The sequence below is a fragment of the Elgaria multicarinata genome, chromosome 6 (assembly GCF_023053635.1).
Source record: "Elgaria multicarinata webbii isolate HBS135686 ecotype San Diego chromosome 6, rElgMul1.1.pri, whole genome shotgun sequence".
Classification (NCBI taxonomy): domain Eukaryota; kingdom Metazoa; phylum Chordata; class Lepidosauria; order Squamata; family Anguidae; genus Elgaria; species Elgaria multicarinata.
Window position 1 is genome coordinate 70691653 of NC_086176.1, and position 121896 is coordinate 70813548.

The 121896-nt window shown below is 40.8% G+C and overlaps 2 protein-coding genes and 1 pseudogene across 2 annotated transcripts; 1 reads left to right on the forward strand and 2 right to left on the reverse strand.

The window, feature by feature from the left end:
* Positions 1 to 11923: 11923 nt before the first annotated feature.
* On the reverse strand, positions 11924 to 26040 carry MACIR (macrophage immunometabolism regulator). The gene is made up of 2 exons (XM_063129566.1): positions 25962 to 26040; positions 11924 to 14144 (listed from the first exon to the last, which is right to left on the reverse strand). The coding sequence occupies exon 2, from the start codon at positions 14121 to 14123 to the stop codon at positions 13497 to 13499; it is 627 nt and encodes a 208-aa protein (XP_062985636.1). The 5' UTR covers positions 14124 to 14144; positions 25962 to 26040; the 3' UTR covers positions 11924 to 13496.
* Positions 26041 to 30571: 4531 nt separating this feature from the next.
* PPIP5K2 (diphosphoinositol pentakisphosphate kinase 2) lies at positions 30572 to 117214 on the reverse strand. Its single transcript, XM_063129555.1, has 32 exons — positions 117117 to 117214; positions 113257 to 113398; positions 105156 to 105561; positions 104004 to 104199; positions 102775 to 102865; positions 100913 to 100998; positions 92784 to 92938; positions 88746 to 88847; positions 87371 to 87532; positions 86534 to 86655; positions 82015 to 82116; positions 74803 to 74889; positions 73021 to 73096; positions 72824 to 72933; positions 72480 to 72565; positions 70763 to 70888; positions 70543 to 70664; positions 67471 to 67653; positions 59787 to 59928; positions 59073 to 59296; positions 57251 to 57378; positions 55560 to 55674; positions 54455 to 54562; positions 54256 to 54372; positions 53061 to 53234; positions 46883 to 47056; positions 45533 to 45602; positions 43165 to 43284; positions 42166 to 42228; positions 37028 to 37177; positions 36098 to 36226; positions 30572 to 33504 (listed from the first exon to the last, which is right to left on the reverse strand). The coding sequence occupies exons 3-32, from the start codon at positions 105294 to 105296 to the stop codon at positions 33473 to 33475; spliced, it is 3693 nt and encodes a 1230-aa protein (XP_062985625.1). The 5' UTR covers positions 105297 to 105561; positions 113257 to 113398; positions 117117 to 117214; the 3' UTR covers positions 30572 to 33472.
* A 3037-nt stretch (positions 117215 to 120251) lies between these two features.
* Positions 120252 to 121288, forward strand: LOC134400292 (aurora kinase A-like; annotated as a pseudogene).
* The last annotated feature ends 608 nt before the right edge of the window (positions 121289 to 121896 follow it).

Sequence of the window (121896 nt, forward strand, 5' to 3'; positions counted from 1 at the left end):
AGAAAGCTTGCTCTCGAATTCAAATTAACTTTCAACACAGCCTGAAATATTACATTCCTCTGTGGTTTTGAGTAGACAGAAAGAGAAGTTGATCTAATCCACAGCTGCTTGCTATGAATAAGTTCATCACACTTACATGGAATGTAAATTAGGTTTGTTAAGATACTAAGTAGGAGTGAGCCTCCCACAGCTCCAAAATCACAATTATTATTTTTACTGTACTTTCATACCACTTGTTTGTTGCAAAATATGGAATTGTGTCAGACGGTTATGCTAATTTCATCCCACCCCCATAAAACCTGTTATGGGGGGGGGGACACTTTGCTCATTACCTTTTAAGGTGCATTCCCATGTGGAAACTCTAACGAGAGGGAGGGAGGGCTCCAACATGCCCTACAGCAGGGTCCCCAAACTTTGGGAACTGTGGGCACATTTGGGAATTGGAGAAACTGCTGTGGGCACCACCACAAAATGGCTCCCATGGAGGATGTGGCCAGTCGTATGATGCCATGGGGGCCTGGCTGGTCAAAAGTGAGCAAAATAGAGTGGGTGGGGGGGACAGTGAGGTTAGAGGCTTGGAGGGAGGGGGAAATAGAAAGGCATTGGGATAGAGGGGAAAGAAGGAGCAAGGCTAGAGGCTCAGAGGAGAAACAGTGTACTAAAGAAGAGGGGAATAGTGAGGCTAGAGGTTGGGAGGGGGAAGGATACAGCAATGCAAAGAGGTGGGGAGAAGAGGAAGAGCAAGGCTAGAGGCTGGAAAGAAGATTGCCCTAACATTCCCCAAGGTTCTCCCCCCCAAATTATTTTGTGAAGGAGGCAGAGAGGGAAGAACTTTGTGGGCACCATTTGAGATCCTGTGGGCAATGCTGTGTTGGAGACCCTTGTGTTGGAGACCCCTGCCCTATAGAATCTTCTCTGGAATACCCAATTCTATACACCAGACATGGGAGGAAAAGTGTACATCTAAAAACAGGAGAAGCAGGGGTGAAGAGCAAGAAGACACATTCATGCACATAGTAGGAGCCCAGAGAAGGGGAGTGGGAGGAAAGAAATGGGGAGAAAGGCCAAAGCAGATGCAGCAAGGAGAGGGCAGGTGGCGGGGAGCCCTCTACAAGCGAAGCATTCAGACACTTTGAGGGAATCTACATGTCGTTGTGAGGGCGCTTACATGCTCTCCCAGTGCGCCCCCACAACGACTGTGTAGACTGAGAAAGAAGAGACAGAGGAAGAGGCGGAGGAGGCGGCGGCTGGGGAACCAGCCGCGTCCTTGCCGCCGCCGCCACCTCCCCGCCGGCCTCCTGCTGCCGGGCTAAGAGCCACCCAGGACGGAGAGCTCGGCGGAAGCGGAAGCCGAGCTCTCTGACCCGAGTGGCTTTTACCCCGGTCTACACAGTCATTGTGGGGGTGCACTGGGGGTGCATGTAAGCGCCCTCACAACGACGTGTAGATTCCCTCCTGAATTGCAGATGGGGGTAGAATGAGAGGAAGGGGAAATCAACAGAGTGATGGAAGGCCTGTGCAAGTGACCACATCCAATATGTAGCAAAAGCAATCTGTCCCTCTTCCAGCAGCCTTCAGAGCAGGAAAGGAGGGAGAGAGAACAGAGCTCCATCTTCTTTGGTTCTGGCTCTGCCCACTTTACAAGGTCCATACTTTACAATGTAATGAAAGCAACATTGCTGCCTTTCAGTTCCATTGGTACAGGCTCAAAATGGCTTCATACAGGTTTATCTTTTAACACTGTTTACCGACTTACCTTTCAAGGTATGGTTAGGGGCAAAGTTGATATTCTAATCTGGTTGAGAACTTGCTAGTGTAGAATCAAGTGGTGGCAATTCTGGATGAAATAGTACAGGATTCAAGGGTGTGATTCTATTCCAGGCATTTAATGGCTTATGATGGGACATCTATGTCTGTTGTTTTGAATAGGTCTACTAAGGAAAACATGGTTTATTTAAATTGTTTTTGGCTGTTTATGTTGTTTGAATTTTTGTGTGTTGACATTTTTTAGACTGTTTTTATCATGTTGTATTTTTTATATAATGCTGGTGTGCGTGTGTGTGTATTTCTGTAAACCACCCAGAGAGCTTCAGCTATGTGTGGTATAGAAATAATAATAATAATAATAATAATAATAATAATAATAATAATAATAGGATGTAAAATTTTGGCAGGAATGGACTGTATCGACAAGCACAATATAGCTGCAAAAATAATTCACCAACAACTGGCCATCAAATTCAATCTTATCAAACAACCTTCACCCTACTATACATACTCACCCGAAACAATCTTGGAAAATGCAGATCATAAAATATACTGGGACAGAACAATTCATACTGACAAAACAATACATTGCAATCGACCAGACATAATGGTCATAGACAAAAAAGAAAAAACACACATACCTCATTGACACAGCAATACCGAATGACAAAAATGTTGTTGGAAAGGAAGAGGAAAATATACACCACTGGCCATGGAAGTCAAAGAACTATGCCAACAGGAAAAGGTCACAATTGTTCCATTAGTCACATCAGTCACCAGCATCACATCAAAAAACTATACAGAAAAGCTTCAGAAACTGGGCCTACTAAAACATATCCACACCAACATCCAGACTTAAAACATACTCAATTGTCAAGAAATTTCTAAATCTGTAAGACAACATGACTTGGCAAAGCCCATTATGTTCGTCTAGAAAAAATCGCCATGAGCGTGAAAGAAATAATAATAATTATTATTAATAATAATTAATAATAATAATAATAATAATAATAAATAATAATAGCATTTAAAAAAAACCTTTGCATGCTAATTTGGTCTCTTTTCACACGAACAGGAAATGTAAAGGACAGTCACTAAGAGGAGATCAAAACCAGCCAGGCTTACAGAGCCACTGTCCTTTTGTGACCCCTACAGCAAGCTGGCAAACACGCCTAGGAGCTCTTAGATGATGCAGACTGACACACACACACTTTCTACTGTCAGCAGTGGAATGTCACAATAGAGAACAAAAATAATTCTTCCTGACACTTGGCAGACAAAGTGCTTTAGAGTCCTTCCCCTTCACCACCACTTACCAGCACTGAGTGAGGATTCACTAATGAAAACAGGGATTAAAAAGAGCTACATTAAAGTCTGCCAATCAAGTAGGAAGTAGGGAACAGTGCTGGAGTTACATCATGAGAAGAGAGGGGGGAAATATGCAGGTCATATTGCAGGGCATTGCTTTTACACCTGTCAGATATCAAATGCGTTCGATTTTAAATGTTAAAAGTCATTTTCTTTCCATCTGCAGGCTACTAAAATTGCTGTGCTGGACTTTTAAACAGCTGCTGTTTTTAGGTCTGTAATTGTATTGTATTGTTTTAACAACTCTGTTAGGTTGGATCCAGATTTAAGCCTGGTCAGTTGCACACGTAGAAGTGGAGTTCCCTGCCCCCTCTTTCACAAGGCAGCCTCTCCAACCTCCTGAAAATGCTACAGAGTGTCAGGACCCCCAAAATTCAGGTAGAGGGACCTACCATAAGCAGAGACCTTCCTTTCATGGCAGGACCCTTACCCTCATGGGAGGCTGATTCTGGATCTAACCCATAGTTTGTGAGCCACCTTGGGAGACCTTTGACCTGAAAGGCAGCATATACACTCCTTAAATAAATAAATTGTATCACCCTGCCCCATTGTACAATTGCATCTTGTTGGCCTTAAAAAAGTAGTCTGCAACATTCAAAGTAAGGACTAGTCCAGATTTTTTTGAGAAATAGTTTAATCTTTTTAACCCTATTAGTGGCAGTCTTTTAATCTAACCCATAATTTGCCATGCCAGAGCACTCCAGAATGAGGATTCTGCAGCTACAAGTCTGGTCAGGAATATTCTCAGACCTTTCCTTGAATGTTCAGATTTTTAAAAAATTTTAATTTACAGACATAAAAGAGAAAATATGCAGGCAGCATGCTATCCAATTGCTGAAAAATAGATCTATCACCTTCTAGTGTTCTGGTAAATCACTAAAAAGTCACTGGGAAAACTGAAAACTATTTGGCCCCTTTTTAGTGTTATAAAATTTAAATTTATTGTTAATATATTTGAAGGCCCCCTATCATTCTGAAGTTCCCTCCTTTCCTCCTCAACACAGTAAGAACGTAAGAAATGCAATACAGGATCAGACCAAGGATCTATCAAATCTAGCATTCTGTTTGCACACTGGCCAACCAGCTACCTATTTACTCTTCACCAAGGCCCAGTACATCACTGCACCATTCTCACCCACTCTGGCTCTAAAGCTTAATCCATTTACAGACAGCACATCACATCTACTTGAGCAATTTTCTCTTAAAATAGAATGCTAAAAGCATCCATTCTAATGCATTTGTTGAAAGTGTGTAGATGTGAGAAAGAGAAAGAACATAATGCACAGCCCTAAAGCAAGCTGTGGTTTTCTCCATGTTTTCATCAGGCATTCAAACTTCTAATGGGTAGGCCAGAGTTCTTGCAGGTGTCCTTGCTCAAATTTCTATGAACTTCAGAGAAAGAATGTTTACCACCTTTAGCTGTAATAGATAATGGCTAAATATTATGGACCAGAAAACATCAGCCATATGGAGTGTAAGCGTTCTGGGAAGGAAATAACATGGAGAAGTAATGCAGAGCAAATGAGTTTGAGCTTTTAACAATAACCTACCATCCTCTTCATTGTAAATGCCACAGCACTTTATGGGTCAGGCACATTTTTTAACCCTAATATTCTATAGGCAGGAAACCATGAACAATCAGACCCTGAAGCATCAACGAGAAGGAACATGCCTTCACACCAACACATTCTTTGCTCAAATAAGTAAGTGGTCCTTTCTTCCTCCAGTTCAAAATCCTTGTATGGCCTTGGATGTTTCGAGACTCATTTTATGGTGTGGCTTTTATAGTGCAACCGCCCTGCCTCATTCATGGAAGAACATTTGTTATCCTTCCGTGTTTTCCCACCATTTCTTCCATCTTTTTTCTTTTTACAAAAAATCCATTAAGGAGGAAAAAACAGAATAGCTGTATTATTCTGTGCAATGTACACTAGGAGCCCTCTGTCTGAAAACACCCATAACCCCTGCCTATATAACTCCTGACCCCCCCAAAAAACAAAAAAAAAGCACATTTAAGAGAAGAACAGGGGTGTTGATGAGGGGCAAATACAAACTTAGATGAGGAAACTGTTGCATTCAGGACAGCGAATTAACTGTGCACTATCCCCTTGAGAACAATCCAGACTCCAGACTCTGTTCCTTCTTTGGCCTTGCACAAGGGAAGAGGACCAGGGAATCTCCTAGTCATTAGGAGAAACCTTGCTGCAGGCCCATGTTTAGAGTTCTGCAATAGAACTGTATATCACCTTATTTATTTATTGTATTTCTGTACTGCCTTTCTGAAGTCAACCAAGGCAATTTACACAAATTTCAGAAAATAAACCACAATCAAATAAAACAGTAAAACATTAAAAACAATCTTAAAAGCCCTAACAAATGTAACAATTATTTTAAACGTCCAGTGAAAAAGATGTGCCATAGCCTCCCTCCTGCATGCGGAGAGGCATGTGGACGAGCTGCAACTCTAAAGTTGCAGAACTTGGGAGCGACATGAACGAAATTCTTTTTCCTGTTTCTCTGACCTTGTTAAATTAACCTATTACTGCGCAATCCTATCCATGTCTACTCAGAAGCAAGCGCCATTGCATTCAATGGGACTTACTCTTAGGTAAGTCAATATAACATTGCAGCCTCAGTTACTAATACTTGGATAGAGCCGGAATCCAGCAGTTAAAGGTTCAACAGAAAACATGGACACAAAATACAGTCCATATCAAACAACCAAAGCTCTGTGCTGCTAACTTTTGGGATAAATGCTCAAACTGTGTTAATGACTTGCTTTTATGGTGAATTAAGAAATATTCAGCACGTTAGTAAGTGCATATGTTCTGGGGTTGATTTGCTGGCAATTCTTAATAATATGGAAATTTGCCTCTTCATACCCTAACATTTGATTGAGGGTCTTTTTCCTGCCTTCCACGTTCTACTACACTTCGCATTGTTCACCCAGAATCCATATCCTCAAATCCGTGCTGAAATAAAACCTTAAAACATAGCTTCAGGTTTCATTGTTTCATTGTTTGCATATATATATATTTAGAAATAAGCAAAATGCCTAAATTCTGAACTTGACAGGACTTGCAACAGACTTCGAGAGCATATCTTGTCAAGTATGCTTTAGGGTGGATTCCTGCATTGAGCAGGGGGTTGGACTCGATGGCCTTATAGGCCCCTTCCAATTCTACTGTTCTATGATTCTATGACTACCTTAGCTACATTTCCTTGTGAAAAGGCTGATTTGTTTCAGTGCAAAGAACTTTCCAGCAAATGTGCTTAGGATTGCAGGCTTTGCATACATAGCAGAGGAGCTGAGATATTACAGGCCGGTGTACTTTAAATCTAGCAGAGAATAGCAAAATTTCTTAGCTGCTTTAAATGATTTAAAGAACCTCAAAGGGAATATAAACAAGCACTACCATTTTTACATGTGATTGCTGAGAACAAAAGCAGGATTGGAGGGAATAGAAACCACTCAAAAGAAGGGGGGGGTAGATCAGTACTCCCTACCCCTACAATCTGTGTTATCTGCAGATGGGTGTTAAAAAATGAAATGTTAAATCCTCCAGCAATTTCTAAAAGAATTTAAACGTTTGTTCACATTTAATAGCTGGCACAGCAGCCCGCCTGTCTACTAGGGGCATTCAGCACCACCTACAGTTGAGCTTACTGAACCCATTTTCGCTTCACCTAAAAGCAGCAAAGGAGGAGCTGCTCTCGCTGTCTGCCTAAATTGTGTAAATGTGTTTGCCAACTACCTTTTGGGCTCTGGTTAGAAGCTCCATCCGACGAGCGTTTTACTGCACTCACGGATTCCTCAGAAGTACATGACGTCGTCTGCCTCTCACGCCCCTTCCGGTCTTCCTTGCACCGCAAGAAAAACCAGAGAAACTCCGAAATATTTTTTAAACCAAAGTTGCTGCTCTCTCCTGCTGTGTGTGGGAGAAGCAGCGTGTTCACAACGATGGACTGAATGGCTTTGTGCACCGTGTTTATTTCCTGATGAAAACAGGAAGTAGCTGAGTGTCCTCGGAGAAGCGATGGTAGCCAGCGTTTCTTCCAAGGTGTGATGGAGCTTTATGTCTACTGCTGGCATACAGTCCCTGCGAGATTTCCGAGGTGGCTGAACAAGTTGCCCCATTCCTGGCATATAGGATTACAGCCGATGTCCACAAACCTATGCACATTTACTTGGATAGGGTGACCATATGAAAAGGAGGACAGGGCTCCTGCATCTTTAACAGTTGCATAGAAAAGGGAATTTCAGCAGGTGTCATCTGTATATATGGAGAACCTGGTGAAATTCCCTCTTCATCACAACAGTTAAAGCTGCAGGAGCTATACTAGAGTGACCAGAATCAAAAGAGGGCAGGGCACCTGCAGCTTTAACTGTTGTGATGAAGAGGAAATTTCACCAGGTTCCCCATATATACAGATGACACCTGCAGAAATTCCCTTTTCAAAACAACTGTTAAAGATACAGGAGTCCTGCCCTCCTTTTCATATGGTTGCCCCAGAAGGGCTGGTGTCTAAGGTAGGGGCCCACACCCCAGCAGGGGCCCACAGAGAAAAAAACCCTCTAGACTTGCTTGTTCACTGCCTCATGCACATTCTGGTCCAAAAAACAGTGATGGTGAGAAGAGGAGCATTAAGATGCAACTGCCTGTTTACTCTCTTTCTATCAAGCAAGCAAGTGGTAGAAATGATGAGAAAGAGGATGAGGAGCAATATGAACTGGTTGATAATGGAGGTGGAGAAGGTAAGGCTCGCTGAGGGAGGGCCCCATTGTGGGTGTCTTGCCCAAGGGCCCTCCAAAACCTGGAGCTGACATTGCTTGGGAGTAAAGCCCCATTGAACACAGTTGGACGTATCCCTGAGTAAACATGCACAGGGCTGAGCTGCACATGGCATAGAAAAGGAAAAACACACACACACACACACACATAAACTTGAAGAAGAATGTCATGGATATGATCTACAACACTAGCATTTTTCTTTGCTGCTAAATCAACAGTACCCAAATATATGTACATTTTATTTCGCTCGGTGAAGTAAGCCTTTAATTGTATTAGAATTAAATGACAACAGCAAAAAAAAAAAAAAAAAGAACCAAAACAGTGTGGCAGCTGTAGAGGAATTCCTAGTGTGAGCTTGAATAGCGATTCCTAATTTAATTTGACTGCTGTAAAGAAGGACAATCGCTCAGTAATAATAGATTGCTTTGAATCAGGATTCTGTCAAATCTCTGATGCTGTTTCCCCCCTTATGAATGGTTCTGTGAAGAGATTTAGAGTTAATGGGTGGTTTTTATTTATTTATTGAGTGATGGACAGATTTCAAATTGATTAAAAAAGTATTATTTTGAAGTTAAAATTACTTCTGAAGTCTAGCATTGATTGGATTTCCACTTTTGACATTTTAATACAAGAATATGACAGAACCCCCGTTCACTTGATAGCCCTTCTGTGTGGAGAGCGAACACACGGAGGGGAGCATGCCCCCTGCCCGTGCCCCTATGTCAGTGCCCCCTTTCATGTGTTTATCAAGAAAAGAAGGGGGAGATCGTGATATTCAAAGAGTCCTCTTTCGGGAGCCCCTTCAGACCTTCACTAAATGCACAAAATTCAAAAGAGGTGGAGCTGCCCTGGGCATTAACATTGGAGGTTGAAGCAGGAAGCATTTTCCTCCTCCCCCTTCATGCGGAGTGATTACCTGGGCAAATGCCCGCCACTTCACATGACATCTTTTTCTAAACTCCATATAGGGAGAAACTATAGTACCAGTTTATTGTTAGCAAGTACGGTGATGTGCAGCACTTGCTTGCTTCAGGCTGTGCAAGGCTGTGTGCACAGCCTTCTGCCCCGCTCCCCACTTTGGCTTTGAACCAGGTTTACTGAGTTGTTTGCTGTGACATGCAAACCCACAACTCTGGGTTGGTAAGGGACAAACAACCCACAGTTTGAACTCATGGTTTGTTGTTGAGTTCGAACTCTAGGTTGTTTATCCCTCAACAACCTAGAGTCCCGGGTTCACATACCACATCAAGCAAACCAGGAACACCCATTGCTGAAAGCTGATTCAAAGTGTAAGTGCGAGTGGGTGGGAGCCAGCAATTTCTAAGTGTTCATTTAATTGTGGTGGTTTTAAAATTTAATAATGCCACTCTATCCTCCTTGAACTCTTCCCTAGAAATTACACTGCTGCAATAACACCTATTTCAGTTTCTGAGAAAGCATTTGCATCATAAGCCATCGTCTCACTTCACAGTATAACTCCCAAACTGCCTGCAGGTGAAGGTCATGTAGTTTGCTGGGCATGAGTTTTCCTGTGGAAATTGCTACGTGTTCTAGATGGGTAAGTGTCAAGATCCTTCTAACAACTGGGCAACTGAAGCTCTCGTTTGAATCCACACCAAGACATCTTTGAATCCTAGATATTTTCATAATCTGAATGGGCTTTGAACCTTGAGAGCCATTTTGTTTCTGATGTGTAGAAGGCATATTCCCACATGTGATGAGGAAAGAGCATGATAGCAATGGCTTTTCTTCATTAGTTAAATGAGTACCTCCCAGAAACTGCCCCCTTCTTTTAGCATTTTTCCACAACTCAAATGTTCATGAATGTCCTGAGACACTATTCTGTTTGCTTTTCATTTTGTGTGGACTCTTGCTTTCTCCTTCTTTCACCCAGTGGAACTTTTCTAGAAAGTTTGGCAGTGGCAAAAAAGGGTTAAAAGACCTGGCAACCAAAGAGCACTCGAAGGCTGCAAGATGAAGCCGCTGAGCCAGGTGCAGGTGTACCGAATTGACCATTGCTGCTTCTGGCAGCTCTCTATTTTCTTTCTGCCTTAGGAGTTAATGGCCTTTAAGGCAGAATGTGGACAAAGCCACATATGCAGTCAAAGGTAGTGATGGCTTGACAACCTCTTGTAGCACTGCATTGAGTCCAAAAGAGAAATAGAGGTGAGGAATTAGTCCCTGTACTCAACTTCCTGCAACTCCGGACTCCAAAGTACTTACTTACCTCTTGAGATTCCTTTTCTGTCTTCTGGCTCAAGCGCTAAAGCTGTAATACAGCAGCTAACAGTGTTTGGGGCAGGCACACAATCGAACAGAGTAATTTGTCACACAACTGTAATAAAGGTTGATTTGCACTATCAATACAAACATGCACTACATACATGGTAGAGCACATGTTTTGCATACAGAGGGTCCCAGGTTCAATCTGGGCATTTCCAAGCAGATCTGGAAAAGACGGTTGCCCAAGTTCCTGGAGAGCCACTGCCAGACAATATAGGCCAGTAGTCTACAACTGGTCCAGACTCAAGACCTATCTCGGACTCCCAACCTACAACATGGGGCCCACTTTCACAATTTTCTCCATCCCCAATAGGGTGGCAACAGATTTGCCACAACCCATCTCGACTGATCTCACAACCCATTTTTGGGTTGCGACTCACCAGTTAAAGATCACTGATATAGGCAATCCTGAGCTAAATGGACCAAAGGTGATTTCCTATGCTCCTAAGCCTTCTGCTAAGAATATTGCATCAAGATGTCGTAATTTTTCAGTCTCAATTTCAGTATCAATTAACTCACGAAAAGATTCTTCCTTGTTTGTTGATTTCAAAAGCCAACTAATAATACGGTGGGGCTATAGAGCAGAAGGAAAGAATGCACTGGACTCTGCCATCAGCCAGGGGAATAATTTCAGGAATAATATCAACCAAAGTGGGAAACCAAGCAGGCTGATCCAATTGCCAGTGAAGGAGCAGCTGCAAGGACTTTGCTTTCCCCTCCCTGTCAGAAAGTCTACTCAACTCCAGCTGCCTGTAGACCTAGAAGTGCAGAAGCAAGTAGGAGAAATGCTTTGGCTCCATCCCTTAGCCAAATAGCCACCAATTGCTATTCAAGCAAGAGCACCAGCAAGGAAGATTCAGACTGGCTCGAAGTGTATTGAAATGGCTGCTTATAGCTCACCACCTTGTTCTAGCCACGAGCCATGAATCTCCCTCTTCCATTTTGCTCCATTCCCCTTCCTTTGTATGACTTGTCTTCTTAATTTGTACGCCTGACAGCAGGACCTGTTTCTCCTTTTTTATTGATGTGAGATGCTGTGGGAGACAATAATTGTCTGAAAAGCAGGATAAAAATACAGTAATTAAAATGAATAAATAACAGAAGAGCAAACTCATAGCACTGAATGATATGGTCAGAAGACAAGAGCCCATTGTGCCATAATTCAAGTTTAAGGGTTTTAAGAGCAGTTTTCAAAATGGATGGGAACTGCATGCATTACTTACAAGAACAAAACTGAGATTTTTTGGAGCAGTAGTAGTTATCCACAAAGATGGAGTTAATTCATTTCTCCTAGTAACAAGGATCAGGTTCACACATGGATGCTAGCTATTCATCTTCTCCACACAACACCTTTCCAAGTACGAAATTGCATGGAGAAACCTCACTGTGAACTGGGCTGTATGAAAATATAGCTTTTTCTGTTATTATAGGAGCAGAGGGGAATAAAAGACTTGCCACAATTGTGGAAACATCACCAATTATCCAAATGCATACTCAGAATTCCAAGCCAGGTTCTGGATGATATCAGACCCAAGGATCCCAAATGCCTTCTGTAATATCAGTATTTATACATTAAATATACAAGATCTATACATTAAATGTATAAATTAAATTAATACATTTATACAAAATCTAGATTAATTTGGGGGAAAGTATGGAAAATTGTACATCATCACCCATCTTTCAAAACAGCAACACACACCAAGGCCATATAAATGTATGCACGTCACCCTTTTATTTCATAAGTCAACAATGTCATTTCATAGGGTAAAATCAATAAATAATGTTTAATCAACAAATGTAAAAACCCTCTCTTTGGCATTGGACAGTACTCTTCTGGTCAAACTAAAGGCTATATAGAACAGTTTCTTAAGAAATAATTCCTCACTACAACATAGTGACTTGTAAAAATTACAAGCGTTCCCTCAAAGTTAAAACAAAACAGATCCACAGATTTTGCACTGCCTGTTGGATGTAACTGTGGGGAAAGGGTGTTAAAGAGGAGATGAATTCTAGACTTCCAAAGCATGTGCTCTCTGCACCCTTTCTTAAGAGACAAAAAACTTAAGCCATTCTATTTAGGAAACTCAGAACTTTAAAAAGTCTTTGTTTCACAAACAATTTAAGCTCCCTTTATGCTTTCCCCAAAATTTAAGCATTCACTTCTAAATAACTTAACAGACCAAAACATAACATGGTTGCACATTGCTTAAGTAATATGCAGCACATCTTAAAGAGAACTCCAGCAGATTATTTTTAAATGCTATGGTAAAACTAAGTTAAATTAGATTTTGATTGGAGATTGGTTTTGTAATAAACATTTCAAGCCAGTGCATTTGACATAATTCATAGTCTAGTAAAATCCTAGAAGACTTAAAAAAAAGAAAAGTCAGAGTCCAAATCAAGATATTAAAAGTAATGTTCAGTGCTATGAATAAACTGGAATGTTCCGATGAAGTGCTAAAATGTGGTCTAGTAAGACCTCCTGTAATAATTATGTAATATGGTAGTACTAAAATCGAAAATGTCATTTGTATACTGCCGATGCAAATGCAGCTATTCACGATGTATATACACACAACATAAAGATCTCCATGTATGTATTAATCTTTCTTCTTCTTTTTTAAAAAAAGATGAAGTACAAAATAAAAGTCCGTTGGCCTTCCAATATTTTTCTCCTTCAAAACACATTTGTTTTTGTTTTTAATTTACAATGAAATTAATCTGAAATATGAAAAGTAATTCAATTACATTAATAAAAAAAAAGCCAGCTCCAGTAACGTAAGTACTCAGGCTTAATTTCATCAGTGATTTCTTTCCCCATTTCCAGTGCAAAACCAGTTATAATAAATGTAAACTGGATTATTTTAAAGAACACATGGTCTTAGTCAAACTTTTTTTCCTATAATGCAAAAGTCATTGCATATACACACGTTTAATATTAAGAGTGTATTTCAGTGCTTATCCATGAGTAGTTTCTTACAGCAAGCCCAGTCAGAAACAAGTCACAGTTCATAAATTTCTGAGTGTAACATTGCTATAAATTCTAGGTATCCAAGTGCAAAACCTTCTGTTTTGTTATAGTGTTCTAATGACATTTGCAGTCAGAATTTTCCAGTAGTTCTTTCCACAATACTTCCCCCCCCACCCCACCATCTTCATAATCTTACTGATATACATTATGGTCTGGCAACACTTTGCTGATACAATCAAGTACCACGGTGTGTGACTGTCCACATCGTACAGCGGATTTTGATGCAATGAAGAACCAAGGACAATTTCTCTTCATGTGTTGTTCCTAGCAAACATACGGTCCCCTCTTAGGGTGAGGTGTTGGAGCTGGTACTGAAGCACTTCTGTATCAGCTGGTTCTTTGATGTTCATTCTGTCTAAATTGAGGTAGTCTAGGGATTTAGAGTGAGCCCTTTTACCTTTGAAAAGGCAAAGAGGCAAAGGGCCATGAAACGCCTTGTAGGGTTCATAAGCTAGTGGCTTGGTGCACTTATCCCCTGAGCTGGGCATCCGTCGCCTTCTACGGCCATTGATCGCTGGGATTTCATAAGGCTGATAATATCTGCTTCTAGCTTTACACACCCGAGAAGAGCGAGAAAGTCCTGAATCAAGCTGCTTGGAGCGCAAGGTAGGCACTACCGCTTCTACTTTCTTCTCCTCCCCTACAGTGCACTTCTGGGCTAATTTCAGAAGTTCCTCCCCAGTTGTGAAGCCGACCAAGTAGTTAGAATCCATGTGGAGGATCTGATAGCCTGAGACAGTCTGGTGCATCGGTGAACATGGAGTGCTGGAGCAGCGAGGTTTCTCTGAGTCTGCCTTGCCAGTGGCACTCACCTCAGCAATAGGCAAGGGGAGAGTAGCTAAAACAGACCTAGACTCTCCATTAATGTCAACTTCCATTTTAAATATGAATCCACTAGCCTAGAAATATATAAAAAATATATTAGTATGATACAATACACAGAGATGTAAAACAATTTATTTTGGGTTGCCACTTTCAACTGACCTCAAGTACCTATGCCTTTAGACTTTTCATGTCAGAAGCTTTCATGGCCAAGGTAAGCCAGGAAGTTGTAATGAATACAAATTTGAACTTAGCTCAGAGTCCCATCTTTGCCACAAACCTGCATATAAATTGCTTCTCTCCCAGGCTCAATTCTCAATCCCTATACATAAAATGGATACAATATGGGCCACCCTCTATAGTAGCTAATTGTGAAGGCACACACAACCACCATTGTAAAGTACCGTTGATAGGTCAATCTTAAATAGTAGTAGAGTGACCCCCATCCCTTGGTATTGAAGTCACATAACAACAGATCAGAGGGAGACATTACGTTTAATCCAACCTTGAATGATGGGAAGATATGGGATCAGGGACTAGTTGGAAAATAGAACTCTTTAAATTTTTGACATACTCCCATTTGTAAGAAGCCAAGCTGGTGGATGTGAAGATCAAAAGGTCGCTTATTTTTCCTTGAAGACAGACTGGCTAAATATCCCTTTAAAAGAGAGAGGACAGACTCAGCCAGATTTTCAGAAGAACGCTTAAACTTCCTATAATACTTCACAGGTCCAGAGCCCTGTTGTTCAATAGTCATGAGTGCATCTTAATGGGCTCCTGCTCTTCATCACTTGCCACACATCTGCTGCTCCCTTTGCCCAAGGTGCATTGTGATTTGAAAAGGGGCTTACGCTAAGGTTGGAAAAACAATTTCCCAGCTTTTGTGTGTCCGGCTCAACCGTAACTCATGAACCACCATAGGTTTTCCCACTAATATCACAGGTTTCGCAGGAAAGTTTTTAAGACACGTCCTTGGTGCCCCCTCCTTTTTCAAGCTTTCCTCCCACAAGTATTGCAGCACAGATGAAAGAGCACAAAGAGGTGTGGAGAATGCAGCCTTTTATCAGCTCTGGAGCTATCAGAGTAGATGCCCTGCGTTTAGAGCATTTCTACCTTTTATATGTCATCTGAAATGTACAGTGGCTGCAAAAACTGGCAGGCTAAAAGTCTGGGGGCAGGGATGTTGGACACAAGTGGTGCTCAAACAAAGTCTGTGGTGGGCAGGAGCAGATCATAGCAGCTAGGTGTGAAGAGTTCACAGCTTTCCAGCCCGTTCCAGTGTCTAGCTACCAGTGCACCAGAAGGGGCAGGAGGACTCCTTTGCTGTGGCTCACCCTGGAATACCATGCACCAACCACAATTAAGAAGGGTGGAGAAGCTATGAAGTCTGGGAGCAGGGAATCTGGACACAAGTGGTGGTCAAAGAAGAACGTCTGTCACTGGCAGCAAAGGATCTTTCATAGGCCTTGTCTGTGACCAGTGTGTTTTCCAGTATCATCAAATTATTGTAATGATTAAAACCTGCCTGGCTGCTCTTCCAATCACCTCTTAATGCAAAGAACCATGCAACAGCAGCCTATTATTTCTTAGCCAGAAACAGAATGCATGCACCTCTTAAATGTGTCGGTAGTCGCTTGCATACAGATAAATGGGTATCGTTACACATTAGCCAGCACCCATCTGCTTCCTTGAACTAGGTGACATAGTGACCAGATGTGGCTGTTTGCCCAAGACAAAATACTATTGCCAGTGTGGTAAACAATGTGCCTCCAATGTACAGCTTGTTGCTGTTAAAGTTGCTTATGGGGGCACATTCTTTCTGGCCTTGAGCCTTGAAGCGACATAGTAACACATCAGCTAGCAGCATTGTAGAGAGGACATCCTCGGGGCTATTACACGCTGGCCCCAAGGACATGGTAGAACTATCTGAGGCCTGCTGTAATGAATTTTCTAGGCACTTCCAGAATAAAATGTTTGGCATCCGCCAGGACTTAAACTCAAGTGTCATAGCAGGTGAATCTAGTGAGGTATCCAGAGCCTTGTCCAGATTTCTTGGATAAGTTTCAGTTGGTACAGCTCGAGGATGCTGACAAGGTGCTTGGACAGGTTCGTGCAACCACCTCTGTACTGGATACTTGACACTCTTGGCTAATAAAAGCTATCAGGGATGGAACAGCCGGATGGGCCAGGGAAGTGATTAATGCCTCTCTGCGAGAGGCAGTGGTCCTGGGCCATCTGAAAGAAGCGGTAGTGAGACCACTCCTGAAGAAATCTTCCCTGGACCCAGAAAATCTTAATAACTGTAGGCCAGTGGCAAATGTTCCATTCCTGGGCAAGGTCCTTAAGCAAGTGGTTGCAGGCCAGCTCCAGACACTCTTGGATGAGACTGATTATCTGAATCCGTTTCAGCTGGGTTTCAGGCCTGGTTCTGGCATGGAAGCAGCCTTGTTTGCTCTGTAAGATGACCTATGTCGGGAGAAAGACAGGGGGAGTGTGACTCCGTGGATTCTCCTTGATCTCTCAGCAGTGTTCAATACCATCAACCATGGTATCCTTCTAGGACAACTGACTGAGTTTGGAGTGGGAGGTACTGCATTGCAGTGGTTCCACTCCTACTTGGTGGGTTGGCTCCAGACAGTGGAGCTTGGGGGACACTGCTCAGTCCCATGGATTCTCCAGTATGGGATCTTGCAGGAGTCAGTCTGTCCCCCATGCTGTTCAAGATCTACATGCAACAATTGGGTGTGGTCATCTGGAGTTTTGGAGTGCATTGTGATTAGTATGCTGATGACATACAGCTCTATTTCTCCTTCTCATCGTCATCAGGTGAGGCTGCGACAATGGACTGGATGAAGGCCAATCCAGACAAGACTGTGATGCTGTTAGAGGGTGGCTATGCTGACCAGATGGAGGGTGTTCAACCTGTTCTGGATGGGGTTGCACTCCCCCTGAAGGAGCAGGTTCGTAGCTTGGGGGTTCTCCTGGAACCATCTCTGTCACTTAAGGCTCAGGTGGCCTCAGTGGCACGGAGTGCCTTCTACTAACTTTGGTTGGTGGCCCAGCTACGCCCCTATCTGGAAAGGGATAACCTGGCTTCAGTTATTTATGCTCTGGTAACCTCCAAGTTAGTTTACTGCGATGCACTCTATGTGGGGCTGCCTTTGAAGACAGTTTGGAAGCTGCAGCTTGTGCAAAATGCAGCAGCCAGATTGATAACAGGAACCAGAAAGTTTGAACATATAAGACCAATTCTGGCCCACTTGTATTGGCTGCCTGTATGTTTCTGAGCCCGATTCAAGGCGCTGGTTTTAACTTATAAAGCCTTACACAGCTTGAGACCACAATACCTGACGGAACACCTCTCCCGACACAAACCTACCTGTACACTACGCTCAACGTCAAAGGTCCTCCTCCGAATGCCTACTCTGAGAGAAGCTCAGAATATGGCAACAAGGGAGAGGGCCTCTTTAGTGGTGGGCCTCCAATTATGGAATGGAGGTTTGCCTGATGCCAACATTGCAATTTTTTCGGTGCCAGGTCAAGACTTTTCATTTCTCCCAGGCATTTAACAGCATATTTTGAGCTTTCTTACTGATACCAGTTCAATATCAGTTTAAATGGATATTGTCTTTGTATATTATCTGTTTTATGTTTTTATGTTTTTTAAATTTTGTACATCATGTTTTACGTTTTTACAGGTTTTAAATTTTGTATATCTGTTTTCTTAAATGTTCAATATTTTAATCTTTGTAAACTGCTCAGAGAGCTTTGTCTATGGGGTGGTATATATATGTAAATAATAACAACAACAACAACAACAACCATAATCATCCCCAAGACAGTGTATGCATCTATCCCTAAAAGATGCCACCTGATACAAATGGCTGAATGCAACTGTAGGTCCTGCGGGAAAACTGGTGAACCCAGTAAACAAGCTGCAAAGAGCCATCTAACCTTTAACCTCACACAACCCCATCAAAACTCCATCTTTCGAAGGGCTACACTATTACTGAACACTGCACTGAGCAGGGGGCTGGACTCGATGGCCTTATAGGCCCCTTCCAACTCCACTACTCTATGATTCTATGACTGTTACCCAGCACTGTTTGAAGTTTAACCTCAGTGACTTCTTAAAAAAGAGACGCAGTCTGCTGAGGGTTCTCTTAAAGGGGGGAAATTATGTAAATGGGGATACAGCACCCCCCTCCAAACAAACACAATGGGTTTTATCAGTCGAACACTGTATTTAAAACAGATTCCCCATACATGGCCTAGTTCATGCTGGGGGTGAGTGCCTGGGAATGTGGGTGCATGCCTGAGGTGGGGCTCTGTGCTGGGGACAGTGGTTTAGGGAGGAGCTCATGTCTAGGTTTGTTGGGTGGGGACTCATGCTAGGAATGGGTGCCTCAGGTCAGGGGTCATGCTGGGGGTAGGTATCTAGAAGCGGGGGCTTGTGCCAAAGGTGTGTTTCTAGAGAGATCTTGGTTGGGAGTTCCAGAACAAGAGGGCAGTTGGAGAAGTGGGTTGGGGTGGGATGGGGTTCGTATCTACGTTTCTGGATTGGGAGCTCATGCCTGCACAATGGGGGCTCCGGGGGGGGGGGATAATGACTGGGATGAACGTGATCTCTGAGATGGCATGATATCTCAGGTGTGGCCTCAGGGGGGTGATATCTGGGGAAGAGGCTCAGAGGTATGGGCAGATACTCTAGTATAGAGGGATTTTGGTGAAAGGGGAAGAAATGCTTGGTTTCTGATCCCCCAGTCCCTGTCCCCAGGCATCACCCACCCCCGAGCACTCACCACACAGACCCAGGCATGAGCCCCCCAACTGCTCTTTGATCCACCACCCCACCCTGTAGCTCATACCCCTTTGACACTGTCAAAACTGAAGGGCAAACCTTGAAAGAGTTAATGTTATTCTTAATTGTGCTGATAGAAATTTTACAATAATAATTTTTCTTCATTACAATTGGTCTTCTTTGCAGAAAATACAGCACATACACATAACAGAGCTGGAATGCTGATGGAAGTGCTCCTCAAAACAAACCAACAAGAGCTATTGTGAGTAGAAAGCCCTTTTCCAGATTCTGCATGTTTCTCTATCCATCATCTTCTAACAAAAAGTGCTGGTTTTGACCTATAAAGCCCTACATACTGAAGTTTGGGTCTTACAGAAATGAAAAGAAAAGTCCTCTTCCCCCTTTGCCTCATTGCAAACTCAGTTGTCAGCTGAGAATTCTCCTTTGATTATAACCATCAATACCTGGAGAATAAGGGCATAACCATTCTCATGGCCTTTGGGCTTTTTAGGAAGCATTTTGTAGCTTCTTATCTGAGCAGATTAGGAGTAAACAAGATCTGGGGCAGAAGGAAGATTTTGGGTTGGAGAAAAATTACATGCAAGTAACCTTATTGACTTTAATAGAACTTGCTTCCAAAGTAAAGACTTCTTTACAAACTACACACTTGCTACAGGAAAAAAAGCACTTTCATGAGCATCAAATCCATGGTGTAGATTGCCATATGCATTGAATTACAAGAAAGGTGCATCCTATTTATTCAGCAGAAATGCTTTTGTTGTAGGAAACTGGTTAACTTCTGAAGCACCCCTAAGCATGTGTAGGATTGGATTTCTTTTTAAGTGAACCCCAAGGAAAGGATAGAATAGACATAGTTTTACTATTTTAAAATAGAAACACTCAGGATTGAAAAACTGAAGCTGTAATTCAATATGCACATTTACCTAGGAGTAAGACCCACTGAATATAATAGTACTTCTTAGTAAACATGCATAGGATTGTGTAGCATGTCATACATAAACTAAGGTGCAATCCTATACGCATTTACCTGGAAGTAAGTCTCATTGAAGTAATTCCCCCTGCATGTCTGAGTTGACATGCATATAGGATAGCACTGTAAACAATAGTAAACTGCTCAGAATATAATTTCATAGTTTGCAGTCAAGCTTTATTCATACCCACAACACAGAAATGAAAACAGTACTAGTTCACATTTTTGAAAGAGGGATTTTATGAAGGACTTTAAAAGCTGTGATCACTGAACTACTTTGTGTAAAGTAGTCCCAGTGAAGTTAATTTTATAGGTATTATTCTAGCAAGCATCAGGGAATCAGCAACACCATTAGGAGATAAGCCATCCTCAGCCTCATTAGCTTGTGTGGTGTTAACACAATGAACCAATTTGGCAGTCGAAGTTAAACAAGTGGACTCCAAAGACAAGAACCAAAAGTATTCTGCCTCTATTTAACCACCAGGATGCTATGCGCACCCCAAGACTGTAAAGTAACACTGGCCCCATTCAGAAGACACCTTAAACCATGGCTTTAACCATGGTGAATAAAGCAAAAAAGCCTTATTCGCCAAGGTTAAAGCCATGGTTTCAGGTGTCTTCTGAACAGGCCCGCTATGATTTGAAACAAAATGTACACATAGAAATTTGTGCCAAAGTAATCACATAAGAGAACTCAATGCAAAGCAGTAACTCTGGACCAAACAAGATGAGATGATATTCACACAATTAGCAATTATGTGAATGGAGTTTTAAGAGTAAGTAGTAGGAACCTTTCTCCACCCTAGCTGGGATCATGGTGAGAGAAGCAGGCCCTCCACACTTGAGATTTGTATTGGAAACATTTCTCCCAATGCAGTTAGTAGGCATTCAGGAGCTTATCTGGATTAGGACCACAGGGTATTTACTTTTCAAAAGCCATTAACACAATTTCTCATTGTATGAATGGTAACTTCTCTAATTTGGCCCTTAATTTCTGATTTTTCACGTAATTATTTTGGAGTATATTTGGCTGTTATTCCTTGCATGTCTAGTCCTTAGTATCTAGAGTTACTACCCTTACTATGGCCTTAGCTACACCTAAGATTTATCCCGGGATCGTCCCGGGGTCATCCCTGTTCATCTAAATGACACACAGGGGATCCCAGGAGCAGGCAGGGATGACCCCGGGATGATCCCAGGAAAAACCTTACGTCTAGCTAAGGCCTAAGAGTTCTAAGAAATGCCAAATGAACATTCTGAAGACCATGACACAGGCTTGCTAGACTTTAATTTTTTTGTATACTTAATAAGAGTGACTGAAGTTATCTTGTAATCTTACTTCATTTGTTGAACAGAAAAACAATCAAAGTTAGTGGCTGTTAGGTATAGAATCAGAAATTGGCCATTATCCTCAAATGGTCAATCTGAAATTGAAAGGTGGTAAAACAACTGGAAGATATTCTCCATTCCATTTACAGATAGCTGCCTTAGGACGCTTTTCAAAAGCAAGTAGTTATTAATGGTGAAAATGAGCCCATAGTCACTGTCATGCCAATGTTACATGTAATTTACATGTGGCAGGAAACATGGAGAACGCTTTCCCCATAGCCTGCCTGTTTATCATACAGCACATTCTGTGCAATATGGGTGGCCTGGTTGACACCATTTCTTCTGTAATCTGCCATCCTGTAACATCTTTTTATTTAGAGAGGCTTTTAATTTATCTGTTTAGAAATGTGTAATGCTGATCCTGTTATTTTTAGTCATTTTTATCTACTGTTATTTTCTCTTTTATTGATGTTTTCTTGAGCTATTGCATATTTTACTTTTAGACCTGGTATGAACTGCTTTGAGCACCATTTCTAACAGTGGAAAGGCTGGATAGAATCTTCTAATAAATGACAAAAATAAATGAGAGTTATGTTAGGGAAGCTTTTTATGTCACTTCTTCTGATAAAGAGTCCCTTCTCCTACAAACCAGCTTTTGTAATATATATTCTATTCTCTCCCCCGCTGTATGAATAATAACAAAGGCCAAAGATACACTTGCTTTCAATGGGATGGATGTGCTTGCCTTTTTTATACAAAGGTATTTGTTGTTTGGCATGATGGTCAGCAAATGTAGGTGCTTCTCTGGTACTACATCTAGACTATTTCAAAATTAAGTCTTCTTATTAGCTACTGTTCCATAAAAACAATAAGCATGCTGAAAATATTGCCTCACAGAAACATCTGACATCAAAGTTTTAAAAGTTGATTTAAAAAGTAAGACAATGATCCTTGTGTAATAGCAGTGTGTGTGTAGTAACATGTGAGGATTTCAGCACATGAGAATGGGTTGGATCCAGACTTAATCATGCTTAGAGTAGAACCACTGGAATTAATGGGACAAGTTAGTCATGACTAACTTACGTCCCACTGATTTTGATATGCATGCTTTAAAGTATAACCAAGTCTGGATCCAACCCAATGGGTGTAGTTATGCGTGAGCATGTATAGTTCTCATAAGGTATCAGTCCCTTGAACACAGTCTGAATGCCAATGATGTAAAGCAGTCATCTCTAACCTGATGCCCTCCAGATATTTTGGATTAGAACTAACATCACCCCAACCATTAACCATGCTGGCTGGAGGCTGATGGGAGCTGTAGTTCAAAACATCTGGAGGCCACCAGATTGGTGAGGAGTGATGGAAAGAATAGCAGGGTTGTTGTCATCACTGGCCCATAGTTCTATAAAGAAACACTTCCCCATGGAACAAGAAGCTGTAGCTGAAACACCTTGAAATTCCTTGTTCACACAGACCCGGGTTATGACAGAACAATATCCTTTGAATACTGAAACATGTCCATACTGCTCTAGGAAAAACACAGACCTCTTTAAAACTATATAAAATACAAATGATGGGAAAAGAAAAGCACCAGAAATATTTTCTACCTCCATTTACCATGCAAAATACACATAACTGCTATTATAGAGGCAATAATTAAGACTGGTTCATTGTGAAAATAAAATCACATCAACCAGTCTTGGTCCTTAGCCATTGCTCTCCCTAGCAACAGATGTTTCCTAATCATGTTTGTTGTGTGCAGCTACATTCAAATGCAATGACTGAAAGCATTTATGTAATACTGTATGTGAATACTTTCATATTTTGTTGGACTTACTATTAGAACTACTTTCCCCATGTCTGGTCAGGCAGTATGCTTAGATCACATTATCTGCCACACTGCATTAAGCATCTCACCTACAAACATTGGCATACATAACAAAATACTACAAATACCTTTAATAAATAGACATATACCATAACAACTTTGGCCTTTTCTGCTCATCTGTGATTGCTTTCCCAACTGGATCTTGGACTGCTTCTCTGACAAAGTAGAAGCTCACTCACTAAAATCACAAACAAACATTCATCCTCTTCAGTCATTTGGCACTTGTTGGTCCTGAATGTATGGAAGGGCTTCCAAGAATGTCTCAGCTATTTTGGGCTCCTAGATGCCGACACATGCAATCAGCATCAGTCTGAAGAGGGGCCAATGCATATATACCTGTACATGCAAGGGAAACCCCCATTGAGATGCAAATCCAAGGTTCTTACCCCCATGAAGGGAGCCCTGTGGATGTATCTCCATGCACAAATGGGGACTCTTTCAAATGGATGCTGATTGTGTCTAGTGGGTGGGTCTAGCTGGCACATTCTCAGAAGCCCCTTTATGTGTTCATGACAAAATGTCTGAAGAGGGCTAATGTATCTCATAAACCTAACATGATTTGTACATTGGCATCCTTCTTGCCATATAGATAAATATAGCAATAGATGCACACACACACACACCCCTACCATGCAAAGGAGATAGTGTTCATGGTGTATAAGGCACACTACACAACACTTCCCATAAACTTGTTAAACATAATGCCAGAAGCAGATCTCTGATTTTGCTCTCTTTAGTAAGTTACTAATGAAAATTCGGGGTGGGGTGGGGTCAGTTATTTTATACCCATGTGTAAAATTTTATTTAGTTGCTGAATGTGTGATGTAGTCTTTAGCTGTAACTATTTATTTGATTTTAGTGTTTTTACTGAGCTAAGTGCATTCATGTTAGTGTTGCTTTTTTTTTAGTGTTGCTTTTTTATTATTAACTGTTGACTTTCGTATTATGTATTTTTTTAAAAAAAGATCACTACATTGTACATTCATATGCTGGAAGCCACCTTGGGAGGGTTTTTACTTTAAAAGGAAGGCTTCGAATTATTTACAGTAATAAACAAACTTTACTGGTGAAGTTTTAGAACCAAGGGTTACTAGGCTGTAAAGTATGTGTCAATACAGAAAAAAAAAGGTGGCAGTGCAGTAAGTAGTATTAATGTAACATGTTGACTTTGCTGACAATAGCTAGCAGTTGTGCGATCTGAAAATATTGAGTACCTGGACAGCCGTAAGCTGCTTTATCTTTGCTGTTGAATGAAGGTACTCTATTTTCTCATTTTCTAAATCTAAATACCACCTCTACTTTCTTTGCAGCCACTCTTGAATACAACCTCTCTGCCACGGCTCTTCACATCACCCAGACCTCATCCAGAGGGGCCTCTGAAGAATAAAAGCAGGCCAGACTCCATGCAAGCAGGGTGAAAAGAGATCCCAGTCTGTTGTGCAGAGGAATCAGTGGCTGCCAAGAGCTCTCCATAGTGCTGCTTCCTTTTATGGACAATGAGCCAAGCCAGCAGCACCAAGGAGAGTCCTTGAAGTACACCCTCACCCTCACCCTCTCTTTCTTTCTTTCTTTCTCTCTCTCTCTCTCTCTCACACACACACACACCACACAAACTAGTCTTCAGCACTATTCCTTGGCACAGCTTTAGTGCTCTAGCTCACTCCGATGACAGAGATGCATTTGAGTAGACTTAGCAAGGCACAGGCTGCACAGCAACAGACAACTAGTAGGACCCCAAGATTCCCACCAGCTTCATTACTAACATTAAATTTGCAAACACACACACTCTCTCTCACACACAAAACAGACAGTAGTTGTTACTTGCTTAGCTTTAATGGTTCTTGCACTAATTTCCCCCAAGGCCTAGTGAAATAAAAATAATGTGATGCAGTCAAATTATTTAACTAACGACAAGGGCCCATCATTATAATGTACATGAATACTACGGCTTTGATTTTCTTACACTGCAGAATCACTACATGGTACCTTAAAGGTGTTCTACAAAAAGCGCAATACAACACAGGATTAAAGATCCACAAATCTCACTGAAAGATGCAAGTGTGCTTAACTATGTACTGGACTGAATCTATGTATCAGGACATAACACTCTGTGTAGTATATTTTTTTACAGGGTACAATATAGTAGTAGATATACATATCTTTTAATATATATGACCATGATAATATAGGCAGGCTTCATGTACAACAGACTACCCTTCATGAGAGAACCCACCATATTGCATTGGCACTGGGGCATACACACAAAACAGCTCAGAAGCTGGAGAGCGTAGTATCTTCCCCCTGTATATAATAGCTATGTGCATGGAACTGGAAGAGCGCGCGCGCGCGCACGCTTGTGTGTGTGTGTGTGTAATGCATATTCATATGTACTTTATAGGCACACATCAGCACAACTAGCTTTTCAATGTCTCTAAACGAGATCTCTATTGGTGCATTTTAGCTTCAGACTTGAGATATAAACTACACCGCACTGAAGCCCAGAAGAAAACTCGCGTTGATTGTAACAGATGGGGATCAGGGGCAAGGCACTCGCCGTATGTTTACAAGCACGCACTTTTCATTGCCCCCCGCCCCTGCCCCCCCCCCGCGCGCGCACACACACACACACACACGATACGCTGCACCTCGCTCGGCGCGCACGCGGGCATCCTCTCGTGCCACCTCCTCGCCTTACTAGCATTCCAGGTTCTCTCCTGCAGCTCCCGGAGCCCATTCTGCACCCGGCCCTGCGTAGGGCTCCCCAGCCCTTGGAGTTGTGAGGCGCGCCGCGGCGCATCCACCGGCACAGCCGCCACCGGCCTGCCCTGCGCCCAACCTCCAGTCCCAGCCACCACCACCCCCGGGGGCACCCCTGCTGTTCCTACCCGCGCGGTCCAGGATGCCGAGGCCTGCGGGCCGCGTTCCGGCCGCCGGCGACGCGGTGATGTCGAGAGAGAAGAGGCCGGCAGCTCCTCCCGGCTCTCTTATTCCACGGGCCTGGGGCGGGGTTTGTGGCTGGCGTCGCGAAGCAGCCGAGCCGCTCCTCCTGCCTCGCCAGCCCGCCTGTCACTGCTGCTGGCCCGCCCACCGCCGCCGCGGCTTAGTTCCTTCCTTCCTGGCCTGGCTGAAGGCAGAGAGGGAGGCTGCGAGGGAGGCTCCCGCCCCTAAAGCTTTGCAGGCTCGTCGGGGCCCTGTGTGACGTCGCTCCCGCTCGATAGGGGCAGACTCAGGATTTCTTCTTCCTTCCGTCTTCAGCCGCTGCCCCTAATTTTCCGTGCCTGTGCGCAACCTGATGGAACATGTGAAGTCATAAAGAAGAAAAAGAAGTCATGTGGCACTTTAAACACCGGAATGGGTTTTTACAGCGCCGTCCTCCTAGGCATGTTGGAAATCGCACGGTGTTGGAGGATTATTCTCTCCTCTAATGTGTTGCGTATAGGATTGTATGCAGCCTAATTTTTGGCATGAGTTTGTGTAGTAGTCCACAAACGCTTATGCCACAATAGAAGACTTTTTAGAAGGGTGCAATCCTATGCATGTTCAGACAGATAGAAAGTCCTACAACTCCCAGTATTCCCCAGTCAACATGGTTGGATTGGATAATGCTGGGAGTTGTAGGACTTTCCACCCCCACCCACCTGTCTACGCATGCATAGGATTGCACCCTAAGACTCCTTTGTTTTTTGCTGTGGAAGACTGGCTCCCCCTCTCGATGTTGTCATCACAAAACAGGGAAGGTCCTTCTGTTTCAAACATCACAAATTAAGGGAAATACTACATCTCTGTTTCAACTTTCCTTAGTGGCGCAAGCCAGAGCACATGGTCTACCAACCTCATTGTTGTCCTCATAACAACTCGGTGAGATACATTAAGCTGACAGGTATGAGCTTCATGGCTGGTTGTGGATTTGAATCTGGATCTCTCCAGCACTCTTAACTTCAAGTTTTTAGTCCTTCAATGCTGTTATTTCTCTACATTTGGCCCATTACTTTTATTTCTTTTTGCTTTTGCAAAGATTGAAAATTCTGTGAAACTGTTAGTTCACCTTATCCTTTTAAAGGATCATCTGTACAGCACCATGTACATTGATGGTACTATATAAATAAATAATAATAATAATAATAATAATAATAATAATAATAATAATAATAAAACCTATTAGTAGCAGATGATATCAGAGGCTCCCTCTCAACTCTTATGATTTTCTGAGACACATACACTCATGTGGAATTGGCAAGTATTATATAGTGGCTCTACCAAAATGAGGAAAGGGACATCTTGTAATGTTTTCCCTTCTTCTTTCAACTTATTTAAAAACACCAAAAACCAGGAAAGAAATGCTGTGAAAACCAGATGTGAGGGGAGAGAATCTAATAAAAGCACCCTAGTAATAGCTTGCCTTTCTCCAAATACATACCCTACCTTTATCCCTGCCATTGCCCTTTTAAAGAGACTACTTTTGCACTGCCATCACCTCTTTTAAGAAGTATGTGTTCAGGTAATTCATACATTAGAAAGAGAAGTCCTGGCCTGATTGGAAGAAAAATAGGTCATGCCAAACTAAGAATAAAGATTAGCATTTTAGGAAACTCTGTTGCCATTCATACCAGTCACCATGCTTATTGCAATTCTTGGCAACAAACAATGGCTGGGCTCATTTTACAGTATCCATTTTAATTCTGTTTTGAGCATGTGGATGCAGAATGAGAGCCTAATGCTGGGGTCACCAATGTGGTACCAGTGGGCTGCAGTCAGCCCACAGACACCTCTCTGGGCACTTACCAAACTCTGTGACTCCTGATTTTCATTTGATTTGATTTTAAAAACAAAACAAAATTGGGAGACTAGCATTCTGAAAAGCGAAGTGCCAGCCTACAGCACCATCTTTATTTCTAAGAATGCTTCTTAGCCCCCACATGGGGCGAGGAGGCATTCCAAGAAAACAAAAATGTTGGAGGCTACAGCCCAGCACTTTATTTTAAAACATGTGCAGCCACCCAGAAAAACAAAGATATGCTTGGTTAGGTTGGGAGCTAGAGGGGGTGGTGAGGAGACTGGGGGTGGTGAGGAAAGACTGTCTGTGTGTGTGAGAGAGAGATGGAGATGGCTTGTGTTGTGTTTTGCCTGTTTGTGTGTGATGAGGGAGGGGTGTTTGCTTGGATTTCGTGGTGTGTGGTGCGTTTTGTCTGGTGTGGGGTGTGATGTCAAAAAGTGTTTTGCCTGTGCGTGTGTGTCTGTGAGCATCACCACTTTGCCTTTTGTGAAATGGGTATTTTGCTGTCCATTGTGGGGGGAAATGTGTGATTTGGCATTTGAGACTCCATCCCCCATCTCTGCCTTGTACTTCGTATCTTGACTCAGTTACTAGTCTCCGAGACCTGGTTCACACATCACGCTAAGCCAGTGATTTGTCACCATGGGTGGTTTCAAGGTGCTTAGCATGACGTCTGAACCCAGCTTTTTCCTCACGGGTTGTTTTTTGCAAACAAGCCACCCTGAAAACCCATGGCTTGTAGTAGGGTTGTTTAGGGTGGCTTGTCGTGACATCCGAACATGGCAGAGTTGCTTCAGTATGTGTTGTTTAAAATGGCAAGAAAGCTGCCTGGCAAGAGTGGTGAAAAACCTTGCCAGCTGCTTCTCACAATCTCTTTAATGATATTCCCTCTCTATTCCAACTAGTCAATTTACTCCTCTATTTTGTTGCTTTTCTAGACAGCATCTAGACACTTCTGTGTCCTGCGTGGAGTTAACCATTCCCTCTGCCCCCATCTTCTTTAAGAGTCCCTATGTTTCCCTGAGGTGACTGTTCCTAGGAATGTGAGTTGTGGACATGGAGACCCACAATGTGATGGCACACAATAAATACTACTTATGTATAGATGGAACAGACCACTCCTCACCAGGGAAGTTGTTTTCAGTGGCATCTCTGTGATTAATATATAAACATGTGCTTTAACCCTCAGACTCTACTCCACCTTCAGTCTTGTGTGAAAGGGAACACAGCCCCAGTAAGCATCCTATGTCCAGTAGGGATTCAGTTATATGGCAAAAATTAAATACGTTGAACACTGCACTTGTTGAATTTCTGCCTATTAAACAATGTATGTAATCCATAGTATAACAACATAAAATACACATAACTGGCTGTACGTCTGACAAAATTATTTAACACTGATATTGTCTGTATTCGAGATTAGAAATAGGGAATTGCCACCTTTCCCCCATTTGGTTGAATTGCCAGTCTGAAACTCATTCCCACTTTAGATGAAGGTAACATAAATAGTGCTTTGAGGTTGTTGTGATATTCAGCTAAAGATTTTCAATAAATCTGATGACCATAATCCAGAATAGAAAGGCTTTCCCTATAGAATACTGATTTCAGAAGTGCTGGGAATGCCATTAAATCACCTTTGTCACTGGGTGTTGAAACACAATTGTCCATGAATAGTTCCAACCATTATTTTAGCAGGCAATTGTACATTTTCCTAGAATCTTTACCAATAATATCACCCAATACAAAAGAAAGGATACAGAACAGCAGAATATAAAATTTGGCATAGCCCCTTAATGGCTTTTGCAGTACTGCAGTAAAGTGACATATTCATATGGTATTAATGGCCAAAATAGCTGGAGCATAAAATGGAAATGAATTAAAACTGATTTCTCTTTCTCTGAGAAAATTTGAACTTAGTTTGTATTGTGTTATTGGCATTAAGAGGTACCTAATGGAGAAGAAAAAGGGACCATATGTGATTTTATTTCATTCAAGCTCTCTGAAACCTCCGTTAGACAGGCAAAATCACCTGTCTAGCTAAAATGTAGGGCGGCTGGAGTGCGGAGACGAAGATCGCCTCCATGCTATAGCCACCCTGCATTGGATATTCAGTAGCTTCCGAATTCAGAGGCTGCTAACTATCTTCATAGAACTGCGTGCTAAATGTTTAGGCATGTAATAGAAACATCTCAGAAATCTAAAAAAAAAGTATAGGAGATCAGAACCTACCAACATGTGAATTAAAATAATTATGAACATAAAGTGTGGCATGCATCATTCTACGTGGATATAGGAAAAAGTGTAAATTTTCATAAATGAAAAATGCTTCCAATAATACAAATCAGATTTTTTTTCTTTTAACACACAATACAAATATCAAATTGCCATTTTAATGCTAGAAAAAAGCACATCAGTGGTGATTGCATGAGGTACTTGCTATGGATACTTCTATCAAAGATGTCTAATCTGAAACACGTCTCATTTCTTATTTACATTTGAGCTAATATCTTATAATTTTAATGCCATCACAAATATTTATTTTGAAATATCAGCATTCTTTATGAAATGTGCTTGGATGCAATGATAACCCACATGTATTAAAAAGTTTGGATGGTTTAATGCATTCCTAGTATTTATTCATGGCTGTATTTGTATTAAGAGCCAATCCTGAAAGTCACAATTAATGCAACATAGCTGCAAGCTTTGGCATCATCTTGCAGAATGTATTTTTTTTTCACATACAACTTCATTCTCATGAAAAATATGTGTCTGGGCTAGTGTTTTCCTATATAGAACACCCTAATTTCTTATAAAGTTAAGAGAAATGTATTATTGTATTAATTTTTGCAATATAGCACAACAGGAAAATAAAGTGAGACTAAAGGTTAATTCTCAATTAGAGAGCAAGAAGAACAAATGTTATGTGTTGTTGACTCTCTTTTATTTAAGAGCACATTTTTTTTATGCCAAAGCTTTGGTTGACTGGAATGATATGCACACATAAATTGTAATATTTTCTGATAGAAAAACAGTTAACATAATATGTACATTCAGAGGCAAAAAATTTACATTGTAGAAAATGAAATGTTTGTAATGAGAAGTTGCGAACCCATCATACATTTGGTATCTTAAACAGAACATAAGAATTTCTCATGTGCACAGCAATGTCATGGCAAGTTTAATAAGCAATTACACCTTCATGGAGAATTGCTGGATGAAAATAACTTTATTGAAGCTAGGATTCCTGTGATTTAACAGGAAAATATTGCTGTTCATGAGTCACATTAATATTAGTTACTGTAATTATCATAAATACACTAATAGGCATCCAATAATTCATCAGGCCACAAGAGAAGTCATAGGACTACTGATACATAGGGGCAGTATCCAAGTCTAAAGTAGCACTAATGTAAATTACATCATGCTAGAGGTTGCTTATGCTAGTGCAACGTAATTTACATTATTGCTTTCGACTTGGATACTGCCCAAAATGTTGATTTTACAAACCTGAATATTTTTTTAAAGCACAAATTGAGCTTCTCGTTATTTTTATAGCACAATTAAAATCCTAAAATTGTCTTTAACCATTGTCTGCTAAGAGTAAAGATTAAAGGGACAATGATAGGAACGTTAGCAGTATTGGTTTATGCCCAAGTGTTCAGTAATTATATAGATTTGGTAATGCTGCAACTTTTAATTTGAAAACACAACAAGAAATATCATCTGCAGACATATAAAGTTGCTAGCATGGAATTTTAACAGACCAGCTGTTTCTGCTTTTATAAATCCTGTTATCCGCATGTAGATTACCCTTATTCTGCAGAAACCTGTGGAGAAAGCCATTTCCCCCTCTAATAAAACAAGAACCTTTAGGAAGAATGTAAACAGGGAATTACTTTAGGACAGGATATATATATTTAAAGCATATATTTAAAGCACAGATATTAACAAACTATATTTGAATATTAAAGGTCTGCTGTAAACATACAAAAAGCATGGAAATTCAGACATACTATCCATAACTGACCCCAGCACACCTACATCCAAACAGAAAAAATATGAAATAGCAAAACAGCAGTTCTCTTTGGAAATGTATTTAAATAAAAGATGCTCCCAGGCTAAGACTGAGTGTGCCAGATGTCAGTTTAGGGCAAGATATTAATAATTAACTCTTAACGCATGAATACATGAACTTTGGACAATAGATATTTAACTGCATTATAGCAAAAGTGCTATAATTACCCTTCCTACAGCTGCCTCAAAGCAGCGGGGAATAAGTGATGTTTGCAGGAGCCATATTTAAGGGTGGTGGGGGGAGTTGGTTCTGGTATAAAACCTAAATCCCGCAGCTGACTCCACCCGATGGAAGCGTGTCTGCATGAAGTAGGGTCAAGACTAAGGTCTTGTTCCCCATCATAGTTGCTGTTGAGGGAGAAGAAAAGTGACATAGACCATAAGTGAGACTGAGGCCTTAGCTAGACCTAAGGTTTATCTCAGGATTGTCCTGAGGTCATCCCTGTTCAGGTAAATGACACACAGGATATCGCAGGAGCAAGCAGGGACGATCCCGGGATAAACCTTAGGTCTAGCTAAGGCCTATTTTCCTTAATCTATTGGAGGGTATATGCTAGGACCTTGAGAATTGGGAATAAAATTGCTGTGAAACCATTGGTTCTGCTGCTGCAAGAATTTTTTTCCAAAAAAATCAAGTAGCTTGTTCTGAAACTTTTGTTTATAAGATGAAGTTGTTCTATTACATACGGAGTTAATTTGTTAAAATACAGTACACCTTTTTAATGTTATACTTATTAGATTTGTATTTAGGTGGCTCAAAGTAATCTGACCCATTCCCATTAGGGTAACGGTCTCTATAGTTTGTGTGTGTGTATCTTTCAAATTTGAGAGTATTTTTCAGCTATTGTTCATATATAGAATGCATTTATAACCGAGGAGAAAGGTTCACCCATGGAGCTCTGTTTTCAGGGATGGGTATTCAAGAAGGTAGCTATTAACCAGAGCCATGTTAATGTGTCTTTGTGATGGAAAAAAACATCTTTCTTGTCTTGGCCTTTTGAAAGGCCTGTTGCAGACCCAAAAAAAGTAGTGCTTTTACATTCCTGTTTGCCTCCTGTCACCTTCCTAGCTGCTCTTGTAATACAACTCAATTTGTTAGGCTGTTTTGGCTTTTGTTTGTGCGTATATTTAGGACAACAAAACAAAACAAAACAAAACAAAACAGAAAAGACCTTTGTGCAGTTTGTCTGTTAAAGATGGCAAGTTCCTTAAAACTTGTTTGCTTTTCTTAGTTTAGAAACAAAGAATTCACCTTTAACCCAGATCTATACAATATAAGCAATATACCAATAATTTTATATACAGGGAAACACATTCTTATAGATAGAAATGAATAGCCTTTGAAAGCTAACTTACTTATTTATGGTTTTTTTTACAAACACTTTACACTGTAAAAGACACTGTAAAAGACAGTGTAAAAGACAGCAATGTCAATCCCTTCCAGTTTTGCACAAACTGCTTCATTTATTCTGAGAGAGAGAGAGTTTAACCACACTAATGTTACACAAGTATTGTTTTAACCCCCTTTTTTGGCTTGTTATGATGCCGTCAAACATCAGGAGGTGAAGGACCACTGGAACCTGCATACAAGCAAAATAGAAGATCGTTTCTTATGGGGTATAAAATGGCAATAAACATGATCCTGCCACACTATAATTCCCTTTGTTTTCAGGGGGCAAGATTTAAACACAGGGTTTTCTCTCCCACTGGAATCAATACATCTAGCTGTCCTTAACTTGGCAGGATCATGTCCAGTATTAACATCTTTCTCAAACATGACTAAATCCAAAATTAAAAGGATGGGAGATACTTTCAGCTATTGGGCAGTATGAAAATAAATATTTTTCAACCATTTACATCTATATCCCTCCCTATCGTATTAGCTCAGGGTGGTTAATGCAAAGCATCCATCTCTTCTAATCATCCATCTCTTCTAGTCACCCCTAACTTCAGGATATGAGTTTAACATCACAGGTATATTTCAAAACCATTTGAATACCAACATTTCAGTCTAAGTACTCTTATCATTAATACCTATGAAAGCCAACTGTGTCATATATAAAATGTATAATGCTAGCAAACAGAACCCGTAAGAACTGTTTGTAAGGTTGAGCTTTAGGTATATTTATAGTTCTTAGGGAAGTAGATTCCCAGTATAACCTGAAAGCAAAATGGAACGGTGGATACTTAATGTGAAAGTCCATTCTGAGTTGATAGGATGGAGACATGTAATCACTGGGTTATTGCCTCTCATTGCCCGGGAAGGCAGGGATCGCAAGTCCTGATACTCCAAACTCCTCCTCAGCTTTCATAAATGGTCAATTTAAGACAGAATTGAATGGACAACTCACTCCTTTTGTGGAGAGCTCCCAAGCTGATTGAAAGGATAGAAGTATGCCAAAATGACAGCCATGGCATCTTCCTTTCAAAACTTCTGGCAGCTTCCCTTGGAGGACTAAGCAGCTGCAGATTTGGAAGTGGCAGAGCTTGTCTAAAGGAGAACAGGACCAGGCTGGTTTAAAAGACCCAAAGTCCTACTGTCTCAAAAATCCTATACTGGGCTGAAAGCAAGGATGACTTTGCTTTCTGGGCCTTTTCCCATTCTTTTTGTCGGTTGATGGCATAGCTCACTTTTTATCTTTAATTTCTACAAGTATGTATTTTAGGGCATCCATCACTAAAGAACAGTGATGGATATTCCCATGGCATGGGAACCATGCCAAAATTTGCCCTACAATAAGTGTCTGCATTCCAATGCTTGAGTGAAATAGACCATCTGACCACTGTGACTGCAGAGATGGCTCCAGAGGAGGTCGGTACATCTTGAGTAGAATTGGCTACAAATGAGAAACATTTGTATAATCTGATTAGGCCTCTCTTTAAGGTCTTGCCCTTGAAGAACTGGTTTTTGAAGATCCTCAGTCTAAAGGTGAGCCTCGTGTGGCGCAGAGCGGTAAAGCAGCAGTTTCTGCAGCTGAAACTCTCCCCACAGCCTGAGTTCAATCCCAGCGGAAGCTGGTTTCAGGCAGCCAGCTCGGGTCGACTCAGCCTTCCATCCTCCCGAGATCAGTAAAATGAGTACCCAGTTAGCTGGGGGAAAGGTAATAACGGCCGGGGAAGGCAACGGCAAACCACTCCGCTATAAGGCCTGCCAAGAAAACGTCAGCGAAAGCTGGCGTCCCTCCAAGAGTCAGTAATGACTCAGTGCTTGCACAAGAGGTTCCTTTCCCTTCAGTCTAAAGGAGGGGGGACCTGATGAAAATGGATGAAATGGAAGGAGCTCTAACCAACAGAGCTGCAGCCTCATGGACTTGAGGGCTTTCCCCCTACCTTGGGTTCCTGGGGAGTGCCACTATAAAGGGATCTTGAGGTCATCCATAGCCTGTGTTTTAGAGGCTTGGTATCCAATGTATTTATGAATATTTAGTGTTTTTTTCCAACCCAAGAGCCTAAGCTAAGATTTGCCAAAGGCTAAGTGACTTTCAGTGGTTCTTGCCTCTAAATTTATCTTAGCATATAATTTAATTTTTAAAATACAACAGCTTCATATTTTAAGATGTGGTTTCCTATTGACACCCAAGAAGTACATTGGATGCAATCTGAACAATGATGGTCACTTGTTAAGTAGTAAGTAGGTCCAGGCTCCTGCTTGTGTGCAACAGCAGGTGTGTGTAGTTTGCAGTTATATGCAAGAGTTTCTCATCTGTGGCCGATAACATTATAAGATCTGCAAGGCAACTTGTTTCTTCATCTCCTTTCAACCACTGGTGTGAGCCTCACATCTTCTGTGAGGGAGTTTACTCGATTAATCATTTCCCCTGATGGATAGCACTTAATTACTTCATGTCTATATGTCAAACTTTCTCTTCCCATGTGCACAGCCATAGAATATGAATATGAGCTGTTTATCAGCCATTTTTTAATGTGACAGTTGCCACAGGAGAAATATTTATGCAGCTTGAATAACTCAAGAGTAATTAATAACATATTTGACACAGATAAAACAAGGAAATAAAGTCAGGTATGTAAAGATTCAAGTAGACCAAAATATTCTTAAATGTTTCTAATCTTAAAGCCAATTTACTGTATATGGTATCTCACATACTAAGTCATTAATAATTATACAGACATGAAAAGTTTTGAGCTACTCTGGTCTTTTCAAACATTACTTACCTGAGGAACATTTCTCCACAGCTCGCCGACTCAAAAAATCTTCAAATGATGTTGGCTGGATTTTAGCAGGGGTGTACATATTTAAAGAATCTTTTCTTGTTGACCTGGCATCCAGGAATGATGGAGAACCTAAAAGGGTTAAACAAACAAAGCTGTTTTGTCTTAGTCTTGACCCAGGAGCTGCATATAATAAATGTTGAAGTAGTAGTCTATATAAAACATCAAGGAAGGTCATATTAATTTCTGACTACTGGAGTTTTGGAAGAGTGGGTACATTGTAATATATGAGTGTAAGGTGTCTCCACCCAATTTTCAGGGATCCCCTGAAGCCTCTCCTACCTCATTCAGGGATCCCACCCTATCCATTCAGTAGGTTTCCCCCACCGGCTCTGTAGCATTGCCCATTGTTCTAAATAAAACAGACTAATTTCACTATAAGGTGCTCTAGGTATGTGGGAGGACTTGTGTGCCTTTAGGTGAATGGAAGGGGGGGCGCACTTGTGTGCCTTTAGGGCCTTCACTCCCAATAGTATCTCTGCACCTCTGCAACTGCATTTGAAGCTTTCCTGGATTTTAAAAAGTTGGTTCTAGCAGATTGGAATTCTGTATACGGTGTGTGGATTGAGAGCCTACTGGACACATACTTCTTTGGATCTTACCCATTTCTAATTGGGCAAACAACCCATGTTACTATAACAATGTTCTACACAGCACACAAGATCAACAATTGATCATATTATGTGATCAATTTAAGTTAAATTACATTTTCTAATTCTTGGGGGAAATGAGGAAATACTTATTTGATTAAATTTGAGGCTGATTGATATTACACCAATCCTACACCAAGAAACACTAAGACTGGTATTTTAATTGACCGTCTATGCCCAGCAGTGATTTACAGTCTGAAAAATAGAAAACAAAGATAATTACAAAGAGAAACTGCGGATGTCTCTGGAAAATTTTCACATGAAGTAGAGGCAGCAATGGAGGCAAGAAATTCATCCACCTGCTTTAATGATAAGGAGTTATGGAGAGTTTCTAGAGGGCAGATTGAAGGCACCATGGAATACAATTCAAAGCCTGAAAAAGAAAAGAAAAAACACCACAGATTTCCAGCATAAAAGGAAGCTATTAGACTGGCAAAGAAGTAATCAATAAAATTAAGCATAAAGGCCAGAGTACAAAGAGACTTGTGTGTGCAATGTGTATATAAGCTCTTTAGAGCAAAGTGGAGCTCTCCTGATTTCTGCTACTAACAGGGTTCACACAACACACTAATCCATGATGGTTTATTTTCCAGAACATCCCATGATGGGATAGAGTACAGTTTGTGAGATGTCCCCCCCACCCCTCATGGTGGGTTATTTGCCTCAAATAAGCCGCTCTAGGAACCTACAATTTGCTGTAGCCTAGCTAGTTATCCATGCTCTGATAACCTCTCGTTTGGATTACTGCAATGTGTTATACGTGAGGCTGCGTTTGAAAACGGTCCAGAAACTTCAGCTGATACAAAACAGGGCAGCCAGTTTACTAACAGGGACTGGCCAGCGAGACCACATCACGCCAGACCTCTCACTACTTCATTGGCTGCCAGTCCAGGTCCGAGACCGATTCAAAGTGCTGGTACTAACATTCAAAGCCCTAAACAGCTTGGGGCCAGGTTATATGAAGGAACACCTCCTCCCATATGTACCAGCCCGGACCTAAGATCATCCACAGGGGTCCATCTCCGTGAGCCCCTGCCAAAGGAAGTGAGGCAGGTGGCTACTAGGAGAGCTTTCTTTGCTGTGGCACCCCGGCTGTGGAACACGCTCCCCAGAGAGGTTCGCCTGGCGCCTACACTGTATTCTTTCCGTCGCCAGCTGAAGACATTTTTATTTTCTCAGTATTTTAACACCTAATTTAACTTAAATTCAAACTTTGCTGTTTTAATTCTGTATTTTAATCTATATCAATTTCTGCTGTGTGGTTTTATCCTGGTTGTGCTTTTTATATTGTATTTTGTATTTGTGTTTTTCAGATCGTTAGTTGTTTATTATGCTTTCCATGGTTTTAATTTTTGTGAACTGCCCAGAGAGCTTTGGCTATTGGGCAGTATAAAAACGTAATAAATAAATAAATAAATAAAGGTGGGTTAGTGTGTTGTCTGTTGCGCCAGCATGGGTTACAGAGCAGCTTGCAAAGGGCGGACAAAAACACTGTCTCCACTCTTAAACAATCTCTATTCCCACTGCAAAGGAAGCCGGGATATCTGCCTGGCTGGGCGGGAGGACTACATGAGGGGGAGGGGCAATGAGGGTGAAATAAATGTGTAGCTTTTTGCCTGACCACCTATGCAGTATAGCTTGCCACCATCCATGGGTTAGCATGATGAGTGAACCTAGCCACTACTACAATATTTTGCCCTGCATCTGAGGCAGCTCCAAAAGTTTACTTGACTTTCTGGAGTTTGCATAGGTGGGTACATGACACACATACAAATCTACAATGAGAACAAGGGGGTCAGGCATTCCCACAAATGACTTTGATTCCCACCCAAGTAAATTTTGAAAATAAACACATGCAAACATACCATAACACTTTAGTTACCACTTCAGATACTAAAGCAATATGGAGCTGGACTAAAGGGTGTCAGAGTTTACAATATATTGTTCATGAGTCTGAATATACATAATACAAAACATGCGTATTTAATATGAGTCTAAAGCAGCAATTTTAGCACCACTTACACAAATGAAGTCCTACTGATTCATTGTACTCTCGTATGATAATTCTTCTAGTGTTCCCCACTCCCCAATTTATAAACCTCAATACAAGGCAGACTTGAGAAATCAGTTAAGTTAAACTTTCAATATATCCCAAGACTATTTCCATAGCCACCAAAGCTCGCTGTTTCAGCTTAAATGGAAATGTGAATGTGAAAGATTTTAAACTGCAATTTTAGAAAAGGAAAGGAAGGACAATCCTCTTTGATACATCTTCAAAATGCAAGATTATGGAATGTTTCCTTTATATTATTTATTCCCACTTACATTACTTTTACAATGACTACTGACAAATCACAAATAGATAAAAAGATCAGTGTTAGGCGACATAAGTTCAGGCATACTGATATTTCATAACCAACCATGCACACTTGAATTAACATTGATTTTTTTAAAAAGATATGCATATATAGGCTTGATAAACCACTTTTGTGCACTGATTTTGACAGCTCCTCATAACAAATATGTCCATATAAACTATATATGGCCCTGTTTTTAATGGAGAGCCGTCAAAAGCTTCAATCTTATAATTTTGAAAAACAAAGCTGTAATTTTACTTAGATTGCTAATTCTTCCAAGATGTTTATTTTCATGAGAGAGGACTGTTACTGAAGAAGTATTCATATTTTTTAATTCAAAGTACATTTAAAAATGCAGTATAAAGTGAACTTCATTATCTATTCTCAGTTATTCTACTACTTATGTTATTTGTTATCTCTTTTCTGTTCTTATATTTGCAAAGAAGGAACATTATAAAATTTAATATGCAAAATAAAATTTGCCAAGGAACATTTTGGTATCCTGTTTAATTATAACAGCTAAGCTTCTCTGTGTGATTCAAATTAATTGTATTTAATAAAGGGTAATAAATCTTCTAAAAATACAACACTACACATGCAGGCAAGCGCAAACCCTTTCTTTGCATTACAGTAAATTCCACAAAAACTTCAGCTTTCCCTGATTGGAGAAAAGTCCAAAAATATGTATGAGTGCATGAGTGTATGACGTCAAGAAGAAATTCAGAGGCAAACTACTTTGTTCTATTTTTTGTTCATGTCTATTTTAATGCTTAGACATTATTACTGCAGAGAAAGTGTTCAATAAATAGCCTTTTAAAAAGTTAAAATGGAACTTAACTTAATAAATATTTCTGCTTACTTCTTTTAGCTCTGCCTACCTAGGCAATGAGAACCAACTTTTCACTTGTGCGCATGCCCATCATTTAGCTCTTTCATTTTGGGGTTAGTAGAAATACTATGAAACATTTTGATTGGAGGCCATTTCTATTGGACTGAAAATGTAAACTAGAAACCTATTCATTTGTGTCATGTCTTTTTAAAAGAAGTTACATACATATTGAACAGTATCCCTTCCAGTGATTGAAGATCTGCTATTGTGAGCTGATTTCTATTGCAACATATCAGTTTACTTCAAAATGCAAGACAATGAAAGGGTTAGCGCAGCAACTTAGAAAGCCACCCTGCCGTCTTACATTTGAAAGCTATAAAGACATACCACTGGAGCCTAGAAATTCCTCAGAGGAAACGGACCAGCACCTAAAGAGGTCTGGATGTTCTGCACAGAGGCCCAGAAAATAAGGTAAAGCACTGTCAGTAGATACTGGTTTCACCATGTTCTTTGAACTCAAGATGAAAGGAGGTGGAAGACTGAAACGGGTTAGAGGTTGTATCATTAAAGTTACAGAAGGCAAAGAATAGGTGAGGCCCCAATTAAAAAGTGAAGAAGAGACAGTACACACTCCTCTATGTTTTCAAAGCAGATAGAACCAACCCCAAGTATATCAGGGAGTACATTTTGGTTTCAAAGTAATACATAAAGCATGCAGTAAATAGTGAAAGATGTGAGGAAACATATTAAATGGATCAGAGAAATCTGTATTAACATGGTTGAGATTAAAGAATACTAAACACATAAAATGTAGATAGAATGTGCTCAGCTACTGACAATGTAATAGGAATTCTCCTAATTATGTAAATATGTAATGTTTAGCTCTCAAACCCAACTTTCAATTGTTTTGCATTAATATGTCAAGCTTCTCTTTCTTTAGAAAACTTAATTTTAGAATAAATGTCCACATTTCTCTTTTTCAAGGCCACGACTGCTTTTAACTTTTTAACTATGAATTGCTGTAGTGATATTTATAGATTCTTAATAATAAAGCCATAGGTTTTCATTCATGCTCTGTTTTCTGTGCAGCAGATGTATCAGAGGGTTTAAAAACAGATCTGCAACTTCAGTGAGACACCACACTACCTTATCGCTGAATTCCATTAGTGAATAGTACTGGAAACATTTTGAATAAGGATGAAGAAATTGAGGGTGGCATTATCCTGGAGGAGCGTTCCTGTGACGAAAGCGGCAAGGCTTGTGCAAATTGTTTGGTATGTGAGGGGGAAAACAGTTCCCAATATCCAATTTCAATAACAACAAAAATATAGTTTGAACTCATCCAGAGATTTCAAAAACAAAATAAAACAATAGGTAACTCATTAAATAAAGCACCTAAGGTACGTCTGTAAAGGGAGGGGAATTTAAATAAAGTAGTTTATAGATATGTAAGCAACTTGGGTTTTTTCCCCAGTCAACGTGTATTTTAAATCTAGTATCCCCTACCACAGATATGACAGCAAACTCAAGATTTCATTATGAATGACAACTGGAGTTGAAAGAGGCTAGGCCTATCAACAATTGCTATCTATCCTAGATAAGTGGAATCTCCATATTCAAAGGCAGTATTTCTGAGTCCAAAGGCAAACAGAGGCCATTAGTTTAATGTCTTAGTTATGAGTTTCCCAGTGCCATCTGGTGGTTGCTGCTGAGAACAGAATACTACAGTAGATGGACCTTTGCCCTGATTTCGCAAGGCGGTTCCCATGCTGAGTTCCAAAGGTTCAGGACAAAGATATCCAACACAGCAGGAAGGAAAAGAATATTATGAAGAAAGAACTAGGAGGTGTTTAAGATCAGAAAGGGGTGTTTTTTTTAACATACACTAGACATGGTCATTGCTTGAGTCATTAGGGAGAATGTGTATAATTAGACACGGAATTCATTTTATTTCCCCCCCCAAAAGATTTGGATGTGTGAATTAAAAAAAGCAGATTAAAAAATTAAAAGGGAGAAGAGGGATTCAAACTATCAGTATATCTAATAATTAAACATATGGCCTTGTGATCAGTAGGAATTAGGAAGGATGATGGTGGACAATACTATACACCCCATGTTTTGGAAGGGATGAAGCAAGGGAATACTGGTTTTTTTTAAAATAAAAGCAAAACATACCATTGGTTGGGTGTCGAGCAAATGAGATAGAAAATCTTTTAACAGCAGAACCACGTGTGGTGTCTGAGAAAGAGAAAAACAGGTACCTGAAATTCAAAACAGCTACCAAAAGAGGGACATTATAAGAAAGAACAGAAGGGGGTGGGAAAATGAAGAGGAGGTTAGAATTAAGTGACATGCAGAAGGGATTGGGAAAAGTGCATAGGCCAAAACAGATTTTAAAAGAAATAAACTCTGCTTGTTGATACTAGATGTTTAATGGAGTGTAAAGCATGGGTGAGCTTGTGATTCTGGCATACAAAGCTATACACGGATAGAATTTAATATAATGTAAGTGACATTAGGAGAAAAGTTCTTTATCCTCAAGAATGTTAACAAGCATTGCAACAGCAGTGGAAATCTGGTGCTGACATTTCTACTTTATTCATTATCTGAAGCGCCTAGTTCTTTTACGCTCACCAAAAAAAAAAAAGGCCTCTTTTTAGTACTTTACAAATATTAACGTAACTCTCCTTTGATTTTCTGGTTCTCATTAAATATTTCCATCCATTTTAATGAAACAGTTACCAAAATGCACAGGTTTAAACAGTAAGTTATATTCTTTCAAATGCTAGAATTTTGTAGAGGTTGAACTTTGTAACTATGATGATGTGTGTTACAGTAGGGACAAACAAAAATATCTATGCCATTAAACTCAATCATTAAACTCAGTTGGCACATGTATTAGTTTTATATTGTTTTTATTACAATCTTATTTTTATTAATATGTTTCTGTAAAATGCCAAGATAAATTCACGGGTTCAATAAATAAAGTAAATAAATAATCATAAAATAAATAAATCAAGTTCTGAGAAATAGACAGCAAAATCCTGTACAATTAATACTAGTGAACAGCAATCTAGGCTTTTATTTAGTCAACAAGCCTAGGACTTTTCTTTCCATACCTGATGTGTGCATGAATGGGTGTGTGTAAGTGCATGTGCGAAAGTGTGCACATACCATCTATGCAGCCAGAAGAAGTCAGCTTTTTACGATGAGTACGAGCATAATCCTGTAGGTTAGGTGCACTTGAAGAACCCCCGAGCACAGAGGTGCTAAACAGGCTCGCACAGTGAGACCCTGATGGGAGTTAGAGAAAATACATACAGCAACCAGGTGTTCTTCCATTCACATTGGGGATGCATGCAGCATGCAAGCATATCAGCCTTACCACACAAAAGGCAGTTTCTGGCATTGCCTTAGACAGGTTCACAATATGCTTGTAATGTCTCAGTGGTACTTGTAGGATACAACTACCACTATTTATTGTGCTTTTATTGTTCACAATTCCCTTTACTAATTATGTGAAAAAGAAGGCTGGACTTTAAAGTTGCCAGATGGGGACAATATAAGATAAAAAGAGATCGGGAAGGGTGAAAGACAAAATTAAATATTTTAAATTTGTAACTGAATCTTGAAAAATTAATACTGAACTCTGGAAATGGCATTAAATCCCATTTTTGTATGCAAAACCCATTGATATTAATGGGATATGATCAAGATGACTTGCACAAGTTCTACTTGTGGCTTTTGCAGATGTATCCCATGATATATGCCTAGTATCTAAATCCATACTAGAACATACTAATTTCACATTACTAGAAAATAGACCTATAGCAAAATACTCAAATTTGTCACAATGGTTTGATTTTGACAGGTATAACTTTAGCCAATTCCAACGAAAAGACATTTTGTTCCAAGTACTTTATGGTGAAATTTGCCTTAAAGTTAATGCTGATTAAAACACAAACTGAAATGTTTACTTCTACTATACGATAATCAAAATCTTATTTGTAAAAAAATTTCTTAACTTAAAATATTACATGATTGGTACAGAATACTATATTTGCACATTCTAATTTACATTTAAAAACCTGAGAAGGAAGCTATTTCAGGTGCAACTTCTAATCCCCTATAGATATTAAGTTAACCACAACTCCACTTGCACACGAGAGAACTCTCCTATCTTTGCCCTTTGAAACCTGGGCTGTTTGCTTTCTGACCATAAACCACAGATTCAAAATTTCTGTCATTCCCACCGATGACTAAACAGTGAGGAAAACATTACTAGCACATCTGATGAAACACAGCCAATGAGTGCCTGATTTGTGGCAAACGCTTTGGAACTAAAGAAATATCTTTACTTATGCACACAAATTGATCAAGTTTTTTTTTTTTTTATCAAACATGATGTAACATATTACAGAGAGCAGGACTGTATAATTATTTAAGAATGTTAGGAAAATTAACTCCAGTAATCAAGAGCACCTGATGTATGCATTTTGCTAGGGAATCTTTTGATACATGAAATACCAAATAAAGATTGCATATACTAAAGGAGTACAGAATTTAGTAGACAAATATAGACATTTAACTTAACTATATTTAATGTTGTGTATTTTTTGTTTAATATTCTCTGAAAGCAACACCTGAAATAGGTACATTACATTAAAGAGCACAAATAACCGGTAGTCTACAGTACTGAATGTAATATATTCCATCAGGCTGCTGTAGAAAAAGAAATGGGACCACTGGGCCTCCCCACCAACTCTGCTAAAAGACTAGTTTCATCAGGCTCCTCTTCTCCTTCAACTGTTTCCATTTAATGAACTTTGTAAGATTAAGAACTGGCCCACTCTTCCCTCACCATCCCCTTTTCCTTTTGTTAAATGTCTTTTAGACTGTAAGCCTATGTGATTAGACTTACTGACAGTTCCTGATCTCACTGTAAGTCCTCCGAGAGACTTTTCAGCTGAAGAGCGGGGTAAAAATATTTTCAATAAATAAACAATACAATACATTATAATAAAAATATCACAGTACTAATTTGAAAATGATGACTAAATTAAAATACATGAGGCTTATTGTAATGAAGCAGATACAATATCTGAGTCTGTACACTGAAAGCTGTAGTTAATGGAATTTGGGATAGTGCAAAGAACTTTACTTTGTTGCTGTTTTTCCAATGAAGAAGATAGAAAACTGAAAGAAGTAAAGATGTTTTGATTCCCAGGAGTATATCTTCAACTACTTCTAGCCCACGAAGGAGCAAAACCCAAAAAGCCTGGAGATGAAACATCTTAAAATGGTCTTTATTAACTTGTCAAAGTAAGAATACAGCTTTCGTTCAAGTGGAAAAACCATGCCAATAATGAGAACATACATTCTATTTTCAATGCCCCAGTTACTAATTTTTATTAAAATTCCTGAGATGCATAATGCCAACAGCACTGCTGACTTTTAAAAGATCAACAAGGTTGTTGGCAGACCACAGAGAACTTGGAATATCTACTTAAAAGGAACAGAAATTTAGAAAGTATATACGTACCTATAGTACTTGTCTTTTGCTCTACAATAGTTCTTGGTGGTCGGAAGTGACTGTTGTTTTCTGATGGAACCTGGACATGGAAAACAAAAAAATAATGACAAAAATAGACTAATAGGTTTGTAGAGACCATTAAGCTTGAAACAGCAGCCTGTTTAAGACAGACAAGTATTAATAAGCCATACAATGTGTTAGTAGAAATACCAAAATAATATGGAAGATCATGCAATACTGCTGAAGGAAGTCCATTTCACTCATGAGATCCTTGCAATGAAGTGGTGCAAGCAGGCATTCATGACGAATACAGGACAGACACCAAGAAAGATATGAAAACACAGACAACTGTGTCATTTTAGTTTACCAAATGAACACTCCTAAACTGCGCCTGTATTGGAAGGGAGAAAAAAAAAGAGGAAACACAGAACGGCTGATGAGGTCACCTTACAGTCACTGATCCATGCACAGGCTCTATCAGGGTAAACTTCTGATATTTGCAGCTTTTAACTTAAAACTCTTTTTCTATATCCAAGCTTTTGATAGGTCCAAGAAAAAATGAAAATAGTACATTCTTTCGAAAAGAAGAAAGGATATCCGGTTACAGGACACCATCCATTGTTTACTATAAATAGGATTGATTTAATTTGTAAGTGTTGTGATTAGTGTGTGTGTGTGTGTGTGTGTGTGTGTATAGAATTTTACTAAATATTCTCAATAATTCAGATTTCAGAATATTATGCATTACAATGGATGAAGTACTGTCTTTTCAAAGGGAGAGGAAAAAGTATACCTCCAGTTAAGGAGTGGAGAAAATAATGATTAGTACTAATGATTCTTTTCCTGCACAGTTAATAGGCCAGCAAAAATACAATCTATGAGAAGCCCGATTGTGGCATAGTAATATTGGACCCCAATTCAATTATTTCAAATTGCATTTTGTTTCATTTATTAGCGAACCATTTTAAATGTACCTACCACCAAATTACTCAATGCTGGTTTTGTTTTGTTTTTTAGGGGGGGGGGAGTCTTAAAGGACAGCTAAGCCAAAGTTGATATCTGTTTCTTTAGGGAATTTACTATATTCATCTCTACAGTGCTGAAAAGAAATCAATTCGAAATTCAACCATCGAATACATTCAGTAAAAATTGTGTAGAAAAAAAACAAAAAACATGCACTTGCTTTTTTCCCCCCGAAGCATTCTTGGAAGTAACTAGTATTTTTAAAAATCACATTTTAATGACAGGTGAAATAATTTACTTTGAACAAAATCCAGAACAAGGGATTAGATGTCCTTAAAGATAGTTGGTTCCTGCTTGGAATGCATAGTAATGTTTAATGAAGTAAAGTTTAAAAACCTGTTGCCATGAGCCAAAAATACTGGATGTGAAAGCCAATGATTTAGGGGAGACAGGGGAAGAAGTGATTTGTTCCCCTGATCTGCGTCTTCGACGCCCAGTACCCACAGCACTGGTGTAATGCAGCCAGGTACCAATACACTCTGGGCTAGACACACTCAGGGGGCTCTCTTCCTGGAAGTGAGAAAGGGGGCAAAAAAACAGTAAAGCATGCAACGTTAGATTCATAGCCAAATTATAAGAAAATAAAATACAGTTTTGTTTGCACCCTTTTCTAAATAGCTCTACCAAAGTTTCCCATGATAAAATCATACAACACAACTGCTACTATTCAGCTACTGTTTTCACAAAAGCCACTTTAGCAGTACGAATTATAATGTACATACTCTTTGTCTTCCTCTCTTTCTTGCTGCATTTCTCTTCACTATTAATGCACACACTTACTTCAAAAACTAAAGAATTGTTTGGAAATTATATAACTGACCTCTGATAACAATAACAAGTATTTCTTAATTTTAAAGAAATGTCTCAACTTTTCTAATAAAGGGCGTACAAGTGAAATTTAATTTTTATTCTAAATCCACATGCTACATCTATCCTGTGCTCAAACACCACACCTCCTTCCTAAGTTCTAGAACCAGCTAGATGGAGCAAACCAAACACCAGTAACAGACTTGCACACCAATGATGCTGTCATGATTTACATGTGAGTCTCAATCAACCATTTGGAAAGAACTGCAATGTCTTAAAGTATGGACGGATAACTGGTGCCAGAATCAAAAAGATCACAAGGAAGAAGGGCAGGAGTAAATCAAAACAAAATTACAGATAGATTTGTGTTTAATAGGTATTTAGATGTACATTGATCTTTGAGATTAAGTTCTTCGTTCTTTGTTCAGTTTTAATTCAATGGATTTCCTTCTATTTCAAATCACTTTGTAGTCCACTTAATAATAATTAACTTCACTTTTAGATAGCATTTTATTAAAGAAGGAAACAATTTTAAATTGAGCTAAAAGCATCTGACAATATTGCTTTAAATGAATATGCAGTCTTAAGAAGAAATAAAAATATAGTTAAAATTGAGCTATGATTTCTAGACCTTCCCATATTCAAGTTTCAAACTAATAAAAAAATAAAATAAAACAGGATATGTATTAATATGGAGAAAGTAATATTCAAAAGTACAAGAGAAAAACTACAAAGGATTTTTAAAATATTGCTATACATGAATATTTTGCCTGCTGGAAAAACAAACATTATTAGGACAATTTTCAAACTATACCTGTTATCTTCTCATTAAAAAACTGTAAGCTTCTTAAGTTTAATAAAAAAATATTTTGTTCTACTATAAACACACACACACACACTTCTCTCTGACAAAGACTTCCATGATCAGTAACCCAATCTTATGCCCACAGTGGGAAACAGGGGGTGGGGGTGGGCGGTGGAGAGGGAAATGATCACAGAACCTAGTTTAAACAGGCCATAACATTATCAGCTATAACTTCCATGAATTGGCAATGGAAGGCAGGCACTAAGAACTCTGGCAGCCCATTTACCATCAGGCCATTTGCTTGGTGAAAAGTGGACTGACTTAAGATAACAGAACCACATGTGGCCTCCAGAAGGCAGCCCCTAGAGAGTGCAATTATCATGCTAGTGACCAACAGTGAGCTGGTCCATGAACCCTGACCCCCAAGACGCATTAAGTAGGCTTCCCCTGGTGATTTAAGAGGAAAATTAATCCCATAAAACCCTTGAATTTGGTTCCTGCCTTACAACAAAGTGACAAACTAATAGTGACAATACAGATCAATAGCGAACAAAAGAAGGCTAATTCCTCACATGTTTTGCTATGAGGAAGAAAAAAATCCTAATCCCAAAATACCAGATAAGTAAAATGTGTTCCTGGTCCCATATATTGGTGATAAATAAACCTCTATAGCAAGACTCGAAGTGTACTAAAGCAGAGATAAATATTTAACACAAGAGTGGGAGGGAATGAAGGAAGCACAAACATGAGCACTGCTGAGACCTTCTTTTATGGTTGGGGTGGACTACAGAGAGACTGTGTTCAGACAACATGATAACCAATGGTGAATTAAATAAGAAATGGTGGGTTAAATAGTCAATGGTTCAATACTATGTCATCTGTCAGGACTTTTTCACACCACGGCTGGTTATTTGGCCAAAATAACCAACGTAAATAACCAACGATGTGCAGAGTTGACTATTTGAACCACTATTGGTTATTGTGTAATGTGGCGGGCACTGTTGACTATTTCACAGTCCTAGAGTTGGAAAGCAAGAGCGTCAGGGCACCATTGTCATTTGCCAGCGTGTCCAAGCTGCTGCCCTTACTCACCCAAGCAACTCCTAGGTTGCAAAGTGGGACTTCAACTCTCAAATGCAAATACAAGATGCATTTCTGCCCCTAGGGGGCACTGCCACTGAAGCAGAGACTGAAACTGGTAGTGATAGCTATAGCTCAGAAAATGAGTCTGATTAAATATTCATTGAATCTTGGTCTCCCCACCCTTTTCCTCAGTTCTTTTTATAGGAATGGGTACTTTATGTCCGCTTGACACTGTGGAGGACTAGTGGAGACATAAATAATTTTCTTTGTTACTAATGTTGATGGTTTCCTCTTTTGTTGTTTTTAAATTATTTTTTCCTGCTCCTTATAAACTGGCAAAACCAAAGAGGTTCCTTACAGTTGAGGTGTTCCTAACAGTTCAGGAGCTTGTAACTCCATTTGTTACCAAAAAGGTATTTTTTTAAATAAAAAAATAAATTCAGTTTGTAATAATTGTTTGAATACACTGTACGTTTAATATACCAAATGTAATAATTTTATGCCAAACCAACTTGGACATAATTACATTTTATGTTACTAAAGTAATAAAGTGACTTTCAATCTGTAAAAAGTGCTAATATTGCATTATTTCAATTTTTCCCAAAATTACGTTTTTTTCCGAAACCCGCCCCCCCCCCCCCCCCCCGGGGAAAAAACAGGTTTTTCCCATGGCTTCAAAATTTTCAGAAATTTTACATCTCTAGTACCAGGCACAGGTGCAGGGTGGAAGTGGGCGCGGGCAACCCCTCCCACCCTTCCCCATGCCTGGCACCACAGAAGAAACATGGCGCTTCTTCAGTTCCCTGAAGGGATCTCTCTCTCCGCCTTGCTTTGGAGAGTTGTCATTTTTGACAGCTCTCGAGATCAGCACACAGAGACAGAGATGGCAAGGGGGAACCAGCACTGCTATTCAGTGGGAGGACAGAGAGGGACGGGGGTGGGATGAGCTAGTGAATGCAGTTGGCTAATAGTCAACTCACGGTAGATTATTATGTTGTGTGGGGAGTATCCCCTAGATAATCAACCATGGAGTTGACGATCAACCCACCATTGACTACTATGTTGTCTGAATGCACCCAGAGTCTTTCCTTAGGTCTGGCCATGCTACTCCCACCCACAAGTCCAGCTGGCACTAAGATAGATGAACAAGGGAGCAGCAAAAATGAGCTTCAACATGTCCAAGGCCCAGGACTTCAGCAGTCACCATCCATTTGTTTGCACCTCCAATCTACCTCTGCTGGGCTCAAATCGAAAGGCAAGGAACCTAACTTTCAAAACATTACAGAATTGTTTTCAGGGTATGTAATGCTTCAGTTTCTTCCATTTCAGCAGCAGCAGCAGCAGCAACAGGTAAATCTTAAGTACATTTAGGCCAAGATCCAAATGAACACACAACTAGTTCTGCACATCCAAAGAGGTTTTGTACTTTATATTGTGGCTCTGCATAGCACACAGCAAACCACTTTTGAAACTGAGGGGAGTTTTAAGCAATTTGAGATGCAACAGCAATGCCGGTCCTTGCTTCAAAGTAAAGACGTTTTTAAAAAGTCATTAGATACTATTATTACTGCTATTGTTGTTCTTGCTGGTTTTATTATTTTTAATTGCTATTTTGCTGTGTTTGTGTTTTTATTGTTCTTAATATTTTAATTGTTTTGATGTGTTTTATTGTTGTAAGCTGCCTTGTGAGGACTTCTACCCTGAAAGGCAGCCAAGAAATGTAATAAATAAATAAATATGTGTAAGCTCTTAAGACACACCTGAAGTTGCATCCTAGCCCTAGCATATATATTACAGCTCAAGACAGCCAAATAATAGCATGAACTCATTTCGTGATAACAAATTGTCCACGGTAATGGACTGGATGAAGGCTAATAAACTGAGACTCAATCCAGACAAGACAGAGGTACTGTTAGCAGGTGGTTCATCTGTCCGGAGAGGTGATGTTTGCCCTGTCCTGGACGAGGTTGCACTCTCCCTAAAGGATCGGGTCTGTAGTTTGGGGGTGCTCTTGGATCCAGAACTGTCACTTGAGGCACAGGTGAACTCAGTGACAAAGAGCACCTTTTATCAGCTTAGGCTGATATACCAACTGCGCCGTTATCTGGACGGAGATAGCCCAGCTACAGTTATCCATGCTCTGATAACTTCTCGTTTGGATTACTGCAATGCGTTATACGTGGGTCTGCCTTTGAAAATGGTCCGGAAACTTCAACTGGTACAAAACAGGGCAGCACGGTTACTAACAGGGACTAGCTGACGAGACCACATCACGCCAGTCCTTTTCCAGCTTCATTGACTACCAGTCCAGGTCCGGGCCCGATTCAAAGTGCTGGTATTAACATTTAAAGCCCTAAACGGCTTGGGCCCAGACTATCTGAAGGAACGCCTCCTCCCATATGTACCTGCCCAGACCCTAAGGTCATCTTCAGAGGTCCTTCTCTGCGAGCCCCTGCCAAAGGAAGTGAGGCGGGTGGCTACCAGGAGGAGGGCCTTCTCTGCTGTGGCACCCCGGCTGTGGAATGAGCTCCCTAAGGAGGTTCGCTTGGCACCTACATTATATGCTTTTAGAAGCCAGGTGAAGACCTTTTTATTCTCCCAGCATTTTAACAATCTATAAAAAAATTTAAATTGGTGTTTTAAATTTGTAATTTTGCATTGTTGCAGTTTTTATCTGGTTGAGCTTTTATATTGTATTTTATATTACTGTTGTTTTATACTTTGAATGTTTTTAATTTTTGTGAACTGCCCAGAGAGCTCTGGCTATTGGGCGGTCTAGAAATGTAATAAATAAATAAGTAAATAAATAAAATTGCCAAACTATTTGAATTCTTTGTATTTTAGCATAGTCTTATTCCATCCCCAAAACAAAAATGTAGGAAAAAGGCATACAGAGACCCAATCTGCACAAACAAACAACCCACAGTTAACAAACCATGGGTTGTTTATGAGTGTGTGGGAGCGAGCAAGCATGCTGGCTCTTGCCTGCTCCTGCTTTCCTAACAACGTAGGCTTGTTGTGACGTGTGAACCCGGCACTGTGGGTTGTTTCGGGTTAAATAACCTAGCATTTTAACATACTGTTTGTTGTTGGTTTTTTAACTCTAAACAACATAGAGTGCTGCCTTTACACATGTCATAGCAACAATACTAGAATGATGATCCTAGGTTGTTTCCCAAACCAGATGTAAAGTGGAAGTGATAAGCACACAGGAGGTGGCTCATTCCTCTGGTGTGTGGCCATGGCTAACTAGGGGTTATTTAAACCCTAGTTAGCTGATATGTGCAAACCAGGTCAGAATGTCACATGTTATTCTTTGTAATGTTTTACTATCACTGGAAAGTACTGATAAAAAAAGGCAGCAAGGGTGTCTGCTCATCTGTTGTGAAGTATAAAAGTTTTCCTCCTATGAATTTAAGATTTCATGAAAGAACATGCTGCTTTGACATTGCTAATATACTTTCTTACCTTTCAGTGTATACCACCAAAATCAATTAGGCAAAAGATAAACCACTAGCATTCCCACAAAGGGAAAATGCATAACATTGCTTTATTTTGTGTAGAGTACATCTTGTGAGACTGGGTATGCAAGCAATGTAGGTTAGTCAGCCTGAGGGGCGATTTTGGACCTTATTAATCCAAACTCCTCTGAAACTTGTTAACTTTTGGTTATTAATTTATAGAAGTGTTTGAAGCACTGTTAAAGCCCTACTACTATATATTTTGCCATGCAATAAAAAAGAATTGAATATGAAAATGAATATCCCCATATCAGAGCCTATTTCCACGACAGATAAGTACTGGTATATCAAAACTTACTTCCACTGAACCAATTTTCCTGGGTCTTGGAAGGGGTGACTTTCTGTGTATATGAATTGGATCTGACACCATTGGCTTGAACATAATTATAGATCGATCAGGTTCATCCCTTTTATAAGCGTGCAATTCCTCATCACTGTCATTTCTATGAGAGTTTTTCTTTGAGCCATCATTCTACAAGAAAAGTGACATTTCATGTGACACAAAAAATCAGGCAAATGGAAAGCATAGCTCTTATGAATATTAAGGATTATGGCTCTAATCTAGAGATGCTAGTGGCAACATCCCCCACACCACATCCCCCAGACCATATTCAGAGTATCTGAATAGCAGTTCTGTATTACATCAGAAGCAACTTTTGAAAATTTAGGTGCATGTTTTTGTAAAATGCAGCTTTCAATTGAGTTCCTGCTCCAAAAATGAAGGAAGTCATGAATATACAATAAGGCTCATTTGATCAGGGCCTATTACCACTATATCCAACTTTATTTTTAAGAAAGCGATTTATCACTTTGAAATGTACTTTCAAGAAAACATTCTAAATACCTAACACAGCATGTCATCTAAGGTATCATAATGCTATTCTAAAACATCCAAAGTGAGACTGAAATGTTAAAATAATTCTTGTCAAGTATCACTCCCTGCACTTGTAACACAGGTATTACATCACTTTTTCAGATACTAAGAACATAAGAAGAGCTATGTTGGAACAGACGAATCTAGCATGTTGTTCCGACTGTTGCCAACCAGATGCCTATGGAAAGCCAAACAGGAAGGTATGAGTGCAATATGTTCCTACCCACCTACTTCCTTTATCTAACATGCACAATTTTATTCAGCTCTATCATGTCCCCCCTTATTTGCTATTTTTTCTAAACAAATAAGGCCCCAAAACTATAATCTTTCCTCATATGAGATTTGTTCCAACCCTTAAATCATTCTGGTTTCACTTTCTTGCAGATATTATCCCATTCTGATAATGAATATTTTTATTTTATTTTTAAAGTGTAACAAGAATTGCTCAAAAAGGACTTGAAAAAAGGTAAATATATACTAATAGCCTGTCAGGTCTTAAGTTTGTAGAAAATACATGGAACAGGTACAATTTGTTATTAAGCAATCAATTGCTGTGAAATTATGTACAGAGTCTGGCTTGAATTTCATATATGTAAGAAACACTTCTAAGAGCACTTACCTCCCTTGAAGCAGGTCTGTATCCAAAACCTGATGGTAAATTTTTATCCTCTTCACAGCCTTTAGCACCTGGACTAAAGTGTAACTCCACATGAAAACGTTCCTCTGATGAAAGCTCCTAAAGAAAATGAACAATGTAGTTGAAACTATGTTTCTCAGTAGGTATTATTGATTTGCCTATTTACATATTATTTCCTTACCTTGTTTGGATCCTCATACAGCATGATAACAATCTGGGTCATGTAATTGAGTTCACTGACAACATTGAGATAATCCATAGCTCGTTTCCACTGTTCATCTTTTGAAGCCTTAAATCAAAAGCAGATCAAAACTTTGTAAGAATATGGGTTATGATCCTATTTTTATCTCTTTGTTCTTACTAAAGAGAACATTAATTATTGGGTAGATTTGAAATCTAATAAATAAATAAATGCACTTTTAACTCTAAGGCTCAGTTCAGACAACATGTTAGTCAACGGTGGACTATTTAAGCAACTGTTGCTTAAATTGTCCCCCACTGACTAACATGTCGTCTGTTGGGCAAAAGCCATGTCACAGTTAGTTATTTTCCAGAAATCATTTCAATTATTATTAATTGCACAGCAGTACTAAAATGTGTGGTATGGTACAGAACTTTATATGCAAAAATACAGGCCACTTCTTCCTAAGGGATCTGATAATCTAAAATTAACAATGGAGGAGGAGAGGGAGAGACAAAGGTAGGAAAGCATTAAAATTGGGAAATGCAGTTACATATTCTTAAAAATTGGCTATAGATGAGAAGGAATATTATACAGATTATAGGTCAGAGTTGAACTATAATTTCTACAGTAAGTCAGGAAAAAACCCTACCCTCTTTTTCAGCAGGACTATTTTGCATAGCATCCATCAGAAGAATGCACTACTATACCTGACATTATAACATAGAATCTAAAAGGTCAAGTGGCAGACATTGCGAAAATAAAAGAAAATGCAGTTGCCTGTTCCATGTATTTCAGAACAAAGCAAAGTCACTGAAAGGTAACATAACTATTACAACACATAGAAAAAAATCCAATTAGACAAAATTAATTATTTTAAGGTTCTCATTATTTAAATGTCTTTAGGTCAGCTACTGTGGCTCTTCAAACCTCTGAGAGTTATTATTAAATATTATCCCATTAGATTTCCAGTAATGCAAAGTTTATTTCCAAAGGAGTGGTATTTTGAATTTGCCACCTAAAAAGAATATTGTATCTTGTATGCTTCCAAAAGTGATAGGCATATATGGTTCAACTGAAACAAACAGAATAGGACAACACTTACATCACATAAGGAACCATAGCGAAGAGTTGACAGTAAAGAATGGACATGACTCTCACTGGTGAAGTATAGCCTAGTTCGGACATGACGTTCAGGAGACATAACTCCACTAGAATACCTAACAACAAAATAAGCCAAGAGTAAACAAGTGAAGATATACTTATTTTACAGTTATGGGAATATCTATATCTATATCTATATCTATATCTATCTATATAGATATAGATATGTATATGATTTCTCCAACTCTCATAAATTAAGCATAAAGTACTTAAGTCAGGGGTGCAGAACTTTAGTCCCAGGAAACAAATCTAGCCCTGCTGGGATCCCAGTCTGGCCCTCCAGGATTCCCCAGATAGCCCTGTGAAAATGACAAAGATCAGCCTGGAGTGGAGGATCTTTCATAGAGTAGTATGACATTGAGGGGACAAGAACCCCAACACTGGAGCAGTCTCCTGTGTCGCAGGCAGTGTGTGTGAGGTGAGGTTGGTGCCTCTATAATACCTTTTGGCTCCTCAACAACTTCCAACACATGTTTCCAGAGTGCAGCTTTCAGCTTGTCAGAAGAATTCTGCCTCGCCTACTTCAAAAAAGCTTGGCAATAACGACAAGCTTCAACAACGTGGCCTTCACCAAGGCAGAAAAGGCAAAGAATGCCCATTGGAAGGCAGCAATCACAAGATCGCGCATAATAAATAAAATAAAAAATGCGAAGAATGCGGATAGAAAAACTATGATAGAAAGAAGACAGAATAAAACCGCAGCTGAAAAAGCACTTTCTGATTACACTGAACTCAACAGAAACTCCCTCATGAGGTTATCACAATGGAGGTCAAAAGAGAACTGAAGGAATAAGCGGGAACGCGCTAGGGATATGCAATATTGGGACAGTGGGGGAACGGTTCCTGCCAAAACCCCTAAGCTATAGAAGTTCCCTGAATGGAGGTTCTGTGCAAGCCCTTATGTCTCATGCACAGATATCATGAAGAAGAAACTGTGGATTCAAAAAGTGGTTTTGTGTTTTGACTCAGCCCCTGCCTCTGCCTTGTTTTCAGCTTCTGGGGCAAATTACTTTTCTTTTAGCCTCACCAGTTTGTCTTCTGGGAAATGAGTGTTTTGCGACTAGCCACACCCATTTTGACAGCCATTTTTATGAAAGTGCTTTCTCAAAATTTAAAATGTGTCCACAAGTCCAAGAATATCCCATATTGCCCCTCCTTCCCATACAGCCTGTAACTACTAACATATGCCATTCTCTCTAACCCAAAGGGAAGCATATAGGCCAGAACCATCAATGTGCAGATAGGTGACCACTGGCTCTAAAGTCCTGAACTTTCCTCCAACTTCCAAAGAGAACTGGGGCTGAACGACTAAGGGAATGTGTGGCTGAATGGAGGATATGTTGCAAGCGAGCACAAGTGAGATATTAGAATGTATTTACTGCTTATGTCACAGATATTAAGACTATTTGCCTTAACATACAATTTTCATGTGCTTTGACAGATGAGTGAATTTGTAAATGCCTTAACACATCTCTTAAACTGAAGGGTTAAAAAAGAAAGAATTATATAGTTTGCTGAATGTGCAGATATTGTAATTAGTCTCATGAACATTTAGCTATTAGCTAAATTCATCCTTATAAATGGTTACAAGAAATTCCAAGTACCAAGTTTCACAAGCAAAAAGGAACTTACAAAGGATGGAGCTTGTTAACAGTATCATCATCTTGAGTTCTCTGAAGATCAGAGCGGATTTTCCTCAGTAGTGGATTGCAGTATCCTTTAGCAATCTCTAGTTTTTCAGCTTCAGTAATACCATATTCCTTGACAGGAAGCAAATAGTTAAATGAACTACAATGAATACTGTAAGTTAGGGCTGTGCACAGTGCCCCCCCCCCCCTGGATTTGACTCGGAAGTCATTTCAGAGCCTCCAAATCAGCCCCAATTCAATTTGGGGTGCCTCAGTCCCAGGCTGCTTCACCTTAGCTTCCAAAAGCCACGCACAAGACCAACAGAGAGTCCATTGGACTCCCTTCTCCCAGCCACTGCCCCTCCTCGCTTGCCCACTGACTTACGGGACTTACCTGAGGCCTCTGTGCGTGCTGGCGAGCCATCTGGCCTCCTCTCTGGACTGCCATAGATTTAGTGTTTTAAACTATGGCAGGCTGGAGAGGAGGACAAGCGACTCACTGGCGTGCATGGAGGCCTCCGGAAGTTCCGCAACACAGCCCTACTGGAAATCAACTCTTGATGCAGACATCATCATTCCTTTTTTATTATTTAAACATCTCTGTGTTAACATGAATGTAGCAAGAACTGCACCACACTCACACAAGAAGAAGGTATCAGCAGAAATGGGGTAACCAATTTTTAAAAGGGGGGGACACTAATTGGGAGAACCTCACCAAAATAGCCCAATGAGGAGTCAATGACCATGTAATGTTGACTGGGGTGGGGGGAGAATATAAACTGGGTGGGGAGGAATATAATGTTGGAGGAGAAAGGAAGACACACATACATATAGACATGGCCAGTAACTTAAATGGCTTTGAAAGGTGATAAGAGAAATTCATGAAGCATTTGGCTGTCAGTTGTGTACTATTCATGATACTATTTAACCTCCAAGTTCAAATGCACTATTGTCTCTGAATACCAACTACTTGGAAACAACAGCAAGAGAGGACTATTGGGCAGCCCCCAGGCATCTGGTTGGCTACTGTGGGAAACAGGATGCTAGACTAGATAGGTCTTCAGTATAATCCAGCAAGGCTCTTATGTTCTTATTGTCTGGATAGGTCACTTTCTGGTTCACACTAAACTATTTTTAAATGTCCTCAGGACAGAAGTGAGAGCTGCCTCTAGAAATCAATGGAAAAATCCAAGACTGAGCACAAGTATGACCACCCCAACGAAAGCCTAAAACGGAGGGAAACCCCCACCCCCAAAATGGAAAGAAAATCTGGAACAGCCCAATGAAGACTCAGTAGGATTGTAATAATGAATGTAAGGGGGTGGGGGAAGTGGCAGAAAGCCTGAACAGAAGTACTCACATGGCAATATTTCATTACAGGGGCCCTCTTGTTACTATTTATTATGGACTAAATCCAAAGTGAATCAACTGGACATGACTAATTTGTCTTACTGTTTTTATTTGGCTCTAAGTGCAAATAATGTAGTCTGTAATCCTATATCCACTTATCTGGGAATAGTCTTAGTAGACACATATACAATTGGATTATCTATAGGATACAATTCATTGTCTATAAGCGATACTTCATGTATGTAATTATTTAAGTGTTCCCTATTTAATTTAACAAGGAGCAAAAACAAGAGATACCTTCCTTCAATATATACTAAGATTTCATTAAAACTAGCTAATGGATCAGAAGTTGGTTTTGTAGTACTTAACCTATTAATTATTTATTAATTGTTACAATTATTAGTAAGCATAACAGTAGGACACTTCAAAATCACTGCAGCAAGAACACTATTTTATAGTAGCTGCAAGGTACCTACCTGTGGTATCACAATATCAGCCAATGCCTTTGACAGTCTGTATAGTTCCATTGTATTTTCTAGCTTTAAAGAGACATTATGCTGGACATCATATTTTATACAATCATAGATATCCGGGATTTTACTAATGTCGTATCTTCCATTCTTTGTTTTAAAGTCCTTTTCAAGCTTGGACCACCTTCGCAACATTAGCTCCAGGGTTTCACTGTGGTAAAGTTGAATATCTAGGTTGACAAACAATTATTAACTTTTTTATTAAAAATTAATAAACAAAAGGTAATTAAATCAAGTAATTTGAAGTAAAATCAAAGTAGAATTAAGGAAACATATGTTCTGAGTGCTTATACATATATTCTAGCTCAGGCCTGCAGAAGTTCCCATGGAGCCCCTCCCCTTCCCCAGGCCCCTATTCCCCTAAGTAGCCAAGATGCTCCAGTGGTCTTGGCCGTGTAGCTGCCAAACCACCCCAGCCTTCCTCTCAGCATTGGAGCTGCGGATCACCACACAGCTGCAGGGATAAGTCCCATCCACCTTTTTCAAAGATGGAAGGAAGGTTGGTTGTTTTACAAACTAACCAGGGGCTGGTGCCATAGTTGCCAAAGTGAGCATAAATGCTGAAGCCTGGGGTCAAGGCATAGGGATCTGCTATTCAATGGTGAAGTAAGTATGCATGGTAAGCATCAACATTTCAGTTGGCTAAAAATACCTATTTACCTGCAAACTTAGGATCTTCCATCCGTCGTCTGATCTGAGATGTCAAACTCTGGATTAAGGAATATACCTTGTCACATGTCTTAATGGGATTTTTTATCACTTGCATTGATTTTATCAGAGAAATGCTGCCAGATGGTGTGAGCTACAGTACCAAATAAAAGGGAATTTGTTAGGTATAACAGTTATATTAACATGTGTTTTGATAAGAAATGCAGGTTGCTTACCTGTAACTGTAGTTCTTCGAGTGGTCATCTATGCATTCACACATATGGGCTTTGCGCCTGCGCAGAGACCAGACCGGAACCTACTATAGCTGAGTGGAACGTTTTTGGCGGGAACCCCTCCCCCACGCTACCGCGCATGTCCATGGGGTTCCCGCCCTTACCTCAGTTTACAGGAGTCCGACATCGTGCCCCATAAACATGAGTGTAATAAAATAAAGTACATTCCTTAATATAACAGTGTTATTTTTAAGTCTCACACCACCAAGTGGGGATGGTGGGTGGGTTGTGTGAATGCATAGATGACCACTCGAAGAACTACAGTTACAGGTAAGCAACCTGCATTTCTTCTTCGTGGTCTCTATGCATCACACATATGGGCGAGTAGCAAGCTGACATACCTTTGGAGGTGGGTTGGTGCATCATCTGAAGATCTCTGAAAGCACTGTCCTCCCAAATGAGCAGTCCTGCCTCGCACGGGTGTCCAAACTGTAGTGCTTGACAAACGTGGATGGAGTGGACCACGTTGCGGCTCTACAGACGTCTGCCAAGGGAACACCTCTGGTGAAGGCCACCGATGTTGAAACAGCTCTGGTGGAATGAGCCGTCACAGGTTTCACTAACTCTAATTTAGAAATAGAGTAGGCCAATTCTATTGTCTCCACTATCCAGCGTGACAACCGCTGGCAAGAGACAGGGAGTCCCTTAGAAGGCTCACCATAACAAATAAACAATTGCTTTGTTTTCCTTAAAGTCTCTGTTCTGTCTTTGTAAAAAGCAAGAGCCCTTCTTACATCGAGAGTGTGCAAGGAAGACTCAAGAGGTGTAGTTGGATTAGGGAAGAAAGCAGGCAAAGTAATATGCTGGGACAGATGAAAAGTAGACACTACCTTAGGTAGGAAGGCTGGATCTGTGCGTAGCACAACCTTATCCTTATGATAAGTGTATGGGACATCTATCCTAAGAGCTCTAAGCTCACTTGCCCGTCTTGCCGATGTGATGGCTACTAGAAAGACAGTCTTTAAAGTAAGTAGCCTAAGGTCTGTCGACACCATAGGCTCGAAGGGTTTGCGTGTCAGTGCTTGCAGCACAACTGACAGGCTCCATGGCGGCACGATACTCCGCATAGTCGGTATCGTGTTCTTAATACCTTTCAAGAATTTCTTGGTTGTTGGATGGGTAAAAGGTGTAAAACCATCTACACCCTGGTGAAAAGATGTAATCGCAGCAAGGTGAACCCTGATGGATGCGAGCTTAAGTCCTTGCTGGAAGAGTGTCAATAAATAATTGAGGATGAAAGACAAATGGCAAGATTCTGGTATTTGACCATCTTTTGAAGCAAAGTTCTGAAATCTTTGCCACTTTGCCGCATAAGCCTTTCTTGTGGAAGGCTTTAGTGCTGCTAATATAATGTGGTCCACAGTCAAAACTCTGATCCCAGAGGAGGAGTGGCTGTTATCCTCCATGCAGTCAACTTGAGGGTCGACAGATCTGCGTGTCGAACCTTGCCCTGGTGTCGAGACAGGAGCTTCGGTGTCGACGGGAGCCTGATGTAATTCCCCTTCGATAACCGAAGAGCGTGAGAGAACCACGTCTGTCGAGGCCACCACGGCGTGATCAGGATGCAGTTGGAGTTGTCCCTCTGGATCTTGGCTAGCACCCTTGTCAATAGTGGGAAGGGAGGAAACATGTACAGGAGATTTCTTCTCCAAGTCCTTGTGAAGGCGTCTCCTAGAGAGTGCTTTCCTCTTCCTGCCCTGCTGCAATACTTGGCACAAATTGCGTTGTCTTCGGTAGCGAAGACATCGACAGAAGGGTGGCCCCAGTACCGAAAAAGGCTTTCCCGCACCTCGACGTCGAGCTCCCACTCGTGGTCGACATGGAAGGACCTGCTGAGAGAGTCCGCAACGACGTTCTCCTTGCCGGCTACATGGATCGCAGTCAGGTAAGTCCTTTTCTTTATGCACCAGTTCCATATCCTGAGTGCAGAGCGATTCAGAGGGTGTGATCTTGTTCCACCCTGTCTGTTGATGTATGCTACTACGGTAGTATTGTCCGTCGCGATCAAGACATTCTTGCCTTCGATCATCTGTGCAAACGCCTTTACTGCATTTTCTACTGCCAGTAGTTCGAGATGGTTGATGTGATGTTCCCTTTGTGATCGAGGCCAACGACCCTGAGAGGTAAGGGAGTTGCAATGGGCTCCCCATCCTTCTAAGGATGCATCCGTCGTGATCGTTACCGAAGGCGCGTCTTGTTGGAATGGAACGCCCTCGAGAAGAGTCGACATCGAGAACCACCATTTCAGAGATGCCCTCACTTGCTTCGGTATCGAAAGGTAAGTCCGTCGAGCATTGTGCCTGAGATCGAAAGTCCTCAAAAACCAGGCCTGCAAGATCCTCATTCTGAGTCTTGCAAATCTGATGACTGCCGTAGTAGCTGCCATCAATCCTAACAGTCTCTGAATTGTCCATGCCGAAACCTTTCGGCGGCTCTCGGTATCGATGGCTAACTGCTGTAAGGTGTTCGCCCTGGTTGACGGTAAGTATGCCCTCCCGTCTCGAGAGGATAGGGTTACCCCTATGAAGTCCAATCTCTGCTGTGGAGTCAAAATGGACTTTTCGTGGTTGACCCACAGTCCCAACGAATCCAACAGGTTGAGGGTGGTTAGTATATCCGACTGGAGCGCCTCGCTGTTGTCCGCTACGAGGAGCCAATCGTCCAGGTATGGATAAACGTAAATGCCTCTCTGCCTTAGGTGGGCGCATACCACCGCCATGACCTTGGTGAAGACCCTCGGCGCCGTGGCCAACCCGAACGGAAGAACGGTGAATTGGTACTGGGATGTACCGATCGAAAACCGAAGGTAAGCTTGATGCGACTTCCTGATGGAGATATGGAAGTACGCATCCTTCAGATCCACCACTGCGAACCAAACGCCTTTTTGTAGAAGCTGTAGAATTGAAGCGACCGTTGTCATACGGAACTTCCTCGGGGTGATGAACTTGTTCAGTTGTCTTAAGTCCATGATCGGTCGAAGACCTCCATCTTTTTTCGGGACCGTGAAGTAACGAGAGAAAAATCCTTGATTGAGTTCCTTTGCGGGTACAGGAGAGATGGCTCCCTTCGATAGCAAGGTCTGTACCTCGAGCAGCAGAGGAGAGGATGGAGTCGTTACTTTCACGCCGGAAAAAGGAGGAAGGGCATCGAGCTCGATGGCATAGCCCGAGTTGATGATAGTGAGCACCCAGGAGTCTGTTGTAATTGACTCCCATAGATGGTAACGGGGTGCTAGGCGGTTCGCAAAAGGGGGTGGATCTGGGGCCGAAGAGTCAAACACGCTGCTTTTTAGAAAAGTCAGGTTGCCTCTTGTCTTGTTGATATCGGCCCTGGTATGGCCTCTTCCTTTGCAACTGCTGTTGCTGCTGCCGAAGTTGAGGCTGGTACTGAGGCCGGTATTGCTGGTGCTGTTGCATTGACGGTCTCATCCATCTCTTTGGCTTGTACTGAGGTGGAGGAGCAGTGAATCCCATCTTTTTAGCCGTTGTTCTGGCTTTGTAGATGGAATCCAGTGTTTCATCGGTGTTAGAATGAAAAAGTCCCTCGCCATCGAATGGCATACTTTCTATCCTCCACTTGGTCTCATGGCTCAGATTAGCCGATCTGAGCCACGCGTGTCTCCTTAGAGATATTGCGCCCATCATGGACTTCGAATGGCAGTCCACTTGGTGTCGCGCCGTGGATAACTGCTGCCTGGCGATGGCTGAAGCCTCATTTTGAAATACCCTCGCCAGTTCCTTCTTGTCCTCCGGGAGGTGTTCGCATAATGAACCCATCTTTTCCCATAAGAAAAGCTGGTACCTCGCCATCGTCGCTTCGTATGATGACGCTCTAATGCCTAGGGAAGAAGAGGAATAAATCCTTCTGCCAGTCTGGTCTAATTTCCTCCCTTCCCTATCCACCGGTGCCGAATGAGCCTTTTGAGATTGTCCTTGGGCTGACTCAACCACTATGGAGTTAGGCTTTGGATGTTGAACCAAAAATTTTGCGCCTTCCTCCTGGACTCGATAAAGAGTCTCTAATCTTTTAGATGTAGCCTGAGTCACAGCAGGTGTCTTCCAAGACTCTTGGGCAGTTAGCTTTAATGCATGTGGAATGGGGATAGCCAGTCTTTGATTGGTAGTAGTTTGGAACACATCATAAATGGGATCCACAACCGATTCATCCGTTTGATGGATATCTAGTCCTAATGCCTGTGACATCCTAAGCATATGGTCAGAGAACCTGACCATATCGTCCGACGGAGAGGAAGGGTCGTTCTCGTGAACCTCATCCTCTGGCGAGGGCATCGTTGGAGTTGCAGACACCCTCGATTCCGAGTCTGACGGGTAGTCTTGCTCAGGAGAAGACATAGTAACCACTTGTAACTGAAGTTGGTCTGTTGGTACCGTGGGAACTGCCTCGGTCGATGCCGAAGGTTGCATACGGTGTCGAGGAGTAGACACCCTCGATGCCTGATGGTCAGGCGATGCAGGTAATGGTAATCGGCACATCCTTGTCATAGGTGGCGGTTGCGCGTAGTAACCTTCCCGGGGACTCTCTCGATCCGGAAGGTAGTGCTGTGGACGGTATCGCTCCCATTCATAGTCTTCGTATCCCCCGTGCGGATCGGAGTATCTGGAAGCTCCATCCCATTCACGGCGAGGTGTAAGTCTTGGCGACGGTTGAATTGGGATTAATCCCTGCAACGTCTGAGGCCTTGTAGGCTGTTGGAAAGAAGCCGCTGACGCAGAATCTCTTATTTCGCCCTCCGAAAGACTGAGCGAGCGCGTCGGTACCGTGGCCATCGGCACCGACTGAGATCTCGATGCCGAGGGAGGCCTCGACATCGAAGCGATCGGAGCAATGGGAGGAGTAGAATGACTCCTAACCGCCTCAGGCGCTCGAGGAGACGCTAGGGTGGATCTCTCAGCGTCCCTCTTTTTCTTCTTCTTCTTCTTCTTCTCCAGCTCAGAAGAAGGCTTAGGAGTTCTGGCTTTCTTTGAAATCTTCTTTGCCATAGAACTCGTCAAAGACCGGCCAGGTGTGAGGGGTATCTGTGCCCTATGAACTCTGGCTTGCACCTCAGTGCTGCGGTCTGCTGGTTTGTCGGTAACGGACTTACGGATTGCCGTTTTTTCAGTAACGGACTTACCAACTGCCGTTTTTTCCATACTGGGAGCCTCAGTAGCCTTGAGAGCTTTCTCCCACAATATAGAGCGAAGTCTGTCGGCTCTATGCTTCCTAGTTTGTTTTGTGAACGACATACAGTGGTGGCAGGTTTCCACCACGTGTCCTTCTCCCAAACAAACGAGACAAAGGGAGTGCCCGTCCGTTGGAGGAAGTTTCGCTCCACACCGTACACACTTCCTAAACGGGGCTTTCGTTGCCATACGGGCCTCAGGCGACCGAAGTCGCTGAGAGAAAACTATCTACAATTAAAAAAAATTTTTTTTTTTTTTTTTTTTTTTTTATATAGAAAAGAAAGAAGAAGAATTAGGAAAAGAGTGAAGAATGAAGAGATTGAAGAAAGAAATGAGTAAGTTAACTAGAAAACGCTAGAGGTCGGTTAAGCTGGTCTATGCACGATGGCGGACGACGAAGAACTGAGGTAAGGGCGGGAACCCCATGGACATGCGCGGTAGCGTGGGGGAGGGGTTCCCGCCAAAAACGTTCCACTCAGCTATAGTAGGTTCCGGTCTGGTCTCTGCGCAGGCGCAAAGCCCATATGTGTGATGCATAGAGACCACGAAGAAGAACTGTCCATTGAACAAAGGAGCAATATAATACTAATAAACATTAAAATGGAAAACCTTAAGAATATACCACATATAATTTAATTCTCAAAATACTTAAGCCCCAATGAAGCAAATCGTGCTTGTGGAAACAAAATAGTTCGAACATAATACAAGAGGGCATAGACTGTCACTCAGATTGATTCATTAGGAGTTTTTTTCCTTCCTGAACACAAACTATATGAACATTTCATGTCTAAGAACTTTTATTTTCAAAGTAGTATTTTTCCTACTCCCCATAGAACTGGGGGGAAATCCTGGAAAAATGTTGCATCTTAAAAAAAAACACCCTGTTACGTTAACATGACAAGGACATATCAGTAAAGGTTACATATGGTTTTGAACAGTTTCTTTTGAATTCTTTATTATCTTCCTTGAAACTACAAAATCCTAAAAATAAGTACATTATTTACTAGGGCTGTGCTCCGCTTCACTTTGGTTTGGAGAAGTGATAGCAGAGCGGCCTGATTCGCCTCTGACAAAGGCGGAGACGAATCGGGTCAGGAGGGCTGCGGATCGACGAAAAGTGGGGGGGGCGACTCACCTGGCGGTGCTGGCGGCACTGCAGTCCATGCAGCGATGGCGATGGAGCCAGGTAAGGGGGCAGGGGGGCTTACCTGCTTCCGTCGCGGGCTTCAACTGAGGGCCAGGCCTCAAAGCGGAAGCAGGCCTGCTTCCACTTTGAGGCCTGGCCCTCAGTTGAAGCCCGCGATGGAGGCAGGTAAGGGGGGGGAGTTTCGCTTACCTGGCTCAGCCACCGCCACAGTCCATGCAGCAGCGGCGGAGCCAGGTAAGGGGGCAAGGGGGCTTACCTGTGTCCATCACAGGCTTCAATTGAGGCCCCAGCTTGAAGCCAGAAGAGAAGCCCGCAACGGACACAGGTAAGGGGGCGGGGGTTGGCTTACTTGGCACCGCCGTTCATATGGCGCCGGAGCCAGGTAAGGGGCAGGGGGAGGGGGCTTACATGCCTCCGCCACGGACCGTCATGGGCTTCAACTGAGGCCCCGGCTTGAAGCTGGAGGAGGCCATGGCATTCTCTTCCGGCTTCAACCGGGGCCTCAACTGAAGCCCCACCGGACTGTGACAGACACAGGTAAGGGGCCGGGGGTGTGTGTTTGGCTTACATGGCGCGGCCGCCGCAGTCCATGTGGTGACGGCAGCAGAGCCAGATCTTGCTCCGCGGAGCGGGGGATGGACGGATCGGCCCAAACCAATTCAGGCCTGAACCAGAAGTTCCAGATTGGGCCACGAAACGGTTAGGGAGGTCCGTGCACAGCCCTATTATTTATTTACTAAGTTGAAGTCATTCCATAAGATTATAATCACCAACTTTAATTTGCTGCAACTGATTAAATTCAACATTAGCTTCTCTGGGCCGCTTTAAAACTGATTGTGGAAATATTTATTTTCACTATCCACAGGCTATATCTGTTCAGACAAACCTGAAAGCATATGACCACTGCTGTATATTAAAAAACACCATATGTAAGTTAGAGCATTCTATTCCTTGTACAACACACCTTCAAAAACAGATTAATTTATATAAAAGATCCCTTTAAAATCCATTAATTTTTAATCTTCCGTCTATATTTTCAATATAGAGGACTGTAGTGAAAGCTATTTTCTAACCTTTTCATAATCTTCAGGGGTAAAGTCTCTGTCTTTTTGGAGTATTTCATTAAGGCGTGCCTTCACACGATGTTGGCAGCTGCTAAGAGAGTCACTATCGCTGTCAAGTAGACCATTCATATTAGCACTTTTGACCATCTGGACAAGGATAGGAGTGAGCTCTCCTTCCAATGCCAGTAGTCCCTGGAGAGAATAAAATTACTGAGTTGTGAATGAAGAAGAGGCAATAGGTCTTACTTGTAGCAAAATGCACATAGTGTAAAATTATGTCCCCATCGCTCACAAAAAATACTGTTTTTACACAAATATTTGGGATGCTTTCAGGTTTTCCTACCCTTTCTGTTCCCTGAACAGCAGAGACCCCTATGTTATATATCACAATCTGTTTTTTGAAAATCCTCTCATTTTCAAAAGGAGTCTGTCATAGGGCATTAAGAGTGACAGGGTGTGGTGTGGGAGATTGCTGTTCAAGAGACACAAGCTCAAATTCTACATGGGTACTTGGGACTACTACAACCTAACTTTTGTGCTTAAGAGTGGTTCAAATTCAGGAAAGATACTGTATACATGATTTTAAGAACATAAGAAGAGTCCTTCCAGATCAGGCCAAAGGTCTATCTAGTCCAGCATTCTGTTTCCACAATAGTCATCCAGATGCCTATGGGAAGCACACAAGTAGGGGTTAGCAGAGAGGCACTATAGTTATTTTGGTAGAGTCAGATAACGGGCAAGGTAGGCTTGACATTATTTTAACAAAATTCAGAGCCCTCAAGGTAGGCAGGATGTAAAATTTAGTAACATAGGCAGATACCCAGATCAGAAGTAATTTCTCCTCACAAGAGGAAAATCGTGTCAATAAAGAAATTGAATGTACTGAAAAGAGGCTTTAGAAGTATAACCATTACGAAACCATTTGCTGGAAGAAGTACAAGCATACTTAATACTCTTCTTTGGAATTGGAGTGTCTTGAATAAATATTGCACTTCAGACTTTTGTTCAAAGGCAGGAACTGTCATTCTCAATATTTAGGAGTCTTTGTGTATCCGTTGTGATTTAGTCATGCAGGCATGATAACAAATCTTCTGTTCAAATTGTATAAAAACTCAAATTTAGTGCAGCAAACGGTATCAGTTTCTTGATATGGTTTGATGCAGATTCCATCTGCTTACACCAAACAGGGCACTCAGTTCCAGACAGTTCTGCTGGCTAACCTCTCCTGGGAAGGCAAAGTCTAGCATCCCTCTCACCGCTCCAAGTAGGACAGGGCTTCCTAGCATACGTTTATCCAGGTTAGCATTAGCCTGGCTGTTTCATTACATGCTCTGTCATACCCATCAGTCCCTCTCTCAGGCCTCATTTTTGTTTATGGGACACTTTTTTTCCTGTTGCAACTTATATTAGGAGTTTAAATGTACCCCAATTCATTGGTCTTCAGTAATGGGCTTCAGTCCAGGGAAAGGTATCCCACCAGGCTTTCTACAATGGTAGCCTCCATCCTTTCTCTCCTATTGAGTGTATAACCCAGTTCAAAATGCTTAACCACAGTGGTTAAGCATTTTGAACTAAACATTATGGCTTAGTTGCCGTATGAACCATTCCTAACCATAGTGGCTACATAACCACAGTTTAAATGTGTTCACTAACCATTTGCTAGAATATGTGGTTGACTGTGAAGCACCACAGCTGTAAAGCATACTAGAAGGAGCAGGAGGCAAGCACACTCTTTCTCTCTTCCCTTTTAGCTACAGTGACTGCGCTTCGGGAGCCAACCCAATTACCTTGTTGCACAGTAAGACAAAACTTCTTCTCACTCACTTCCTCCTCCCTATACTTGCCCCCACCTTTCCTTTTCCTTTTCCAAGACTGTTAGGGACTCCTGGTCTCCCTATCTCATTCTTGCAACTTTTCATCCCCCAAAAAATCCTTCCTCCGTCAGCACTTCTCAGTGACATAGGCCACAGCTAGACCTAAGGTTTATCCTGGGATCATCCAGGGTTCGTCCCTGCCTGAGCACTGGATCCCTTGTGTGTCACCTAGATGAACAGGTCTGAGCCCTGGACGATCTAGGGATAAACCTTAGGCCTAGCTATGGCCTTAGTTTAGTCTTCGGAGTCACCCTCCATGAGAACTCAGACAATTCCCTCCCCCGCAAATCAGTTCTCATTGAAGGCTTGAAGGTTTAATATTCTTGTATTTGAATTGCATTTACTCTATCAAGCTAATTTTCCCAAATCAACTTGTGCAGTTTACATTTTTTTTGTAATCAATAAATGTAATCAATTCAGCTTTCACTGAAACTTGTCTGTCCATGCGTGAGCTATCATTTTAGGTTGCCTCCTTTGCCACAGACATCCCATTGCCAAGATCTAAAGGTCCTTTTTTGGCTATGGTTTATTCATAAATGCAAGTTACAACCATCAAAGATCAATGCTTTTCTATGGAGTCAACTCATACATCAACTGTGAATCACCACAAACTGAGTAATGAAGTGATGAGAAAGAGAGGGATATTTTGCATATGCTATGAAAATTTCCCCTATTGTTAAGCGTTTTGCATTCCTATCATATACTCAAGCCCACAGAGGTAGGTATGCCTAAGCCTATCTACTTTAATCAATGTAGCCTACACTTATTTAAAACTTTAGAGCATAAACAAGACTGTGATTTCCAGTAATATGGCTGAAAGTGCCTAGCACTCTCTATTTCCAATTTAAAATGTAAGTTTTGGAAAGACTGGAATTTACTTTTTTAAAACTTAAAAGTCACAATAGGGGGAAGAAAAGGGAATGAGAAGAGAAGTATAGGCATTTGTACTCAATATAAAGCAATGAAGCAATTTTATTGCATATTGTGTGCATGTTGCCATGCATAGTAACATGTGCCCTTTTGTACCTCATTAAGAAAGAAGCAATTTATACATTTTTGTTACAGGGTGCTTAGCCGCAGATGCTATAAAAGTAGATCCAATAGCTAATTTTGGATTAAAACCTAATAGATTTTGCCCTTTATACTTAAAACATGTTTTTAAAATATCATTGTAAAATCATCCAATTTTTTTCCATTTTTATAGTACCTTTGCAAAAGCTGCTGCTGTCATTTGAACTCTTCCTTCATCAGAAGCATATATTTTGAGATCATGCCGATAAGTACTATGCAATCTAAGTAGACCACATCCAGGAAATCCAGCATAATCTCCTACCAAAAGAAAATAACTATCTTTATAATCTGCCTCTATTGCTAGGAATAGGAAGATATGGCTTCATATGAGACAAATATAAAGAAAGATAAGATACCTTGTCCACCTGGGTACATGCATCGAAAAGCCCTTCCTAGTTCCTCTGCTTGAACTCTACCTGCAGGTGTCAGTTCTCCTCCCCATTTTAGAACTAAGAGTAGAGATGGCTCCTGTTTGCGGTTATCTAAATGAATAGAAAATACAGTCATGTAAGTAACTGACAAATAAAACCTACAGAAAAACTATTCATTTCTCTCAAGAATCAAGATTGTCCAAGACCTTGAAAAAGTACTGTTTCTCAAAGATGAAGATCCAAAGAACTGTGATGTTAGTTCTATGCATCTAGGATGAGTTGGACTTCTGATTCTGAAACAGCAGCTTATAATACTATATGGCTAAACTGTTCAAAGTGATGGGAATATTAAAAAAGTGCTTGCGATGAATTATTGGAAGGGTGCTAGCAGATGTTTAATGGAAAAAAGTAAGTTCACAATCCATATAGCACAATCCTATGATGATGATGATTTATATAGCACCATCAGTGTACATGGTGCTGTACAGAGTAAAACAATAAAATAGCAAAACCCTGCCGTATAGGCTTACATTCTAATAGAATCATAATAAAACAATAAGAAGGGGAAGAGAATGCACCAAACAGGCACAGGGTAGAGTAAAACTAACAGTATAAAAGTAAGATCAAAATCAAGTTTTAAAAGCTTTAGAAAAAAGAAAAGTTTTTAGCTGAGCTTTAAAAACTGCGATTGAACTTGTAGTTCGCAAATGTTCTGGAAGAGCGTTCTAGGCGTAAGGGGCAGCGGAAGAAAATGGACGAAGCCGAGCAAGGGAAGTAGAGACCCTTGGGCAGGTAAGAAACATGGCATCAGAGGAGCGAAGAGCATGAGCTGGGCAATAGTGTGAGATGAGAGAGGAGAGACAGGAAGGAGCTAGACTGTGAAAAGCTTTGTAGGTCAACAGGAGAAGTTTATATTGGATTCTGAGGTGAATTGGAAGCCAATGAAGAGATTTCAGAAGTGGAGTAACATGGTCAGAGCGGCGAGCCAAGAAGATGATCTTAGCAGCAGGGTGATGAACAGAAACCAACGAACTGATGTGAGAAGAAGGAAGGCCAGTGAGAAGAAGGTTGCAGTAGTCCAACCGAGAAATAACCAATGCATGAACAAGAGTCTTGGCAGAAGAGACAGACAAAAATGATCGAATCCTGGCAATATTATACAGGAAAAAAAGACAGTATTTAGCTACTGCTTCATTATGAGGAATAAAGGAGAGTGAGGAGTCAAATATAAAGCCAAGACTACGAGCTTCCTTGACTGGAGTAAGTGTAACATCATTGACAGTAAGAGAGAATGAGAGATGAGGAGAAGGTTTAGGAGGAAAAACAAGCAATTCAGTCTTTGCCATATTAAGTTTCAAACGACGATGAAGCAACCACACTGAGATATCTGAAAGACATGCGGAGATACGACTGATATGATACGAGGTATGACTGAAACCTTAGTGAACACAAGCCCTTGGCTCTAAAGTAGCTCTTTAGCTCCTGGCCAGAGGGACTGGAAAAGAACATTTAATCAACTTAAAAAAGAAAGAAAAGGTTTTAATATCTTTCTTAATAATCAACTCAAAATATAACTCCAATATAGAAATCCCAATATAGAAATGGCAATAGAAATGGTAAAAGCAAAATATATTCACACCAAGCTAGCAGATAAATCAACTTCTAGTCAATGATTTTTAGGAATTAACTGGCATAACTGTACCTTCTTCTTCACTAGATGTTTTGGGACAACCATGAGGGAGGTATGTCAGCTGAACTTTGCGATTTATGCCAGAAAAATGCCCGTACCTAAGGATAACAAATGAAGAGAACAAGGAAAAACAATTAAAAATGGACATATTAACAAAGTATTACTGATCAGATAGGAAGACATCATGTGGATACTGTAATACAGACTTAAAATTGTAATACAGTCTTAATACAGTCATCAATCAGATATCAGCCACCATCCAGCAACAGTAAGGTCAAGCTCCCTTTCAATGCCTTAAAGAAATATTCTTTAACAATATGAAATGTAGCACAAAGATTTCCAACTTAAACACTTACATCTCCAACACAGTCTTCAGTTGTTCAAGTTTAGATTTACTTTCTTCAATTTCAGAGTCATTATTTTGTCCTAGTTCTATTAAGAGCTGTCTTGCAATATCAAGCACTTCCTAAAAAGAGTGGGAAATTGTGTAGTTTATAAAAACAGATTGTGTGTGCAGAAACGAAAGATATATATTTTGTTAAAAAAAACTTGCCTGCAATTGCTTGGGCTTTTTCAATTTTAGCTTCCCAGATTTATATCCATTACATTTTTCAAAAAGATCAAAAAACCTTTAAAAGAAACATGGAATGATTAGGAAGGTAGTCCTTGCAAGATGTCATCAAATACAAACTCTGGTGTTATTATCAAGTTCTAGAATTTTATGACAGGGAAAATGGCATAAATATGAACTTTCCATTTATTAGTTGATGGGTCTGGTGCCTCAAATGCTTGAGGAGGTTTTGTACCACGTTATAGTATACAAACCCTACTGAACAATGTATCATGTCATAGAACCATGCCTTAGGACCATTTGAAAATTCACCAAGATTTATGTTTACTCAGGAGGGAAGGAGGGTGGGGTGAGGGCCTAAGAAAAAGTGTAAGGCAGCCACCCCAGTCTCCTCCTCTTACCCCTCCTGGGAATGCCCCTTTTTCCCCATCTCCACACTCCATTTTCCATGTGTGGAAAGGTAACCTGTGCAGTTTTACCTATGCTGGCTATGAGGGGGATGGCAAGCCAGGAAACTGAACTTTCCTATGCCACTCTGCCCCCCCCCCCATCCCAGATGCTGCCTGGTGGGCACAGGATTGTTCTCTAAATCATTCAGAGTTTTATATTTTCCAACCAGTTTTGAAACAATAATACACACTTATGATTTAGAGTTCTATAGTTTACTTAAAAGATTTATATCTCTTCAGCAAAATGTTCAGGAAGTTTACAAGAACAAGATGAAATGCAGAAGTACAATATAACATGTTAGAAGAGAGAGAAAAATACATTAAAAAGCCTAGGAGAATGAAAACCTATTTGCCTGGCTAAAAGGATAACAATGTTTACACCAGGCAGTCCTCCCTGGGGAGGGAATTCCACCAATGGGGCTCTACTGTGGATAAGGTTCTCTTTCTGGTCACCACCTGCCTTACTTTGGGTAGTGGGGAAACCTTGAGGGAAGAGGACTTCAATACATAGGCAGACTGATATGGGAGCCGGTGTTCTTTTTATGGTACAATCTGGGCCAGGAAATACTGCAGGTGAATTTTACAGTTCATTCTTCACAATAGGTCCAATTCTTATTGGTGCTTCATTTCTGGGTTTATTCATATGAAAATCAGTACCACATTAAGGAAACTTCAGCCTCTCCACAATGTCTCTAATGTATGTCTAGAGCAATACTTTAGAATAGCCTTCCCCCACCTAGTGCTGTCCATATGTTTGGACTACACTTCCAGCATTCCTGAACACTGGCCAGGCTGGGGCTGTTGGGGAATCCCAAACATCTGGAGGACACCAAGTTGGGAAAGGCCACTTTAGAATGTCCCCCATCCTGTTCACTGTCTGCCACTTCTATTCCTATAGTATTAAAAGCATTTCTTAGTTAGTGGTGATTACATGCAGTAATTATCAACTTTAACAACAACAATGAATGAAATAAAATAAAACTCAGTAATTCATAATCCCAAGATAGTGAATATATAAAGAAACTATGAAAAAGCAGCACCATGAGATCACAGATCAAGCAGAAATGTCGACTATGAAAATGGTGTTCATTAAAATAACCAATTCTTGTATTTTAAAAAGTATTCAATAGTATTCAAAATCCATATGAAACAATCTGGCAATACAGATTCACCACAGACAATACGAAAAACAATTTCAATAAATCTAGAGATACATATGCTAGAAGCCTGTTGGTTCAATCTTACTCCTAAACATACTAGGGGAAAATATACATTTTATTCATTTTATGTACTCTTTCTCCCACAAATCACATACTTTTGATGCTTAACTTCCATTTTCATTTTTTGTTTTGGCGTCCTATCGCCATGTCGTATAACAGCAATGACACATCTAAGTTCCATCCTGCAAGTATACAAAGTATATATTTATTCTTAGTTGTAGCTCTCCATTTAATAAAGAATTATATAGTTCAATTAAGTCATTGACAAAAATATAAAAATTCTGAGAAAACAGCAATAAGATATGTGAAGATTATATTTGAAAACAAACTGTGGTTGAAAATCTGTTCTACGCTTCAGTAAAGTGTAGAAAAAATGACAAATTGAAGGTTTTTGCCTCTACTGAAACCTCTTAGAGATCTAACACCATCTGGCCCCAAGCCCAACTCGGATGACACCTGATTCAATACTAACCATCCCAGCCTCAGGTTTAAGGAAGGGATGCTCTTTGGGAGAATCCATTTGCAAGGGAAGCATGGGAAAAGTAGACCGATGCCTCAGAAGTGGTAACATGTTTTCCAGAGGTGTGTATGTAGATGACACCCAGCTCTATCTCTCCTCATCAAATCCAGGTGAGGCAGTGGCTGTTCTGAATCAGTACCTGGGCATGGTAATGGACTGGATGAGGGCTAATAAACTGAGACTCAAACCAGATAACCATCCAGTTAGTGGATGGTTCGTCTCCCCAGCTAAGTGATATTTAACCAGTTCTGGAGGGGGTTGCACTCCCCCAAAGGATTAGATTCATAGTTTGGGAATGCTCTTGGACCCAGAATTGTCACTTGAGGCACAGGTGGACTTGGTGGCATGGAGCACCTTTTTTCAGTATAGACTGATATACCAACTACATCCTCATCTGGACAGAGATAGGCTAGCTACAGTTGTTCATGCTCTGATAACCTCTCGTATGGATTATTGCAATGTGTTATATGTGGAGCTGCCTTTGAAAACAGGGCCATACAATTCTTAACAGGGACTGGCCAACATGATCATATTATGCCAGTACATTTCCATCTATGCTGACTTCAGTTCTTTTCCGGGGCTGATATCAAGAGCTGGTATTAACATTCAAAGCCCTAAATGGCTTGGGGCCAGGCTATCTGAAGGATCATCTCCTCCCATACGTACCTGGTCAGACCCTGACCATCTTCAAGGGACTTTACTCAGAAGCCCATGCCAAAGGAAGTGAGGTAGGTGGCTATCAGGAAGAGGGTCTTTTCTGCTGTGGCATCCCAGTTGTGGAATGAGCTTTACAGAGGGGTTTGCCTGGCACCTACAGTGTGCTCTTTCCAGCAAAAGGTGAAGACCTCTTTATTTTAATCTTTTAGCCCCGTTGTTATTGTATTTTATTATCTGTCGTATTTTAAATCTCTACATTGCTGCTAGGTTTTACTCTGGTTTGTACTTTTATATTGTAGTTTTAAGCTTTTATATTTTATATTGCAATTGCCCAGTAGTATAGAAATTAAATTTACTGATTTTTTAAAATAAATTTCACATAAATTTCACAACATTTCCAACAGCAGTGGATACTCCTGAAGGATTCTGGATTGTGTCTTGCACTCCTTGCAAGGGTAAATTTGGAAATTGAGGGAGGAGGTTATCAGCATTGGAGACACTCAGTAGTATGTGAAGTGACAAGGCCATATATTTTGAATGTATTGGATATGGGGGCTGATACAAATTCAAGCCCATTCCAATTGGGCACAAGGAAGTCATCCATCATGATAGACAGGTTGCTTACCTGTAACTGTAGTTCTTCAAGTGGTCATCTGTGCATCACACATACGGGCTCTGTGCCTGCGTGGAGCACGTTTCAGAAACTTCTATAGCTGAGGCAAACAGTTTTGGTGGGAACCCCTCCCCCCACCAACAACTGACTCTGGGTCCCCGCCCTTCTCCTCAGTTCCTTGAGACCGAATTGCTGGCCTCTTAACCAGGAGAGAAAACACTTGGTATCGACGGCACATTAATATCGACACCAAAGTGGGGACGGTGGGTGGATTGTGTGAATGCACAGATGACCACTCGAAGAACTACAGTTACAGGTAAGCAACCTGTCTTTCTTCTTCGTGGTCTCTGTGCATCACACATATGGGCGATTAACAAGCTTACTCCCTGGTGGAGGGTAGGTGCAGATCAATGTTCCATCTCAAGATAGAAGACAGAACTGCTTGCCTGAAATTGCACTTTGTCCTGGTACAAACATCCAGATAGTAGTGTGTAATGAAGGTAGAGGGCTTATACCAAGTAGCTGCTCTGCATAAGTCCAGGATCGACAGTCACTTGCCTCAGACTGTCAACGTTGAGGCAGTGAGTACCAAATGGGGTGTTACAAGACGATTGAGTTGTAAGCCCTCCAACTCGTAGGGCAGTTTATTAGCATTCACAATCCACACCACAAATGTTAGTGACAATAGTGATTGTCCTCATTTAATGACAACGTAACAGAAAAATGGTATTTTAGTCTTACAAAATTTGTCTGATGCAGCCTTACAAAAACAAGAGCTTGCCTTACATCAAGTGAGTGTAATGCGACTTCCACTGGCGTAGAAGGAAACAGGCAGAAGGTAGTAATTGAAAAGGACCTTCCAAAAATGTAACCTGAAATCCAAGATTGCCATTGGCTCAGATGGATTTGATGTCCAGAGGGTGTAGCAAGACAGATAAAGTGTATGCTGGAATGAAACTCAGGCTCAGATATAGCATCCAATACAGACGTATCGACGACTATTTCAGCCCTAGCATATAAGGAGTGTAAAGGTAAGTGCATCCTTCAGGGAGGCTGAATGAGGTTGGAAGTCCTGAAGATCCAAGTATTTAGAAATTGCATTCCATTTCATGGTAGATGATTTTTCTGTTGCCAGCTTACAGGCTGGGTGTAATATGGAATCGACCTCATGTCAAAATTAGTCATGGTATCAAGATTCTTCACGCGATGAGTCTTAGCGTTTGTAGATCAAGATGTAAGGAAAAGATGTAAGGAAAAGAGGCTCATCTACTGATGGGAGTCGGAGGACCCTACTCTGTGATTTCAGAAGTAGAATGAACCATGGTTGTCTCAGCCACCGAGGGGTGACTATGATGTAGTCTGTGTGGACCAGATGATTTGAATTTATTTATTTATTTATTTATTTATTTAATTAATTTTATAATTTATAGCGATACTCATGAAATGAGAGGAACAGGTAAATAGAGTCCTGGTCCACTCAATCTGGAATGCATCTCCTAGGGATTTTTTCTGCTCTCTGCTCTCTAACAAAACAGGTGACCAATCGTATTGTGATGTGTCGCCAGAAGTCTATCTCTGGAGTCCCATATTCCTGAGAAAACCCAAGATAGAACCAACAGATTTGACTGCCACCTATGTGGGTCCTTCTGAAGTCTGTTGAATGATTCTGCTAGACATTTGCCTCGTTCGGCCAAGTGTAGGACCGAAGCAAGATGCCCCTGCCGATGGTCCCATCGGAATATTCATGGTCATTAGGGTAGATCCAGAAGAGTGGTTATTCCTTCCTTGTTTATATACCACAACACACTGTGTTGTCTGTAAAAACTCACACTCTGTGGCCCGTCAGGTAGGTCTTAAACGATTGGAGTGCCCCCCCTTTTTTTTACAATGCAATATGGTATTGTTATCGTCAGAGTGAGTCTGGATTGCTCTGTGGTTACTATGAGGTCCAGAGAGCTCAATAAATTGAGGATTAGTCCCACTGCCTTCGATAGCATCCTCTTCTAAGATGCTACTAGAAGCCAGTTGTCTAAATACGGGTAGACTTTCACCCTGTGCAGGTAAATATTTTGCAAATATTCAGGGGGCTGTGCTTAGGTCCAATGGAAGCACCCGAATTGGAACATATCGGTACCTATGATAAACCCAAGGTACCTCTGGTGAGTGTTCTGAATGGCTATATGGAAGTATGCCTACTTTAAGTGTATGGGGGCAAAACATACTCCCTTCTGAGGAGCAGCATTAAGAAGGACAGTGTGTCATCTGTAACTTGCTGGTTCTGATGCAGGAAACAAGATGAGCGATGGGATTGAACAACCCTTCACCGTCGAATGGTAAGTCCTCAATCTAGTTCACAGGGTGAGACCTGCTAATCATAGGTATGCATGCAAAGCGCCAGAGCACCATTGCTCTTGACTCACAGTCGGTGAGGCGATGGGTCATGTTAAGTTGCTGATGAGAGGAAAAGTTGTTATCTGGACATCATAACTAGATAGTGTGACTCTGGGGCCCAAAGCAGATGAATATGTTCGGTAGCTTGGTAGGTCCAACCTATATGTTCTGAAAACTCACCTTGGGAATAATTGAACTAATATAGAATTGGAACATGGGTGCGTAAAGAAAAAACCCAGTGTCCATTACTGGACCTTATATAAAGATTCTGCCCTTTCCAATATCAGAGCCATCAAAGAAGGGGCCTTCCAGGAATTTTTAACTGTCAGAAGCAGTGTAGGGAGGAAAAATATCGACACTGGAATTGGCTTCTCAGTACATACAGCGTGAGATACAAAATCCTGCACTTTATTTACGGGGTTATGTGTCTCGATACCAAGCCTGGTCATCCTCAATGACTGGGAAGTGGTATAAGTCCTCCGAAGGAGGTTCTGCCCTGTGTAGGCACTACATCATGAGGTGATGCAGAAGAGAGCAATGTTGAGACTGACTGATAGCCCTCAAAGGATTGAGGGGAATCAGGTCTATTCTTATGCTCCAACTCATCTTCCCCAAGTTGATCTCCTGATGCCCCATGTAATGAGGGTGGAATGGGGAAGAGCTAAGTAACTGTACTGATGCATTGTGGCTGTAACAGCTGAGTCCTGTGTATAGGTCGCAATGACAGCGATCTCAGCTGTACGTGTCCCCATCACAGTACTGATGCCAGTATCCATGCTTGTATGGTATTCTCAGGAGACGTGGCCCATTTGACATTGTGTCCCCTCCTCTCACAAAGGGGAAGGGGGAAATGATGACGTCAGACATCATGATAATAAAACTCTCTCCATTGAAAGCAGAGCATTCAGAGCATAGAGACTCTGGAGAAGACCCTGAAACTGGTGGTTAGCCTGCAAGGGATATACTACCTGACGTGGTGGACAGGTGTCCATTGGCTTTAGAGGGGAGAGATATCACATCTCACCCTCTGACATTGTAGGCGCATGCGAGATGCCACTCTTGGTATCAAGAGTCCCAGCCTCTGTACCAAAGAAGCTATTAATGTTATTAATATTAATATTAATGTTATTGCCAATCTCGGTATCAAGGGTTCCAGCCTTGGTACTGAAGAAACCAGTTATGTTATTACCACTCTTGGTATCAAGAGTTCCAGCCTTGGTACCGAAGAAGCCAGTATGCTATTGCCACTCTTGGTATCAAGAGTTCCAGCCTCGGTACCGAAGAAGCCAGTATGCTATTGCCAGCCTTGGTATCGAAGAAACCAGTTATGTTATTGCCACTCTTGGTATCAAGAGTTCCAGCCTTAGTACCAAAGAAGTTAGTTGTGTTATTTTTAGTCTTGGTATCAAGGATTCCAGCCTTTGTACCGAAGAAGCTAGTTATGTTATTGCCACTCTTGGTATCAAGGGTTCCAGCCTTGGTACCGAAGAAGCCAGTTATGTTATTGCCACCCTTGGTATCAAGGGTTCCAGCCTTGGTACCGAAGAAGCCAGTTATGTCATTGCCACCCTTGGTATCAATAGTTCCAACCTCTGTACCAAAGAAGCTAGTTAAGTTATTGCCAGTCTCAGTATCGAGAGTTCCAGGCTTGGTACCGAAGAAACCAGTTATGTTATTGCCACTCTTGGTATCAAGCGTTCCAGCCTTGGTACCAAAGAAGCCAGTTATGTCATTGCTACTGAGGAGGCCACCCATGGGGACTCTAACAGTAGTGGTTAGATCTGGCTTCGATACAGTAGCCTCAGCATGAGGCTTTTGTTGTTGTTGTATGTCTCAAAGGATTAAGTGACCTGGCTTTCCTAGATATCTCTTTTGCTGCAGAAGCAGCTAGAGTGTCCAGATTTCTGGAAGTTTGGAACAACACATGGATAGAGTCGGGGTCTGAGGATGCTGAGGGGACAATAAGGGGCCTCTGCCACAATCGGCTGCATAAAGCACATTGGAGAATCCATGGCTTCTAGAGCTTTTCTCTGCAAAAACACCCCAAGCAATCAGTCCCAGAAGGCTTAAGTGATCCAGCCTTCTTAGATATCTCTTTTGCTGCAGCTAGAGAGTGTCCAGTATTTGAAGATCGGAATGACCCATGGTTAGAGTCAGGGTCTAACCCCTCAGGATGCTGAGGGGACATAGGTTGAGGAGCCTCTGCCATGAGTGGCTGCATCGATTGCTCTGAAGAATTCCTGGCTTCTAGAGCATTTCAGAATCGTCCCAAGCGATCAGTCCCAGAAGGCTTAAGTGATCCAGCCTTCTTAGATATCTCTTTTGCTGCAGATACAACTAGAGAGCGTCCAGTATTTGAAGATCAGAATGACCCATGGTTAGAGTCTGGGTCCGAGGATACTGAAGGGACATAGGTTGAGGAGCCTCTGCCATGAGTGGCTGTATTGATTGCTTTGGAGAATCCGAGAATCGCCATTATGTGTTTAGCCCTCAGAAGGCTTAAGCGACAGGTCTCGATGATGCGAGCCTCTCCCAAACAAATCGGAGAGAATATCTGTCTGTTGGGAAAGCTTGCTGACACATCTTCAGGAAAACAAAAGTAAAAGAAAAAAGGCCTTAACAGCCTTGCGAGCCCTCCCTGATGGGATCCCAGATCGCTGGAGGGTAAAATAGCAAAAGATACTAACAATAATAAATTAAGACTTAACAAAAACTGAAAACAAACTAAAAGGAACTAAAAACCTCAGCACTCTAAAACTTTCTCCTCACGAGAAAGACAGAAGTTCCCAACGAGACATCATTTCAGCAAGGCGGTCGAAAGAGAACTGAGGAGAAGGTCGGGGACCCAGAGTCAGTTGATGGTGGGGGGAGGGGTTCCCACCAAAACCGTTTGCCTCAGCTATAGAAGTTTCTGAAACGAGCTCCGTGCAGGCACAAAGCCCATATGTGTGATGCACAGAGACCACGAAGAAGAACAGAAACTTCTGCTGGTCAAAGTTCAACTGGATTTCACCAGAGACACAAATTCTCCAGAAGGAAAGTGAAAAAATCTTGACAGGTCAGGAAAAAAATAAGACATGTACAGAAACAGTTTGCATAACTTGAGCAAGATAACTTTTCTCTTACATTGTCCCAGATGTAGTTGGCACAATGGGAATATCTTCTGCTTCTAATGGTATGGACCATGGGATGTGAAACTGCGGAGCGAGTTCTCGCATTACAATATTTCTAAATGGAATAAAAATAAAAATTCACTTAAATTAAAATGTATAGATTAAATAATTTGTCTAAATAAAAGTATAGTTTAAAATGTATTTATAATATACTTTTTTTAAAAAAAAAACCTTTAAATATTATGCACTAGCCAACTGTTACCACTCAATGAATCAATCCAGCAGTAGCAAACCAGTAGCTGTCAAGAAAGTCACAGCCATAGTACTGAATACCTGCCTAGATAGTCTGATTCAGTATAAGTAGCCTCATATTTTTGTTATGTTCACCATTCTTTACCATTCAGTCATGTTTTTTTAAATAACTTTTTTGCTTGAATCTATTTTCTCATGATCAGCCTTAAGCTTAGTTAAGGTTTTTATTAGCACTACAATTACACAGTTAATAATCAAGTGTTTCAACTTAGGGCCTTGCTAGACGAGGCGTTAGTGCGCTGTAAGGCCCGGTTTCCCTGCTGTGTGTCCACATGACACACAGGGGAATCCGGGCCCAGGCCGCACTGAAGCCTGTTTAAAGCCGCCATAAGCAAAATCACTTATGGCGTGGCTTTTCCGCAGTCCCAGCCTGAGGCTAGCGACTTCCGTGGCTTTTTGCAGCTACTAGTAGCCAGGAAAAGCCATGGACTGGGCACAGCAGCGCTGTGCCCATCGGGGCGGGGGGGAAAGGCCGGACCTGGCAGCAGGAGGGGGGGAGAGCAGGCATCAGGGATGGCAAGGGGGGAAGGTGGGTGAGAGAGAGAGCGGCAGGTGCCGCCGCCGGGGCAATGCCCGGCATGGGGGTTGCGCCACCGCTCGGGGAAGCGGCGGGCGCCGCCGCCCGGGCAAGCAGACAAGCAGCGCCGCCAGGGCAAGGCCTGGCATGGGGGGGCTTCGTTTTTTAAAAAAACGGACTTACCTGGTCCGGAGTCTTCGGACCGCACGTGGCCCCTTTAAACGTTAAAAAAAATGGCGGACGCTGCAGGGATCCTGACGTCCCTGCGCGTCCCACATCTGGAAGCCGGGGCGGCGTGCGCTAATGTCAGCGCGCAGTCGTCCCGCCTCCAGGCCAGCTAGCAAGGCCCAAAGTTAGGACATAGCAGGAGTCAAGGGTCATTATGTTTTGCCTTCAGACTGCTAGCACCATGGTGACATGGACTTTACATTAGTATCTTATGATACCAAACACAGATGGAAACTTTTCAACTGAAAGATGGTTGAGTCTTAGATGAGAGTTTGTAAATGTGTAGCAAAACTTAAGACCCATAATATGATATAGAAATAGCCCCAAACCAGATTTCATTGGTCTTTCAAATCTATTTAGAACATCATCTAGACTGAATTGGATTCATGACTTAACCAATCAGATCCAGAAAGAAAAACAACAACAACAGGGCACCATTTGTTGATCTGTTTTTTGCCGGAGTTACAGTCATTCTTCATGTTTTCAGAAATGGGGGTCAGCCATTGCTTCTTTGTTCCAATAGACTAGGTGAAATCTAATATTTGCAACACCTACTAGTGGCTAATTCATTAAGTCTACAATCTCCATTTTGAGCAGACCAAAACATCTGCCATAAAATTAAATTTAGATGGTTTCTGTTTCTTCACCCATCCCGTTTTTTGTATCGCCTATCATGACGACAAGAGTTCTGAAAGTCGAAAGCTTGTACAATCTTTTGTGGCATTCTGATTGGTCCTAGGAAAGGAAGTGCCCAACTGCAGGGTTTGGAAAACTTTTTCTCATGGACCAGTGCAGCTATGTTTGTTTACTTGCATTACAACAAGTACACCAAGTACTTTCAGAAAAGGAAGTGTAGCAACTCTTCAACAAAGTGAAGTTCAAATAATATTTTATCTACTTTATAGAACTCCTTTATCTCCTTAATATAAAAACTAATTATAGAAAAATTGGAGAGATGTACTTCATAAGACTGTTACTCATAACCAATTTTCAAACTATGCCAGAAGTTTAGTGCGTAGCTTACTTGGTCTGTATCACCAAATGCACTGAAGTACCTATTTAAAACAAGAGAAATGCTGTTTAATGGAGCTATTATTAATGGATTTCAGTTCTCACGTTCCTCCAGGCTTTAGCTTCAATTTGGCAAAAATGATAGCCAGACAGTAATATATATATATATATATATATATATATATATATATATATATTGTACTGTCAGGAGGAGACTGAAGATCCATCTCTCTTCAAAGATCAGCTAACAGAATGTAATAACAGCTACTATTAGCCTGAATGAATTTGTGAGTAGTCTGAAAAAAAAACCAGACATGCAGATTATATAACACCATTTGACTAAGGTAGCCCAGGAAGTGTAATACCTTTTGGATAGTGTTACACTTCCTCCTAAGGATCAGTTCACAGTCTGGGGGAGCTGTTAGATCCAGCTTTATCTTTGGAGGCTCACATGGCATGTACCATCTTTCAGTTTCAGCTGGAGTGCCAACTGTAATCACTCTTGGACAGGGATACCTTGGCTATAGGTATCCATGTTCTGGTAACATCTCATCTATTTATTTATTTTATTTATTTATTTATTACATTTCTATACCGCCCAATAGCCGGAGCTCTCTGGTTACTGAAATACACTGTATATGGGGCTTCCTTTGAAAACTGTTTGGAAGCTTCAGTTAGGGAAAAGATACCACAGCTGGACTAGACCAGACATTCAGAACATATCTTGCCAGCCTTCCAAGCACAATTAAAGTGGCTTAAAGCTCTTTATGACCATTGGTCTCTGTATAAACCAGTCCAAATATTGAGATATTCCTCAGAGACCCTTGTTCAGATTCCTCTGTCTTAAAGATGAGGCAGTTGGTGACCTGAGAAAGGTCTTATTGTTGTGCTCCATCAGGGAATCCATCATTTGTCCTTGGTGACATGTAAGGTGAGGATGCTTGGTGTGGTCAAAATGGCTGGATCAAGTCTGGAATTTAGGTTATGTTTCAGGACATCGGTCAGCAATCCTGGACCTAGAGAACTGACAAGTTACTCATGCCGAGTCTGAGAGCAACTGGCAGGCTTTTATAGTTAGGCCAGAGTCTCTCTAGAAACTTCACCCCTTCAGGTGCTGCATCTGGCTGTTAAAGGTCCAGTAGCCTCTTCCTGCAAGCATTGACTTCTCCTAGGGAATGAAGGTTGAAGAAGGGAGGAGCCAGTTGAGGACTGCTCTCCATGGTCCTCCTATTCCCTAGAGGAGTCCAAAGTCCATTCTTCCAAGTCAGAGAGTAGTGGCACTTCCTGGGGATTGTGTGGATAGTACATAGGGTCTGAGGCTGCAGGCCCCATTTTAGAAGGACCAGGAATTGGTTCTGATGCCTCCCCAGAGTCAATGTCACTGGAGGCTTCAGTCTCTGAGGGATGCCAGTCCTAGGCCATGACATTATTTGGTGGTAGAACTGCATTTCTGGAATCATTTAAGAAGGACTGTGGCTCAGTAGTCGAGCACATTCTTTGCATGCAGAAGTTTGCAGATTCAATGTCTGGCATTCCAGGCAAGGCTTGACAAACTCCTGCCTGAATCCCTGGGGAGGCACTGCTAATCAGTGTCAACAATGCTAGGGTAGATGGACCAATAGTGTAAGGTAGCTTCCTATGTTTCTATTTCCCCAGGAATGCTTACCTGCCACCAACTTTATTGTACTTTCAACATGTGTGAAGACTTTTTTCTTTCTTTCTTTCTTTTTGCCAAGGCTTTTTTAGATGCTGTTTTAAGTTGCGTTCTTGTTCTTACTTGGTCCTGGTCTTTATCTGAGATCCGTGATAATAGCACCCTGAGATCCCATTAATAACAGGGTGCGATACAAATGTTTTAATCAATAAATAAGTAAATTTGTGTGTGGGGGGGTGTTTTCTGTTCTGCTGTTTTATAATAAATGGTTGCATACATTGTTTTACTTGGTTGTTTTAATCTATTTGTCAGCAGCTCTGAGAACTCTTTGGGGTGGATTTAGTTCAATATATATTGAGTTTTAAATAAGAGGATACTGACAATAGAGGGGTTCTTGGAAGCATTACATACATGACAAATGTGCTGGAAAACAATGTGAGAAAGACAGAAGAAGTCTGCATGTTTAGCAAAAACCAAAGGAGAGGGGGAGGTATGGCAAGAGTTCTCAAATTTCTAAATTGATAGCAGAAAACCCTCCACCAAGAATTTGGGGGATTTTTTATCCTGGACAAGTTGTACCGACCTTTTCATTAGTCAGGGAAACTATACTAGGTATGTCTATTCAAGTTATAAATAGATGTTGGCTTTTCTGAATTAACTGTATTATTGAAGGACAACTACAAATGCTTCTTTTATTGGATATGTTTTCCAACAGGTCTATAAAACTGAATATTCTACTTGCTTTAAATAAATTCTGGTAAGAAGATAAAAGGTCTGATACAATCAAAATGAAAAGTCAGTGGATCTTACCCAAGGATTTTAGCACAATCATCGTAATATTTCATAGAGTTCTTCACAAAACTGAAGCCATTGACGTCACAGACATAGGATTGTCCATTTGCACGCAACAGATCAAAGCCACAAACTGTTTGCTGTTAGGAAAAGAAATCATATATTCAAAAGTTTTCAAAGGCTCATGCATTCATGTTTAAATCTCAGGTAATAATCTATAGCAAAACTGAACACCCAAATAAAACTCATGTGTTACTAGTCATGTGTTACTTCAGGTCAAATCCTACTCTATCAAATGTATTTAAATGTATAGCCTGCCATGTAGGCTCATTACAGAATTTCTAAAAGGTACCTTCCTCTGGATTTTGCACCCTTTCAACAGCTTGTCCTTTATTCTATCCGTTTTAAAGCACAGAGATACAATTACTATTTACCATTTTTTTAAAAAAACTAGCTAAATGTCTTTCATTTAGCTAGATTTTTAGCTAGAGAGCTTCGGCTATTGGGTGGTATAAAATGCAATAAATAAATTTTAAATTGTGTTTATAAAGTAGCATATATATTGATGAAGGGGTCAGTTGGAGCAGTCAAGCAAATGTAGGTCAAACACGTGATAAAAAGGCACCTCACATTTGTGTAATATAGGCTTTATATTACACATATAATATAGGCTTTTTTAATGAACATCTTTCTTAGTCAAAGAGAAAGTCAGGAAGATAACAACTCTAGGGCAACTCAAAACTAGGAGTTGTCCTCTGTGTTGACCAAGGATAAGTTTTTTAATCTTTATCTGTTAAGAAATAGTTCCAGATAGCAAACAATTAATTTCAGCTTTATACTAGGTCTTTGTATTACCTTAAAAGCCAGGCATACTTTCCAAGCAATCAGCTTCTCCCTTGCATTAAGGATCACTGGATACCTGACTTCTTTCCCTTCACTGTCTCGCTCTACTTTCCCATCCAGAGCCGGAGATTTACGAGCTTCTGCATGGGCATAGTCTGGACCTACAGTGTATACCTTTAGTCGGGGAAAAAAAACAGAATAAAGAGCATTCTTTCTTTAAGTACTTCACATTCTCATCTCATAGCCAGTAGTGCATTATGTTACAAGCCTTTCCTAAGCTAATCTTGTTGAAAGTGTATTATTACAGGCCCATTTAGTTAGTAGAGCATCTAATAAGATGACTCCAAAGAATATGTAACCAGCTCTATATGCCCAAAGGGAATTAGATTTGTTTTTCCTTTAAAACTATGGGCGTCCCCTGTCCCTGTCACATGGCAACCAGTTTATATACTGTGGGGAGTTAACAAAGCAGTTTGCGATATGACATGGGATAAGTTCTTCAACGAAAAATGTAAAACTTTCCTTTGGCACACCTAAAGTAACTGTCTGGATCATAGCTTTTGTATAACATGAACTACCAAAGAACTAAAGGTCACATGATTATTTGTTTGGATCACATCATGTCTATATTATTTATCAAATCTGAAAATACTCAATTTTAAAAGGCCTCATACCAATCTCTTACTGGAATTCTCCTACGTCGAAGTCTTATACATTTTGGTTACAAACAATAAATTTGCAGTAAAAATGCAAATTCAGCTAGATGCTTGCAAAACTGCCCCATGGTTACTAGAGACAACTTTTTCCATATTGCACAGATCAACCTAAATGACTTCAACTACACATAGGTCCATCCATAAATACACTGAATTGGTTCTAGGTTCCAGATTAAATGTGGTTTGTTGTTTATTCGTTCATTCGCTTCCAACTCTTCGTGACTTCATGGACCAGCCCACACCAGAGCTTTCTGTCAGCCGTCGCCACCCCTAGCTCCCCCAAGGTCAAATGTAGTACTACCTTGGAAATAACTTTCTTAAAATATAAAGTGTGTTTAGGATTGAAATATTATGAATAATTTATTTTCAGGACAAAAGTAATTATCAAATTACATGTTTGGAAAACACCAAGGCAGCGCATTTATCGGCTATTTCTATCATAGAGGTGCTTATACTATAACTATTTGATAGCAAATAATAGTACCTAAAGAGATACACAAAATAGAAATTCTTTCCTTTTCCCTGGAGAAAACAAAACATTATATCTGAACTATTTCAAATTGAATAATAGCAATGCTTCAGGCAGAGATAAATACTTTACATCTAAAGCTGCTGAGTCGCTTATGCACTTGATTGTTCTACATATAAACCAGAATATACAGTTGTCAAACCTTCACATCAGTGCCATCTGTAGGCATGAATTCCTCATAGATGTATGAACCAGTTTTCCTCACACTGCTTTCAGGGGAATATACACTGCTTCTGCTGCCAATCTGAAACACAAACCTTTCCATCAATATTACTTTAGACTAAGACAAAGAATTCTTAGCTCAATAAATAATCTACTCTTTCTCTCTCTCTCTCTCTCTCTCTCTCTCTCTCTCTCTCTCTCTCTCTCTCACACACACACACACACACACACACACACACACACACACACAGAGACACTCAATCACATTCTTCAACATTTTGGATAGTAAAACAAAGATTTTATCAAAACAAAACAAAAAGTTTAGAGGGATTTGAAAGTGCTGAAATATTTTAAAAAGAACTATCTGGATAGCTGGCTATCCTATGACCTGCAGTAGACCCATAAGCCTCTTTGGGGAGATGGCCTGAGATTGTGGGTCATCGAAATAGGGGACAAACATTCTACAAGTACAGGATACTCTGCCCCCTCCAAAACTCCATATTCAGTGTCGAACTTTGACATTCCATTTATTGATAGGAAGAGAGGGGTGATTTGTTAAACTCCAATAATGCTGCTGGTGTGCCTAAGGCACATGAGATGGGGGCAGGATTTGAGGCAGGTTGCCAAATCAGTGTGTTGGATTTTATGAAATGCCCATTACCAGGCTAACCAATGTTTGTATATAGGAATTTTGATATTAGTGCAGAATTGTTTGGTTTCATTTTCCCCAGTATACTGATTTTTTTCTAGAATTTTTAAATTGAAATATTAGAATTATGGCTTGGATATTAACTTTTCTTCCATGGATAAAACAATCTACAGTTACAGAAAGGGGTTTTCCCACTTCCCTCTTCCTTCTGCATCCCTCTACAACTCCCTTAAAAAACTGTTTCTGTTTCTGGAAGACCTCTTGGAAGTTGGTGGAAATTGTCCCCTTCCTCTTACATGGAGTAGCAACCTAGGCTCCAAGCATACATCTTGAAATGATCTGTTATTGATATGGCACTATTGATATATTAAATGATGCTGGCATTATTGAAATACTTGTTGGTGATAGTATGTTTTATGCTTTCCTGTAAATGCTGTTTCCATTTCATATGTTCTAAGATGCTTTGAACAGAATTTCTTTTGTGAAAAGATAGAATGCACACTAAAGTCTAATCTAATCTTAAACCTTACATCACTTGCTTATTTCTATATTACAGGTCAATCCATAACTTTAGCCCTGTGTTCAGGCTTTCTTGAATAAGTGAGAATGAAAATGGGGTAGACAGTTGGGGCCATGCAAGCTGGCTCCACCCCCTTTAAGTCAAACCCTGCTATGTTGAATTGGCAAGGCCTGAAAAGGAGTTCTACCTGTGTTTTCTTCAACGCAAATAGAACTTTGCACATAATTGGTTACACTAATAAGGCATGGGGAGTTCTATTCAGGCTCAAGGGGATACAAGTAGAACTCCCTTTCAGGCCATACTGCCTCAATATGGCAAGGAGAAGAGGGCAGGGAAAGCACCCCCAAAGACGTAGAGGGAAGGATCAATGTGCATGGCCCTGACTCTTTACTCTCTTTAAACCCTCTTTCATTCAGGCAAAAGCCTGAACAGGCCTTATGTTATTCGTCTGTTAATTATTTCTATATTCACAGTTACATACCTCTTTCCCATCCCCATTTCACACTACATACCTGTCTCTACTACGTTAGAGACCTCGGGTCCTCCAGATGTTTTGGACTTCAACTCCCATCAGCCCCAACTAGCACGGACAAAGATTAGAAATGCTGGGTGTTGCAGTCCAAAACATCTGGAAGGTACCAGGTTGGGGAAGGCCGTTATGGAGAATGGGTCAAGACCAATGTATACAAATTACCAGCAGTGTTCCAAATAATGTTATTTACAACTAGCTGATATACCCAGCGTTGCTCGGCCCCCTAAGATATGTTTGTAAGATAATCATCTTAAAGTAGTAGACCGGTGCTTGACCTGTGAGTTAACTTTTAATCAAATTATATTTGTTTCATTTTTTCCTCTCTCACTCTCACAACAACCCTGCAAGGTAGGCTGATGCTAGGCCTGTGAGGTAACTTTAAAACAAATTAAATTTGTTTCCTTCTCTCTCTCTCTCTCTCTCACCCCCTTACGAATGGCCAGGGCTGCCTTGAAGCTGCCGCCATGATTTTCCTTGTCCCCACAAAAAAAAAAAAAACTCCAACTCCTGGCATGCCTTTCACCGCGGTGCCTGACTTGCCCAATGGGAATCCTGCCACTGAGACTCACAGGAAGTGAAGTCTGGCCAAGCCAGTCCACACTGCACTGTTCACTTATTGACCATAGGAAGGCTATAAGGGAACTGGCTGACTGACTGTTAGCTTGGTTGTCATCGTTGGCAACACACCTAGAGCTGTGCCCTCCTTCTTTCCCACTCCTGATGTTGCCTAGTGACCAAGACAGTTAGCCAAAGGCACTCTCCCTCCAGACCCAGGAAGGCAAGTCACTACCAGATCATGGCCACCAAAGGCCGATAAGTCTTTCCTCCCACCCAAGGCATGCAGGGAGTTGTAGGCATAAGCCTAAGTCCCTGAATAACATGTTAATCATTGAACACTGTCTGTGGTGTGGTGGGAGACAACTGGAGAGTGAGCCTTCTTAGTTGTGGCACCCTGCTTATGGATTGTTTTCCCCAGGCAGGCTGGCCTTGTGACAGCATGAATGGCTATCCAGTGCCAAGAGAATGTTTTATATTTTTCCCCAAGGCCTTTTAACTTGATAAGATTATGCTGCATTTTTTCTGTCATAACTAAACCACAACATTCCAAGACAGATGTAGGAATTACTGAATCAAACTTATGATTTTTATGTAAAAGCCTGACTTTACTATTGAAACAAAAGAGTGAATAGAAGAATGACTGGTAGCTGAGGCTAGAATGGAATGGTGGGCAGGGTGAGTGGCAGTTGGAGAAAGCAGGTAGAAGGAGAACAAAGACAGTTAGTGAGTTAGGATTGAGACATAGTGACCTGGCTTACTAACCCATGCTGTATTTAAAATCAGCCACTCTACATGCCAGTACTACACCTCCTGTCATGCCTTTCACAGACCTCAGGTGCCTGCATCCTCTGAGAGGTGCTTCCCTCCTCTCGTTGCTGATGCTGCTCATCGTATCGAGGAGTAGCATTCTCAAGGAGGGGAAGTAAGCGATTCTCAGTGGACGTGCTCAGCTCTGGCCAAGCCCTGCTGGGACTGCCTCAGCCTGCGCTTCTCATCCACCAGGTGCTGCATCAGGAGCCTGTACTTGAGGGCCGGGCTGGGCACTTGCTCCCTTCATTGGGCCTGTTTCTGGGCATGTGCAGAATGATTCCCCTTCTCTACTCCCTCTTAAAGGTGAAGGCCATGTGCACACTTCCTCCAGATTCTGAGAAAACAGCAATATCAAGACGGGGTTGAGCATGTCCAGAGTTCAACCTCTCAAAGTCATGCCATTGTATCTAGTTATGATTTTAAAACCACACATGGCAGGAGGGAGGAGGCACCACAAACGGATATGTGGATTGTTTTCTTTTATGTGGAATTGGGTTGACTGCTTGAGACCAATCTTAGGAGTCTGGGTTGTAAAAGGCATGCAGCAGTCACCCCTCTGTGCACTCACAATGGCTGCCAAAGGCCAGTAAGTCTGGTGTTCCAACCAAGTTGTAGGCATAAGCCTAGGTCTGTAGGCATAAGCATAGGGTTTTTATAATAAATTCTTTAAAAGTACTGAAAGCCAAAATCTTGTGTTTTCAGATTTTCCTGATACACTGTACAGCCAGACCTATCAGCATGCCAAATTTCATGTTTCTAACATATCTGGAAGTGGGTAAACATTTCTGGACATACATCACACACACATACTTTCTGCTTTATATGTAGAAGATGTAACTCTCAGAATTGAATAAGTTAGCTTTCTCTCCCCCATCCTAAAGCTATTCTCTTTTTACGTTAAAAAAAGAGTTGAACATGATTATTATTGATAAGTTTAGCCTAGTCTCACTTTTCGAAAGAGCCTCTGACTTCCACCACCAGCAGATGTTGGATAATAAATATACACGTTGTGGTCCTCAGCGCTAACAGGTTTTTCCACAAAAGGCTTTGGGAAAACTTCTCCATTCACCTCCACATGATCTTCTCCTTCAATCAAATTGCATTCTGGAAATAGACATGAAGTACAGACTTCAGACTGGGTCACAAGTAAGAAATCAAAATTCCATCACAATTGGGACCCTCATACTTTTAGTAGCTTTATGATGTGTCATGCTACGCATTCACGAACAAAACCTTTATAGCATGGCTGGTTTAGAAAAAGAAGCATAATGCTAAATGCAAGTTGCTTACCTGTAACTGTAGTTCGAGTGGTCATCTGTGCAGTCACATATATGGGCTCTGTGCCTGTGCTGAGCTAACATCGGAAGACTTCTATAGCTGAGAGTAATTCTTGCAGGAACCCTCCCCCGCTCCGTAGTGCGCATGCCCAGGAGGGTTCCCGCCCAGTCCCCAGTTCTCCTGAGACAAAGCCTCATGACTGAGGAATAGTAAATTAATAACAACAATAGTAACACTACACCGTAGCGGGGACGGCGGGTGGGTTGTGTGACTGCACAGATGACCACTCGAAGAACTACAGTTACAGGTAAGCAACTTGCATTTCTTCTTCGTGGTCTCTATGCATCACACATATGGGTGATTAACAAGCTGACTTACCGGAGGTGGGTAAGTGTCAGTGTAGAATAGAAGAAAGGACAGCCCATCCAAAGGCACAGTTGGCTCCAACCTGTAGTGCCTGATGAAGGTCGTAGATTTTGACCATGTGGCTACCCAGCACAAATCAGGTAATGAGATTCCCCTCTCAAATGCAGATGATGACGCCACAACTCTTGTGGAATGTGCCTTAATGGTCTTAGGGGTTTCCAACTCATAGCTAGCTCATATGCTAATATTATAGTTTGCACTATCCAAGATGATAGCCTTTGCTTTAAGACAGGAAGACCCTTCTTGGTCCCACCATAGCAAATGAACAAGCGCTGAGATTGTCGAATAGACTCTGTGCGCGATTTATAGAACGCCAGGGCTCGGCGTACATCCAGTGTATGTAGGGATAGTTCAAGATCAGACGTAGGAGATGGAAAAAATGCTGGGACTACTATGACTTGACTGACATGAAATGAAGATATAACCTTGGGCAAGAACTGCAGGTCTGGTCGAAGGACTGCTTTATCAAGAGCCCATATGTGTGATGCACAGAGACCACGATGAAGAACCAGATACGGTTCATCCACTCTAAGCGTGGAGAGTTCAATAGCCCTTCTAGTCATGGTGATAGCTATCAGAAAAACAACTTTGAGTGTTAATAAGCATAGACCTGTAGTAGCCTGTGGTTCAAAGGGCTTTGAGAGTAATGCATGTAGTATGACAGACAGACTCCATGAGTCTGGAGATTTTGTAGGAGGTTTTGTAGGAGGATGCAAGTTAAGGTAACCCTTTAAAAACTTTTTAACTGTGGGATGGGAGAAAACTGAAAATGCATCCACCTTGTTGTGACATGCAGAAATTGCAGCCAAATAAACTTTGAGTGAAGAAAATTTCAAACCTTTATGTATTAAACTTAACATAAACAATAAAATAGTATCAATAGAACAATCAATTGGGTCTGAGTTGTTCATTATAACAAACTGTGTGAAAAGGTTCCATTTCCTTTCGTATGATATTTTAGTTGACGGTCTTAGTGCTGCATCCAGAACTGTCTAGATTTCAGGTAAGTAGGAGTCCCGGTTTACATTGGTATTAGTCTCCATGCCATCAAATGCAGTGAGTTGAGGTCTGGGTGATGAACCCGTCCTTGACTGTGACACAACAGGTCCTGTCTGTGGCAGACGATAAAAGTGTCCTTGAGACCTGTCCAGAAGAGAAGTGAACCAGGTCTGCCTGACCCACCAAGGAGCTATTAGGATGCAGTTTGTGTTGTCCCTTATCAATTTCCCTACTATCTTCGTGAGGATAGGGAATGGTGGGAACAGATAAAGAAATTCTTGTATCCAATTGAACAGGAACACATCTCCCATTGAATCTGCTCCTATCCCTGCTCTGCTGCAAAATTTTCTGCATACTGTGTTTTGGCTCGTTGCAAACAGGTCGATAGATGGGGTCCCCCATCGATGGAAGATACTGTTGATTACATGCAGATATATTTGCCACTCGTGGGCAGTGGACATAGCCCTGCTCAGTTGATCCACTAATTGGTTATGCTCTCCCGCAATGTGTACTGCAGTTATGGTGATTCCTCTGGGAATACACCATTCTATGATTTGGATTGTCAAATATACAAGGGGCAAAGACCTGGTTCTTCCCTGCTTGTTCAGATGAAATACAACCGTGGTATTGTCCGAAGTTACTTGAACGTGTTGACCACGCATCGAGTGCTTTTTGAACAGCTAACAGTTGTTTGCACCTGTCCTTGCTTGACCAAAGTCCTTGCACTTTTAGATGATTGTAGTGTGCTCCCCACCCTGTGGTGGATGCGTCTGTGGTGACAATTCCTGTAGGTGTTGGGAGAAAAGGAATACCTGTTCTTAGATTTCGAGGCAGAGTCCACCACAAGAGTGACCTGGTTACTTGTACAGGTACCCAGAGGTTGACGTGTCTCACGTTTCTTGTGGGATTGAAGGCCCTCGTAAACCAAAGTTGCATTGTTCACATTTTTAACCGAGCAAAAGGCACAACCATGGTCGTGGCCACCATGAGCCATAACATCCGTTGTATGGTGATAGCTTTGACCTTGCTGCGGCACATGATCTTGCGCGCCAGATGTATGATGGTCCTTTCTCTTTCTACAGGTAGGAAGGCCTTGGCACAATCTGCATTGAGGATGGCTCCTATGAATTTTATGGATTTCACTGGTGATAGGTAAGTTTTTTTGTTGTTTACATATAGGTCTAGATCCGTTAATAGACTCTGGATAACAGTCAGGTCCTTGGCTAATGACTGGCGCGAGGTTCCCACTATGAGCCAATCGTTTTGTTGTCTTAGAAAGGCACACGACAGCCATACATTTCGTGAGGACTTGTGGGGCTGTTGAGAGTCCAAAAGGAAGGACAGTGAATTGGAAAACGTAGTCGCCTATGGCAAAGCGCAGATATTTCTGGCTGTGATGGTGTATATCAATGTGGAAATAGGCGTCCTTTAAATCGATTGAGGCAAACCAGGCTTGTTCTATTAGAAGAGGGAGAATTGAAGCAAGGGATATCATTCGAAATCTTTTTGTAGTTATGAAAGAATTTACATCCCGAAAGTCTAAAATGGGTCTGAGGCCGCCATCCTTCTTTGCTACTGTAAAATACCGGGAGTAGAACCCTTGAAGTTGATGGGCCGTTGGTACTGGTATGATGGCACCTTTGGCAAGAAGGACATAGACATCTTTGTTTAAAGGCATTGTTGGAGGTGTTATGCACATGATGCCCAATGGAGGTGCATCGAACTCTATGCGATAGCCTTGGGCAATGATGGAAAGTACCCAAGTGTCTGATGTTATATGTTTCCAAGTGGGGAGAAACCTTGACAGTCGGTGACCAAATGGTGTAGGGTTGATGTCGTGTGGAATGCAGTCAAAGACGTCGTTTGTCATTGAAATCAGTCTTTCGCCTTTGGTACCTAGGGCGAGAAGATGGAAATTGTCCCTTATTTTGCCTCTATTGTTGATTGTTGTTTATTCGTTTAGTCGCTTCCGACTCTTCGTGACTTCATGGACCAGCCCACGCCAGAGCTTTCTGTCGGCTGTCGCCATCCCTAGCTCCCCCAAGGTCAAGTCTGTCACCTCCAGAATATCATCCATCCATCTTGCCCTTGGTCGGCCCCTCTTCCTTTTGCCTTCCACTTTCCCTAGCATCAGCCTCTTCTCCAGGGTATCCTGTCTCAGTTTTGTTGAAATCTAGGGCGATCATTCTGGTATCGTTGGTATTGTGAGTGTGGCTGGCGGTACCAGCATCTAGGTTTAAATTGTTGAGGATTAACGCCAATTCCCATCTTTTTTGCTGTGACTTTGGCCTTCTGGACATTGTCCATCTCTTCATCCATTTTGGAGTTAAATAGGCCTAACTCATCAAAAGGCAAATCTTCTATGCGGGTCCTAGCTTCTTAGGACAAGCCTGCTGATTTTAGCCATGTGTGGCGCCTAAGTGCCACTGCTCCAGTCATTACTTTTGCCCCGCAATCGGTTTGGTGTTTAGCAGTGTTTAATTCCTGCTTAGCCAGCTTTATGGCCTCATCAGAAAGTACTTGGGCAAGTTCTCATTGGTCATCAGTGAGGTTGGTGCATAATGATGCTATTTTCTCTAGCAAAAACACCTGATACCTTGCCATTGTTGCAGGATAGTTAGAGACTTTCAAGCTCAAGGATGCTGAGGAATAAAATCACCTTCCCATAAGGTCCAGTCTTCTGCCCTCTTTATCTACTGGTGCAGTATGAATACGTTGTGATCTGCTTTGGGCAGATTCCACAATTGTGCGAGAATAAGAATCCTGCATCTTTTGCAAGGACTTTATACATATTGTCTAGCCTTTTTGAGGTCGGAGGCAGAGATGCTGGTGATTTCCATGATTCTTGGATCTTTTCCAGTAACGTGGACGAGTAAGGTATGGCTATTGGAAGCGTTGTTTCCGTGTGTAAAACATCAAAAATAGGATCTGAATTGGATTCGACAGGTTGAGAAGTCTGCAATCCCAGTGATTGAGCCATTCTTTGTATCTGGTCAGAGAAATTGGCCAAATCCTCAGAGGGGGAGATGGGCTCTTGTGACCTTACTGCTGTTTCTGGTGATGGAGTCGATGGGGCAATAGAAGATTGCAATGCACTGTCTGACTGGTAATCATCAGTCGGTGAAGGAGACGTTCGGATAACTATAGTCTCTGCCTGCGGTAACAAAGTTGGGTCTGGTTGTGGTAGAACCAACGGTCTAACTTGTGCTTGAGAAGCTATAGGCTGGTGCTGTCTCAATGGGGAACGTCGTGGAGCTGGTAGCTGCGGTGGAGGGAGAGCAAGCTCCTGTTCATGGTACGGAGCTGGAGACGGTATCGTGCGCTGTGGTGAACGCTGATAATGATGCCTATACTGATCTCGGTGGCAAAAGCAATCTCCCCTATCTCGGGTACAGCTGGACGGTACCGTCCAATTCGATCTCCTATCCCAGTCCGACATCGGGGATCTTGAACGGTGTCGAGAACAGTGGGAATGTGCGTACTGACGATCTCTTGAGTCCATTCTGCAATAAATAGAATCTGGTGAGCCCCTTCGATACCATGCTCTGTCCTCTGATGGCGCTATTTGTCCAGGTGATCCTATTACAGTAGTAGCTATAGGATTTACATCCATACTCCCTTGATTTGGGGAGGAGTCTCGTATTTCGCCCTCCGAAGTTGAGGGAGGGAGGGACGGCATCGACCCTCAGTATCGAGGAGCCTCTTCTGGATAGACTTGGAGGCACATCTCGTCTCTGTATTGAGGAATCCCCTCCAGTTGACGCATGCTTTTCGGTACCGAGCCTCGGTAACGAAGATTCTCTCCTGGTTAGAGTAGGAGGTACGGTTTCGAGCCTCAGTAACGAGGACTCTCTTCTAGCCATGGGAAGAAGCACGGTGTCGACCCTCGATGTTACCTGCTTCCATGATCCTCCCCCAGCATCTATATGGCTGCACAACATCCTGGAAGGGAAGAGGGATGTCGAAGGTGCCATTTTTCCCCCAGAGGAGCCAGTCGCGCAACAAAAAAGTAAGGAACCACCCCCCCGTCCACCCCCCTGCCATCCCAGGGATGGCAAAATTGCTGGCCCCTCCACCCCTATGGGCATGGAGCCACCCCACACAGCTCTGTGCCCGCCATTTGAGGACCCAGGAGGCTGTGCCACACCAGCTGCGGTCCTCGAGGTTGTCCCAGGACCGCAGAAAAATTGGGAAATCCGTGATCCCAGTTATCCCAGGGAAAGACTCTGGTCATCCCCGGTTGACCCCAGGATCCCCTGTGCATCATTTGGACATACAGGGATGACCTAAAGATGACCCTGGGATATATGTATGGCATAGACATGGACCTGGTGTGAAGGGGAATACCATGTTGTTGCTAGACAGGGAGGAAGAGACACATAAAGAGAAAGAAGTGTATATACCGTATTTTCCGGCGTATAAGACGACTGGGCGCATAAGACGACCCGCAACTTTTGAGAAGATTTTCCTGGGTTAAAAAGTCATCTTATACTGGGCGTATAAGACGACTCCCAACTTTTGAGAAGATTTTCCTGGGTTAAAAAGTAGTCTTATACGCCAGAAAATACAGTACATAATCTCATTCCCGGTTCATAGTAGGAAGTTATTTTTAAAGGTCCCCAGGGACAGAAGTGAGAGCTCCCAAGGCATCAATAGAAAATCACAATTGTATTGGTATAACCTGATTTAAAATAATTTTTATTCTTTTGAATTTTGATTGTTTTCTCTTTACTGTTCACCACACAGGAATTATTTTTTTTTAGATACAAAGTGGTTTATAAATAAAGATTTTAATGTAGATGGATTTGGAAACACGTATAGTCACACAACCCTCTCAGAAAAATTCTAAAATGGAGGGGGGAAACGGAGTGGCAATAACTTTGAACTTCACACACCAACATTTTGTTGAAGGTCCCCATTTCCTTCTACTTAGCCTCTTTCTTTCTCCCTTTGTAAAAAAAAAAAAGGACATTGAGATTGAAATAAAAGAGACTGGTGATATTATCTAAACAGTTTCATCACTGGAATCTATGGAGAAGAAACTCAGGGAATTTTTTTTTCTTTTAAAGAAAGTGTCCATTTCTCAGTTGAAAGACATGGAGCCCTGTCTGTTTAGAAATTGCAGCAATAGAGTGTGAAAGGAAGTGGATCACAGGTAAGCATACAGCTCAAAAAGAAGTTCCACTGTGTTCAACAGAACCTGCTCCCTAGTGTGTTTAGAATTGCAGCCTAAGGGCCTCGCTAGATAAACAGCTCATTTTATGGGGAAAATATTCCTGTGTGGTACCACTTCTGATATGCAGAGAGCTTTTTATATGGTGACACATTGATCTGGTTTGCACAACATAATAACCCACACTAGTTGATCACCCATTGCTGACTACTGTGTGTTGCAAACCCAGGGCAGTTTCTACAGGGTGGCTTATTTTTCAAAAACAAGACACCCAAGAGAACCTATGACTCATTTTAAGGTTGTTGATACCCATGGGGCTTGTTGTGTTGTCTGAACCTGGCAGGACAACTTTGGCATGGGTTGTTGGGAATAGCTAGAGAATCGGCTGGCAACAGTGGCAAAAATCAAGGTAAGGATCAAGGAAACTAGGAGTTCTACCAGAGCTGGTGGGAAGACTGAAGGGTTTGATGGGAAAAATAAGACACAGCAAGCCCTATTGTCTGTTGGGTTAGCAAGTAAATAACTAACCCATGGTGCCTTATTCACAGGGCGGCTTGGTGTGATGTACAAACTTCTCCCACGTAATCATGTGATTATTTGCAGTCTGAAGTGGTTCATATGTGGGCTTTGTGTATACAGCCTCTAAGATAACACTACGTTAAGCAGTGTTATGTCTTATGTAACAGACAGACTATGTCTCTGCAGAGGCCACCAGTGAGGGAGGAAGCAGCAGCCAGGCACCTCTCCACCGTGCCTGGGTCCAGCTCCAGCTGAGAGCCCCCTCCCTCCTGCTACCAACTGTCTCTGCAGAGGCCACCAGTGAGGGAGGAAGCAGCAGCCAGGCACCTCTCCACCGTGCCTGGGTCCAGCTCCAGCTGAGAGTCCCCTCCCTCCTGCTGTCAACTGTAACTGCTGAACTTTGCAACTAAGATTGTAGTGCCTGAATTTGCTTTCCTTTTCCCCCTCCTCCTCCTCCCTCTCAATCCCCTTTCCTTTTGTGTCATGTCTTTTAGATTGTAAGCCTGTGGGCAGGGACTGTCAAGAAATACTTTTGTAAGCCGCCGTGAGAGCCTTTTTTGGCTGAATGGCGGCATAAAAATCCTTAAATAAATAAAAATAAATAAATTAAGCAGGCAAGATCATTATTCAGAACAATTGCTTAAAGCAGAGTTCTTTGACAGTTCCATTATAATAATTGTTACCTTGGGGATTGTTTGGATCACGGTTTAGAACTGCATAACGTGGAAGTAAAATGCCTTCAGCTTCAAGAATACTATAAACTTCTCTCCTAAAAGAAAGAACAGATTTCCCACAAAGTTATTATAATCAATGAAATAACATGCATTTAAAGAATTTATATATTAAGTCACAGAATTGCCATATAATTTTAGTAATTTAATGGTTGTCTAATCAGAGGCCTGCACTATTGCTGAATGTAACAGTACAAGTAGGGCCTGCAACAAAAAGTTGCTGTATATCTTCACCCTCTAAGAGTATTCAGGGCCATAGCCAACCTGGAACAGGAACCTTCTACTGTTGTTCAGGCCTCAGGTGGTTACAGGAGAACAGGGAAGGGAAAAAGGACATCTTCCCCCCTCCCTCCACACACAGACTTTTCCTGCTGTGCTAGCAGCTCCGGTTTGATTATGGCTGCCAGTCCTGAACATGAGCACCCACATTGTGGGTGATAAGTTTCATTTTACTTTTTCCTAAAATAGCCCCATATTGTACAAGGATGAATGTTTTTTAACCTCATGGCACTTATCCCCAACCTAATTCCCCTACCATGAAGGATACTCACTATAAGACATATGGGGCCTTTGTTAGGCAAATTTCCTTTCTTCCTGGCCACTATTTTCCTATTGCTTTTATTGTGTGATAGACTCAGTGACCTGATCCGCATGTAACAGCTAACTATGGGTTTAACATTGTAAACTGCCCAGAAAACTTCAGCTGTGGGGAAGTATAGAAATGTAAACCTCTTTTTCTTTTTCCTTTGTGGCTGTGTTTGACTATGATCCTGTTGACACTCACTCATCTGAGCTCACTATTAAAGGAAATGATGAGCATGATAATTGCTTAAGTGTTCCTTAAATGTTTAAAGTACTTCTTACATTATCTCAGTAGTTCTTACAAGCATTATGTAATACTGGCCAGTTTTATTGTGTTCCTATTACAAAATGGGGCTGGGAGAGATTGTTCCTTGCCTAAGGCCACTTATGGACAGGTCATGTGGCTATGTCCCACTTCAGGGAACTAATTTGAACATGACCATTGAGGAGAACAGTGATATACAGCATGGATAAGGAAGACAGATTTATTCATTATTCTAGGATAACTGTATAGCTTAGAGGCTTTGTTGCATCTGCAGAGTGTTTTGCGCAGAAAAATAAGCATTATTTACCCATCAGCCATATTTTCTCTTACATCCTATTGCTTTTATGATGATAATTTGTGTGGGATCACATAATTGGAACGGACACTAAACTGCAACCTGTTCAGTGTATTGTGCCTTTCATATACTTTTGTATGAATTTTCTTCCGTGCACTTCTAATGTGATAATTATTCCATTTTCCTAAAGTACATCTTTTCACAAGTTCTTAACTGGTATACCCCCGTAATAATCAAGCTGACGAGACAGCATCTTTTTAGGCAGTATTTCATTAAGACTTTTAAAATATTATAATACCACCCTTCTTTTCAACAGGAGAGTAAGATTTATACTCCCAGGCAGGATTTCATCTGGAAGTATCAAATGAGAGATACTGGAAGTATCAAATGAGAGAAAATACAGTGCATGTAAACAGGCATGATGAAAAAAAAAATATGCAGTTGATTACACATATCTTTTAAAATGTTGCAACCATTTGTGGAACTCAGATGTACTTTTGAGTGTATTTTAGAGATGGTGATATTCTCTGACAGTCTCACAGAAATTCAGCCAATGATCTATCATAATCATGGTAGATATACTATTATAGCTTCTTTTTTAACCAGCAAAAGGTAAGTAAAATAGAAGTGCAGTTATTTATACTCCATTAATATTCATGGTTATTTACTTACCTGTCTTGTATGTGGTATTGCATATTCAAGTCATTAATAACAAATGGATTCCTGAGTCTTGAATAGGCAACTGCTTTGTCCAATGGAAATCCTAAATAAAATGTATTAAGGAATATTAGCTCAGAGCTACTACATTTAAATAGATCTTAAATGGATAGAATAGAAATTATTACTTTCAGGATCAATTTATGCTGGAGAGGTTTAACAAATTACTTTTAATTCCTTAATCTATAAATAGCACATGGTTTTCAGTGAAATTTATTCAGTTTGATCCATCTCATTTTAGAATCATTTCTTCTTTGGCCTTGTCAATTGAAAAATCATGTTCTCTGTATCAACAGTACATCTTTAGTTTTCTCAATTTAATATTTAGCCAAAGATCATTACAATACAACAGTAAATCAAAAATTTAGTATTTTCTCAATGGGGAATATACACTTTTGGAACTAAGGGGAAAACTTAAAAATTGCAAACGAAGACTGCGTTTCTAAACACACTAGGGAGTAAGTTTCACTGAATTTGATAGGATTTACGTCTGATAATAATGCATTTATCAGTGTTCCTTTCTTTCTTTCTTTCTTTCTTTTTCTTTTTTCTTTCTATTTTTCTTTTTAAAATAAAACCCACCATATTTTGGGATGGGAAAGCAAAGAAGCAATGTAGGAAAAAAGCAGAACACTCACATTCTCTGCAAGTTAGAGCAACTCTACTTGGAAATTCTGAACAGAAGCAGGAAAACACCAGGTGGAGAAAGGATTAATTGTACTCTCCCTTCCTCCTTCTCTGCCCTAAATTCTCCTTTCACCTTTATAAAAAGGATTAGTGGGTCTTGTTACACATAAGCATGTAACATGTACTTCACCCCTGGAATTAATAAGTCTCATATAAATGAGGTTTGCTTCCATGGGGAAAAAAAAGTTTTTGATTGATCTGGAAAATGGATTGGCATTGCTTTGTACTACTGTAATAATACTCATTACTTAGTATTCTAATTGTTTTGTAAGTATAGAAAACAACTACATGAAACACTAGATCCTTCCCATCACTATAGAACTAGCCATATATATATAAAATTACAGCTTTAAAATAATATTATTTTTAACATAAAGAAAACTACTTTCTAATAATATAACATTTATTTTCAAAAAAAGCAAAAAATAATTGGTAAGATTGAATCAATGCATAGCAATGTACAGACATTTACATTGTTGTGAAAAAAGAACAATCACCTTTAGAATGAAAAGAAATGAGACAGTCACATAAAGGCCAGTTTTCCACAGGTTCATTCAAAATGACATCCTCTTCAAATATTACTACAGTGATATACTTAAACATGGAAAGGCGTTCAAGGATTTCATTCATGGGTTTTGATTTGGATTTCTTTGCCATAGAACATATTCCAACCATGATCTGTCTTTCTGGTGGCTAAGAAGAAGAAGAAGGTCAATTACAATATAAATTGTCATTGAAACAAGGATTCTTTCTTCCTTGTTTCAGTGTTTTTCACTGCAGCTTAGACCAACAATTCCCATACTCCATGCATATCAAGTTTTAAATAGCATGCTCCACTCAGACCTATTTATAATGCTTAAGGGATAGAGAATGTTTCATTTTCTATGCAATACATAAATCTCCAAAACAACAACAACAATTAAATATCAAGAAAAAGTGTTTTAATACTCAATGTGAAAAATAAGGATTTGATTGAGATACAGGGTTGTAGGAACAGTAGCGATACAGGCAACACTGGGGTTTTTTAAAAAAATGAAAACATATACATCTCATTCACAACCTTCCTACAAACATAACCATGTAAATTTAAAACCACCGCTTCAGAGTAAAGTTACCTTTCTGTATGCATTTAGTTTACAAAATATCAAGATGGCACAATCCACCAGGGACTGCTTCACCACCACCTCTATTAATTTCAGTGGCATTTAGGAAGAGTGCCCATGTATCTGTGGCCAGGAACAACACGGCAACAGATTTTGCTGGACTGCATCCGAAGTATTTCATATCTAGGATACTTGAAGCAGCTGAACGCTTCTCTTAATAGATATTTAAACAACTAGAAGAAGTAATTAAATACATTCTGTGTGTTTTTTCAACAGGTGAGACACTCTCTTAACTTTATATTCAGAGTATGATTAATATTTGATTCAATAAGAGGGAAACTGGGATTTTATATCAGATTTTCTATGTTAACTATCCTTCTATTTAAATTTAAAGACATTCTGTGTTTTAATTTTTTAATAAATTAATCAGTGTTTTGGAAATCTTTTCAGACCTTAGTATTTATGATATTACTTTTGGAAGTGCCTTAAAGTCTTATAACTGCGGTACTGAAGACTAGTTAAGCACAAAACAATCACAATACGTACAGAATCATACTCCTCGTCTTCATCGTCATGATCGTAGAAGGAATCAAATTCTTCAGATCTGGCTCGATCCAAAAGCTCATCTCCATCTTCACCACCCACAAAAAACCTAGGAATGTCACTCTCCGTTGCATTAACAGACATGATTATAAATCCCAAAGTGATCTATGTAGAAACTGCAGTCACTCTCAGAACTGAGACACTGTACATAATTCCCAGTGGCGAGGGTAATAAAAATCCTTGCAGTTTGGCACTGCTTTGACAGTTGCTTGTTGCTCTGATAGTCAGCTGCCAATGCAGTTTAATTGATATCATCTGTCCATTGTTTTCAGTTGTTACATTTGTAAAAAACAAAACAAAAAACCCTGCAGGTTACCGTTTCCCTGAGATACTGTGGCAATTTTCTAACCTAAAAACAGAGAAATAAAAAGTTAAAGGTTGAACATACTCTTTAGCATATTTAATTACTGAGGGATATTTGGGGGAAAAACTGGCTAAAATACTTATCTAACCACAAAATTAAAGCTATTCTACATAATATAAAAGCAATACAAAGAACTAAGACTGTAGTATTGAAAGATAAGCATATACACAAACTGGAAAAGCCATTTAACAAGCTGAATCACAACCACATATTCTTCCTGAGAAATATCAAAGTTAAAACAACATCATCATCAACAACAACAACATTCATTTGGGAATGGGATGTAAAGAGGAAAACCAATGCAGGACGTCAATGTAATATTTTACATTGGGCAATGACAAAGGCATAACAATGTTCATTACTAAAATTAAATTGACAACTTGGTCCTTGATACAACAGCCCAATCCAACAACTAGCAACAAAATTATGTAATTACAAACATAAAAGTCAGAAGTAACCAACAAACCATGTGATATTTGTGCATCTGAAGTGGTGAGACTGGCTGTAGTCAGCAGCGGCATCCTACATAAGGCATGGCCCTCTCTTCCTCATTGCTCCCCATATTGCTATAGTCATACCCTCCAATCCAATCCCTTGCAAGTCTTAATACCTTAACCCCCTGGGGGATCTAGCTGTGGGATGAACTTTAAAAGTTCTACTTAGGGAAAGTGCCCTGAATAAATTCTTACGATAGGAGCGCCCTAACACATGTTAGTAATTGTGCCAGAAATGTTACAGCGATGTGGAACAACTGATAAAAACCAAGGCAATGAAATTAGTTTTAAAAACACTAAAGCAGCAGTAAAGTACACACAGAGAGAGCAAGCAAGAGCTCATACAATAAGAGGAACATAAAATCCAAAGAGAAAGGATTATCTTTCAAAGGTACACACAAATTTCTATATAATGATGATATAATCTAAGAATGCTGAGAGTTCCTGGAATGAAAAAGTCATCAGTAGAGAACAACTGGCTCTGACAGCTCTTTGGTAGGACTATTTATAGTCAAATGAAGGTAGAGTTGTTTCTAGAGGGCAACATCAATATAGCTCCTCACGTTCATCAATGTTGCATGTTTTTAAAGACAGAACGTCATAGGTACTATGTGTGTTCTTGACCTGATTAAAAGCAGTGCTATAGTTTCAATTTAAACCAAACTTTGTAATGGTTTTAGTAGTGCATAAGAGGTATTTTAACAGGCTAACATGCAGCTAAACAAAGTATTTGGTAATAAGTATTAAAGATTTGAAAAAAGCCTATTATTATATAATGCTTTTGGTCCCTCATCTCCTTCCTGCTCCCTTGGCTTCTTTGCCACTGCCTGGTATCAAAGCCCTTTGGTTTCTACATCATGAGAGCTTCTCTTTTTCTTATGACCTGTGGCAGATTTTATCTATCTCTTACATCTATGGTCCATCAAGCAATCCTTCATCCAGCTAAGCTATTAGGCATACTTTTTGTCCAGCCAAACCAGTCTTCCAACCCTTTTACAACAGATATACTGATCATCAACATTCCCTGACTAATGTTTCCTCCTCTGCACTTAGGAATGTTCATATTATTCATAAACATTCTGGGATACCCAGCAGCTGAGCCATTGGAATGAGAGGGAGAGGAACTCACATATGTGAGCCAGCATCTGCTTTTAAAATTATCTTATAAAATATAATTGTGTGCCTCTGCCCGTTACAGGTGAGCCAGCACATTCTCTCCCAGATGAAACTTATGAATATTGTTTAAGGACACCCTCCTAATGTGCATAGCAAGGCATGGTTGATAATTGTCATTCCCCAACTTTCCTGAAAATGTTTTAGCCTGTACTTAAAGTGGACTTAATAAGGGTACCCACCCCCAGAAACAACATAGTGTCAGTTCAGATATGATGTTTCTGATCCTACAAAGCTTAGTTTTGATTACTGTGAACATGCTGTGCCCCCTTCTCTTCTTGCATTATTTGGACATCTGGAAACATTTTCCCTGAACCAATCCAGTGAATCAAATAGGACGAAGACCTAGGGCATGTCTACACCTCCTGGTGATCCAGGAAGGAGGGGGGAAGATCTCGTGATATGCTGATCGCGAGATCCTCCCCCTGCATTCACACACGGCACGCGACGTCCAGGGAGGCAGGAGAACATCGCACCTGCCAATTTTTTTTTAAAAAAAATTAGCACCTGGAGCATACCTGTGTTCCAGCGCAAGAGTAAGTTAAGAAAAAAGAAAAAAGTCCCAACCCCACTCCCCACCCCCCAAGCCCAGCTCCTTCCCTCAGATGTCCCCCAGTACTCACAGGGAAAAGGGAAGAAGCTGGGACAGGCGGGAAAAACTGAAGAAAAAGGGTATGGCGGGGAAATGGAGGGATCATCCCTCCCTGCTCCCAGGATCCCCTGTACATCATGAGGACGCACAGGGACGATCCCAGTACCAGGTGTATCCTAGTACCTGGGATATTGCCTGGTGTAGACATGCCCCATGTCTTTTAATGTTAAAAGCAAGCCATGAATTGTAGGTTTGCCATGGTTCCCGAATCACAAGAACCCATTATATTTCTATTTTCATGATTTATTAATATTAATCTATCCAATTAATAGCATTAATAATTTTTGCAGTTCTAAATTTGTGCACAACTTTCAGGTTATTTTGTTACATTGAAAACTAATGAAATATCAGCATTGTTTTATGAATCCCATCTTTTCAGCCACTATCCTTCTCTCATCCTCCACTTTTAATTGGGGCTTTCTTCTGTTTAATTTTAAAGCTGATTAGGCATGCCTTCTTATGTCAGGCATCTTGTTTATATATTTTCTTACACTGGCTGCATTCAGACAACACAATAGCAAACAGTAGGTTAATATTCAACTCAACAGTTGTTTATCTAGGAGGTACTCCCCACATGACATGATAATAATCAACTGTGGAATGGATTAGTACACACTGAATTGACTCACTTATCCCCCACCCTCAGTCCTCCCGCTAGTATCCTATCAGCCACTGCTGCCTAAAAATTATCCTGCCAGCTGGACTAGAGCGGCAGCTGGCGCTTTTGACCACTCTTGCCTTGCCACTAAGTGACTGACAAAAATAACCAACTGTGGCTGATGAAATAACCAACGGTGCCCACCACACAATATGATAACCAATGGTGGTTCTAATAGCCAACTCTGCACAACATTGGTTCTTGCATGGGTTATTTTGGCCAAATAACCAACCACTGTAAAAAACAACAACAACAACAACAAAAAACCTCCTCACAACACGATAACCCATGGTGGGTTAAATAACCAACTGTTGACTATTTAAACCACCGTTGGTTACCATGTTGTCTGAATCCAGTCACTATCTTGCACATGTTCCCCCACACATACAATAATCATACAATGTACTTGTCTTTAGAAAAGAAATCTATAGTCCAGTACTGATATTTCTGAGTGTGCTGCTGATTGCATGCTGATTTGCAGATTTAGTAATATAAAAACCCTAACTCTAAAGCTTACTTCTTGAAAGCACACAAACTGCAAAAGGATAAAGTATATACTATATATATATATGAAACATATATAGTGTCACACAAAATACTCTATGAGGTCAAATCAAAAGCAATAATGCTATCAAGGCAGAACCCAAATGCTTTCCTCTACTTGCTTTCTAAACTCCCTTCCCTTCATTATTGTGATTTACTAGCTAAAATCTGCAGTGTGTTCAGAGGATAAGCTTGTTGAATCAGCAGCCCTTCTTAACCTTCAACACTGTCCCCCTATTCAAATGCTTTAGCACCAACCGTTGCTAATGCACTAACAATGGGAACATCAGAACAGGGATCCATATAGTCTCCTTAGAGGAAAGGATCAGACCATATAGAAGTAAAATCTTCATGAAAAATATTACTTATGAATACCTGGACAAAAAACAAGAGTCAGCAAGTAAAAACTGCATAATTATTTCTGCTGTTCAGCATAGTCAAATCCTCTACTCTGCAGCTAAGTAACAATTGAATTAAGATGATTTTGGAGACAAATGCAACACTGAGAGGAAGCTGATTCAAACATATTAAGGTGCATGTTGTTCTCAGGGTTGAGATTTTCAGTACCAGAATATTACAAGATAGGTTATGACTGTTTAACCTACTAAATATTCTGTAGCATGGGAAATTATCTATAGCTCAAGGTAACAAATCCAAGTAGGTCCACAAGCAAAGAGAATATTGATAGCAAAAGAAACAAAAAACTGTGGTTAGCGATACTTTCATATTTACCAGAATCTAATAGATTTGGGAGTTTTGAAATGCAGTTACCCATATAGTTAAAAAATTTAATGTATGTACTACTATACAGCTTTCTTTCTAATAAGCTGTTGAATGTCCAACAGTAAAATGCACTTTCCTACCACTTTTAAGTCCATCATGGAGGACAACTGCAGAGAACTAGTTTAGTAACACAAAAGATGAGCTCAAAAAAGTTCCAAGGGCAATATTTATTACGTTTTTGATAATGCTAACAGAGGATAGCACTACAAGAAAATATTTGAAATTAATAATAATCATGATAGCCACTATAAAAAGCTATATTTGGCACGCTTCAAATATTCCTTCACAGTATATTTTATTTCTGTAATATATGTTAATGTCAGTTCTGTTATATTTCTATTAATTATTCCTGCATAAAACTTCCAAAGTTTAATGTGAAACCTTATTTATCATTTGGCAACCACACAAAGGTTAAAATATTCTAACAAAAATTCCAATAAAATGGTCACTGAAAACAATTAACAGTGCAATTCTGCAACTGTCTACTCAGAAGCCCCACTGAGTTCAATGGGATTTAATCTTAGGTAAGTGCAAAATCAGACATAAGAGGCAATCCTATACCTGGGGGTAGGTCCAATTTAACTCAATAGGACTTCTGCAAATGTGCATTGGATTGCACTGTAAAAGTAACAAATACCAGACCAGGGCTGGAAATTAAAAAGCCTGAAAAGAAGAAACAGCAATATTTTTATTACCTATTACCTTAAGTAATTATACTGTGGTAGTTTTTAAATGATTGACATTTTGAAACAATCCTGCTAATTAATAAAAGGTACACTATAGTTTAGAAAATGACTTTAAAGGACTTTAAACTAGGATCTAGCAAAGTAGAAGTGGAACTCTATTCACACCACTGGGCTTTCCATTCTCTCTTGCAGCCCTTGTACCAACTTGAAAAACCTCTCCCAAGAGTTGGAGAACCTTCTGGAAAGGAAGGAGATCTACACAGACTGCAATATAGTAAATTCAGTGGAAGTCAGAGGGCTGACGATATACAAGCGGAACTGTCTTCCACTCATATACTAACTTGGATGTTCATTTAAAAGAGAACTGCAGAACTCTGTATACAAAAGAGAAAATGGGACAAATAAATAAATAAATAAATAATAAAAGACACCCTCAGGATGCCAACCATAGTTAAAAGCAATCTCAAAGTATCCTTGGTCCAATTCATACAATATATCTTTTCATACTATTTCAGCAGTGGTGGGAACAAGTGGTATTTCTGTGCTGACAGAGCTTTCTGTGATAAAAGTGCTGTCCTGGTGGCAAGGCTCCTCTCCAGCAGCACAGTAACACTTCTGCCATATCCAACAACTCTGCAGATGGCCTTCAACAGGCATTTAGACTGCTCTCTTACACAAACCTGGCCTTCCCCAGTTATACACTATTATGGACTAAGGGTGTAATCCTATGCATTTTAGACAGAAAAAAGTACGACAACTCCTAGCATGTGGCTGGAGAATGCTGGGAGTTGTAGGAATTTTTTTCTGTCTAAAGATGCATAAGATTGCACTGTAAGGCATAACAAACAGGACAATTACTTATATAAATGTTTCCAAGTTCTGCACTTGCTGGCCTATTTGCTTTACTGATTACTCTTTTATTATTTTGGTCGTTGTTTCTTGCTCCTGCTATTTTAATTAATTATTTTCATTATCGTTTTGTTTTCCCTTGTAATTTTATTGTTTTTGTGAGCCACTTTGGAAAATGCCTTTTAATTGAAATATAAATAATTGAAATATAAATATTTCAAATAAACTTAGTAAAATGTAACATCCATTAACACATAAATACTTTTCTAGCCAATCAAAAAAATTGATGTTGATTATATCTGAGTGCTTAGTTCACCACACACTGCTTTGTCCATGCATCTGTGTACCTAGAGATAGTTAGGACTGTGTACATTGACCCCCAAGTAGAAAAAAAATACTTTGCATTCTCCAAATTAAGGCCAAACAACATCATAACAGCTTTCAGTAGGATCTGTAAATGTAACTGTGTGCAGCCTGCACAACGTACTGTAATTTACTATGGGTTAAATCTAACATCAGGCTAACAGAAGTCTGCTAGCACAAGACTTTCTCCCTTGCGCCTCCCCCACAGCTCTCCGGGCTGCTTAAAAATCTACTCAAGAGAGTTTCCTAGTGAGGCAAGATATGGTGTGGGGGGGATGGTTTGGCATAGTCCTAGTTCCACTGACAGAAGCAGTTGCATCAGCAGAAGGACACAACTGAATCCATATATTTTTTCAATGAATTGAAGAACTGGCTGTTCTTAATTTCTATAAATGGTTGTTCCTAATTTCTACCTTATAGAAATTTCATAATGCTAAGGAGGCAGTGAAGTGTATGTGTTTTGCAGTATAATCCTAAGAATATTTGTTCATCAATAAATGCAGTTAGGTAATTTATTTCTTAGCAAAAATGTACACTTGCAACTGATGAATTAGTTGTATTGCTGGCATTATCTTTACAGCACTTTTTTCTGAACAAAGTGCTTTACAATTATGTATCTTTACTGTACAACAATTTACAGCTAATATTTTCTTAATAATATGCCTAGTGCATACCATTTTAGATTTAAGCAGACTCTTTTTCAAATGCAAATAATTTGTTGTCCAGGGCATGGTATCATGCTCTTTAATCAACCATCCTGTGCTCCCGGTTATTCTATAATATTAATAGATTCAAAATTATCAAAAGTAATTTCATAAAAGCACCAAAAAAATGTAACTTGGATGTCCTAATGACAAGAATGGTATTTTTCAGCAGTCATATAAGACACTGTGCACACTAGGATCTTGCAGTTTTTGGGTTAGAACTGACTCATACTATCCTGGAAGGAAAAATCTGTGATGCTGACTCTATATGGGATGAATTTGTAAGCATAATGACTTATGATTTCCCAACATCATCACTCTATCAATATGCATCCAAACAAAATACCCTATTACAAGCTTAGAAAACAAGTAAAATAGCTTGACACACTGCCAGGCAAAACTGATTTCGTTCAATTTACAATGAGAAAGTGATTGCCTGGAACTATTGAGAAGCAGGAAGAAAACAGAGGCAGGAGATAAAGGAATATAAAATTGTTCAGCGTTCTGAACTAAAGGGTTAGAGGAGAGTTAGAGTTTATGTGGCCACAGTAAGATGTATGCAAATGAATATCATGAAGAATGATATTATGAACTTTTATATTGATTTTTTAGGCATGGTGCTGATGCTGCCACAGATGAGGAGCACTGTCAATAATAAGGCTGGCATTTCAAAACAAAATCTTTTAAAATAATCTCATCTATAAGAAATTATGCAGAAAATTTACAACTTCAAAAATTGCATCATACAATTGGACATAACATATTATTTTCTTACCGAGAGTTAAACAGAAATGCTGAACTATGTAGAAACAAAATGCTACAACACAGCATATTTGCTAAATGCCTAATAGTCCCAAAGTGATGTACTCTCTTCAGTTAATTGAAGTACTGGGTAGCTTTCAACATCAGTTCACCTCCTAGAATTGAAAACAAACATAAATATATTTCTGTTATGATTAAGCAAACGTTGGCACATCTGAAAAAGTAGATTATGGGAAAAACATTATGTCAGCTTTTAAAAGGAACAGCTCTAGAAAGAAGATTAAAAATTAAAAGAGGACTGCAATCCAAGGCACAGTTACTTTTAGAAGTAAGTCCAATTTGAAATATTTTGAATAAACAAGCATAAGAAAATTTGTATTTTGCAAAACATACTGGTTTGGATCCAGACTATGCTAGTTGAATTTAGTTCACACTGAAATCAATGAAACTTAAGTTGTGCCTCACTTGATTTCAATGGGACCTGAGTGCAACTTAGGCCACAGCTAGACCTAAGGTTTACCCTGGGATCATCCAGGGTTCGCCCCTGCCTGAGCACTGGATCCCCTGTGTGTCACCTATATGAAGAGGTTTGACCCCTGGACGATGCAGGGATAAACCTTAGGTCTAGCTATGGCCTTAGTCAACCCACTGTGAATTAGAGTTGACTATAAGAACTGAAACTGAAAAACATTTGACTCAATAAATACATTTTCAGTGTGAGATGCATTAATTATGATGACACTGTACACGAATATTATGGAATGGCGTAGATTTTCAAAGCATCCTGCCTTAATTGAAGGAAATTTTTGGGATTGCTTTTATTAATCTGATTTTTACTTCTTGTTTACATTTTTAAGATTTTAAAATTGCATTGCTATCCATCCACAGAATGATAGTAATTGGGCAGTATACACGTACTCTAAATAATTGTTGAAATGTAATCACTCAAAAGTCAATAAATAATAATAATTTAAACTACCATAACTATTGTCATGGCTTGCACTCTTTATGAAAAACTTCTGAAAGGTTACCTAATAAAGGTCATTTAGTTCTGTTTAAGAGTTATCAGAAGTACAGGAAGAACTCTGAAAAGTTATTAGTTGTCTGTTGCATGTTTACAATTCAGGTAACCTTAATATTTATTAACTTCCAAAACTTAATCATTACTATGTAACTATTTCCTCACTATTAGTTCCATTTTTTTTTAAGGAAGAGCTATCAAAATAACATTCTTTCACACACACAAATCTAAATTCTGCTTGGAGCAAATGCTTATTTAAAAACATTTACAGAAGTCTTCCGTTTTAGCACATGGCAAATGACAACAAGGGCTAATCTATTTGAAAATAGGAAGAGTAAGAGGTAGCCCTATAATATTGTTAATTTTCTTAACAAGACCTAGTAACATAAGCCAACTAGTAACTATGTTTCATATCTATCAGAGAACAAAACAGATAGCATTAAAGATGGGAAAGTGAATGCAACTAAATAGTTCAGCATAGCTTTCAGAGAATTATGATGAGTATTTTAACATTTGCTTTAGGAAACCACAGAGAAATTTTTGAATGTCTGATTTTGTAGGTTTTATCACCCAAACACTGGCCCCATTACATTTTCAAGTCTATACTTAAAGACTAAAACACTTAAGGTCTCCACCTGGCGCCAAAAAGAGTACAACGCTGGTGCCAGGTGAAACTCCCTGAGAAGCTCATTCCACAACTGGGGAACCACAACAGAAAAAGCCCCCTTCTTAGTAACCACCCACTTCACTTCCTTCAGCGGGACTCCCCAGAGGAGGACTGTTGAAGATGATCATAGGATCCAGGTAGCTACATACGGGAGATGATCCTTAACCTGACCCCATATCAGCATTTTGAATTGATTAGTCATCACATGGAGCCTGTTCAGACATGTACAGAGGGTGGGTGGGTAGAAGAAGGGGTAATGGAACCATGAAAAGCGGGCCTCCCACACAATCTCAGAACTACGCACCCTCCATGGTTCCGCTACCCATCCACCCTGCATAGGTAGATTGCTTACCTCCGCATGGTTTAACTGGGCATCCTGAATCCTCTATGCACCGAACACACAGCTGGCAGCCACTTCGGTGGGAAAATGAAAAAAAAAAATGCCCCCCAACCATGGAGAGCATCTGTGGCAGCAAGAGCATCACCAGAAGTGGCTGTTGCCCTTGCAGTGGACTCTATGGTCACCCCATCTCCTCCTCAGCAAAACAAGCATAATTACCCACAGGGTTCACAGGAACCACCATGGAAGCCCCCTACCCATCTTGCAGGAGATGGATCATGGGTGTAAATACTTGACTCACTTTGGGGAAGGAATTCTCCTACCATGCTAACCCACTGTGTATTGTGTTTTTGAACAACCTACGGTGGGTTAGTGTGTCATCTGAACAAGCCCATGGTCTATTGTCCATAGTACCTTTAGCTCATTATGACTGACTACAATACTAAGCATACTTACAGGGCAGTAACTAAAGAGATGGGACTTATTGTTAAATCTTGACCTAATGCAGAGTTAAGCATCCCTGCCTGAACCCACCAAAATGTATCGGACCAAGTAGTTCATTTGATCCCCATTTGCTGTACAACTGGTCTTCCTCACCTCTTTTAAGAAACATACAATTCTAAACATACAACAATTCTGAGGCAACAGAACTCAAAATTCACATTACTGCATCACAGGAGTATCACTCACCAGCTCATAGACTTACAGCTTCATAACTGTATTCTCCATTTAAAAAAAAGAGTTATAGTGGATACTAGGAAGATACATATCAGAGACAAATTTAATGTGCAAAGAAACAGGTTAAGTTAAAAATTAACTAAATATCACCACATCAAGAGCTTCTGTTTGAGCAACAGAATATCAAGGCACAGAGCCTCAACCTATGCTTAGGGGAGAAAGAGAATGATCACATCATTCCTGTTCACTCTCAATAACTTTTCGAAATCTATTGGCTGGCGGGAGAAGATGGCATTTCTTCCCTACAGGACATGGATGCACCCCAAGCTTGTCCTGCATGCAGCGGGAAGGTCAGCTGCAGCGCTCTTGCCCGCGTTGCGGCCACCACTGCAGAAGTGAGAAGAAGCGTCAGTCGATGAATAAGAGGCGGGTACAAAACGGGAACTGACGGCCTTGAATCCTTCCTAGCTGATGCTGTCTGTGGCACATAGCCAAGGTTTATAAAAGTTTCACTACAAGGAATCTTTTTCTTTCTTTCTTTCTCCTGCTTTGAAATAGCGGCCATTAACACGTGCGATCACAACAACGTGTTTCAGGGCATGCTACTACACATATGCGCACACAGAGAAATATACTATTTTCAGGCAAGCGGATAAGAAGAAAGAGCGGTGCGTGTACATGAAGCACCGGGAGGTGCGCAGTCATGTTAAGAGGCTGAGGCGGTAGACAGATGGGAATTCATGCTGAATAAACACAAAGGCCGGGCGATAGCAGAGAGCGCTCGCTCGCGCTCTCCTCCTCTATTTACTTTATAGACAAGGGAGCGCGAGGCAGCCTTCTCTGCGCTGTCCCGCCTTTGCAAGGGCAACTCAGACCAGGTAAGGAGACGGAGGGGACACGAGCGACAGTTAGGCTGAAGAGCGAGGGAGGGTGGGGGAAGGGTCGGTGGGGCAGACCAACCGACGCGCACGCGCGCCCTCTGTCGCTCGCGTGCCACCCGTCTCGAGCCTAACCGCCCACCCCACCAACACGCTCTCCTCTTGGGTCCGCCCCCTCTTTCCATTGGTGCCCTTCGTGGCACCGATGAGAGCAGACGGTTAAGGCAGTGTGGGCCGCGCGCGAGCTGAGGGGGAAATGTCCCACCCGCTGCCAACCCGTTGTCCTCACCTGCGCCAGCCGCTGCTACCATCGCCACTGCTGTTATATTGCTTTACTTCCTTCCCATTGAGAAAGAAGCAGGAGGTGCTATTCCCTCTGCCCCGCCCCGCCCCCTCCTTACCCTTGACTGACGCCTTATTCCCCGCCTACTCCTGTTTGCCTCACAGTACCTATTCTAGACTCTGGAAAAACAGAGTGACAACTCCATTGCGTGGAGAACGACTTCCTGGTTACTGTGGACGTTATTCCATCCCTCTTGCCTGCGGGTGTAAAAGTGACATCTCTACATAGGAAACTGCAGAAATCTAGGAGTTCAGCATAGCCACAGAGTGCCTTCAGTCTCCTCCCCCAGTAGAAGCATATTTAGAAGTTTGTGCACTTTTTAACTGGTGTGTATATTCACATGAAATAACACTCGAGCTAAAAAGTGCATGGATACATACATATGTTGGCATCATTTGCAATATATATATAGATATAGATTGTATTATCATTATACAGCAAATGATGCCAATACAATCTTTTCCTCATATTGCAGGTTCAGGAGGAAGTGGCTGGGGGGAAGCATCTTTCAACACATCTGCAAAATAGCCCAGGCTTGTACCATATTGCAGGCTGTGGCTGAAAGGGCTTGCAAGAGCCCTTTAATTTAGGCCACTAATTATTCCTACATTGTGGTTGGAGGGAAGTATAATGTAGTGCACAGTCCATATTACAGATTGGACAATGAGTAGTTGTGGGCCAATTCACAACCCTGCAATATAAGGTTAATATGTACTTTGGAACATCAAATCTACCATGGACACCCTTTTCTTTTGCGAGACAAGATTGTTAAACACTGCATTAAAATTCTGCAGTGGAAGTTATTCCACCTCCGCTGTTTTAGTAGTGCTTTCTTAGCCCATGGAAGACAGAGGCCTACTTGCTGCGATTAAGGCTTTATTGAGAATGAAACAAGATTTGCTGTGCTCCTCCCTCTTGACCTCGGTGCTGGAATTCAGCTTCCAGTCTCTGCAGTCCCCGGATAGGATGGAACTGCTATCTAGTATAACATCCTCAATACAATATTTGTTGAAAGAATATATAAATAATGTAAGGATAACATCCCAAACTAAACATGTAGAACAATTAACTTGAATGTAGAACTAGTTCTGAATGACTGATAATTTAGTTGTCCATCACTCATTTGCACGAGAGCATGGAATGACAGAATAACCCTTTACATCATCATCAACCACATCTGAGGTATCTGAGTGCTTGAGGCCTCATTAGACGAATGAACTTGCGATTCTGTCGATGTGTGTGACAATTAACTTCAATAATATAAGTGTAGGGATTTATTTGTCCCATTCAAGTTCCTTTTGTCTAGGGACATGACTTGTCATGAGGAAATAACAGGACATATACACAATCCCTAATGTGCAGCAGTGGTAGCTCTTTTGTATCCCTGTCATAGTAGGTTTGAGTTTCAATGCGTTTGTGTTGCAGTTGATCTGTGACTTTTGTTGCAACTTTAGGCTTCAATAATGCAAGAGATGTAGGTATCAAGTATCATATGAATCTAGACATAAGTCTTTGAACTGGGCTGCTAGTCATGCTAGCAGTTGGAATATTTCTTCACTCCAGAATAGCTTGCCAATTGTTTTCTTTATTTCTTGTTTTCTTTTATTTCTCTATTTAAACTCTTAAATAGAGTTTTTGCAACTTTGATGGCTGATTCAGCTTTGACTGTTGGAGGATGATGATGTTATGTGATGAAATTCCCAATCTTTTGAAAATTTGAAAATTCTTTGCAGGTGAGCTATGGTCCACCATCCAAAATCACAGTCAGGTATGCCTAGTCTGCTGAAATGGTTCATGATTCTTTCTATTACAGTTGCTGATGTGGTGTCTGGCAGTTCATCCATTTCCCTAGAAATCTGAATAGTAGTCTACTAGAATGAGATAAAAGGTCCATTCTCGCCCTGCTCCATGATCTGTTAGGAATGCTGTGTATCACTACAGTTCTTGCTTGGAATTCAGCACTTGCATCACAGTTGCTTACAAAGTCTCTGATGTAATTAGCAATATTTGGCCAGAATATCTCATCTCTAGCTTTCCTCAATCATACTATTTTAGAATAACTGCAATGTATTTTTGATAATATGTCTTTTATCATGGTCTTTGGATTGAGTATCCATTGGCCTTTGAATATGATGCCATCTTGGACACTTAGTTCATGATTATAGTTCCAATAGTCTCAAGTAGACACTGGAGCTTTCTCTTGAGTATCTGGCAAACCCGCTAAAATGACAGACATCAATTGCTGCAGCTCGTTGTCCTGTAGTGTTTTCCAAGACTCTTTGAAGTCCTTGGTGAGATGGGCATGTAAGCAGCTTTATTAATGCTTTCTAGTTCTTCTTGTGTTGTTTGTGCTTCAAGGAAATTGAGTATCTCATAATCTTCCTTGTCAGTGTGCCTTTCTTGTGGCAAGGGTGCCCTGGACAGGAGATCTGTTATGTACATCTCAGTGCTTTTTTATATTGTACACCCAGGGGATAGCATTGTACTCATAAGCATGTGTTGAAGGCATTTTGATGCTGATAATAATGACTTCTTAAAAACAACTGTTAGAGTCTTATGATCACTGTCAACTCTGATCAGTATATATGAGGTCAGAAATCCATCAGACTATTGCCAGATATTCTTTTTCAATTTCAGCATAATGACATTCAGTCTGTGATAAAGGCCTTGATGCAAAATGTCCATTTTGCAAGAGTACAGCACCCAGGCCTGTCTCACTGTCATAGTACTTCATGTCATAGTACTTCAACACAGGATGTCTGGTAACCAAGTCTTTGATCTGTTGGAGGGCTGCATCATATTGGGATAGCCACACCTGTGTCCAATAATTGTCTTAGAGGTTCACAAAGATCAGAAAGGTGGGGAAGAAATTTTGTCAGATAAATAATAAATCCTAGTAACTGCTGAAGAGATTTGGTATTAGATGGTTTAGGCATCTGTTATACAGCCCTCACCTTTTCCGGATTTGGTTGAAAACCTTGCGATGTTAGGTGTCCCATGTAGGGTACTGCTGTCACCTGTAACATCTTATTTTTATTGAGTTTTAGATTGTCTTTTCTGACCCTTTCTAGGACAAGTGTGAATGGCCAAGGCACTAATGGACAAAACTGGTAAAGAAAATCTGAATAGGCACCCATGTCATAATGTTAAGGCAGCTGTTTCAGATGGTCCCAAGCGAGGTTCTGCCACTCAGAAGCGGACACCTGGATGTGGCGTTCAACCGCAGTGTGTTCTAATTGCTTCAAATGTTCCTCAGCGAGTGTCTGTTCAGTCCCAGGCACAGAAACCTGTTACCAATCCAAAACGTCCCCAACAGTTAACTCAGCAGCGACCAACATCTTTTGTTCAGCCAACATCTAGGAGTCAAGGTCCAATTAAATCCACTGAATCCTCTCGGCAGCCGTCTGTGTCTGAAAAAAAACCTGGAGCAGAAGGTGTATCAAACCAGACTGAGATAAAAGGAGCATCTGATTCAAAGAATGAGAACAAAGGCGAATCAAATTCAAAAAGTGAGACCAAAAAAGAAAAACCCCCAGTGGTCTATTGTTGACTTTGAAATCGGTCGACCTTTGGGAAAAGGAAAATTTGGAAGTGTGTACCTCGCTCGTGAAAGAGAGAGCAAATTTATCTTGGCTCTGAAGGTCTTGTTTAAAACACAATTGGAAAAAGCAGGCGTGGAATATCAGCTGCGTCGAGAAGTAGAAATACAGTCTCATCTTCGGCATCCCAATATTCTCCGTTTATATGGCTATTTCCATGATCCTACAAGAGTCTACCTAATCCTAGAGCATGTACCACATGGAGAAGTGTACAAAGAGCTCCTAAAGCTTAGCAAATTTGATGAGCAGCGAACTGCTACGTATATGACGGAAGTGGCAGATGCTTTATCATATTGTCACTCAAAAAGAGTAATTCATAGAGACATAAGACCTGAAAACTTGTTGCTGGGATCAAATGGAGAGCTAAAGATTGCTGACCCTTTCTAGGTTAGAGATCAGGTTGTTGTCATGGCTAGTTATAGCACTCTCCATTGAGTCTCACATCCATACGCCAGAATGACATCTGCAATTACACTGATTCCTTTGAGGTCTGCCAGTGTATCTTGTTGGCGATGCTAATACTCCTTTGCTGCTGATACTCCTCTGCAGCCACCTCTAACAGCCCTCTGGGTCCAAAATGTAGTAAGGTAGCTGCTTTCTCCATCTAATAATATTTGCCCAATATCCATCTTTTGCATCTAGGACAGAGAGTATTTTAGCCTGGTATGCTATATGCTTCTGAAGGGTGCATTTTATTTATTTTTTTGCATTTGTACAAGGATTTGTTCACTAGCATTGCATATGTCTACAGCTTCCTGCAGAGTCCAGAAAGGATTTCTGAGCATTCTCCTCTGTGCTCTCTTGTCCTAATACCTATAACCAGTCTGTCTTTAAGCAATTATTCTTTCAAAGTTGTACATGCATGTGAATCTTCCATTTTGTGTAATTTAGCAACATACTGATCTATGATTTCATCAGATTCTTGTATGCATTTGTTAAACAGATAACATTCATATATAATTTCTAGTAGGCTCAAAGTTCTTTTGAAGTGCTTCTAGTAATTTAGAGGGATCTGGTCTGTCTGCTGCTGGAATATCAGGGTGCTGCTGGAGCAAATGACATTCTTTCCCCATCACCAATAGAAGTGTTGCAGCCTTAATCTTTTTATCTTTGCTATCCAAACCTGT

Bases quoted from the DNA above. Each gene is read 5' to 3' on its own strand.
- MACIR (XM_063129566.1), bottom strand. From the start codon at position 14,123: ATGGAAGTTGACATTAATGGAGAGTCTAGGTCTGTTTTAGCTACTCTC.
- PPIP5K2 (XM_063129555.1), bottom strand. From the start codon at position 105,296: ATGTCTGTTAATGCAACGGAGAGTGACATTCCTAGGTTTTTTGTGGGT. The intron at 70,665-70,762 runs GTATCTTATCTT...TTCTTTTGGTAG, and splicing joins CATGTACCCAGGTGGACAAG to GAGATTATGCTGGATTTCCT. The intron at 54,563-55,559 runs GTAAGTGTTGTC...TTTTGATTTAAG, and splicing joins GCTATGGTTCCTTATGTGAT to GCTTCAAAAGATGAACAGTG.